The sequence below is a fragment of the Phodopus roborovskii genome, unplaced genomic scaffold (genome assembly GCF_943737965.1).
Source record: "Phodopus roborovskii unplaced genomic scaffold, PHOROB, whole genome shotgun sequence".
NCBI classification, from domain to species: Eukaryota; Metazoa; Chordata; class Mammalia; order Rodentia; family Cricetidae; genus Phodopus; species Phodopus roborovskii.
In genome coordinates this window covers 4,815,857-4,958,876 of record NW_026126546.1, presented here as the reverse complement: position 1 = coordinate 4,958,876, position 143,020 = coordinate 4,815,857, and the positions used below count along the sequence as shown (strand labels likewise).

The window sequence follows — 143,020 nt, the reverse complement described above, 5'->3', positions numbered from 1 at the left end:
GTTAGGGTGACATGAGTGAGCCCTTCCAGACATGGAATTGGCTGGATCATTATTTCTAGGCCTTGGCCTCCAGATCTGTGACAAGTGTCAGTTGCTCAAGCCACCGGGGGATGGTATTTCACATCAGCAGCCTGAGACAGTCACACCAGGGCTCTACACGCTTTCTGTGTCTCATCCCTCTACCTGTGAGAAGGTGTGATGAACCTGTGCCAATGAAAGTCCACGCCCTACTGAGTCAGGCAAAGATCTGGTTGACCCGTGGTGTCTCTGGAGTGCTCAGCCTAGCAGTGCTGAGAAAGAAAAGAATTCAGCTCCCAGCCCAAGTTCAAGGACCAGAGGTGCCCAGCTCCCCACACTGGGCCAGAACTGGGAATGGTGGAGAACGGCCTGGGCCTAGGCAAAGTCTGGCACTTCCCAACAGCTAGCAGGGCTCTCCAACAAAAATGTTGGAGAACTAGAAGAGTATTTTTTGGCTTCATCTGGAGAAAAGAAAACTGCAGAGTCAAACCTAATAAATGTTTAATTAAATGTCCACATAGGGTAGCACCATGTCAACATATTAAATCGCCCAATTAATTACGCCTAAAAAAAAAAAAAAATCTCATTACGGGTAAAAGATTTAAATTTTCTCACTTTGCAAGAATGTCTCTGTTAGTTTGTCACTCCTAAAAAAAAATCACAGCTATTGTAAATTAATGTAAGGGCAAAAATCACAGTATTTTGTTAAAGTCTTTTCAGAAATTTTGTAATGGAACAGCTATCCACAACGTGGAGTTATTGTCATTCTTTAAAGAGTTTGTTGTGAGGGTGGGGGGCTGGTAGTGCCCCCAAATGTATCCAAAGCTGGCACCAGCCAGCTTCCTGAGCATCTTGGCGCACATTGGTTGTCGCCTTTGCGCTCTGGTTAACTTCCCGTCCTGAAATATCCATGGCGTCAATAACTTGACTGAGACAGCAATACCAGGCTCCGTACCCTTTCTGGTGCAGTTTGTGCCTCATCCCTCTACCTATGAGAAAGTGTGCTGAAACTGTGCCAACAAGAGTCCTTGCTCTACCAAGTCAGGCAAAGATCTGGTTAAGATAGCTGTGAGGGTCCAAAGCTCAAAAGCCAGGGAGGGTAGGAAGTACAAGACTTAAGAGGGTACCAGCAACCGAAGAACCCTCAATCTTCAGTCCTTAACAACCAGTGTCTGTTCTGTCTGAGGGAGGCACTGTTGAATGGTTTTGTCATAAGGGCATCTTAGAATGTACCCATAGTCAACTTCAAGTTCTTCCATGGAGAGGATGCCTGTCCACAACACAGACCGAGCCTAGCTAGCAAAGCTTACTACAACACCTGGCAGTAGGACCGGAATAAGTGGCCTGTGCTTCCTAGTCTACCACCAGAAAAGCAGACTGGATCAAGCCCAGGGGACAATGAGGTCAATGAGAGGTTGTGAAAAGGAGATGGAGTTCACTGCTAGAATAAACTGCAAACTGTTACAGAGAGCTTGGTTCTAAGCAGAAGAATGTTTCAGACTAACAGTAAGGACTATAGTATAACAGTGGGCTAGGAGCATGGCTCTGTTGCCAGTATGTGTGACTAGTAGGCAAGAAGCCCTGGGATCCACACCCAGTTTACATAAGCTGGGCCTGGTATGGTGCTCACCTATAATCCCAGTTCTTGTGAGGTGGGAGCAGAAGGAATGAAGTTCAAAATCATCCCCGATACTGAGTTCAAGATCAGACTGTGCGGAAAAATACATCAACGAGGCTGCCTACTGATCCCCAGAGTGCTACAGGTCAGTGCCCAGGCTGGCTTTGTACCTCAGACACCACGGATCTATTCAAATCAACCTCCCCAAAGCAGTGGGTTTGAGACAGACACTGGGACATCACTATACTATATGCAGTGGTTCTCAACCTATGGCCTTGTCCCCTTGGGGATCAAAATCACAGGAGTTCTATACCAGGTATCCTGCAAATCAACTATTTGCATTAATGTTCAAGCAGCAGCAGAATTATAGTTACCAAGTTGCAACAAAAATAATTTTATGGTTGCAGGCTACCACAACACAAGGGATTGTATTAAAGGGTCACAGCATTAGGAAGGCTGGTCTTCCTAACTGGTCTAACAGAATCACCATCGTGGTAGTTTGAATGTGATTGGTACCCACCCTTCAAGATTCAGTTCATACTCACCTGTATTAAAGGGTCACAGCATTAGGAAGGCTGGTCTTCCTAACTGGTCTAACAGAATCACCATCGTGGTAGTTTGAATGTGATTGGTACCTACCCTTCAAGATTCAGTTCATACTCACCTGTATTAAAGGGTCACAGCATTAGGAAGGCTGGTCTTCCTAACTGGTCTAACAGAATCACCATCGTGGTAGTTTGAATGTGATTGGTACCTACCCTTCAAGATTCAGTTCATACTCACCTGTATTAAAGGGTCACAGCATTAGGAAGGCTGGTCTTCCTAACTGGTCTAACAGAATCACCATCGTGGTAGTTTGAATGTGATTGGTACCCACCCTTCAAGATTCAGTTCATACTCACCTGTCAGGAAGGCTTCATTTGTGCCCAGGGAAAGGGGGTTATGGCAAGTGTGCTCTCGCTACACTGTGTTCAGATCCACTTGCCGGACTCCATTGTCTTATCCTCAAGACGATAGACCAGTTTTGTAATAAAGAGCATGAAATACAGAATTCCCATATACCCTCCAGTCACCTGCACGCTCTCTATCACCAGTGCCCTTCACTGGTGTGGACCAATATGTCACTGCCACAGTTAATCTTAATTGTCAACTTGATGGGATTTAGAGCAACCATGGGAACAAAACGGTGTGTGTGTCTGGGAGGGGGTTTCTAGCTTGAGTTGAGATAGGAAGCCCCATCCTGAATGTGGGTGGTATCATTCCTGTGGGCTGGGATCCTGGTCTGAATTAAGAGAAAGCCAGATGAGCCCCAGTGTTCATGGCTCTTGGCTTCCTGACTGTGGTCACAACGACACCAGACTCCGCGTGTTCCAGCTGCCTATGACTTCCTCACCCACCATGATGAACTGTACCCTCAAACTGTAAAGCAAAAGTCAACTCTTCCTTCCTTGGTTGCTTTCCTCTGGGATTTTTTTTCACAGAAGTAACAAAACTTCTGCAGTTACTGTTAACTAACATCATAGTTCACTCTGTGGTGTGCGTTCTATGTATGTGACAAATGCCCAGCGTTACATAGGACACACAGTAGTTTCACTGCCCTGAACATCCTCCATGCTCTGCCTGCTCTCCCCTCTCATTCCCAAAGCCCTGCTCACCACTATCTCCTTAGTGTTCTCTTGTCCAGAATGTCATTGAAATTGTGCAAAATGCAGCCTTTTTTGGGTAAGTGGGTTCCCTTATCTTCGTATTCAAGTTTTTTTCCATGTCTCTTTATGCCTTCATAGCTCATTTTTTAAATTGCTGTATGACATTCCTCTAGTAAACAACCCATAGTTTGTTTACCTATTCACCTACTCAAAGACTTCTTGGTTACTTCTGTGTTTTGGCACCCTGTATAAAGTAACTGTAAACCGCTGAGTGCCAGTGTTTGTGTAGATTCGAACGTTCAACTCCTTTAGCAAATTCAGAGGATGCTTGCTGCTTTGTATGGGAAAAACATGGTGAGTTTTGTAAGAAGCTGCCATACGGTGATCCCAAGTGACATGCCACCACCGAGGAATGAGTTTCACTTACCAACTACATTTCCCGTTTGTCGTGTCCTGCTTAGTCTTTGTCAACTTGACACAAGTTGGAGACACTTGGGAAGAAGGGGCCTCAACCGAAAAACTGCCTCCCTGAGATTAGCCAGTGGGCAAGTTTGCAGAGGCAATTGTTTTGATTAATGATGCATGTGGGAAGGCCCAATTTACTCAGCGCAGTAGCATCCCTGGGCAGGTGCTCTCGGGTTGCATAAGAAAGCAGGTTATGAGGGACAAGCCAGTAAGCAGTGACCATCCATGGCCTCTGCTTCAGTTCCTGTCTCAAGATTCCTGCTTTGGTTTTCTGCCCTGACTTCCTTTGGTGATGGAGTTGTGACCTGAGAGTTATTAGCCAAAGTAAACCCTGTCCTCCCCAAATTGCTTTTGCTCATAATGTTTAATCACAGTGACAGAAGCCCCAAGTACAACAGCCATTAGCTGTTTCCATTCCTATCCATCTCAGATTATGAACAGAGAGCTATAGTTTTGTTCACCATTATATCTTTAATGGTTGGTCCCCTATAACATTTATTGGGAAAAGTATTCATTAATGTTACTAATTCATTCATCAATTTAAATAGTTCAGAACCACCTGCCCTAGGGACGGTGCTGCTCACAGTGATCCGGACCCTTTTACGTTAAGAAAGAAAAATCATCTGGGCATAGTAGTGTTTACACCTTTAATCCCAGCACTTGGGAGGCAGAGGTAGGCAGAGCTCTGTGAGTTTGAGGCCAACCTGATCTACAGAGTGAGTTTCAGGGCAGCCAGAGCTACGTAGTGAGACTCAGTCCTGAAACAAACAATCTCCAGAAAGAAGAAAGAAACAAAAGAAGGAAGGGAAGGAGGGAGGGAGGAAGGACGGGAGAAAGGAAGGAAGGAAGGGAGGAAGGAAGGAAGGAAGGAAGGAAGGAAGGAAGGAAGGAAGGAAGGAAGGAAGGAAGGAAAACAGAAAGAAGGCATGCTCCCTCCCCACACAGTCATGTTCACAGGTCAATCTGATCTAGACAGTTCCTATCCGACGACTCTAGGCTGTGTTAAGTTGACAGTTAAAACTAACCAGTGTACATGAGATTTGATCTTGGGCACTCTCCCATGGGGACAGAATCCGAATCCAGTGGAGATGCTGTCCTCATGAAAGCATTGGCATTTCCCTAAGAGAAAGTGTTGCTTAGTTCAGGCTACTAAAATGGTGGCCATGTAGGCATCCTGAGTGCACATCCTGGACAAGAGCCACTTCAGCTGACCTGCAGATCTCCAAAGAGACAGAAGCACTTATTTTTGTTCAGGGTTGTTGGTTATGAAGCAATTTCAGGGATTGCAAGTAGCACAGACTTCTGAAGAATGAAGAACAAAGGGAAATGTATCCACGTGGTCAGGAGAGACCAGTTTCGTACAGTGTAGAGGACTTGGATGACATTGACTAATAGTTATAACTGGCAGAAGGCCCTGGGTAATGGCTGCCAGTGGGAGTTAGATGGGCAGAAAGGTGATGGGCTGATCATTGTCATGTTTTGACCCTTTCCCTTTTCCTGGCAATGAGCTGTGACTTGTGTGACCCATGACTGTCCTGTTCCTATTTTCCTCGCTTCTTTGTAGTGGAGGACAACCGTGGGACTCCGTTCTGATGCTTGAGTTCTGAACAGAAACGTTCTCACAGATCACCAGGACAGCTTTCCTTTCCCAGTCTGTGACGTCAGAGGTTGCTTGAGAAGGGTTTCCCTGTTGTGTTAAACAAGGATGCAAGGGTTGGAGTTATGACAGCCCTCTTGCAACCGGAGGGAATGAACAGAAAGCATTTCAGCATTATTAGCCCTCACTTTCTTTGGGCTGCTGAACAAATGCCTGCAACTGCCCTGGATGCCCCCTCCTCTGTCTAAGCTACAGTCAGGAAGGCTCTGGATGGGTGCTGTGTTTCCTTAACGTATACAATAGCTAAATTTATGAATTTGTGCTAGAAGCCTGGAATTGACTTCAACATTTCATAGCTGCTATGGATTTAATTTCTCTAATGGTCCTATGAAAATGGTGTTCCAGCCACAGTGAGTGTTTTATCCCAGAGGCCAAATATCCAAAGGCTCCAGTAGTCCAACTCTACCCAACTCCTGGCATAGATCACAGAGCAGTCTCTGCCATCCAGCACCGTGTTCCACTGGGGAGACTGGGAAGAGACTTGAGCCAAGGTCCTTCCTTCGCTCCCAAGAATAAGAAAGGAAGTTGTGAGGTAGAAGTAATGGTTTAAGGGCCTAGGGCTTCATAAGCTCCCATGGCATTTTTGTGCTCAGTGCTAAGCAGAGGTCACGTGGAAGGAACAGAGGGTGTGTGAGGAGGCTCTGGGTATTTCCAGGTCCCAGAGTAAGCCAGCCTCCTTGCAGGCCTCCTTCAGCGCTAGCTGAATGAATCCATTCACAATAGGCCCCTATGTAAACTGAATAGTGCTGCCTGGCAATCACCAAGCAGTTTTAAGAGGCAAGCACCCTTGGGGCACTTTAGAAGAGGGTAAATACTCTCTATGACATATTTGTTTGCTTCAATTTTCTTTGTGGCGTCTAGGTAAAAAGTCCTCCAAAGAATAAGTTTTGCTTGGCAATATCGGGTAAATGCTACAAAATGAGTAAGCGTGTGCATGAAGAAGTGTTCAGTAACCGATTGGCAGGCTCCTCAAGATACAAACACTCATGCATAGCACAATCTCCCCTCAGTCTGCCTCCCTTTTCTTTTTCCTGTCTCTCTCTCTGCATCTCCGCCTCTGTCTCTCTCTTTCTCAGAGGGAAAATGAAGTGGCATGGGCTTCTTGAGCTGTGTAAGTGAGATGCGTAAGACCTGAGACGCTAACATGTAGATTAGTGTCATAATTACTCCAGCACAGTGCTGTAGCCGGTAGAATGGGGGAAATGCCTTAAGAAGCAGAGGTCTTAGCCAGGGTCCTCCCTTTCCCCCAACAACAAGGCAGAGAGCTGAGTGTCGGAATAATGACTCGAGGGCCTTGGGGTTTGAGGCCTACGAGGCAATTCTGAGCTGGTTAACCGTACAGGTTTTAGACTCTGAACATTGTTGAAAGCTGTCCCACATGTGAGAGACAGAGGAGAGAGAGAACATGCTTCCTCGAAGCGCATGTGAGACACCAGGGGTGGTGGCACATGCCTTTAATTCCTGGATTTGGAGGGCAGAGGCAGGTGATTCTGTGAGTTCGAGGCCAGCGTGGTTTACAGAATGAGTTCGAGGCCAGCCAGGGCTCCACAGAGAAGCCCTGTTTTGGGGAAGAAAAGAAAAAGCCTGTGCGAAAAGATGGGAGGAATATCTGTGGGTGTCAGCCCTGTGCCTCAGCAGTGGGCTTTGCTGCCAAAACCATCAACAGCCCCTCGAGCCGCATTATATGAACACAAGTCCCAGATCGAAGAGCCCACAGAGACAGGAATCAGACCACACTTGAAGCCTGGGCTCAGCTCTGGAGAGACAAGGGTCCTGTCTGACGGTTATCCCATTGTGACCCACTTGGGAAGGTACACTGTAGAAAACCGAGACAAGAGAAGAGGTTGCCTCCAAGGAACAGGGCCTCTGGAGGGGCCATGTCAGATTTGCTTGGGATTCTTGGTGTGGGGACCTGCTCACAGCTCTGTCAAGGTTTGCTGAGCCAACCCATGGGGGCAAAGCACGGTTTAAAGAGCTTTCCATGCAGGAGGGAGTCTCTGCTGGGTCTGCGGGCTCAAGCCTCTAACCCCACCACTTGGGAAGCTGAGGCATGTTTACCTTTTAATATTTTGTCCCTGACACACATTGGTTTGTAAGCGGGACCTGTCAATAAGCATTTGTTTGGTAGGTGGGTGGGTGGATGGGTGATGAGTGGGTGGGTGGGTGGGTGGATAGATGGATGGATGGATGGATGGATGGATAGATAGATAGATAGATAGACAGACAGACAGACAGATAGATAAGTGGGTGGGTGGATGGTAAATAGGTGAGTGGGTGGATGGACAGATGGGTAGATGGTGCTGTGCTCTTGAGGTTTTTTGTTTTGTTTTGTTTTGTTTTGAACTGTGTTTTATAGACTGGCACATATCTCATGGAATATTTTTTAGGTAGAGTTTGTGCATATTATTTCATTGGAAGGAAGCCAGACAGTCAGGGAGGTGGAGCCATGCTGGAGAAGTGAAAAGCACCCTGTGGGTTTTGCTAATGTCTGGGATACTGTGCCTGGAGCTAGAACATCAGGTCACATTTACTTCTTTCTGTAAACAGATTGTGGGTTGCATACAAAATGAACTCTCCAGACAAACACCAAAGCTTTTCTTTCTGTGTTGCTGCTTTCCATGCTTTAGTGGGGAGGGGCAATGAAATCCCATGAGCCTCTGTTCTGAGATTCTGGCCTTCATGTACTTTCTTTTATTCAGTTTGATCCCCACAGTTTAGACAAATTGCATAGTGTTCGCGTACTTGTATAAATGTTTTAGCAAAAGGCTTGTAAGTACAAGAAGGGGTTTTACTGATGCCAGACCCCCATTTTCTTCAAGCTCCTGCAGCCACAACAGTGCCTACACATATTAGGGGTTCAGAAACATCTTAGAATGAAGGAAATGTTTATTGTTTTGTCTTGATGACAGACATCATGTCATGAGCATGCTACTCACACTACTTGCCAATCCACCAACACTCCTGGCATCAAGCGGTGATTCTGGTCTTACAAAGAAACACAAAGAAAAGGCTAGTCAGCAGTGCCAACTGAGTGAACAGGGATTAAAAACCAGTGCCAGAAACATGCAGACATGGTGCTGCATAAATATCATCCCATCACTTGGGAGGTGGAGGCAGAGGGCTCAGACGTTCAAGGTAATTCTTCGCTACATAGGGAATTCAAGCCCAGTCTGGTATACACACGTCTCATCACACCCTAGGCACATCCGCCTCAACCCAACCCTCTCTTCTTCTGCTCACTCTTGCTTGCAGACCTCTGACAACCTGCTCCCACGGTCTCTAAGAAGAAGGAAAGAGCAAGCCACGGACAGATAGATGGCTGGTGGATGACAGGGTAGAAACAGGGTAGAGGATGATGTTCTTCGGAATCAGAAGGGATGGAGGGACCGGGATGGCTCATCCCTGCCCTCACCCACAACCTCAGCCGTCCTTTTCTGCTTGTCAGCACATCGTAAAAACTCAGATTGGCCCAAAGTTTTCCTCATCTGTCCTGCCCCAGCCAGGATGACAAGCGCCCTGAAGTCTTGAATTTGGAGCATATTCTGGGTTCCAGCCTATGCTCAGACCTCATTAATTCAGGAAGATGATACCCCAGGCAGACACCGGAAAGACACCGAGTGCCCAAAACCCCTTAATTGTGGGTTTCCCTCCAGTGTCTGCTCCCTTAATATGATTGGAAACTATTTTATGGAAATTCTGTTCCTTGAGGGGGATATTTCTAGAGCTGGGAGAAAACAGGTAGGTCAGATAGAGGGAAGCCAGCTACCTCCTGCTCAGGAGGCAGTCCTGGTGCCTGATGAGTATTTCTGTTCTGAACCAACTCTTAGGATATCCCAGGTTTGGATGTGAGCTCCCAGGGCCGTCCACAGATGCATAATGGCGAGGCAAAAATCTAGACACTGAGGGTAACCCTGGAGCGGGAAGTATACACCGGTCCTGGAGGTGTCTGGGCTGGCATAGGCAGTTAATAAGGACACAAGAGAGCGGCATGGAGACAAGGGGATGCTGACTGAGCAGCAAGCACAACCGGGCAAGCATCCCCACAGGAGGGTCTAGCCACACAGGAGTGTAGAGGAGGGATATCAGAGTCCCTGCAGCTCCTCCATGTCTCTCCCCGGGTGACTCACGGATGCTGTCCTCACTGTCTTCCCCAAGGTGCCTTTATGTCTTAGAGCTGACAATCTCCCATACCTATAAAACAGGAATGACAAGAACGCCTACATTATGGGCTCGGCAGTTTGCTTTCCATCAAATGCTGAAAACTGTGTTTGTAACCTGGTAAGGATTGCCTAAAGACTGGCTACCGCCCTCATTACCATCTTTCAGCCCATCTTGCTGTAGGGAAAAAATTTTGCACGGAGGCCCCACCCTCCACTCCCTGGAACCTACACCCCTTAAGTACAGGACAAACACTAGACAAACTGGGAGGAAGGGAGCTCAGTGTCACAGGCAGAAAGGATGGAAGGGCTGGTGGCTCTGGCTGGCTAGCGGGGCAGAGAAAAGTCCACTTACATCCTTCCAGAAGCCGCAGAAGCAGACAAACCCTAACACTAGGGAAGGTAGGACACCCCAGAGCTCCCGTGGGAGAGTAGACCAAGGAGAAGAGGTAAGCGTAAGGTCGGGGGAGTGGTGTTTGCAGGCTGAGGTTCCCGCTGGCTGCTGAGTGCAGGAGAAGGTGGGCTCTAAAGCCATGGCTAGCTCTAGCGGGCCTGGCTTGCCCCACACCTTTTGTTGAGTGAACCTGAAGAGAAGAAATAAATGCTCTCTCTTTTCCCTACCTGCTGTGTTAGAAAGCCATCATTTGGCAGTCCTTCTCTGGTAGGAACTACATTGCGTGTGTGTTTGTGTGCATGTGTGCATCCGGGTGGGGTGGGGGTGGGTGGAGGGGGTGGCTGGCACCTGGACTCATCTTGTGATCAGCAAGTTCCCGGTGCATCTCCAGGAAGCAGTTGGCATGGGAGAATTTTCTGATGACAGTTAGGTGCTTTATAAATGGAATAATAAATGAGGGCCTTGGCCAAAACAATAGGGACACATAAAGATTGCATATGCTACTAGCCAGGATATGAGCTCTTCCTTAAACACCTCCTTGAGTGAGAGCTGTTCATTTGTTTCAGTAGGAAATATTTTTTTCATTTAAATTAAGAACAATCTTATTTTACATACCAATCCCAATTCCCTTTCCTCCCGTCCTTCCGCTCCCCACATCATCTTCTCATTTCACCCCCATCCACTCCTTAGAGAGGATGAAGCCTTCCATGGAGGATCATCAAAGTCTGCCACATCATTTGGAGCAGGGCCGGGGCCATCCCCACCCCTGTTTCTGGACTGAGAGACTATCTCTCCATAAGGAATCATCTCCAAAAAGCCAGTTCATGCACTCGGGATAAGAACTGGTTCCATTGCCAGAGACCCTATGGACTTCCCAAGGCCCCCAGCTGACACCCACGTCAAGGGGCCTAGTTTCATCTTATGCATGTTCCCCAGTTGTCAGTCTGGAGTCCATGAGCTCCCACTAGCTCAGGTCAGCATGACCCCTTTGAGAGCTGTTCATTTTTAAACTGATTTTTCAATAGAAACACAACCCACCATGGGTTACTTGCTGGGTGGGTGGATAGAAAACTCTTCTCCAGGAAGCTCAAAGCCTCTGCAATTTGCCTGCCTTTTGGAAGAACAATTATGGAAATCAGTAGCTCACTTTAAAAGCCTTCTAAATGGATGGCTAGAAAGTTGCTTTCCTGGGAGGCCTTGGAGAAGACCAGTAGGTGATCAGGATCTGGTTGTTCACAACCTCTGCAGTCCTGCTGTGTTGGCCTGCCCCGAGCTTGCAAAGCAAAATGAAGCCGAGTAATAACCGAGACCTAAAAATATATCAACTAAATAAGTGTGTTGTGAGGAAATTCCAAGCTTTATTAAATGCACTTTTGGTGAAAGGGGCCCTACAGAGAATTTCTTAATAAATTTCAAAGAGAGATGTTGGTCACCGGAGGAGCCTACATAAGCAACCGTGGCATCTGTGGAATGTCAAGCTGCAGATGGCCTGAGGCAATGATCTGACTAGCACCACAGTCAGTCTTAGGGTGGATCAAGGTCTCTGACAATAGGGTTGTCTCAAACAGGCCCAAGCAGAAGGTTCCATGAGTGTCAAGGATGCCCAGCTTAGAAAGAGCCTGAGAGCAAAGCCATTCCAAGGGTCTCCAGACTGCAGCCAGAAGAGACACTGCCCTTATTTCAAACACCTTGGTAACTCATTCCAAAGCCCAACAACACCCACATTCAGGAAATTCTTCTTAATGTTTAGCCTAAATCCTTCATGCTTTGGTGTAAACTCATTACCTCTCATTGTGTTTAAAGCAGAAATGGAGAACAGCTGGTCTCTCCAACAGCTCAAACACTCGAGCTCTTTAATTTCATCCATCCCCCTAAATCTTCTGCTCTCCAGAACAACACTCCAAATCTGAGAACATTGTCCATGGCTTACCCAGACCACAGAGGCTGAGCATGTCCCAAGGGCTTCCTTTAACTCAAGACTTTGACCCAAGCAAGGTGCTGTGTGAATCTTCTGCCTTGAGTACCACCCATTGGTTGGGGCAGATGGAGGCCTAGAAGTAATATAAGCATCCTTCCTGTAGCTGCCCAGCATCACCCATCATCCTTTTTTGCTATGCAGGTGCTCAGTATCCTTTATTAGTAATTCTAGGGCAGACACTGTGTTGCACACTTTATATCCAGAGCACCTCATTTAGGCTGGGTTCAAGACAGGGTTCCTCTGTATATAACTGGCTATCCTGGAACTCACTCTGTAGACCAGACTGACCTCAAACTCAGAGACTCTTTCTTCCAAGTACAGGAATAAAAGTGTGTGCTGTGAGCCACCATGCCTGGTAGTTTTATCTTTTAATTCACAGGTAAAAGCAGGGCTTAGAGAGCTCAGGATTAACAAATGACCGAGATTTGAACCCAGGGTTGTCTGACACAGATAACTGTGATCCAGAGCTTCTACCCCCAATATCAGGCTAAGATCTGCTTCTTGCACTATCAAGTCTGGGATGCCCGAGACAGCCAGGAGACACAGGGTCCCTTTTCCATAGTTCTCTGTGGGAGTGACTTCTACGTTGTGGGTATCTGTTTCCAAATGTTTGTGTTCTTATAGGGTTAGAGGAGAGCTCAAGTGGCAGTCTTGCCTCCAACCTTGCTGTTCTTACCCCCTTATGCCAGAGTAGCTGGCTCTCAAGCTTCTAGGGACCCTCCTGTCTCCACTCCCATCTTGCTGTAGGAATACTTAGATTGCAGACCCTGATGCTCCCAGCTATAGTGAGATCTCCACCCCACCCCCACCTGTTGCACTGACCCCACCCATTGGGGCGTGGAGACAGGTTCGGGCATGACCTGTGGGGACTAGGTCTGGGGTCCAGGGTAGGATGATTGTGACTTTGTGGCCAGTCTGGACTACACCAAGAGACTGAGGGAGAAGGGAACACAGTAGGGAAAGGAGAGTGAGCTGCCCAAGACCACAGCTTCTTGTTCCCTGAGGACATTTGGGCAGAGAAGCGTGGAAGGAACTTTCTCCCCAGGGGCAGACAAACAGGGTCAAGAAGGGAGAAGGAGATGATCTGGGAACCTTGTTGGACTCCACAGGACTCTAGCCCATTTGGAAGACTCCCAGTTCTTTCCCCGCCCTTCCTGAAGGGGCTGTCTCCTTGCTGCAATCAAGCTGATGCTTACACCTTCACCCTGCTTGGGTCTCCTTTCTTTCCTGACAGTTAGTTCTTCCTCGTCTCACAGAATGACCTTGGAAACCTCCTAGCCTACTACCCAAAGTCCTGTGACAAGGCTGCATCTCAAAACAAACAAACAACAACAACAACAAAAAAAAACCAAACAGGAAACAACCAAGATGTTTAAAAAAAAATCCCCATCAGAACCTGTGTTAGAACTTAACCTCCACTGTGAGCTATTAAGGAATGGGAGCAGGCATGGTGTTCAGGAAGAGAGTGGGTCAGAGGGCCTCTGCTCTCACAAGGGGTTAATCCATTACAGGTTAATGAGTTTTAGTTGAAACCTTAGGTTAAATAAGGATCAGGATAAACAAATAGGCCGAATAGATGTTCACTCCTGCACAATCCAGAAAGAATTATGCACAATTATGCCATAAAGAATCCCAAGAGCTGTCTCTACTTTCTCCAAACCCCGCCCACTCAGAGAGTCTCCAAACAAAGAAAAGGCACCAAAAAGCCCAGTTTTGCATTCTTGGTGACTATGGCAACTTCCTTCCCTGTTGCCACAAGCTGACAAAGTTCCCAGCTAAAGCGTTCAGCCTTTGACCAAATTTAGGCACAAACCCAACTTGTGAAGGACATGTCAACACCCCTTGCCTACAACCAATAAAAAGTCTTTCTGCTTTAGTTTGAGGATATGGCTTCAGCCTCGATCTCTTGGACTGGAGAGCTCACTTGGGAGTTGCTTTGCTCAAACAAATTTGTAATACCTTTTCAGTTTGGCTTGATCTGGCTTACTGTGTCAGAAGAGAAACTCATTATGGAGGAAGGGGCAGAAAACTATTAATCTGTAGTGGGTGTGTTATAAGGCCAGAGGGGTTTTTCCTTGTACAAACTGCTCTCCCATCTGGCTGTACACTACCTTGGGATTCTGCAGAAACCCTAGCAAGAAGATTATCATCTGATGTGTCCCCTTGACCTTGGCCCTCTGAGCACCCAGAACTGTGAGGATTGTGATGATTAGTTTTAAATGTCAACTTGCTATAGCCTAGGATCTCCTGGGAAGAGAGCCTGAATGGAGACTGCCTAGGGCAGGTTGGCTATAGGCCTGCCCATGGAGATGATCACGATTGTTTTTGTTGAGGTACAAGCTCTCAGCCCATTGTAGGCTGCATCATTACGTAGGCTGGGCCTTGACCTGTGAAGAAATCTGAGTGAGAGCAGCAAGCAGGGGCATACAAGGGCATCCGTTCCTGTCTGCTCCTGGCTGAGATGTGGCATGAGCCACTGTCTGAGATCCTGCCTTGATTTCCCCTCAAGTATTGTAAGCCAAATAAACCCCTTCCTCCCCAGAATTGCTTTTTTGTCAGAATATTTCTTCATAACAACAAAAATGAAACTGAGGTAAGAATAAATCTTTATTCTTTATATTCTCTCAGATAGTCTATTGTAGCAACAGAAAGGGGCCCAAAAGATGCTCCATGATCTTTGTATGCATTTTCTGTTAGTTCTTGACTTGTTCCAACATAGGGACTTAAGTTTTGTTTCATACTTTCTACACCCAGTGCAGTGTCTTGTATTGAATAGATAATGGAACCATTTTGAATGTCCCAGTAACTGGACATAGGGATAGTTATGGGTTGCCCAGGGGTCACACACACACACACACATACACACACACACACACACACACACACACACACACACATACACACACACACACACACACACATACACACACACACACACACAGTATTTCAGTTTCCAAATTAAAAAGTTCTCAGAGATGCAAACGTGTCTCTCTGAGAAAGGCTTTGCTAGCCACCCCTACTTCCAGCACACAGCTGGTTCTGCAGCATTCAACAGTCAGACCACAAAGAATCCCACCAGCTTAACATGCGACCTTGGACAAGTCACTTGTGTTCGCCTCTAAAAGATGAAGGGTGTTGGTCTGGCTAATATTTGAGGCCTTTCCGGTCCTAGGTTTCCATAATTCTGTGGCTATCTATAGACTTATCTGAATAATCACAAAGACTACTTCATGCTAGAGAAACGCAATCATAATAAACTAAAGCAAAACCAAACGCCCTTCAGTACCCTGTTGTGAACTATAAAATGTCCCTAAAATCACATTTTCCCCTTGAAAACAGGATGTAGGAAAAATATTTTCCTATTAAATCCTTTTAAAGGGCAAGGGAACGCATTTATTCTGTGATTCGCGGTCCAACTCAATAAAAAAAACGAGAGGATCCGGTTGTCTTAATTACAGAAGACACTGTCAAATGGCAGAGGGTGGGAACTCGGGCTGGAGCCCACTGCCACACCAGCAGCAGTGCTCGTGTTTTCTGGGGAGACTCTTCAAGGGTGTCTTGAGAAGTTTATTCTGCTATTATGTCGGGGGAACCAGTAAATGCGTTTTTATGAGGTGATTTATGAAACCCCTGGGGTGGAGAAAGCAAGAGCTAGAAAGAGGTCACACCAACTTTCAAGCCTGTGGGGGCAAGGAGAGGGGGACTTGAGTTTCAAGGACTTGACTGCATTGTTGTTGGGAGTTATGTCCTCTGACAAGGAGCAAGCAAAGGAGAATTTGGACCTGAAGAGAGGGAGAAACGCCAGAACCTTCAGGAGAACGTCACCTTGTAGTCTAGAAATCTCAAAGTTTCGATATTAAGCCTTGGGAGGACAGAGGTACTTGTTTCCTCATTTTTATAGGAACTAGATCTTTATAGACATGGGGGATGGGAGGGGCAGATAGGCATGCTTTCAGATTGCATTATAAAGACGGTGTGCTGCACGCCGTACAGAGGAAACAGCACAGGCATGATTCGATGGCTCAGCGTGCACACACTTCCCGGGACAGTTTGTCCTGGGTTAACCCCCTCCCTCCCAGCCCAGATGCCCTTAGAGGGGCACAAGGCCAACAGCATCAGAGACCAACAGACTGAGCATTTCCAGCATTGCCTGAGCCCAGACACTCACTGAGGGCGAGGGGCAAGGGATGATAACAAGGCATGGACATCGAGAATGTCAGCATGGATGACCATCCCACAGAAGAAGGGTGGGCCGGAGTTCTAGGGAGACTGATGATGTTGTCCTTCCCCGATTCTCCCTAATGACCTTCTAATGGGTGACGAGAAGGGAAACGTGTTTTTTTTGTTTGTTTGTTTTTTGTTTTTGTTTTTTTTTTTTTAGGTTGGTAATCTGCCATGTGATCTGAATAAAGGACATTTCTGAAGATTTAGCTCCGTCTTTGCCCACTGACCTCTGTAATTGGCAGGCAGCAATGAGTTCTGGTGTTTCAGTAACGGGACAGAGAGTGGGCCCACGCATTCTCTTCAAGAAAGAAAAAAAAAAAGACAGATTTATGCTCACCCAGGAAGACACACATGGGTTCTATCAGCTAACAATCATCCCCCATTTCTGTTGCAGCAGAACAAGGGGACTTTCAAAGATGTTCTGGTCCCACTTTCCAACTATCTGGACTTGTGTGTTACATAACATTGAGGTTACAAATGGAATTAAGGCTGCTGGTCAATAAGTGTCTTGGTCAGCTTTCTGTTACTATAACAAACATCTGACCCAATCATCTTAGGCGGGGAAAGGGTTCATTTGGACTCACAGTTTTGGAGTCCTAGTCCACAATAAACTGGCTTGTTGTTTTGGGTGATTTGTGAAAACGTGTGTCACAGCGAAACTGCTCACCTCAACATAGAGCAAAGAGAGCAAGACAAAGAGACTGGAGTTCTTTTTTATAGACCTCCCATCAGAGCCCTTTTTATTACTTCCCAACTGTGTCAAACTGGAGACTAAGCTTTTACTTTGTGGGACTTTAGAAGAAGTCTGCAGAATACACTCTTCTCAAGGCCAAAGCAAGAAGTTCTGAGCTGCGTTGCTTAGAAGTGGTGATCCAAGCACATTCCCCAGATTTGAAAATGAGAACCCATGGGTGCTGACCCACAACCAGATGGCAACTTCTAGGAAGGGTGAAGAGTGTTTCGGGGTGGTCCTTGCTCAGAGAAGTCACAGTGGTAGGTAGTGTTCCTGCCTTTTCAAGGAGAGCTTGGGGAAACATCCGCCCAGTCAAACAGCTAGTGATTTAGTTGGGATTCGAACCCAAGTCATTCTGTCTCTGGTGCTTTGTGTCAGTTTCTCCTTCCAATAAGTCATCCTCTGGCAGCCGTTTCCTGGACTTCTAAGGTTGTTTCAATGCCCCGGCTCAAGGAGTTTAATAGGTAAAATCCTGTTGTCCAGAGAGAAGAAAAGCAAGCATGTGATCCTATGGCTGCTGGCCAGCCAAGCCTCAGTGTCTGGGGACCATGGCCTCAACAGAGGATGCTAGCTACAACCGTGTTTCCCTCGGGCTCCTCTGAAGCCTTCTGTCCACCAGAGCCCACACGTGCAGGCTGACAGTCCAAAGACAGTCTGACAAGAACCTGTGCTACACCCAGGCTCTTGATCATACTGAATTTGCCATCCCAGGGCCGTGTGGGTGGGTCTTGAGGTGGAGTTACAAAGAGCAAACGTGGTGGGATGTTCCCTGTGTACTGAATTCTGCCAGTCATACCTCAGGCAATCACCATAGGGATACTGACCTATTCTGAACATTATCTCAATAAGTCTGTTCAATTATTTTCACATAGGAAGACAAACAATGTGTGCGGAAGTGGACCCCATCAGACACTGGGTGCTCAGAAGCCCTCTGACACCAGGTAGTCACTCTCTTTCAAGTTGTGACTCTCAGTATTAACATTTATGGAGCCCAAGGACCAACAAGGACCAACCCTTGAGGGGCACAGAAAAAAAACTTGTGAGTTGCAACCCCCGAGGCCACTTCTGACACATAAACATCTTCCAGGCTAAATTCCAAGCAGTGCCAAGTTTTTTTGTTTTGTTTTGTTTTTTTTTTTTTTTGTGTGTGTGTGTGTGTGTGTGTGTGTGTGTGTGTGTGTGTTTGCGAGCGCGCATGTGCGCCACAACATCTTATCCTTGCTGGGCCTGCACTCCTGACAATTTATTTGTAGCAGGAGACAACAGAGATCCCCTGGGAGGGAAGGGAGTTTCCTAAGATCAATGCTGATAGTAAGAACACCATGCCAAGAACCAGTTAGTTGGATTGTGCCACTACACACATTGCTTGTCTTCCTACGTGAAAAATAATAGAGGACAGGCTTAGTTTCAGGATAAGTCAGTATCCCTATGGCGATTGCCTGAGGTATGACTGGCAGAATTCAGAACACAGGGAACACCCCACCACGTTTGTTTTTTGTAACTCTATCTCAAAACCCACCCACATGGCCCTGAGATGACAAATTGAGTATGTTCAAGAGCGTGGATGTAGCAAGATTTCTCATGGGACAATCTTTGGACCACCAGCTCACAAAAAAATGACCCACAGACTTATTATTAGTTATGAAAGCTCAGCCTTAGCATAGGCCTGTTCCTAACTAGTTCTATATCTATTAACCTATGTTATTTTTCGTGGCTGGGTTACCCTTACTTGCCCTGCTTCCTTTGTGTCCCGCTCTTGACTCGCCTTTCTTCTTCCCAGCATTCTCTCTCTGCCCAGAAGTCCCGCCTGTTATCTCTCATGTTTTGCTATTGGCTTTTCAGCTTTTTATTACACCAATCACTGCAATGCATCTTCACATCATACAAATATTCACAACGCCTGGAGCCTATTTTATCCCTGTGAGGAGACCCTTGCTGTAGAGTGTCTGCTTGATCAGTGCTACTGCTCCGGGACTGGCTTACCTCCAATTCTGGGGGAAGCTTGTCATTCACTGACCTCTGGAGTGGTTGTGAATGTGTGGAGAGCATCCTTTTTTCAAAGTAGAACATCTTTCCAGATTCACAAGCCCCACTTCAGACACTATAGGCTGCTATACAACTTGTAAACAAATCCTCTTACATTCCAGAAGTTTGTTAAAGGAAAACTGGCAGCATGAGCTGAGACACATGTTGTGAGCGATGCATGGGCCATGTGCTGTTGGTCACTGGATGCTCTATTCACTGCATATTCAATGAAAGGTATCCTTGTTGGCATCCCTTCTTACTAGATTAGGCTCACCCCCTTTCTAGTTTTCCTTTGAGGATAGATGGGGGTCCTGGTCAGCTGCAATTCTCTGAGAACAGAGGACTGTGTGTAGCTCAAAGAGGACACAAAGGCAGGTAGCTGTGGATTTAAAGTCAAGGAAGACACAGACTGAAGGCAGCTGGAGATGACTTGCCTGCAGGGAATGCCCTAACAGAGACAGAGGACCAAAAGAACCTCAAACTAAATGAGGCAGGCACAGAAGAGACAAGAAAATGAAGGCAGGGTGGAAGGAAAGGGAATTAAGACATGCATTTGTTTTCTGGGTGATTTAAAACAACAGACATTTATTTCCTCCAGTCCTGGAGGGAGATCAAAGTGTTTGCAGACCCACACATACTTCTGAGGCTCTCAAGGAAGAATGGTCCCTTGCTTCTTCCACTACTGGTGACTGTCAGCATTTCTAGGCATGGGGCTACATCTGTCTGTTATCTGCCTTTGTCTTCACATTCCTTTGTCAGCTTCTTGTATATAGACACTGTTACTGACTTGAGGCCCTGTGGTGTCATTCAGAATATTCTGCTCAAGACCTGTAACTGTAACCTAGCTATATTTACTGAGCTGTTTGCAAGTAAATTTTGGATTCTAATGGCCACTAGATATCCTGTTCACCAAATACAGGGTTCAAGAAAAACCTAGAAATGGACATAGTTCTTGAGCACCCATCATTTAATTCATTACAGGGTGGGAGAAATCCAAAGTAGAATGAAATAAGTCAGAAGGCCAGGACAAGTGGCCTTTTCTGTGGAATGCGTGGAGGGTTTTATGTACTCACCACCACTTAAGGCTGTACAGCCTGTTTGGAGTTCACTTGCATAGCATCTCCACTACAGCAGTCTCTGCTTTTGTAGATCCATACAGAGAACTTGGAGGCTCATCCCCACCTCTCTAACCACACCCAGCTGCACAGAGCCATATGGCATACACAAGGCACTACCCACATGCTAAAATATTTTATGGAGCTCAGTGTCCCTCCTACATAAAACCCCTTCCCACTTATCTACTTTCTAATTTCCTGGACCCCTCCAAGATCCTGGCTTTCTCTTCTTTCTCCTAATTTAACTCCTCCACTTTGTTATGCAAGGCAATTTAATTCTCTCTCCATTTACTCTGCCCCAGGCTTACCTTTGCATAGCCAAAGACTCATTAATGTCTCCATAAAACAAAGCACCATTTAAGCAAGATGCAAGGCAGAATCACTGGCACAGATTTTGTTCTCTCTCTCTCTCTCTCTCTCTCTCTCTCTCTCTCTCTCTCTCTCTCTCTCTGTCATGACTTCCTCCTCCTCAAGTTGTATGGACATTTTTTTTTTCCAGGACTGATGAAGTGAGTATACTTAAATAATCGTTTACTTCTTTTATGTTACCTGAATATTCCCTTGTCATATATTTCTTCTAAATGTGTCTTTAATACTATGGTTCTCAAACATTTGATCTCAGAAAATTTTTATAGTCCTACAAAATTATGCAGGGCCTTAAACAATTTTTGTTTACATCAATATTTATCTATTGATAGTAACTATATTAGAAATAAAACGGACAACTTAGAAATATGTATTCACCTAAAATAATCAGGGTACATCTATTACATATCAGCATAAACATATTCATAGAGGAAATAGTTTTCAACACAATAAAGGGCTTGGTAAGAAGAATTGGCACTTGCATTTTTTGCAATTCTCTTTTAAGTCTGGCTTAATAGAAGACAGCTGCTTTGCATTTAGCCTATTGTAAGATCAGTTTCTCTGGAAAACTCAACCATACAACTGATTAGAACATGCAAGTGCAAAGGCAAATACGATCCTAGGGTTAGTATGAGACTAGCTTTTCATCTTGCTGACTGTAAAAGCCCCGTTTTAAAACACATCATAGTTGTGCTTCCTTTCTAAGGAAAACAAGAAACAGAAAAGTCCATATTGAATTAAAACTGAACCATGGGGTCACACCCCTGGACAAGAAACTATTGGACTCCAGGCAACTATGACTGATGAGAGAGGGAGAGTTAGCCTATCCCAGGGATAGACCCACTAATTGGTACAATCAATACAAAGTGATTATCCAGGAAACCATAGACACACAAACAACAACAACAACAAAACAGACTCAGCAGGTTGGGCTTATGTATCCATGGATACTTATACATACATGTAACGATAATAATCCAGGAAGAAGAGGTTATCGATTTGAGAGTGAATAGGAGAATGAGGAAGGAGTTGGAGGGAGAGGACTTGAGGGGACTGGAAGGAGGAAAGGAAAGGTAGGAGGGAACATGGTATAATTGTATTTTAATTAAAAGTGTATAAAAATCAAAATGAACCATGGGTCAAGCTTTCAGAAAAATATTCCTGGCTGACTTTATTCAACTAAAGTGACTCTCTTCCTCCTTCCTCGTTATAAGGATTCAAGAGAGCACTTTTCAAAACTACATATTGAGGATGAACATAACTCAGGATCGGGGTCAGTCTGTTTCACTTTTGTCTGACTCTGATACATTCCTACAAGTGTTCCTCATCTCTGCTCTAAGGCACAGCAACGTCTAATGGCCACGAACTAAGAATCAAACAACGTGAAAACGTTTTATATGCGCCTTCTGTTTAATTCTCTGTGCACTCCAAGGAAAGCGCTAGTTCCTTTTTACCGAAGTGGCTAAAGATTGGAGAAGAAAGGCCTCTGGCCTCTAACTATTTCTTGTACACTTACCCTGCCCTAGCTCCCGCACCCAGAAGGTCAAAGGGGGAACCCTTCACACCAAAGGTCAAAGGTGGGACTCCTCGCACCTGTCAGCCAAACCGCCTGCCTTCTAAAGAATCGTAATGGAGCACTTTTTCTGTCTTCATGGTACTATCGTTCCTTGATCCCCAGTTCTAAAAGCACCGGGAAATTTCCGAGCGTTTGAGCTCGCCGGTTTGCGGGGAGGAGAAACTGTCGCGGAGCACTCGGAGCTGAGGCCGGAACCTTTCTCCACTCTCCGTGGTACTCGGGTGGAGAGCGGAACCTTTCTTCTCTGCTCACAGTTCCTGGGCGGAGGCGTGCGAAAACGGAACGTCCCTCAGCGACCGGGCTGTTGCCGGGGTCGCCTGCTGCTGACGTGTACCGACCGGCTTCTGGCCGCGGTGTGGGTCGCTATGGCGGTGGACATCACACTCCTCTTCCGGGCAAGCGTCAAGACGGTGAAGACTCGGAACAAGGCCCTGGGAGTGGCGGTGGGTGGCGGGGCCGATGGCAGCCGGGACGAGCTGTTCCGCCGAAGCCCTCGGCCCAAGGGAGACTTCTCCAGCCGGGCCCGGGAAGTGGTAAGCTGGTTGCTATGGAAACGCCGAGCGGGAGATGGGGGCGGATCCGCACCCGGGACCCTGGACCCCGAGTGAGGAGAGGGAATCTTTAGCCTCTCGCTGGCGAAGGGGCGGCGACAGGTTTGCTTTAAGGAAAGAGGGGCGCCATTCCGAGTCCTGTAGGAAGCAAGACCTAGAGCTGCTTGGTTATCCGTGTAGTCAGGAGGCTGCCGGCTAAGTTGAGGCAGTGAGTTCGCTGTCACTGTTGACTTGAGTGCCAGGGAAAAGTTCCCACAGTCCTTCGCTTCCTGTCGCAACCTCCACCACTCTACCTTTGCCCCTTTTATGTACATGTTTGCGCCTCCTCTTCCGCCTAGGGATTAACATCCACTCTCAGCTGAAACAGACGTTAAAAGACTCCATCGGCATGGGGCAGTGATGGCGCACGCCTTTAATCCCAGCCCTTGAGAGGCAGAGCCATGTGGATCTCTGTGAGTTCGAGGCCAGCCTGGTCTACGGAGTGAGTTCCAGGACAGCTGGGGCTACACAGAGACCCTGTCTCAGAAACAGACAAACGAACGAACAAAAGAACAGCGAAGTTCGTTGACGTCATCATATATGTCAGATGTCACATTTCCCATTATCCCCTGTGTCCCACTGAAGGGGGCATGTCTCAGGTGGAAGCGAGAGGAAGGAAAAATAAGGTGCCCTCACTCCTCTACCCTGAGTCTGGCTAAACTGTGATGGAGGTTGCTCTCAAACAGGGTGTGGACATCACAGTTTTGGTGTGTGAAGGCCCTTCCTGAGATTGGTGGTTTATTATTAACACTGCACAGATTTTCAGTACTCAGGAACAGGGGATTTGGGAACAGGAGAGTCAAGAAGCACAGTTCAGCCAGCAGCCCTGTGGGGAGAGAGTTCTGCTATCAGTTGGACCGCTCCCCAAGTGCTGAAAATGCGTTTTCAATTAAGAGCCTCAGGGATGACAGTTCTTCAAAGGCCAGGCAGTCTCGGGAGTAGAAAGACAGCAGCACTTCTGAGTTAAAGGGGAAGTGTCAGCAATGGCAAACCTATGCATGTATTCTCACCTGCTGCCTCTGACCACAGAAGCCAGCACGCATTTCCCAGTAGATCCTGTAGCTCAGAACCCCTCAGCGCTGTGTCCTAAGAGCCATTACCAACTGCTGGGTGTGATGTTAAGTTGAAATCTGCTTGATATCCTACCCAGCAGCTGCTTAAAAACTGATTGCATACCTAAACAGAACCTTGGACTTTTCAGAACAGACGTCTAAGGGGCCTGGAATTCATCTTGTTGAGACTGATCATCTTTATAGATGGGAAGACGACACTCATTCAAGTGCAATGACTGGCCCCAAGTCTTTGCAACTGAGGCAGGGTGCTAGAGCTGCGGGTGGAAGCCAACCCCGCTTTGCTAGTTTAGTGATTTTCTCCCTCTGGTTTTGTGTCTTAAAGATTTATTTTTATCTATGTGCATGTGTGACTGTGTGCCATGTATGTGGGTGCCCATGGGAGGCCAGAAGAGGACATCAGACCCCCTGGAGATAGTTACAGGAGGTTGTAAGCCAACTTACTTGGATACTGGGACCTAAACTTGGATTGTCTGCAAGAGCTGTAAGCATTCTTAATCACTCAGTCATCACTCCCCACCCCAGCTAATAATTTTAAACAAAATGTCAGAGATTTTTTTTTTTCTTATTGAGAGTTCGTAGTGCATGGGACTTAGAGCAGAAGAGCTTGGATTTGAATTTCTTCTGGCTGTGTGAGGTCGAGAAGTTACTTCACCTCAGTTACCTTTTTTTTCTTTTCTGTCTAAGAATTACAGCCACTTTAGAAGGTCACTTGACGGATGAAATGACATGGTGTACAAGTGCCTGTGAGAGTCTGAATTATTTGTTAACAAGTAATAGTAACTTATGAACCACCCAGTGCTGCAGGGATTCTTTTAGCCAATAGTCTTTGAGGTAACGGCTTCTTTGGGGCAGATACCACATGTGGACTACGAGAAAGCTCTTACTGTCCCTTGGGTGGTGGTCAGAAGGTGGATGGCAACATCCAAGGACAGAAGACCTTGGTGGCTCTCTGCCTTGCTTTGTCATTTGTGAGTGATTCCCAATAAATACCTGACTTCCCTTTATTCAGGCTTTCCTGGACTCTATTACAGTTGTCCATTACAACTGAGGACAGGATATGTGTGTTGGCTCACATAACTAATGTCTTGGTGTGTCTTTCTGTAGCTCCCATCCAAAAAACCCCGGGGATGGTTCTGTTCCTACTTGGACCCCAAAACCTTTATTGCGCTCCCAGGAATAAGGTTCTTTAGTTGGCTAAGCCACATGACCGTTCCAGTCTGTGGGCAGTAGGTGACTTGGATATTATGATTACAGCCCCACCAGAACCTTGGGAGGGTAGTGCTGTGTTCAGGAATGGAGACAAAGGGTAGTGGGCAAATACATCTGTAATGGTGCCCGACACACTTGACTTTACCCAGCACACTGTGTATCGCCCGTTACTTGTCTATTAGGACAGGTGCTTCCACCTTACCTGCTTGTTGTCTTGAATGACTCTGGGAATGGTTGGGCCTGGAGATACCTGTGGTGCAGCTCTTCTTCCTTGTTAACTTGGTAGAGGTTACAGAGACCAAGGGAGCCACCACACAGTACCCAGAGCCTGGTGAGCAGCCCCGAGGCATGTCCAGAGCAGCAGGAGCTCCTGAGTACCGCAGAATCAGAAGCCAGGAAAACGCAGTGTACACTAGGTCTGCCAGGAAGGAAGTCACTCTCAGGCCCAGTTACCACATTAGCAAGACTGAGAGCTTAGACTAGGTAATCATGGGAACTTCTGATAAATCACAGATGTTTTAATTCCAAGCAAGGTTATAGTGATTCTGAGTTGTTGAGAACCACCCGCCCCCAGATTCGGCAATCAATGAAGTTTTGCTTTTTTATTATGTCTTGATTTTTGTGAAAGTTGAATTCTGTTTGTTGGTTTATTGTTCATCTATCCATCATTAAGAATTCATTAGCTTCAGTTCTTGGCTGAAATCCAAAGTTCTTTTAAAAATATTTATTTTACAAAGTGTGTCTGTGTCTGTGTGTGTCTGTGTGTGTCTGTGTGTGTCTGTGTGTGTGTGTGTGAGTTCTATGGAGGCCAGAAGTGGGTGTCAGATCCTCAGGACTGGAATTACAGGTGGCTGTGAGCTGTCTTGTGTGAGTGCTGGGATCCAAACTCAGGTCCTACGAAAGAACAGTAAGTGTTATTAACAGACAAGCCATCTCTTAGTCCCCTAACGTTCTTAGAGTGTCCCCAAACCAGGTGACCTGGCCTCCTCATCTCTCTGCCCTCACTTCTCACATGTTCCCCATGCCTTCTTCTCCGGCTGCCATCCTGACACCCTCGCTGCCCTCTCATCAGGCACCTTCCTACGGCAGGGTCTGCGGCTGGTGTTCCCTTTACATGGAACACTACTCCCAGAACCCACATGAATTGATCTCTGTTAGCTTCAAATGGCTCAGCTGTTCCCTGAATGAGGCCTTCCTGGACCTTTTTGTATAAAGGGGCATCCTTTTTTTGTCTTGTGATATTTTGTTTTCATTGCTAACTGATTGTGTATAGTTTACTTAGTTTATCTACTTGACTATGGGCCCCCTAGAAAAGAAAACCTGTCTGCACTGAATCCACAGCTTCTAGAACAGTGCAGGAATATAGATTTGCAGTGCATATCTCTAGAATTTCTAAGTACTAATTGACTGTATCTTTTTGCTTTCACTTTTGGGGCTATCCAAGCATCCTTCTAGTTCTAAAAATGTGCAGTCCTAATAGGTCTCTTGACTATTTCAGATGTAGATTTATACTGAGCCCAGCATCTGTTCTAAATAGTAGCTTTAGTTTTATTAATGAGGTTCAGGCCTTCTCTTAAGGAGAAGCAGACACAGTGCAGTTTGGGGGTGACTGACAAGTGTAACTCTCCAGCATCAATTCCTTGGGTCCTCTTTGATTTCCCTCCGAGAGGCCCCAATATTAGAGCCTAGTAAGTGAGCTGGAACCACGTGGATTGTTATCTGGAGAGGCTGGAAATAGATTTTACCCAGAAATTGGCTGTAATCCTAGTTGAACAGGGATTTCAGTGAGGGAACACATTTCAGAAGCAGCATCTGGAAGCAGGTGCAAAGAGCCAGACCGAAGCAGAGGCAGGAGATGGGGCCAGACTCTGGGGGCAGATGGGAAAACTGTGCAGCTTATATGACACTTAGAAGCAGAGCAGGGGTGTGTTGAATCACACTGCTCTAAAAAATACCAGGCAGAAAACTTTTTTGCGAATGAAGTAAAACGTGTCTTTGAAGAAAGACAGGGGTGCGGGGTGCGGGAAAGAAACAGTTGTTAGCCAGCCTTCTGTTCTGCCTTCCCCTCTTTTCCTTCAGGACCCTCAGGAACCAACCAGAGGGTCTAGAAACCTATTAGCTGGCTTTTTAACTTCACAATGTTGGGTCTTTGTGGTTTATAACAACTGGTGTTTCCTGTGTGTAGAGCTCAGTGCCAGAGACTCTTATGGATGTCAGTTGTGAGCTTTTTCTGTGGATTGCCCTTCTGGATTTTGCCTAGGACTTAGGAGGACTATAGCTTTTGAAGTTTTGTTTTTCAGTAATTGGTTTATTCCATTACCTGATTGAATAGCTGATGTGTATCAGGCCTTGTATGGGCACAAAGAACTTTGAAAATACAGATAAAGGATGCCCAAGTCTCCTGGGGGAGAATTAATGGGAACCTCAAAGAGAAAGCAGTAATTTAATTGGGCCATCAGGGTTGAGAGCCATCACACCAAATTTAGAAAGGGATACCAGTATGCAGGGAAGTGTGTGAGCAGACACAATGAGGCTCATCAGGGCCAGCAGAGCAGAGACAAGGCAGGGATGAGAAGGGCTACTTTTGGGGGGAGACCTGAGTGATGGAGTGGGCCCCTAGACTGCGGTTATTCTGGATAGCATAGATGGAGGTGCAAACTTTGGTCTGCAGGCTAAATCCACGTGCTCTCTGTTAATGAAGTGATCATGTTAACTTCCATCAAATAGGCTTAGAATGCTACGTATTTGATACTTAAACATTTTCAGCATTTCTCAGAGTTGATTGATATTTTGATTTTGAAGTTGTAAATGTGGAAAATGCTGTTTCATATAAATGCATAGTACAAAAAAATGGCAGGAAAAAAGTATGCTTTGGGCAATTTCAGAAATTGTTGAAAATTATATGCTAACCTGAAGCCAGAATTCATGGAGTATTTTAAAATAGAAAATCAATTTGGTAATTCAAGCAGGATTTACAAAAAACAAACATTCTAACAAGATAAAATCCAAAGACATGCTATCTAATACTTCCATGCTTAACAGTGATGGTGTTAGAAGTCTTTGTTTTCTTTACTGAAACCATCATTCCAGGAGGAGAAAAACAAAGTACTTTGTTCTGTAAGATCACTGTGGGTTCTTAATGTAGTGTGATGTTTAAACCATGGCATTTCAGGCAGTGCTGGCTGGCATCACATGGTGTGACGGCAAGCACAGTGCTGTGTGTTTAGAACCAAGGCTGCAGTGACATCACACATTGTTATGGGGTGGGGGTGGGTGCTGCCAGAAACAATTCATTAGGTTTTTGAGTTGAGTTTTGGTCATTGTGCATCCAGAAACTGTTCGTTGTTGCAGAATTTTTTGTTTCTTCCATTTCCAGTTTGTTGATTATGAATTTGTTGTGGTTTGTGTTCGAGATGCTTCTCTCCTCCCACAGGCTCATGTCTATGAAAACTTGGTCTACAGTTGGTAGTACTATTTGGAGAGAATCTTTAGGCGATGAAGCTTAGTGGGAGGAAGTGGGTCACTGGAGGGCAGACTTGTGGGTTTATTCCTGTCCTGGCTCTGGCCTGAGCTTGCTGCTTCTTGACCTACTAAGATGTACACAGACAGCTTCATGCTCCTGCTGCCATGGGTAGGAGCTGGCCCTATCATCAAGCCTCCTCCACCATGATGGTCAGCATCCTCTCAAACTATGAGTTGAAGTATTTTTTTCTTCTCTAAATTGTTGTCATAGATTTTGTTCTCAGTGATAGAGAAATATGGGGTACTTACCTGTGTTTAGTGTGCTGTTGGCATATTTTGTAACTAATTAGTGAGAAGGAGGGAGGAAGGGAGAGAGGCAGGAAGGAAGGGAGGGAGGGATGGAGGGAGGGACGGGGGAGAACAATAGAGCACCTGAGCTTTCTGGGAGGAAAGTTAAACAATGCTAGTTTACCTAGCACTTCTTTGGATTTGAGAGAAAGTGCCAGTCACTCATGTCTATCTCCTTAATGCCACACAGGCGAGAGTAGATTGAAGAAATGCAGGGTCTTTGGGCTTAATTAAGACAGTAAGTGGTAGATGTCCCTGGTAGCAGTGCTTCTTGGTAAACCTGGATTGGTCTTTGCAGCTGGGACCCTCAGAGGGTCCTCTGTCTTTGCCATGCTTAGAGCGTGGAGCCTAATGAGTACTAGGTAGATAGTTAGTATATACATCCAGCCAACAGCACAGGCTAAGTCTTTTCTTACAATTCCATCACACCCTGAGTTAGTCTTATGGCCAGTTAGCCTTGCTGGGGGTTCAGCTAGGGACCAAGGCTTAACCCTATTTGTCTTACCATTTTGGTAGTCATGGTTGTCCCATGCCTCTATGGACAATGAGTTGATGATGCTCTTTAGCATGCCAAGAATAGTCGGGAATGGAGAGTACTCTCTTCTGTTTTTTGTTGTTTTTTGGTTTTTGGTTTTTTTTTGCTTGCAGATCACCAATAGTTCATCATGTTACCCATTAAAACAATCCCATTGTGACGATTTAGTAAAATTCTTCCTGTCTAGGACCTGGCCTCATCTTGGAGGATCAAGAAGAGATTTGTCTATACACTTGGTATAGAACCTTGTCTGTCAGGGCAGGTACCAGCCAGCTTTGCACCAGTTTATAAGTCCGAATACAGTTGGCCTTCCACTTCAAAGGGTTCTCCTATAAAAGCTATGCATTCATTCAGCTGAGGGTTGAAAATTTTAAAAACTGCTTGTGTGCTGAGCATGCACTCATATTTCTTGTCATTCTTCTCTAAGGAATCCAGTCTAACAACTATTTACCTAGCAGTCAGTTGTATGGTGTTATAAGCATTTAAAGTATGCAAGATGGCAAATACTGGGCCATTTATGGAAGGGACGCTTAACTTCTGTGGGTTTTGTATGCATAGGGTCCTGAAACCCATCCCTTGTATCTCTGAGAAGACGGCTGTGCCAGGTTGTTGATTTATTGCAAGCACTGTAACATACACTCAGGAAAGCCCACATTTTCAAAAACTATTCAGTTTTGAGCATCTTCTCTAGGCAGGAGCTCTGCTAATGTCTTTGTGTGGTTTATTTCATTCAGTATTTCACGTTTTAAGGGTTTGAACTATGATGCTGAATGTATAATGGTGATTATGTTGTGAATAATATGGTTTTAGAATTCATGTGAACTTGATGCTTGAGGTTTGTTATGTAAAAATACATATGGGCTCCCTCTGGTGGGTGAAAGATCAAGGAGGTCTATGGATGTCAGTCATTCCTAAAATATGAACTCCTTTTGACTAAAACGTATTAGCTTAATCGTAGTGGCTCACACCTTTAATCTCAGCCCTCAAAAGGCAGAGGCAGATGGATCTCTGAGGTCAAGGCCAGCCGGTCTATACAGTCAGTTCCAGGCCAGCCAAAGCTGCAAAGTGAAACCCTGCTCAAAAAGCCCCCAAGTAAGTAAGTAAGTAAGTAAGTAAGTAAATAAATAAATAAATAAATAAATAAATAAATAAATAATAAAATTATATTTTTGGTTGTGAGCCTAGCCTTTTAACGGCTGGGCCATCTCTCCAATTCATAATAAAATTATCTTAAAAAGAGGCTCTTTGTAACTAAAACCTGAGGAATGAGAGATGGACATGTTGGATGAACCCAGTAACTTTCACACAGAAAGTTTGCAGCAGAGTTGAAACGTTAAATGCAAGGAGCAATTTCCTTCCTCGTGGCTTTCAAGTTATCTAAGTCTGAAGATCCCAGTGTGTGCTACTTCCTACAAATTGTGGTCTAACATATACCTGTTTTTCAGGATGTTCTCATCCTGGGACTCAAGAGTCATGTTCACTGTCTGTTTTTTCTTCCTTTCATATGATGTTTCTACCTGTTTAGAATCAGTGATAAGGAAGCTACTAAAATGAAGCTCTGCCTTTCAGGGGCATCTGCAGCTCTTATTTCTGTAGTCCAAGTAGAAGAGACCAACTGGCAGTAGGGTATTGTGACTCATGAGAATTGAGAAAGGAATTAAAAGTGGGTATTTTGAGTTAGAAGTCCTTTAGGCTCTAGGCAGTAATTAGCTGTATGGCCCTGCAGACCCCTACTGTTTGTACCATTATTCCAAATGAGAGGTTGTGAGTAGATGGTCCTTGGGAGCCTTTGCAGTAGGATGGTCTCATGGTTTGTTCCGATTCTGCCCTGAAATTCCTAGGGTGTATTTTAACATTCTTCTTGATGACAATTGCTCATTGCCTTGAGACATTTTCCCTAAGTCCCTGTATGCTCAGACTTTTTTTTTTATCCAGATGAAACAATGTCTTTTTTCAAAGTTGGAATTTTGCATGTTTTTTTTAAATAATTGAGTTTAATAATGGTATGAACTCTTGAAGTGAGCTATTATTAGCATACATTTTGAAGTTGACTGTTTTAAAATCTGATCATAAAGGTAGTATATGCTCATTAAACAGAATAGAAAAAAGGATTAGCTGTTGTTAACAGTTTTGATATGTAACTTTCTTGACTCTTTTAATTAAATTAGTATAAAGTTCTCCTATAGTGACTTTATGCATCTCTTCTGTGCCCCTCCCCCATTTTTGTTTTGCCTTCTTTTCCCTGTATTTCATTATGTTGGCCAGCATTTTTCTGTGTTTGTATGTATTGCTGCATACCACTAATTTATTTTGCTGCATATCTATTAGAAATATGTCATAACTGATTTGCCTGACTATCTGTTGGAATATGGACACTGTTTTGTTGCCACTTGAAACAAATAGATTATTTTACCAAATTTGTTTCAGATTTATCCTAACTTCTTAAAAGACAACAACTAGAAATTTAGTTTGTTCTGTTTAAAATTTTTCTCACATAAGAAGTGTGTATATCCTAATATTGATAAGAAAATGACTACTGGGTCATTTGAGAGCATGAAGTTGCATGAGAACTTACTGTGAGTGCTGAGAGAATATGGAAAGTTGGGAACTAGTAGCTAGACACAGTCACTCCAGCCCGTATGTAACTCTAACTCTTGGGAGGCTGTGGCAGGAGGATTGTCACATTTGATGTGAGCTCTGGCTATTGGAGCCCTGAAGAGCAAGTGCAGTGGGTTGGGTGGCCGGCATAACAGTGGGTGCCGCAGTAACAGGGTGGGCTCTGGCTTTCCGCTTTCCGCTTTCCTAAGCCAGAGTGTGCTTGTAACCAGTGCTGTGACGTGAAGTGGGGGTGGGTGGGGTGAGGTTTGTGGCCTGATCGTGAAAACGCACAGACACTGGAGGTGAGGTGATCCTGAATCCTCTTTCTTTCTTTCTTTCTTTTTTTTTTTTTAGTTTAACTTTTATGTGTATTGGTTTAAAGGCATCAGATCCCCTGGAACCAGAGTTATAGACAGTTGTGAGATCCCATGTGGGTGCTAAGAATTGAACCCAGGTCCTCTGGAAGAGCAGCAAGTGCTCTTAACTGCTGAGCCATCTCTCCAGCCCCCGATCCTGAAACATTAATGGCCACTTAAAATGTAGCAGGAGCATTTAGGATCATAGCAAACAAAACAAAACAAAACAAAAAACCCTTTTAGTAATAACCTTGAAAAAAATGTAAATGACCCAATTGTGTATCGATGTAGACCTGAGTTTGTTGTAATGCACACTGTGAACTTGGGAGGGAAGAGCAAGTGTTGTAGAGGAAATAGGTAGTCTAAATTAACTTGTAAGTCTGATGCAGTTTCTTTCCATCAGAATGCTAACAGAACTTTTCTGAGACGAACATGAAAGTAGTTGCAAAATTCATCTAGAAAGACAGATGTGAGGACAGCTAATTGACTTTTGAATCAATAAGAAGGTATGTATTGTTGGAGTAGGAACGCTGGCCTTCTCAGGTACAAAGCATGCCAAAGCCTACCTCTAACACATGCATGTGATGTGACTTGTTCATAAGGCCTTTAAGCATGGGACTGTGTTTCAAAGCTATCCATGCTTTTAAGAAGACATGTAAAACATTCTCACACCTCTGTTTTAGTGTATGTACACTCTGAATGTCCTAGAGATTTAGTTTTGAAAGCAAAGTAGAAGAAAATGGGAAATGGATGCTGACTTACCTTGCTGCTAGAGGTGGAGGGGTCTTTTTGAGTCTTCAAGTTGGCGGCAGCCTTAATGATGTAATGATGCTGGTTCTGATGAGCATAGGGGGTTGTTAGGCAAACATGGCAAGCCAAAGAGTGTGTCAGGGCACAGGAAGAAGTCCTTCACTGTCGGGTTAGCCTTAAAGGTCAATGCCTGTGGTCCTCAGAGGTAAAACTAGGACAAAATCTCCATGCTCCAAGCATGGAGATAGCAATAGCTGGATTGCAACAAGGCCATTGCTACTTGAGTGATGGACTGTGTGCAACCTTGTTCCTGTTCCTGTCGTGCAGAACTCTGTTAATGAACACATGCTACTACTGTATGGGAAGCAGAGCAGAAGTGAAGTGCCTAGAAGACGAGGTTTTACTGCGGTAGGACTTGGGGGGAGAATTAAAAGCTTTTGATTAGAAAAATGTCACTGGTAAGCGGTATGCTATGCACACATGTATTAAGTATGCAGTGGAGGGGCCTCTCTTCAAGGGATGTGTGTGGTAAAGCCTTTTGTAAAGGGAGTAACTTTCCTGTACTAGAGTTTCAGTTCAGATTCTCTTAACCTGTCCAGGAGAATCACCCACAATGTTGCACTGACTTCTTAGCTTCCTGGCTGTCATTGTAAAAACAGCAAGTCTTAACAATAGCTGCTGTCACTGAGCACATACCCTTACCTGACCTTGTGTCACAACTGTCATTGATTGACCTGCAAGCCAAGGCCTATACCGTGAAGAAAATGAGGTTCAGAAGATGGAGCCACCTCCCTGGCCGATGTCCCTGGCACTGGAGATGTGAAGAGTGACGAGAGGTCACCTCATCCCTGGCTGGCCTGCCACAGCTGCAGGCGGGTGTACACTTGGTGCTGCTACGCTCTGTGGCATGGCATGAGCTCTGTGGGCCTCCGGGCTCTGCTCCTCATTGATGTACTGTCACATCTGATGATGTCACAGCATCATCTGTTGACCTTGGGAGCAATTTGACCTATGTATAAGTCACATAGATTTGGAAGTATTTGACTAGTTTGGGGGGGGCAGATAAAACTACTGCTGCTGAACCATGCTTTTGGGGGGGTCTCTAAACTCCCCCTTCCCTCTCCTTTTGTCTTCCTCACTGGCGCTCTCTCTCTCTCTCTCTCTCTCTCTCTCTCTCTCCCTCTCTTATGGTTATCTAGTGATAGATGTGTTTCTTATGTTGATGTTGATGTATGCTCTGGGGGAATAGGAAAAAATCAGTGTTAGTGAAATCCCCGGGAAAGAGGTAAACTCGGCTTATAAGCATAGACAAGAGAAAATATGATTCTGCTTTTCATGAAGCGTGCTGGATGCTGAGATGGTTTTTTAGAATTTCCTAGTGAAGCAAGGGACCTGTCATTTTACCATTGGGTATGTGTGTATGGGCGGGGGGGGGGGGGAAGTTGACTACCACTCAGGGCCTTGCTTGGGAGGCACTTGGCTGAGAACAGGTGGGACCAGAGATCCTCACTCCTGAAGGCTCAGTTTCCACACTGGCATTAGCATTGTTGGAGCTGGGTGAAATGCACACAAAGCTACTTGTGTGGTGTCTGGTACCCAGAAAATAGCAGCTACTTCAGTGTCCCCTTATGTGCATTAAGAGTAAGGAATCTGCTTAGGTTGTGTTCTGAGATAAGGTTAAGAAAACTATCAATTTCCTAGAATTTGGAAGGAGACATTTAACCATTGATTATGAAGCGTCTTGGATGGGCCACACGGTTTTGGCTCTGAGAACTAACGGAGAGAATAGATGAGTTCTCATGGACTTTGGTCTAACAAGAACTTATAGTAAACAAGTGTACACAGAGCGTCTGTGTCAGAAAGTCAAGGCTGTCTCAGGTGAAGAGGATTTGGGACAAGAGATTACTTCTGGGTGAAGTAAGCAGCTTTGGGGAAGAGGTGACTTGAATAGGTCTCTTAAAGACTCATACATTTTCCACATACGGGAATGAAGGGAAGAGAGACAGGCTGGGAATGATCACAAACTCCAAGGCGGATACTCAGGATGGCAGCTTGGACTGAGTAAAGTTTAGCTTACTCAGGAGGAGGATGAGTAGGCCAGGGACTTGCCATATAGCCCTTGGCCTTTGGGATACATTCTGCCTGGCCCTGCTACCTTTGTCCAGGATGCTGATATTAGTGGATGGCATGCCAGGATGCCCTTGCACCCTGACTTGTGGTGGGAGTCAGTGGGCAGAGGTGCCAGTGGGATATTGGCAGTTTGAATGAGAGGAGTTGGTTTGGTACCTGGGTTCTGGCTTTGCATCCTCGGCCCATGAGTCTATTAGGTGTCTGCTTAGCACCTAGAACCTTCCCTGTGCATGTCATACATCTTGTATACCAGGATGGATTTAGCCCGTAGGGTGATACCAGCCAGCCAGCCATGGCTCAGTGCTGCATGTAGTCCTACTCAAGGTGACCCTGGAAGACAATGACAAGGGGAAACCCTGTGACTAGCACTTTGAACAATTCATCTCCGCCTCGCTCTTTAAGGTAAGTTTTGTTTGATCTCTGTTTTTCCCTCTTCTTTTTTAGCTCAGCATTGCAGAAGAAAAGTCAGGTACTTTCAGCTTCAGCTTCAGCATTCTTTTTCTCAGTGATGTGGCAGTTCATACTTTTCTTCCAAATACAACCTGAAAGGGTAGAGGTGGTAAATGGCTCCATGGCGCACTGACTGTACATCTGAGCTGGAGTGGGATCTGTAAGCCATTATCAGACTCCAAATCAAGCTGCTGTGGCCTTCTCCAGTTTTTGTTTCAGTGAAAGTGTGTTTTCATTCTGTCAGTGGACAGTTCACACACCTACTATTCAAAGAGCGTTCACAGTGAATACTTGATGTGAAAGAGACTAGTTAAATACTTCAACTCCAAGGGATTCCATTAAAGTAATAAGGAAATTACATTTAATTTTCAATGGAAGAAAGATTTTTTTTTAATGCCATTGCCATTAAGCATTTATCATCTACACGCGAAGCTGGTTTTTGTGAGTGAATTCCTGAAGCACAGTTGGTCTTTATATGGGTAGAAAGGAAATATTCTTGCCGAATGCATAGTTTGATGTCACCTTAACAGTGGAGAAAAGTATACCTCTCCAAAGAACAGAATGTGATGGTTGATTGGAAACTTTTGGAGTTACAGCTTTTAGCTCTACCTACCGAATAAGAAAAAATATATAAATGAGTCCCCAGATGAAGGCGTGGTGGGTACTTCATAGACTTAATTGACTCCAGACACAGGCTGTGATTTGTAAGCAAGTAGTGACAAGAGGAAGTGAAATCAAAATTAAATTAAGGGTAGGAAGGGAAGAAAGATATGAAGAAGAGGTGGTGAATTTTCTAAAAACTTGTAAATATATGTCTGTGAGTAAGCAATTGCAAGACTGTAGCCATGCCTCAGTTATGTCAGAAGGTGAAATCTGGAAACATCTCGCTCCCCAAACAGTCCCCCTCTCTTGTTTAAGAATGTTTTCGATACCCATTGTTTGGTGCCATCTTGTGAGTTCAGGGTTTGCGTCCGGACCGTTTCACTGACAGCAGCGTAGCGTCATCTGCTGTGAGGCACAGGACAGGGTGTCCCGGAGTCTGACATTTTGGCATTGTTGTAGCGCATATAAATAAATTTCTAGGAAGCAGCTGTCCTCAGTGACCATCACATTTGTCAGTGTCTCACTTACTTCCCTCTTTCCTGGCCATCCTTGTTTGCTTAGTGACCTGGCCGCAGAGGACAGACAGGCCCTTTGTCCCACGTCCCTTACAGCACAGAGCGCATGGCTGGAAGTGAAAGATGTGAATTAGCCACAGTATTTTCTCTCTCTCGTGTCCATTTCATTGTGGCCATGTGGGTTCAGCCCTGCCCACCTGGAGCTTGGACCTGTGGAATAACATCAAGTCCTTCATCTCTCTGGGGTCTGGTCATTTTCATCCTCCCTCTGTATCTCCGTCCCTCCATCCCTCCACTTTCCCTTCCTTCCTTCCTTCCTTCCTTCCTTCCTTCCTTCCTTCCTTCCCATCTTCCTTCCTTCCCTTCTTCCTTCCTTCATTCCTTCTTTCCTTCCTTCCTTGCTTCCTTTTTTCCTTCCTCAAAACCCTCCAGTTTTGCCCATTTCCCACAGCTTTCACTTAGCTGGTATCTACAGGCTTCACAAAACCTGTGTCCTTCCAGGGTTGAGCTCCATGCTTCTCTGATGGTCCTACCAGCTTCAACCAAACAACCCTGTTCATAATCTCATCGGCCTTCTCACGACCTGCGTGGACACTCACTGTCCTCTACTTTCTCAAATGTGACTAATCCCTACACTGGTCTCCTGAGTTAGAACCTACTGCTGCCTGCTCTATTTATTAAGTGAAGAACTCTTTATGGTCTGTGACACTTTTTTTTTTGTTAATTACTGTTTTATGTTATTTATCGATCATACAAGACATAACTTCCCATGTGAAACTAGAAAATGCTATTGTATGAACCCTGCATCTTATTATTTACTTTGGGGCACAGCAGGTGGATGGGGAGAGGTTAGGACTCGATCTTCACATTTCTCTTCCCATTAAGAGGATGTAAACAGGGAATGGTCCTTATGTTCCCTTTACACAGAGTCTGGCCTATGGTAAGCTTTCCTTATGTGGTTCTGGAATGGACGACTAAAAGGTACTCCCCAGAGAGTTATTGTTTGAACCAACAGAGACAAGTTCCCCTCTTAGAGCCACACAAGCCGTTTTCCCTTCTTTGCCTTTCCGCCCTGAGCGGTTAGTTCTTCCTGCGGCTTGCCCCTGTCACCTGCCTTGGGGTCAGACTGAAATTGAAATCAGGTCCCCCCACCCCTGTCACTCTGGGAGACTGGAGAGCAGTGTAGTACTGTCCTCACTAGGAAGTGACTGCACAGCACACTGGCTCCAGCGGGGGCTTCTCAGAGGCCGCTCCTGCTCCTGCGTGGTGAGTTTCCTTCTCCCTCTAGTCTGCCTGTCAGCGCTGGCTCCTCTCTGTTGTCAGTTTTCTTTGTTTCTATACTTTTTCAGATCATGTGAGCTGCTTCTTCTCCCCCTCCTTCTTCTTAAGGTATGTTCTTTCTGTGTAGTCCTAGCAGCCCTGGAACTCACTGTGTAGACTAGGCTAGCCTCTAACTCACAGAGATCTGCCTGCATCTGCCTCCTGAGCGCTGTGCACCACCATCCCTGTCACCATAAGTCCTTGCTTTGTGGTAGCCAAACAAGAGCACTCTGTCTTTGTAGCACCTACACAGATGCCGGGACTCAGCTAGTTGAGTCACAGGAAATGGTCAGTGTGTGTGTGGACTTGTTAGCTCACAGCTGCTCAGCTGCAGGGCAGCACTGCTGAGCACTGGGGAGGAAGTGTCCAAGGGAAATGTGAGAACCCTTCAGAAGGAGCAGTGCATAATGGTGGCCTGAAAGAGCTGTGTTGCATTCAACATTCCCCCCTCACTCCATGTTAAATGTGTTATTAGTTCCCTCCATACCGAGAGTGCCTCTGAGAACCACATCATCCCTTCCTTCTGAGCACTTTGTGTTTGAGCGTCCACCGTACACCAGCAGACAGACATGAGTCAGATCATCTCCAATCTTAAGGGCCCTGAGTCTAATGAAGAGACAGGCAGGCACTAAGGTGCATAATGAAAGCCTGTTGTTGTTAAGTGCTGTCACCACAGTGGAAGATAGCAGAGCAGAACTGAAGTGCTCACACAGGAGAGCTGACTTTTTATCTTGACCTTAAAGGGTACAACAGGGTTCCCCCAACTGTGAAAGCCTTCTCTCGAAGGCTGCTGTGAAATACCAGGGGACACATTTGGTCACATCGAGTTAGAAAGCTCGTCTGCTGCCACTTGTGGGTCAGGATGGGATCAAGGATGATGACCTAGTCAGCTGTCACAATAACAGATCTAGGCAGACCCAGTAGAGGCTTAAATTAAATTCTTAATTGGAGGGACAGAAGACAGTCAAGGCTTGTTTGACAGGAAGTAAGCTCCGTTAGATCTAGGAGATGGCAATGTTAAAGATGCCTTTGAGGCTTGGTTGGAGTTAGAAGTGACTAAGTCTGTGATTGTATTTTGTGCTATCATCTGAGGTACATGCTAGCAATCTAGTGACACATTGATCAGGTAGCTGCAAAGACAGAGGTGTACGGCAAGTCTGGTTTCAATGCCAGGAACAAAGAGCCAGCTGACCTGAGTGTAGATGGAGACTGAGACTCTGAAGACTGGAGAAGAAAAGGCTCTCAGGTGAATCATAGGGAAAGGCATTTGAGAGGTCATCAGAGCACAGGAAACCCAAGGCCTCAGCTCTGGAGAAGGCAGGCATGTGGGGCCTTCCAGTTAACAGGTAGGTTAGCTCTTGATGAAGATGGTGTCACCAAGGATGGCTTATAGTCTACGGCTAATGGCAGAGACCCTCTGTTCCTGGAGGGTGATCCTTGGTAATAGGTGAAGAAAGTGGTTTTTAATTGAGGGGATTAAAATGAATAAAGGGCTTTGAAAGTGCTTAGCCTAGACAGTAGATATGGGCTGCTCTGCATATGTACATTCCTGTCTCTCTGCGCTGGCCCACCAATCTAAGTGTAGACATAGCTTATTGAACTTAAACACATTGTTTCTCTAAAAACTGGGGCTTCCTGTGCAACTATGCAAGTGCCTGACACCTTTAAGGCTTTCCAGGTCATTTATTGAGTTGTTTTTTTTTTTTTTTTTTTTTTTTTTTTTTTTTCCCTGTTGGTTATCAGTGTGACCTCCAACTTAGATGAGACATTCTTTTGTTTCTTCTACATTTTACATATTTTTTTATTGTTCCTAATGCATCATAGTGTACAGTTTCCTGTCTTCTTTCTTGCCTTTTTCCTTCCCTTCCTCCTTCCTTCTCTCCCTCCCTTTTCAATTTCGTTCCTCACAGTCTTTCCTAAAACTGGCATGCTCCGTTAGTTGCCCGCATTGGGCAGTTTGTTGTGTAGTACTTCCATCAGATGACTTTCTCCATCCATCTGCAGAAATTGGCAGTAGTTTTGAGTTTTCTCCATCAGGGTCTGGAATCTGAACTTGCTGTCTTTTCTTCCTCTTCCGTTTTCCCAAGTTGATGTCTTGAACCACTGACTGGATCTGTGTGCCCACAATAACATGAGCAGCATGAAGCTGGAAACTGATTTAAAGGGGAATATTGAACCAAGTCCATTAAGTTTTGATTTTTTTTTTGAGCCTAGATTAAAATAGATTGGTATTCAGAGTGTGAATATGTTGCTGAATCCCTAACACTCATTGAGCCTGGCATCGTGTGTGTTCATTTTTCAGTAACTGGGTGGGTCACTTTTTTATTTATTATGAACACAAACACTGATGCTAACAGCTGACATGTGAAAGGAAAGAAGGCGCTGGTGATGAAAACCATTTAATGATTAGTGAGGAAACAAATATTGTTTAATGAAAATAAAAACCATGTCGAAAGGGCCTAATGCTGACTTTTGGAAATATAAGCATGTTGCGGTCTTTTGTGTACCCTCTGTCCTGTACAGTAGATATTGTTTAAAATTGCTTGGGAACTGGAGCTTGCAATTGTGAGCCTGGAATGTCCTGCAGATAATTAAGTTGTGGTCAGGCTTTGGAAAAATAAAAAGTTCTCGAACTATGATTTTATAAACATGCTACAATAACATTTCTTTATATTTAACAGTTTCTTATAGAAAGTTGATACTCTCATGAGGCATTGATTAAAGGTAAAACATCAAGAAAGAAAAAATATTAAATTAAAACTTCACTTAGGATGTTGACAGTTGGCTTGTAATATTAAACAGATGTGTATGTTCCTGGGGATAGTCTTCCTTCTGAACTGAATTGCTAAGTTGTATTTTTTTTTAATGACAACTACAAATTTTTGATCAGTTAATAATTTTAAATACCCGTTCTACAATCTTTAGTATCTGGCTTCATCTGTAGTTTGAGCCTTCTCAATGATATAATGACTGGTGAGACCTTTGCTGCCTCTTCTAAAGCCTTTCATTTTCTCCACCCCCTCCCCAATCCCAAAGCTTAGCCCAGCTCTTCTGATTTCATGATGCATTCTTGGAGATTGATTCCTTGAAATAATTTTAGGATCACTGGGTGGAATTCTACCCTGGCAGATTTATGTCTGTAGTTTCCTCCCATGTAAGCTTTGCTTTGGCATTTGAGCACACAAGCTGACCTACATTGTGGTATTGTGTTTGTGTGGTCAATTGTAAAGGCTTCATAATATGTCTGTAGAGCCAGCCATGCAAATCAGCCCATACCCCACACTGTGGGGCCAGAGAAATGGCAGTGAGGGGACCTAGAGGAACCCTGGCCAGAAGTGAAAGAGACACAGTGAACTCTTTTGCTTAGGAGGGCAGTGGGCTTGGGTAGAGTAAGTGTGGGTTAGATGGGTGGGTGAGTTCTGTTCTATGGCATGAGGTGAAACATACTTTGTAACATCATAAAGGCCTCAGATCTTTTTGCATGATTAGATAAACTCTGCATTGTTGTGTTTAGGCTAATGCAAAGTTTAAATGTAGCATCTTAAGTTTTCTGAAAGGTGTCTTATTACACTGGACAGAGCTTTGGGGCCTTGGGTACACTTATTTATCTTGGAACCATATATTGTTTGCACAGGCTTCTTTGGGGAATCAGAGTTTTTTTTTTTGTTGTTGTTGTTGTTGTTTTCTCTGCAGATTGCATTTTGAAAGCTCTGATTTGGAGCCCTAAGTATATCAGAGACATTTTTTTAGTAAACACAGAGGCTTGCTAGGCTATCTACAAAAACAAAACAAAACACAGTATGTTTTATCATACAAAAGTGTATTTTGCTTCAAAAATAATCAATTTTCCCTATTGGCTTTCTTCTTCTGTGTGACTGTTTCTCTCTCTCTCTCTCTCTCTCTCTCTCTCTCTCTCTCTCTCTCTCTCTGTGTGTGTGTGTGTGTGTGTGTGTGTGGTGTGTATGGAGAATGGATTTTTGTGTGTGTTGTCTTCACAATTTAATTCAATCTGCCAGGTTCCCCTGGAAGTGAAAACATTGATTAACTGCACCCTTTTGGAAAGACTTGGAACTTTCAGCTATGTACAAAAAATAAATTTAGTATAATTTGTTGCTCTAGAAAGAGCCATACAGTTTTATCTTAAGACTCTGAAAGGTGATAAAATGTATCATTAAGGGGTTATATTTTTGGGTTTTTCCCCCTTAATCTTTATACTGTTTCATTCCAATTCTCTTCCAATGTCTTGCTATTAAGGACTAATGCAAATATTTTGGATACTTCTCTCTAACCAGAATTCGTAATTATTAACAGATTTAAGTAGAAAATTCTGTTTCACTTTGCCATTCTTACTGCATCATAAGATCACTCTGTAAATGATACTCATTTATAGATATTTTGGCTTGCTCACAGATCCTAATTTTAGTATTACGCTTGACTGAGCAACAAGCTGCTGTGGTCAGCTAAGGGAATTGTATTAGGCAGCCTCTATTTTCTTCTGTGTCTGTGTTGTTTGCAGTGTCTTCAACCCCTCAGAGAAAGCACAGCTTTAAGAATTGATTTTTCAGTTTTTAAATTTAATAATCCTAACACAGGGCAGAGAAAAGCAAGAAGTTTCTCAGAGTAGGTGATGGTCTTGCTTGTATTGTGAGACTCACACACCGCCATCTCTCAACCACCTACCTCGTTTGGGCCTTACTCTTCTCCACATAGCATCTGCATCTTCCTAGCCCCTTTTCAGATAGTGAAGTCAGTGTGTATCCTGGGGAAGGACAGAGACTTCCTTCCCCAGGATATGAGTGCTTGGGTCTCTTCACTGCTCAGTTAGAAATTGGGAAGTGGAAGGTACTTATTGGTCCCTAGTGGTCTGAAACGGCAACTGCATCTCTTGAAATTTTCATTAGAACCCTTGAGTTTGATTAGAAAGAAAGAAGTTAATAATTGTAGCTAGGTTATCTTATTTAAAATGCTCTTTGAGGCACAGCTGTGGTTACTTTTCCTGCCTGCTCTTAGGTGCAGTTTATTTGAAAGCTTGGCCACTAGACCACCACCTGTCCTTTACACGCTTAGGATTTGGAGGGGCAGTCTGAATAGTGTGTGCTAAGAAGGTTGAGGAGTTCTGGTGGAACTTGTCTTTGTCATCTTTTTGTCAGGTTTATCTTACTTAATTTTCATGAAAATGATGTGTTTGTTACTGTGGTCACACTGTGATTAAGCTTTGGCTGATGTAGGATATTTTATTGTCCCTGTCCTGGAAAATTATAGCATTTTTTATGAGAAGTGGTTTGTGGGTTCACACAGCCCACTCGGAGTGCCACTTACTATAATTCTCTTCTAAAAGAACCATAAAACAGCATGTAAATTGTTTAAAAAGGGAAAGGTCTTTTCTGAGAAAGACGAAACATCTCTCCGAGCTTCACGACTTAGCTCAGTTTATCTGGAGCAGGATAGTTAGAATGCATGCGTCCAAGGCCAGTGAGGCTGTGAGCTACAGCTGCTCAACCCTAAGCCAGTATTGATGTAATAATATAAAGATCTGCTTTCTGTGACTTTGGGTGAAGTTAAGGAAAAGGGAGAAGGAGGTGATGAAAAGGGAATTAAATTTTTTTTTTCTAAGTCCTCGACACTGACATAAGAAAGCTGTGTGCTCATAATCTGCATTAAGATATGACTTTAGGTAATCAGTCTTGTGAAGCATGTATTGAAATCCACATGTATGCTGACCTAAAGAAGCTCTCCCCGCTTGCAGTTTCTCCAGGCTAGTTGGCTTGCTTTGTTCGGTTTATGTGCAGCGCATGAAGAAAGCATAAAACGGCACAATCACAAGGCCAAAGTTCTGTCATGGTTTTGTACAAATGCCTTATTCTGATCCTATCTTGGTTTGAGCATGAGCCTTACAGAGAGCAAGGGCGGAAATTGGGAATGATTTTCTACAGCAGTTACATGCTACTCTGCTTATAGTCATTCAATACAGCTCGTTCTTACGCTGAGCAAATCGATATAAGAAAATCTCCATACATGTGAAGTGAGAAATCAGGGTAGTTGTTCATTTTCTGGGAAGAGATAACTTATGGTGGATTTAATTTGAAAGGACTTCCTGGGTTCTATGACTTACAGTAGGTTTAACTTTAGAGCCACTTCCTGGGTCCGTAAGATCGTTGTGCTTATAGTTGACTTCTTCTAGAGGCAGGAATGAGCCGTCGGTAGCAACAGAAACAGTTGCCTCTGTAAAATGTGCCTCAGTTCAAATCAGTCTTGTTAAAACACCCATTCTCTCTGTGTTCTAGAAACTGTCTGATTTTGTGGCAAGAAGAAGTGACTATTAATCACATTTGTGTGTCTTACCCGGAGTGTTTGGGAAATGTGAAATGTGGCTATGAGGTTTTTTTTTTTTTGTTTTGTTTTGTTTTGTTTTTCTGTTTTCTGCCTAAAAACTTATTATGTGCATGTGATTTCATAATGAATAGCAATGTAGGATTTATTCCATGACCATAAATTCCCTTTGCTCTAAAAACTGAACATACACAAAACCTAAAATGTAAGCCTTTTGAAACCATTCCTCATTCTGTACTTTCTGTTTTCACTTTTCTGGTCTTAGGGCATTTTTACTCAGTTAGTATGGCAACAGAAGTAAATTTGGGGAATAGAAAATGAAGTTATCATTGGAGTGGAGGATGAAAAAAATAAAAGATGCTTCTAGTGTCATGATATGGGTGGGAAAGCCATGAAGAACGCTCGGACTGGACCCCTAATCTCTAGCTGTTTTCCCCAGTGTTGTCTGACGGGCTTGGGGGCCCCTTGTCCAAGATGTTAGCCTGAGAAGCCTGTGTCTGTGTTTCAGCACACCAAGCAAAGGCAATGGCATTTCGGCCAGGGCTGGAAGAGCATGCACATTTCTACAGAGACCTGGAGCCTCTGCATTAGAGTGTGCTCTCTAGGGGTTTGTGCGGTACTGTGTGATGACTTCATGGTTGTCCCACGGGATAAAGAGCGCTGTGTTTGTGAGGGGAGGGGCTCTTTTAGACTGGGGAGTAGTTTTGCTTGTTTTGTTTTATTTAGCACAGACAAAATTCCTAGTCATTCCCAGTTCTAAAGAAACATACACAAGGGTTTGTTCAAGAATTTGCTTTGCTTTCGAAGTTGTCCGGCTGGAAGATGGACCACATCGATATTGATAACAACTTGTGTCCAGAAAAATGTTTGCTTTTTTTTTTCTTCACTTGAGTTGTTTAGGAAGTATTTTTAATAGACTTTTAGTGATGTCAACTCATTTATCAAATTGTAACATTTGTATGTGAAAATCTTCATCATAAGACAATTCCTGCCAGAAAAGAGTCACTGTCTTTGAATTTCCCCCCCAAAACTGCAACTTCAGAAAATATGTAAGAGATGTAGCAATTAACCTACATGCAGGTTTCTAATACTAGAAAATGGGCAGCTAGTTACATTCAAAGACAGGATCTGATGGGCCCAAATTGCTTAAAACAGCACAGTTACTGAAGATCTTCCCTAGGGAGCTTGAGAAACCATTTAACAGATGAAAGTACATTCTGAAAAGTCTGACCTTACAGGCAATCATAAAATGAATCAAAACAGTGCTTTTTTTCCCCCTGAAATGTACAGAGCCCATCTGTGTCTAATCCAGTAATTATAGACTGTGTTCAATTACCTTTTCAAACTTGGAGCAGACTGGAGACTAGGCAGTGAACAAACATAGGGTTTTGTCTAGACCTCAATTGACCACAGTCTAAAACGTGAATTTATATCTAATTTTATTTTTTGTTTGGTTTGATAGTTCTTAGAGGATTCATTTTTGCTACTTGGTGTTTCACCCTCTTGATCTCAGACACCGCCTTTTCTCCTCACAAAAGCTTTTGTATCGGCAGCGGCTGTGGCTTCAGCTGTAAGGAGGTTTAGTTTTGTGAGCGCTCACTGCCGCCTGCAAATCAATAATTCGTGCTAGAGAAAAGGCCTCATTGGGCTGGGGGAGGGGATTTTGCCAGTGAGTAGCATTTTTAAAAAATAACCCTTTAAATGTGTTGCTGCTGACTGTAACTCTTTGTTGTATGCCAAGGAAAAATAAGTTATTTTACCATTTAAAAAAAAAAAAAAAGACATGGAGATTGACAAAAGAAACCTGTCTTTCCCTCTTTTACCTGGTGGCACAGGTTTTCTGTACTTTTATGGCATTTGCTGGCTTTGTTATGAGATGCACTTCCAACCCTTACATTAATTAGTCAGTTTATGATACGATGATACATTTTGTCAGGAGCATTGGCAGTTCATGTGTTTTTGTTTGTTTGCTTTTGCTTTTGTTTAATTGCCAAACAAAGGATGAGATGACCACAACCTCGTGTGGGACAGCCTTTCCTTTGCTGGTTAGTACCACTTCTCATGCCAATAATGTTACAAACAAATGTTTTGGGGGAAGTGTCATCGCATACCAGTCAGGAATTTTTTCCAGAACTGTTGGGACCACATCTAGTATATTATTTTTAGATAACTGTGCTTCTTTAGAGCTTACTCTCATTTGGAAGGTTTAAGGACGACACCAGGGAGAGACTAATTATAATTGGTCGCTTAGATGTACTTTGTGGGAGTCACCTGAGAAAATGAAACCTGTAGCAGGTCCTGGGTGCCTTCTCCAGAGTAGGGTGAGCTGTATGCTTAGGACACGTGGCACTGCGCCTCTTCTGTCTTCTTCCTGGCCCCCATTCAGGGTCACTGTTGACACAATATTACTGGAGGCTTTCTTACGGGAACTGGAGAGACACCTTGGATCTTGTACCATCCATCCCTGTCTACTTAGAGAGAGGTTTTTGTGCCCGTCTGTTCACTGGTCCAGCTCCCTCCTCGTTTCTGCAGTCATTGCCTAATGTGAGAACTCCCTTGCTTGTGTGGGTTTCATATTAGCTGATTAACCCCACTCAGGCCCCACTCAAGTATAAGTGCCTTCAGATCAAGGCTGGGTGTGTGTGTGTTCTCCCATTGTAGCTCAGCTCCAACACAATGCCTGGCTTGTGGCAGGCACTCTGCTCTTGTTGACCGAGTAGAGACAAAATGGATCTTCCATTGAATTCTTAGTATTAAAAGGTCAAAGTGAAGCATCCTTAAAGTGAATAGAAATTATATTTGAAAGATACTTAAGTTCACACTTTCTCTGTAGCCCAAATCTCAAAGGCAGAGCTTTATTTCCCACTCTTAATGTTTAAATGATAGTGATAAAATGAGTTTTGTTTGTGGAGTCTCAGTTTCTTCTTGAAGCTTGCCTGCCTGTTGCCATGCTGCCTCGCTGACAGATTATGGCAGGTTTTACACAGCGGCTTGCCCCATCTGCAATGAGAAAACTGAGTAGCAGTTCTCTGGTTTGCTCATCTGCAAGTCTTCCTGATTCCAATGGAAACTTTACAGAGAGATAAATCACCTAATAGAATTGAGCACTTACTACTTGAAAGATGCTGCGGCATGTGTGATTGTCACAATGTGGAAGCCCTGACCTTTGTGATTTTGAAGTGTGAGATTGGTAGTGATGTCCCTCTGTGACAACGTCATGCCCGCTCCTTGCATATTTGCTATCCCCCACCTTGGCCCTCAGTGTCATGACTCTCCTACTCTCAGGTTGAAAGGGAAAGAAACCATGCTCATATTAAAGCAGGGATGGAGCATTAGTCTACACAGGCCACAGCCTCTGCAGACACATCACAGACCACTGCCTCTGCCCATTCTTTCCTGTTGGGTGTCAGTTTAATATATAGAATGATTTTTTTTGTTTGTTTGTTTGTCTTGTTTTTTAGATGAACTTTGGGGTTTCGAGACTTAACAGTGTGTCACATTTAGGGAATCCATTTAAGGACTGAAAATACTTTTTTTGTGATCTGTGTATTAGGGAGTGTGGCCCCTAAAACCAGCCCAGGGTCATAGTCTGACCCAAGACAGATGTGGAGGTTGGGAAGTGCGTCTGGATGTAACAGTAAGGATGAGGTCTTCAGCAGCTGGCTTCTTGTCTTTAAACATCCCTTTGTCTTTTGATTCTGACTCCCCCTGGCTAGAGGAAGGGGAGCTGTTTCTGGGAGACTCAGGCCTGCGTGGGGCAAAGCTGAGATTGGAGACCCAGATCACAGCGCAAGCTGTAGACTTCTCTAATCCACACAGAGCTTAGTTTCCAGGTTTGCTGGTAAGAGTTCCAGATCTCCTGCCTCTCATCCCCTCTTAGTCTATGAGAAGTCTTAAGATTTTTTTTTTTTAAACTTTGACTGCTTTTCTTAGCATTCTGAGTTGGATATATTCATATTTATTTGATATGTATATTATCTTTTATTCTTGAAACTAGTTGGAAAGTTTCAAGGCAAACATTTGGTTTTCTGTTAGCCCACAAATTGAGCCATGGTTGTTCAATGATGGCCTTGTGTTGACTAAGGCAGTATCACATTTTAAGTGTATTTTGTTAGGAGCCCACTGAGCACACCAAACGTCATGTCTGATTGTGGGCAATATTCACTTACAATAACACTAACTTCCATCTTCAGGTACCTAACATGTCATCCAGAAATATATAGAGTCTGAAAATGTTGCTGTAACATGCCCTGTTGGCCCCATATCCCAAAGTTAATGGTGGTTTTCCAGTGAACTCGAATGCACCTCGGAGGTTTCCACCTGCAAACCCCATCCTCGGGGTAGGGAACTGTTGGAGTACAGGCTGCTTGCTGAATGTGGTGTTTGTTTGTCAGCACTAAAGGATGTATGTGGTGGGCACTTGCTATCCCTTGCCACTGAAGGCACCGTCTTTCAACCACAGAGCCACTCTCCTTTTGGAAGCTCACTCTATCTCTGACCTTAATCAGGGACCTGCTGCTGATGCTGCTGTGTTCCCAAATGACTTTTGTGCCTATTGGGCCACAGACCAAGGGTAGGGACCAGACTTGAATCAGGTTGTTCAGAAGCCTTCTTAGGATTTTTTTTTTTTTTTTTTCCTAATTGGAATTAGGAAAGAGTCATTCTTTATGTGGAAGTCTGGATTTTAACTAAACACAGAGCTCAGGTGTTAGAGATAGACAGTTTCTCTGTGGCACTGCAGAGAGAGACTAAATTCAGAGGAAACACAGATTGGAAATCTGCAGTTCTAGAGGAGGTTTTGGTGTCTGGCTGAGTTGCTTTAGAGGCCTACCTGAATCAGCACCCTTTCTGTGGTTGGGTCATGCATGCCAGTGATGCTAAGTACTCTGCTGCCTCCCAGAGTATTTGCCAATGTTTGGTGATGTCTCTGCTTGCTTTAGGGGCTGATGCTGGCACCTTGAAGGTAGCAGTCAGGGATGCTGTTAAATATGTTGCAGTATGCAAGTTTCTCCCATAAACACAACCTCTTCTGACCCCAGGAAAATTAACACAGAACCCCAAATCTGAACAGATATTAAATTGATAAACCTGAATATTAACCCACCCTTTATATATAACCATAGCACAAAATAACATCTTTCCTCCTCTTTTCAGAAGCTAATTACAATTAATGTCTGTCTGTTCAAGGGAATTTAGCTAACCTAGGGATGTACATAAACTAGTAAGAGTTGTGTAGTGAGTGGTACATACTATCTAGTCCCATATTTCTTATCTTCTAGTATATTGCCAACCTTTATGAAGATAATGTCCATTGTACCCCTTTGAGAAGGTGGATTCCTATTCAGACTTGCAGGCTGTATTGGACACCTGGGCAATATCTATTCCATCATTACAGGGCTGGAAGTGACATCTGTTCATAACGTGTCAGTAATGTTGCTTCAGAATTCTGCCATGCACCCCAGGATTTCCTCTTGATTTCACCTGCCAGCTCACCTTCAGACAAGGAGTGGATTTCCCTGGTAGACTCAGTCAACTGAGAGCTTGTAAGTGACTGGAAGAATACTGGAGCATGAGCAAGGGGGCTTCCATCCCTCATTTAGATGAAAAGCTACCCCCAAATCACCTGCATTTTATACAAAAGCTTCAGAGTTCTTTTAGATTTCTTTTCTAACAGTTTTTATTTTTAAACCATGACCTGTGGTTATCTCTCTGTTTCTTCTACCTTCTGGAACTCCTTCATTACTCTGTGTAATCCAGACTGAAACTACCGAGGATTTTGTGAGAGTGTGTGAGAAGGCCTCTCCTCCTTGGCACCCAATTGACATTTAGTGCCTGTCATTTGTTGGAGCAATGAATAGTGATTTCCTCCAACTCTGTAGCTCTCGATATTGTCTCTAGTCCTGGAACACTCCAATTTGTAATTCCTGCTCAGACTCCTTTTATACTGTTCAGTTAGAGGCATCTGTAGCTATCTATATATCTGGATGACTGATTAAACAGTCCGTTTGCTGCCCGTCACATATACTGGGCCCATGTCTGTCTCAAGGAACATTTTCCTCTGTTTGAAGTACTTTGCCCAGGTGTCCACATAGAGATGTGCATGTGGCTGACTCTGAGCTCTGCATCAAACCTGCCCTCATTGCCAGCCTCTCAGAGACCCTCATGACCACTGTGTTTAAAATGTAACTCAGCTCCACCCTGCCTTGTGGGTGCTTCTCTCTACACCTATACCGATCTCAAGACTCATTCAGTTGCATAGTATGTAACCCTTTGAAATCATTCTACTTAGTCTGACTAAAGGAGTTACTCAAGGGTGAGCCTATGGAAATTTCCTTCCCGCCTTATCCAGCAGTCTCTCCTGTTATATGGAGCACTACAGTTATCTATCACCTGTGGAGGGCCAGGACTGCTTTTTGACAATATTTAATTGAGCTACCATAAATATTTGTGTGTAGATATTTGTGTCAGCATAAAGTTTTCATTTTTCTAGGGCTAATCCTTAGGAGTAGGATTGTCAGTTCATATGGTATTTGTTAACTTGCTAAGTAAGTGCCTATAAACAAATGTCTGTAGCAACATTATTTATGGTGATAAAATAGTGAAAATATCCAAGGTCCATTAGCATTGACTGCTCTGATTGAATTTTTGTTTTTAGACTATGATAAGGGGTTCTCAGTTTTTTTTCTCCCCCTTCCCTCCCTTATTGCTCTGGTTAAACCAGACTTAGAGTGTTTGTGAAGATAGATAGATAGATAGATAGATAGATAGATAGATAGATAGATAATCTAGCATTAGAAAGAAATCAAGAATAGATACTTGCTACAACCTGGCGGTATCTTGAAAACATGGTAAGTCCAAGATGCCAGTCACTAAGGACCACACATCTATATGGATGCAAATACGTATATGGATAAGAATGATGCTTGCACAATTTGTAAATATGGTAAAAGCATTAAAACATATATTTCTAAATGAGTAGGTCGTATGCTGTATATAATAAATGGCACTAAAGCTATTTGCTTAAATCTAACTTGCTTTCCAACATGACTGTGCTCTATTCTGTATTCCCACCAGCAATGTATTCAAATTAGGTTTGTTTCACATCTCATTGGTACTTGCTATTGTCAGTAATTTTTGCCTGCCCGCCTGCCCGCCCACCCGCCTGCCCGCCTGCCTGCCTGTCTCTATGAGCACGCCAGGCAGTACTGTCCTACCGTACCCCCCTTGGCTCTCTGTCAGCAGTCTGCTGGATGGATGGATAGTGCCATCTATGCTAATAGCACTTCCACAGTTGCAAGTGATGCCGACACCTTTCATGCACCTGTTCACCTTCGTGGTAAGCAGTCTGTTCCAGTTTCTTGCTCACTTTTAGATCATTTTGTTTTCCTTAGCTCGAATGAAATCCTTTATATATTCTGGATATAGATACCTTGTCATATATGGGATTTGAAGTACTTTCATAGTCTCAGAATGTATTCATCTCTGCTCTTAAAGACATTTGTTGATCACCTGCAGGGTTCATCTGTTGACTGAACACAAAGTTGGGTGCCTGGCACAAAACAGGGAGAAAATTCAGTGTTTAATGACTGAGTGACTGGATTCCTTCTTTTACCATGCAGTGAAAGACATTTCCCCCTCTGGCAGGCAGTATGTAAATGTAAACCCGATTAGGCCTTTTTCAGATTGCAGTATTTCTTGCCTCTTTCTGCCTCAGAGGGATTAGCAATCTCTGTGGAGATTACAGAGCTGGTGTGATGCAGGCTGACTTTTGGATGTGTCCTCTTCTGCCTCCTATTTTTCTACTCCCCATGTTGACCACGTTTCCCAACTGTCTTTGCTTAACTTCATGTTTTTATCAGGAATCACTTGCATGCATTTGTTGTGTGTCCTGAAAGTGCATGAAGAGGCAGCTTTGTTTCTTATCTCTAAAGCATCACATCAGTACTACAGACTCTGCTGTCTTCCCCAAACCAGGTTGGTGCCTCCGCTGTATGTTCTTGTACTATTCCTGGGTTTTTGCTTCAGAGGACTTCAGTTATTTATAAATATTTATTTAATGTTTTTTCTCTTTACCTCATTTTAAAGGCGTTGACTTTCAAATGCTTTTCTTCATGTATTTACCCCCAAAAGTTTGAAACAACTAGATAACCTCTGTCATTTGCTCAGTATACAATTTCCAGCATGCTGTAAAACTTAATATATTATACTTGCTCATCCCCTCTGGATATAGCCTGTGGCCTTTGGTACTGCACTTGGCCACCTCTGCTGCAAGCTAAGCTGGCTCTGACAGCCCTTTTTAGTTTGAGTGGCCACAGCCTTGCTTTTCCCTGATGAACTTCTGCTCCGGATCTCATTTGTATTTGTGCCTGACTTTGCAGTGGTCATCCTACGGGGGGTTCTATGCAAAAAGATGGGCATGTGAATGGAATTGAAAGTCTGGCTGGCCTTTGTTGGGTCAGTGTTGGGATCAAAACCAGGGCCCCACTCATGCTGGCAAACATTAGTCCCAGTGGTGACCAGCTGTCCTTCGGTGCTCTGTGCTGTTTCCTCTGTACTTATTATTGACACATGGGTCACAACAGACGGGCAGGTTTCACTGGAGGGGCCTCTCAGGGTCCTGGATCGACTCCCTTGGTCTTTGTAAGTGGCTGTGCACAAGCTGATGACAGCACTCTTTTCTGGAATGTCAGCATTTAGAACCACTGCCATTCTTAGCTTCCATGGCTTGTAGACAGGAAAAGAAGACAATGGGATTTCATGGAATTATGAACCCAAACTGTCATTAAAAAAAAATAATTTGTCAGATAACAACTCATAATTTCTATTCATTTTGTTGAATGGGGGGAAAAAATGGGAGTCTCTGAATTGTGCAGAGGTGAGGTTGGTCGGTCATGAGAGCCATTCCTTCCTCAGCTTTAACCTGCTGCTGCTGGGATGGAGTCCCTGTGATGGAAGAACTGGTTTGATCCAGGACAGTGTTGTCTGAGGCTGGTATGGTCTGCCTTTGTCTCCCAGCCAGTGCCCAGCCTGCAGGGAAGGGACCCAGTAGGGCAGTGTGGGGAAGAGGGTGGAGGGAAGGTGCCAGCCACTGTGTCAGGAACACCCAGCAGCCAGTGTCTCCCTCCCAGGGCTGCCCAGCTTCTGCTATGGGAACTGCAGCTGAAGGCCATGTCAGGCAAAGCTGAGCACAGTTTGTTTTGTTTTGCTTTGTTTTTATGCCCATTTCCACAACTCAGGGCATGTAGTGTAAGACCTCAGTTTAAAAAAAAAATAATAAAAATTAGTTGACACTGAATATAGGAAAAGCTTTCCATGTGTAATTGGATTTCAAAGTCATAAACCTTTTTGGTTTTCTTTGAAAAGATGTTAAAGAGAAAATATCTTTATTCCTCATAGTCTTTATGCTGTGAATTAATTTTCAAGAGCAAAAATACTCTTTAGAGCAGTGTTTATATTAACTCAGTAGCCTCTGGCCACCCTCTCTCTCTCTCTGTTCCCTACTTAACTTTGCTTCAGGTAGCTTTTATTGCTTTAAGTAACAGAATTCTTTTCGAATGCTCTGCCCAGACAACATTTAGGTATCTTTGATGCTTTTTTATGTTAATACCGTTTTCACACAATTAGCGAGTACTGTTGGCATTAATTTCTCACCTGCTTTTGAGGCATCTGGTAGATGCATGGTTTGGGGTGTTTCACATCATGGGGGCTCTCTGCGGGTGTAAGGTTAAGTTTGTGGTAGTATGGTAAGAAATCTGACTGCAGATGCCAGCTTCCCCTTCTGCAAACATGTGGACTCTGGTGCTGAGTAATGCCCTGGATGTCTCTGTTTTGCTGTAGAAAATCTAACACAGATTTTCGATGGCCTTTTAAAAAGCTACCCTTCTCCAGGAAACCTTATCTTTACTTTGGCATCTGGTTTTCTGTGAAGTCATAATTTTGGATCAGAATTTCCAGCTGTGGCATCTAGTTTTATGGAGCCTGGACTAAGAATTTAAAACTAGGCTATGTGTTTCAGTATGTAAAATGAATGTTATCTCTGTGTGAAACAGTGTGGTGGTTGTGTTTAAGGATTTTAGTTTGCAGGGTTATTTTCTGATCTGCTCTAAGAGAAGCAGGCTGTGCAGCAACAGACAGCTCAGAAGAATGGACTCAGTTTGCCCTTCTTTCATTGTCCCCTGGCATAAAGTGGTGTACGCAACTCCACAAGGACAAAAAAGCATAAGATGACAGATAGTTTCCTAGATGAGGAAACTGAGTTCCTAACTTTGTCCTGTGTGAGTGGTCATTGACTAGAAGTGAAGGAGACGGAGTTAATGCTGTTAGGGGGAATCACATGGCCTATTGTTGGACAAGGCAGTGGTCCTGTGCAGAGAGAGCCCCCACCCCACCCCCAGCTTCCATGGAGTGCGCTCAGAGGTTGGCAGTGCCTAGACTGGGAGGGCTGGGAGGCCAATGGGACAGGAGAACCTCTCAGGATTTAAAACTGTTTCATTCTCTGTTCTCTAAATCTGCCCTTCAATTTTTATCCTAATGAATTACAAAATCAGTGGTTTCGAATATAAGAATGCCTTGATGTAGCAAATTGGTGCTCGTTACAGCAGGATTTGTCTTACAGAGTTAGATACCTGGTTGTCTAGCAATGGAGATGTAGCTCCATCATGGTCCGTGTAACAGTGGGGTGTTATGTTGCTTTTACAAGTTTTAAGAAGTTTTTGGTGCTAAAGGAAATTAGTGAACTATATAATATGATTGTATACATGTAGAGATTGTAGATATACAAATAATAGTAGAGTGTGTATTTCAGAGTGCTGTCACTATGGGTTGATTTTACTTTCTAATTCAGCCTAGTTCATAAGCTGTCAACCATAAGCAGAAAATAAGGCCATAAAAATTTAATGCAACCAAGTAGACACATTTTTATACTCTAAAGTTATCAAGTCCCTTTCGAGTCTCACTGAAGATGGGCTTATCGATCTGGTGAACATGAAGATGGAGCTTGGCAGATCTCTCTTGCAGCTGCCCTGTCTCCACCCCATGCTGTGGACCACACTGATGGGAGATAACCCCCCTTTCAGACCAGGAGCAGTAAGGTGAGGCCCACAGAGAACTGTCTTAATCGGCAGTCATTTTATTTGACCGAAAGCAAAAGAGCACATAAATTCTAAAAGCTGTTCTCCGGCATCGCAAGAGCATCCCTTTATTATTCGAGTGTGCCTACTAGTTAGCTCCCTGACTGGAAAGTGACATTTTGCCATTTGTAATTCTTTGTCTGTTGACTGGAAATTTTCTTAAATCGACTTCCCAGAACTTTCTGTTATATGGGTGGCTTGACCCAGTTCCTCTTACCTGGTTCTGGTTTAATGATTAAGTTGAGTTAGCCATTAAGTAACAAATGGTTATGAAGAAGACGGTGACTACCTGGGAGTCTGAAAGCGTCCTTTTCATCAGGCCAGGCCGAGTGCTGTGTTTTCAGACTACAGCGCTGGCCAAGCAGCTGTGCAGAAGAAGCTGGTTTTCCAAAAGGTAAGCTTTCCCAGAGCACACTGCAGTTTCCTTCACTCTCAGAATTCTTTGGGGAAAAAAAAAATCTAAAAATATTTTTGAAGCCCCCAATTCCACTTTATAATTTGGAATCAATAACTTCTTGCTACTGTAATTTCATACGTTTTATATTACCCCCAGGAAAAAGCATTTACTTACTTCACATTTCTTATAGTGATTTTAGTTCGTCTCATTTTGCATTACAATTATGGCTTTCCATTCCACGAGGTATGGTTTAGAGTTGTGTTTCAGATTAGAAATGGCTCATGCATTAATGAAGCTACTGTTTTTAATTTGAGAGAAATGCTCTCTTAAGGAAAAGTTGTTAGGCCCCGGGATGCAATTTTAAAATGTTTGTCTTGTGATAGCTTCAAGTCATTATTCCCCCAAGGAAAAGTGGCACCTTTAGACTCTCGCTTGCCTGCTGGGCCAACTGTACATTGATTTCTGTGCAGTCGCCAAGGGGTCACGGAGCAGCAGGGACAGTGCTGTGTGGATGAACCTTCTATCCAAAGCCTTGCAATAAAGGTGATGCCTTCTTACTTGAAGGAAATCCCAAGTCGGCCCAGTGCAGAGTCTGCCTCTTTGCTCACTCCCTCCCTCTGCATCTGATAGAAAACGTAGGTGTTTCCTTAAAACTCAGCCTGTTCCTACTTGCCTAATTTTGGGGTCGTGAATGTATGCCCCTGTGGATATAAACTGGGTTTATGGTACTCGTTAAACATCATGACTTCCTGTATTCGCTGATAATTCTGTTCTGACAGTGAATTGTTGTTTTTTTATTTTTCGAGTTTTTTCCCCCCAACAAACAACTGTTTTCTACGGAAACCTTATGAAATCTGTGATTTTGAATTGGAACAATAGTGTAGGCAGTCCAAATTCGTGCACTTACTTTTTTTTTTAATCTACTTAATGAATATTCATGGAGTGTGGGCAGTCTTTACTGCCCACATTATTGAAGATACACTGGAGACATTAACATTATTGGTCTAGTGACACAGTACTGTTTTGCAATAAGTAAAGCATCTAATATTGAAAATGTGTTTCTTTTTGTTAGGAAGTTCATCCCATTAGGAGGAATAAAAAGCAATAACACTTTCAAATTTAGGAAAGACATGTAAAGTAATTTCAGAATTTCTCACTATAGTATGTACCAAGAATTCATCTTTCTAGAAAGAATTATTCTCTTTATTTATTCATTAGTATTTGTAAGATTCATCTGAACTTTTTTTTGGTACATGGGAAAGCACATTTGTGTGTAGTAATTAGTGACCTTCTCTTTGAGCTGGCAGCCTTCATATGTAAACATCTGTGAGTACATCTGTCTGGCCCAAAGCCTGTCCTCTCCTTATGTTTTTATACTAGGTGATAAAGATGATATTAGTAAGATAATAATAAATCAGACCTCATCCCAGGTTGAGACTTGATGCATCTCAAGATGAGAGAGGAGTGTTAGAGGACCACACTTGAGCTTGCAGCTTATATTTGGTACTGCATGGTAGGCAACACAGGCAGAATTGGCAAATGCTCTGCAGCCACAACAACTAGATTCAAATCCAGCTCTGGTACGTAGTTGTTGAGTGCATCAAACACAGCACTGAGCCTCCTGAGCCTTGTTTCACTGTGTGTGAAACAGAGATAATGAGTCTTCTCATTTGCAGTAGCAATATCTAAGGTCAGTAATCAGAAGCAAGGGCTGTATGAAACTACGTCCAGTGAGCAGTGTTCTGTGAGTGCAGGGGATATATTTGGTTTTAATTGCAGGATAGTAAAGCCATTGTTGTGCCTATCATTCCAGGGCCTGGTCAGTCAATGCCAATTAAGTTGAGTGGTTATTTTTTTCTCTTAGTCTTGCCCACCCCAGGCATGTTATAAATACATTTGCAACTGGAATATGTGCTCCCGTTGGTGAGTTTACAGTGTTCCTGGATTCAGCTTGAGCCCTGAGAAGGAAATCAGGGCCAGCTATATGGGCGGAGTGGGGGCACTCATTGTCTCTTCCTGCCTGGCTCTGAGCTGGGCATTGTTTCTCTAATGCCATTCTAGGGCCTCAGTTCTGAACCTTTGTCCTCAGAAGCTACTCTGGTTGAGATAGTGATTTTATGGAATTTGATTCTGTGACACACTGAAAGAAGCCTTGATCTTGTTCTGGGTGCACTGGGGTGTGTGTGTGTGTGTGTGTGTGTGTGTGTGTGTGTGTGTGTGTGTGTGTGTGTACTACTTAGTACAGGCTGCTTGGCAGTCGAAAGGGTTCTTCTGCCTTCTCAGTGGATGTGAAATCACTGCTTAATCCAGCCACTTGAGACATCTGTTCTTTTTTGCATCCTGAGTTCTTAAGGCTTGCAGCATTTTAGTCTCCTGAAGCAAAATATGACACTCCCAGCCTCTGGTACAGTGGTCTTTTAGCAAGGACAGAGTTAGGGAATAAAGTGTATCTTTCTACCCACAGGTAAGTAGAGCAGCCTCCTGGATCAGCTTGAGAAGGGTGTGCAGAAGCTGTTGTTTAAAAGTTGTTAGCACAAGTATCTAGGCCTCAGCAGTCCCTCCTTAACGGAAGGTCTGAACAAGCCCAATGGGGTGGAGGGAGTCAGGCATTGGACAGGAAGAGGACGGATAGATGAGACTGGAAAGACAAGCAGGCACATTCATAGAGATCTGAGCCCATGGCTGGCAAATGAGCAAGGAAGTGATGGACGGACTGTAGAACTGAGTGGCCAATTGGCTGAGGAAGTTTATTTAGTAGGAGTTAGTGATCAGCCATGAGGCCTGAGCAGGCAACAATAGCCTTACAGCCTAGACAGGGTGACACGGGGTGACACGGGGTGACACGGGAACTCCAGAGGCAAGGTTGCGTAGAGTGTGAGGCCGAGATGAGGAAGTGAGAGTCCCAGCAAGAGACAGGGATGAGGGACGAGGATGGAGGGTCCCAGCAGGAGGTCCAGATGAGTGCAGGAGAGCCCCCGCAGCTCTGGGTAAGAACTGACTGTATGTGCACCTTCCCTCTCCTGCCTCACTCATTACCTTGTTCTGTTTGAGAAGTCAGAGCTTTGTCCCTTTAACTCTTAGTGCATTCCAGTTTCAGTGGAAGATAATAAATTGTTTGTTCTGTCTTTCTGTTAGGGGGATCTTGATTTTGCAATTATATATAGCAAAGAATTTTACAGGAAGTTTCCTTGCTTAAGGAATGTGATGTAGCTGGGCACACCCCTTTAATCCCAGCCCTTGGGAGGTAGAGGCAGGCAGATCTCTGTGAGTTTTAGACCAGCCTGGTCTACAGAGCGAGTGCTAGGACAGGTTCCAGAGCTATACAGACACACCCTGTCTCGAACCCCTCTAAAAAGAATGACTGAGATGTAGCCACAGGAGCCTTGTTCTGTGCTGCGTAATTGTCAGCCGTTCTTGTTCACTTTCTGAGCATGTCACATGCACAGCTCTTCTAGAGCAGACCCCCACTGGAGAGGGGGCAGACCCCCACTGGAGAGGGGGCAGACCCCCACTGGAGAGGGGGCAGACCCCCACTGGAGATGGGGCAGACCCCCACTGGAGAGGGGGCAGACTCCCACTGGAGATGGGGCAGAGCCCCACTGGAGAGGGAGCAGAGCCCCACTGGAGAGGGGGCGGACCCCCGCTGGAGAGGGGGCGGACCCCCGCTGGAGAGGGGGCGGAGCCCCGCTGGAGAGGGGGCGGACCCCCACTGGAGAGGGGGCAGACCCCCACTGGAGATGGAGCAGAGCCCCACTGGAGAGGGGGCAGACCCCCACTGGAGAGGGGGCAGACCCCCACTGGAGATGGCAGACCCCCACTGGAGAGGGGGCAGACCCCCACTGGAGAGGGGGCAGACCCCCACTGGAGAGGGGGCAGACCCCCACTGGAGAGGGGGCAGAGCCCCGCTGGAGATGGCAGACCCCCGCTGGAGAGGGGGCAGAGCCCCGCTGGAGAGGGGGCAGACCCCCACTGGAGATGGAGCAGAGCCCCGCTGGAGAGGGGGCGGACCCTCACTGGAGATGGAGCAGAGCCCCACTGGAGAGGGGGCAGACCCCCACTGGAGAGGGGGCAGACCCCCACTGGAGATGGCAGACCCCCGCTGGAGAGGGGGCGGAGCCCCGCTGGAGAGGGGGCGGAGCCCCGCTGGAGAGGGGGCGGAGCCCCGCTGGAGAGGGGGCGGACCCCCGCTGGAGAGGGGGCGGAGCCCCGCTGGAGAGGGGGCGGAGCCCCGCTGGAGAGGGGGCACCGCAGTGCTCTGCCGTCCACTCTGAATTCTCATGTGCACTCTTCACTTCCACTTTTTTGTTCGGGTCATGGGACTCTTAGAGAGAAAATAATATCTTTGCATCATTTTTGTGTGACCTTCCCAAATCGTACGATACTTAGTATGTGTAGGTATGTGTAGTATGTACTTTTCGAGTCCCTTTGCTTCTCACCCTCCATGACATACATGCTGTTGTTGCCCCCTTCTACAAATGAGGAAACTGAGGCAAAAGTAGGCTAAGTATTTGGGAATGGCTGTGTACTTCGTGACTGTCAGCACCATCTTGGATGCAGAGTCTGGCCCTAGAATTCCTCCTCAGCCTGGCTCTTAAGCCACCTGTGATTCTCAGCTCTGGTGATGCTGTCACTCAGGAGCTTATAGACATGGCCTTGTGGACACCAGCCATCTTCCTTTTCCTGCTTCAAGGTCAACGGCCACTGCCTCCTTATTTTCCAGTCTACTGGTATGGCTCCTTCCTCTGATCTTATGGCACATGTGAGGATGGCTCCTAAAGGCCTTTTGCAGCTAAGGACTACTGCTTATCCAGCCTGATGGCTTTAGCCCTGTAGGATAGGTACTATGGACACAGGAATTTGCCTTCTACCTGCATATCCCAGCCCAGGGCCTGCAGCGTTTCCACCCAGCATGGTGTATGCTTGTTGACATCTCTGAAGGATCCATGTGTTGTTAGTTTGCATTTTGGAGCTCCCAGAGGCCTGGAAGTAGTATGGATGAGTAATCAGACGGGTCCCGATTTGAATATGATTGTTAGTCTCTCTGAGCCAGTTTCCTTACCTGCGAATGGTGTTCAAATCTAGGCATCAATGAAAAGTGAAGGAGATATGGATGTCTGGAGTGTGCTCTGTGGTGGACAGCAGAAGGGCTGGGTCCTTCGCCTTTAAACAGGCATAGTACTTGTAACACAGGCTATGAAGAGCCTGAGTATGCTGTAATCTTCAGTCAGATGCAAAAGCCTCGGGCTGTTTGGAGACATTAGGGATCTAGAAGTGTAATCCCTGTTCATGAACAAGGATTTAAGCTCAGCAGTGATGTGACTAAGGGTCCTGTAAAGTATCCATTCTGTACCATGTGCAAATAGGCAGGTAAGTACTTCCTTACCCCGGTGCAGTAGCACCAGCCTGTAGTCCCAGCACTTGAGGCTGAGGCAAGATACCTGTTTCAAAAAACAAAAGCAAGCAAACAGCATCCTTATTCCTTCACTGATGTCTGGTTTCCACTCCTAGCCCATGTGTACTTAGTCACGGAGGACATATGCTGCATTGTGTGAACCTCTGAAGAACCTGCCCTGAGCCAAGGACATGGTTTTATTGTTTTGTAACAGTGCCCACTGTATGATAGGGGCTTAGGAGAGGCCTGGGGGGAAGCATCCTTCCTACCTTACTGTCTGCATGAGAGGAAGAAGTAGAAATGCCCAAGGCACCAGAGGGTAAAAGCCAAGGAAACCCTCCTATTCCTGTTTCCTGTGGAAATGAGGGTCTTGGCTCTTCGCTGCCTCCCTGCCTGTGAGGGTTAGGACCGGACAAGTTGAGCTGTGACAGCCCTGCGGCCACAATGCTGGCACTGGGCTGTTCTGAACTTATATTGGGAAACTATAATGTACATTATGCTTGAAGATGATTTCTGGATAGTTATAAATGCTTTTTATTGACACTTTATTATAGATTTTTACATTACTTGTAGCTATTCCAACTTGAATGGAAAGTGAAATTTCACTGGCATGTGTGAGCATTGCTTATTCGGAGAGTAACTGCTATGGAAGGCTCCGCCTGCAGTGCAGACAGGAGGAAGCAGCCTTTCAGCAAACCTCACTGCTGTCTCCCTGCCCCCAGTTAGAAAGATGGTTCCTCTTTTTACCACCACAGTGCTTTAGCGGTACAGAGCTGAACAGATGTGGTGGTGGCCGAACCCCCCGGGGACAGTCTGTTTTTGCCAATTAAAACGCCTCAGCATATTCTGCCTCTTGTTATATAGACCAAGTCATTATAGACACGTAGTACAGTTTTCTTAAACATTTGTGAAAGCCTCCCTTTCAGGGTGGGGAGTGGAGTGGGAAGCAAATGCCTGCTTTTCCCGCAGTGGGGCTGCTTACAATCTGATGAGAGCTGAGCTCCCTTAGCAGTGCAAAGACGTAAGCCAAGAAGCATCTTTCTGGCCTCTCACAGTTTTGATGATTGAAAAACTCAAGGGTTTGTAGCCTGTCAGTTCTGGTGTTCACACTCTACTGTGTGACCACTTCACAGATATTTAATGTCTACTTTATGGCATGATCAGCAGTATCTTTGTTTCCAAATGGCAAGTTTAAAAGTAATAATGAGAATCAGAATGTGGCTGACTTTGACTTTTAAAATTATGCATTTTACAGAGAAAAACTTGAAACTCCAAAATTTAAATCTCATAAAAGCTAATCAGATTTGGTAGTGTACATGCTCCCTCCGCATCTGAATTCCATAAGCACTGGGAGCGCTAACATTGCCTGAGGAGTCTGTTCCCACCCTCAAGCACACATTCCTTCGCCCACTCGGGAAGAGACGCCCAGAAGAGCCTCTAGACAGCCCAGCCACCCCCTGGCTTCCCAGTCGATAACCAGCTTGTCGTATTCCGGGGACCAGAGCCCTCAGTGTGTGTCATTGTCCTGTGTGTGAAATAGACATGGCATCAGCACCAGAGTGAAAGCTCACTGGTGACACATGGACGGGTCTTGTGTCCCGAGAGACCGGGTGACTGTCCCCCACGCTGTTGTTGCTGAGTTACAGTGGCATTGCTTTCTTTACTCTTTGTTTTTCTGCTCAGCCTTACTCTCAAGTACTTTCTGAGTCTTCCGTGTTTCACTTTCTCTTCTGTAGCCATGGTCCCTGTCCTTGTTCCGGGGCAGAGCCTTCCAACACTGTTTGACTCATGGTGTGCACAAGTTCAAGAGTTAATGAAATGTGTTTGATTAATTTATTACAGAGCGCTGCCTCAAGTTAAAACAGTTTTGCTCTGTGGAAAATTCTTTCTGTTCAAAAGAAGGTCCTTATTTCTAAGAGCAGAGCTCTGATTTTAATTAAATAAAGGGCATTTTATGCAATTTTTTCCCTAAAAGCTTAAGACTAATTTCTATGGTTACTAAGGATATAAATCTCTAGATTGCTTTAAAACAAAGATTTGTGTTCAGGAGAGAGTTGACAGCCCCCTTTAAGAGAAGCTATTACTTAATTTTACTTTCCTAAGTTTAAACACATAAAAATATTTGTAATGATACCCCAAAGGCATCATAAAAATGTAAAATAATTGTACTCTAAAATATCTAAAATTACAGGAAATAGACCTCATTTTTAAAAATGAACTAGGATTCATGGCTAGGGAGCTAGGGTGTGACACGCTTCAAAACCAGAGTCTCTTGTTAGAAGGCTTTTTATGACTAAAGAAGTCTTTTGTTAATTGTACAGACTTTAAAATATGTCCATCAGTTAGGACATAATTCTTTTTTAGTCTCATTACCTTTAATTCGTTCTACAGTGTGGATGCCTTCAACCCTTGCAAGAGAAGTCATCTGTATGTAGAATTAGATGGGAGTCCTGGGTTTGAGTCTGTGACTCCGCATTAGACCGTTGTATTGTTCACAAAGAACGGCCTGTTCTTAAGGGGCACAAGCACCTCTGGTGCATTACTCTCCCAAGGTGTCCTTCCTCTTGCAGTACATATGGGGTTAATAAGTTGTTCCAGGTTAAAGATGTATCATATTTTAATAAGGACAGTATAAAATGTTAGATAGGAAACCTGCAAAAAAATATTTTCCACTTGTTAATAAATAAAGCTAATCCCTACCTTCCTTCCCATGTGATAGTATGGTTTTTTCTTTTGCTGTTTTTGTTTATCAAAATGTTAGCTGGGCCATATATAATAAAACATTACCATTTCATTAAGAAAGCAAGATACAGTATTCATGCTGAAGACTGGATGTTCTGTGCAAGATGCCCCTGAGCTAGGAATGCTTTGCATTAGCTCCCATTTATGTTTTGACAGCAAAATGGGGGAAAGAAACTCCTTACCCCCTCCTCCTTTTTGAGACAAGAAAATGCAGTTAAACATAGGTATTGAAAGTGCTGCGAGCTGCGTATTCGAACAGACGTAAACAGCGATTGTTGCAAATGCACACGGATCAGTTTGCTTTTATCTCTCAAGCAAAGCATTTCCCATAGTTTTTTTGTGGGTTTTTATTTAAGTTGGGAAAACTTTGGGAGTTTGTGTGAAAGTATAAATAAATGTAGGGAAGTCATGATTAGAGTTTGATAGTAAACACTCAGCAGCAAATTGGGAAAGTCTATTAAAGTCAGATGTAGCTTTTAATAATGTTTGCTCAAAAACTTACTCTCAAGAAGAAAGAAACAGTGACTTATGCGGGGTTGGAACAAAGGCTTGGCCGTGATTCAGAGTAAAAGCTGAATGCGAAGTTTGTACATAAGCTTTCGGGTGTTTTAAAAAGCTTTATGATTGTCCCAGGCATCTTCACAGTGCCCTTTCCTAATTTTAATATGCACAGGAGTCACGTGTGTGCCCACATGTGTGTGTTCCAGTTTAAAAGCAAAGTAGTTTCCAATAAAATTTAACATTTTTTTTTCTCAAAATAAACCTATGTGGATAGTCTCAATTCTGTAATGGGGGGGGGGAGAGTAAATTTGTTTAGTTATTGAAATGTGCTGCAATATAGGATATATATATATATATAGATAAAAATAGAATTTAAAACTTTGAGTTTGTTTCAAATCCCAAATTACTTGTGAGCCTGACCTAGTAGCCAGTCAGTGCTTCTGTCCCTTGCTTGTGCTCGCGGGCTAGGAAAGCTGCTTCATTTTCCCTGGGGTAATTCCAAAGACTCGACACTGGGCTTGCCAGTTTTTGCACAGAGGTTGAAATAGCAATCAGGCTAACATCTGATGAGGGGCTGGGGGGGGGGGTCTTAGAAATCATTTGAATCTCTTTTCTCTGAAACAGGAAACAGGACTACAGGCTCGTGTGTGTGTGTGTGTGTGTGTGTGTGTGTGTGTGTGTGTGTGTGTGTGTGTGCGCGCACGCACGCTTTTTGTTGGGGGTACTTGGTGGTGCACTTTGACAAGTTTTATAGCTAACAAATTGAGACATGATTTTAAAGCAAAATTCTTTGTTATGATGGTAATAGAAATGCTTATATTTGTGTTTTTTAAAGCACCTTAGTCATCTGAAAAATTGCTCAAGAAAGTAAGTATAAACTTGTACTTACTCAGTTTACTGTGAAAGCTTTCAAACATGAGTTTTAAGTATAAAATTTAAGTAGAGACTTTAAAATATTTCTTGTCCCAGTAAAATAATTCTTGAAAGTGTGGAATTTGAGCATTCCAAGAATGCTGTTTTAGGAACCAAGTATTTCATCCTATTTAAGCATTTAAGTAAGTTCATTTTTATCAGGAAGTCCTCATTTTGCAAAGTTCAGCTGTTGTCAGTTTGCTGTAGTTACTTTTTCCATCTTCACTTTTTCAAAGCAAATGTATTGAGCCTTTTGTAACTTATCCCTTGAAAGAGGACTTTCTGCAGTATGAGAGAGGGAGGCCACAATGAGGGAAAGGAATCTATAGTTTTTTGAGGACAGAGAATGATTAGGCAAGGCCCTGGATTTTCTTGGAATGCCGGCGCTGTTGGCAGAGGCCAGCATACTCAGCATTTTATTCCCATTCACTGAGTGAATGGGGACTGTGGAGGCCAGGCTGTGGATCTTGTTACCAAACCCTTTCTTCAGAGCTGCCCACTAGAAGGAGTGCCTGTTCATTCCTTTGCTTGCACTTTGCTAAAGAAGATGTAGGCTAGTGCAGAGCAGTCCTTCCGTTATCAGAGCGGTGTTTTCTGCTGAGTGTGAGTGATTGGCATCTATCAGGCAGCAGAGACAGTGCGTGTCTGTCCTCGCTCTGTGCTGCTCACGGTTGCTTTTGCTGGTCCCTTGCTGATGTGAAGCAGAAACTGAACAAGGTAACAGTTTTGATGGCGAGATTAGAGGTAGCCAGGCAGACTGTCTCCTGGCTTTTAGAGACCCTCATAAGCTCAAGCCGCCCCCTCCCCTTGTTTAGATATTATTTGCTCTTTTGAGTTTCGGATTACAGGAGCAATTGATCTGCATGACCTATCTTGAGAACTTTAACTTTGCAGTGGAAACTTAAACCAAATGTGTATCCTCAAGAGACAAATCATCTTAGGACCAGGCTGCTGTCACTTTGATGTACTGTGCTGCTCTCTGGGGACCCTTGTGGTAGAGAGCACCACCTAGTGGATAAGACTTATAGTTGCTACTGTGGGTGGAGGACTAGAGAATTGGTCTAATGCTTGTTCTTGGCTCACAAAGAAATGAATTTTTATGTTGTTCCTAGCATGTAAATTTAACTGTGCCCAGGATTCTAAGAGAATGAGATAGAGAGCGTTTGAGTCTTCACACACAGTTCCTTTCCTACTGTTGTACTGCTGTGGTTCCTCTGTGCGCGCGCACGTGCGTGTGCATGTGCGTGTGCCTGTGCGTGTGCGTGTGTGTGTGTGTGTGTGTGTGTGTGTGTGTGTGTAGAGTAGTGTTCAGTTTAGTCTTCAGGGACTTCGTGGACTGGATAGACTCATTCTGTTGCTACAGATTCCATTCTGCCCTGAGGATGAGTATGAACTGTAGATTGCAAGTTGGCTCCAAAGTTGTGTGCCGCTGGTGCATGTTAATATGTTTACAGTAACCATGAAAAAGCTATATTTTAAAAACCCTTTTGTACATTGTAACTGCCAATTTTTAGGCATAGCTGCTCCTTAGTGATTTTTTTAAAATGACAAGTTCTGTATAAAGTATTTGTTGAATGATTGTAGATATTTGTTGAGCTGGGACCTATGCTGGGTCTTTGCAATCGAAGGTGAACAAGATGTGATTCTTCTAAGCTTCGTAATTATTCACAACAGAAGGGAGTGGACATCTTGGGGTGTGGGATGTGTTGAATATCGTTGTGTTTGTCTGCTAAGTATGCTCTACTATGGGTGGAAAAAACCATTAGCAACTGCTTTTGAAGGAACTGATAAGTGAAATTAATGGATGGTTTTTGTGAACTTGGTACAGGGGCATTAGTAGAAGGAGGCCTGACAGCTTCTCTTTGCCTTGTCTTTGGCCTCAAGTTTATCCCAGGGAGTGCAAGTTTGGAGGTACATAAAAAAGAATTCAAAACAGCAAGAAACTCATTCTGGACTGGATTCTTGAGTTTGGATCCTGGCCTTCCATTCATTAGCTGTGTGATCTTGACAGGTTTCATCATTTGCTCTGAGGAATAAATTTGATAATCAGTACAGGAGTCTAAGCTAATGCCTGGTGCACAGTGAACATTGCATATTTATCACAGCTTATGGAAAAAAACAAAGCAAAACAAAGCACCCTTTGGAGCTTCTCTTCCATTCTTCCCTCTCCCCCAGTTGTGAGGCAGATGTGTGGATAGCTGTCTGAGCGGTCTTCTCCCACCCCTACCCTCCCACTAATCTCCTTATCACAACTGGTTAGTGTTACCTCCAGCCAAGCTCACCAGTCATCCAGGGCCAGTGATCATCTCAAGTGCCAAGCGTTCTGTGTGCAGGGTGCTTACACTGTGTGTGTGTGTGTGTGTGTGTGTGTGTGTGTGTGTATTAGCAGAGTTCCTTGACCTGAGTCCTGTAAGCAAAGAGTCTCTACAACTCAAAATGGTAGTAGAGAGGTTTGTGTCCAAGGAGTATGTGTTATTTCTTAGGTCAGAGTCATCTCAGGCATCTATGTCATAAAAAAAGACTAGGAACTGTGTATTAGATATTTGTAACTCTTTTTTGTAAGGCCAATAAAGAAATTAAAGTAGAATCCCTTCTGGAAAACGAAACCCAAATTCCTTTGTGCTTCGGTTGCCTTTTAAAGTACAAGAACAATTTATGCACAGGGTTGAGATTTTGGTTTACGTAGTTTTCCTGCCACCCTTCCTTCACAGCCGTGGATGTTAAGAGTAAAGACAGGTAGAGTGCAGGCGGTGGTGTAGACTCTCTCTAGGGGCAGCTCACTGAGGTCGTGGGCCAGCTCCATTTGTCTCTTCTCCCTGAAAGCCCTGAAACTCCTTGCTGTGTGATCTCTGTTGCAAGTTCACCAGGAACATGTAGAATCTTCCCAAATTTGTACCTTTTACAAACTGTCAGGGTGATTCTCCTCATGGTCCACTTTCCCTGCGTCTTCCTGAGAAATATTTTAAATTTCTGAAGCCTAGACCTTGGGAGTTCTGTTGTTGAGTTTAAGGAGTAGGTTAGACAGATACCGAGAATATTGCTGGTGTGTGCAGCCTCGGAGTCATGCTCTAGTGGGAGCAGGCTGGAGAGGGCACTGCCCACCTTTGGTCACAGTGGCTTTTGTACAGTCAGACAGCCACATAACTCTGGAACTCCCCAGCTGGAAGAACCTTGCAGATCTTCCAGTCTAATCTTTGCAGCATGCAGTTGAGGGGTTTTGGCACAACAGTGACCCTGAGGTCAGAACTGGTTCAGTCACTGCACCTGGAGGTGCTGTCCTGCTCTCCACCTATACCCTGACCATCCATCACAGTTTCTGCTGTCAAGGGAGCAGGGCAGATAAAGGCTGTGCATGGAGGTGAGTGTGAGCACGGAGCCCAGGGGAAGTGTGTGGTGAGTCAAGAGGGGGCGATGCTGGGAAAAGACAGGCAGTGGGAGCAGAGGGAAGCTTCTGAGAGGAATGCAGGCACAGGCAGGACAGGCTGGCTGGTGGATATATCCCACAGGAACTTGGCTGGCAGAAGCCTGTTTTCTACTTGGTGTGGGGGCCTTGGACAAGAGGCCATGGGTCTGGGGAGTCCTTATCACTCCCATGGGTTTGCTTTCCAAGGGCCTTGTCCAGGGAGAGTACCTCACCTCACCACCTGCAACTCTAGCATGGAGTGTGTGCAGCTGCCGTGTTCCTGATTCCCAAGGCCACCAGCCATGTCCTCAGATCCATACCTGAAGAGACCTCAGTGAGTGTCTTTAGTTAGAGACTCGAGCTGCTCTGAAGTTCACGTCACTGCAGCTGTGCTCTGGGCCCCTTGCATCTGTTCAGTGGACGTTGGGAGGCCACTGTTGTCACTGCACTCCTGCACTTGGCCCAGCAGACTGACCAAACCAAACTGGAGTCATTCGTGCTAATGCTGCTGAACCAAACCAAAGTTTTAATGAAGATGAGTGTTTGTTTCTTTGGATGTAGGAGATCCTAGTTTATCGAGTTAGAGTGATGAAGGTGACTCCAGAAGCAGTGCCAAGAGGCTCAGGGCTGATGGATCCCCATAGTTAGTCTCAGTCTCCTGTAGCTGCCCTACAAAAGGCCAGTGTCCTGCTAAAGGAGAGTAGAGGCCAGCTCCTCATGAATGGCAGGCCAAGCCAAAGTGATCTGGTGTGTGTGTGTGTGTGTGATATTTTTGACAGTCACCTTCTCTTTACCCCAATCCTGGGGACTGAACTCAACCTTGCCCTTGCTAGGCAGGTGGAGCTCTACACTGAGCTAAGCCTCCTCTGCCTTAGTCTCTGGAGTACCAAGATCACAGTTGTGTGCTGCCTGGCTGAGCTCCCAGGTTATTTGTTGATTTTTAAAATTAAAATATTACTTCTTTTTAATTATAGTTGTTTTCAATGGTAAAATGATCAGAATTACAAGTGACAAGAGCCCAGGAAAAGCATGAACAAATGAAGACATAATTTACCAGCAGCACTCTTAGGGAAGCCATGTTAGCTGATGTAAAACCAACATGACTCCATGACTCAACAAGGGTGGGCATCAGTAAGAATAGTTAGTCCACACATGGGAGGCAGTGTCTCCTGCCAACACAAGGCTTCCAGTCTATTCTGGGTGTCACAGTGATTCATGAGGCCCATGACCTGATATATTTAAGGTAATAAATGTATCCAGAAACCACAGATGTAATTTCAGGTAAAGAAATGTTTAGCTTAGAGAAAGGGGAGCCTCCATGTGTAGGGAATGCAATACCTGAAGGTTTTTTCCAGCCCTGAGCATTGAGAGAGGGACCACATGCATGCTAGGCAAACGTCTGTGCTGAGCTATGCTCCTAGCTCATTGAACTTGGTTCAGGTGAAAAATAACTTTTTATTGTTTGAAGTGGAATGACTTCCCAAGAGGCAGTGGGCTCCCCATATGCTGTCCTTCTAGGCCTGAGAGTCCAGGTAGGGGGACATCAGTCACTTCTTTATGCTCTAGTACTATGCAGTTTCTACTAAGCAAATAGAAAGGTCCAATAAAGTAGCAGTGCCCGATCTCTGGGGGACAGGGAATACACTAACCATCACCATAGAGATGCAGGGTGGAGTGCTGGTGGTGAAAGGTGTCTATTCAGTTAGCAAAGGAAAAAGCCAGGCCCTGAAGGAGTTGGAAGAAAGGGTAATGTATGGCGCTTGCCTGTTCTTCCGGTCCAGAGCTCAGGCTTGCTGTAAGGCAGGTGCTGCTTCCGGTTGGTGTGGTTGCTGCTTCTGGTTGGTATGGTTACTGCTTCCGGTTGGTGTGGTTGCTGCTGTGGGGCTGCTCAACCTCTGCAGTACAGCAGTGAGTTTTGCATGGGCACAAAGATTGCATGTAGCGTTTTTGTTTCCTGAGGGGTGCTTTTTGTTTGGGGGAATAGGAGCTTACTCTCTGGTTAAGGTTGTTAAGTTAGCTGCTAGTACCCTGAGCTCTAGGTCACTGTGCCCATCCCATATTGTTACTCAGCTTTGTTCACTATCCAGCCAGCCCTCCTCTCTGCTATTCAAGACTCTGGGAAGTTAGAATGTAAGGGTGAGACTAGAAAAGGTGGTTTCTGGTACCCATGGTTCCTGTCTGTCTCTTAGAAGATGCACTGAATTCTGGGAGTTGCTGTACAGTTAGAGTGCATTGGCCCTTAGAGTCAGAGTTTGCAGACTGACAGCATCTGATATACTTGTGAACCTTGCATACAACTGATGGGAATCATACGCCATCAGCTGGCCAGGGGAAGGCCTTGTGCAGACACAGAGGGACAAGAACTACAACCCCACAAGTGCAGCCCGATGGGCCCAGCAGCTTTGGGTAGCTGGTGATGGGAAAGATGAGGGCATGAGAAGGAGCCTGCCAAGGGATGGGCACTACGGTGTAGGAAAGGAGTTAGCAGTGGGGCCAGCTCCCATAGCAGATACTTAGCAGGTGAGTGGGCAGAACTCAACAGGTATGTTGTATTTATGAGCAAGAATGAGGTGTTTCTAACTTGGGAATTGAGATAGTGGGAGAGGATATCAAATCTTTAGGATGGTGGGGACAACTGGTAGTGAGCCATGAGCCAGGGTAGATGAGTTGTCCTCATGTTTCCTTTGATGTACCAGTGGAGAGTCCAGAAGACAACTGGAGCTCAGAGGAGGGTGCACCTGGGTGCATGTTTTATGGACCCAAGAATAAAGCTGTGATTGCAATGAGTATACCCAAAATGTAAAGGACCCCGCCAAGGGCTGAACTTAAGGAGATTCTAACAGCTCGGTGCAGGCAGAGAGCAGCCAGCCTTCAGGAGTAGCTAGCCATGCTGTAGAACACAGAGGACTGGACTTCAGGACTTCAGGGCTGTGAGGACTGGAAGGGAGCTCCCCAGAGGGCAGTGGTTCTCAACCTTCCTAATGCTACCTGCAACCCTGTAATACAGGTAGGTCCTCATGCTGGGGTGACCCCCTCCCCATAAAAGTATTTTCACTGCTAGTTCCTAACTGCAATTTTGCTATTAAGAATTAAAATGTAAATATCTGTGCTTTCTGAAGGTCTTAGGCGACCTCTATGAAAGAGTTGTTCAACCCTAGAGGGGTAGAGAGCTGCTGCTCTGGGGATTGCCACCCTTCTAGAGACTGCCTGCAGTGAGTGCCATCATTCTGTAGTGGGGGGCATGAAGGGAGGGGGCCTGAGACCACAGTGCTTGCTTACTTAACAGTCACTGGAAGAAAGAACCTTTCATAGACATATCCTAATGAGCACGCTGTCTGAGCACAGTGGACAAGCAGGGTTGAGCCAGGCTCTCTGTCGGTGACTTGTCTAGAGATGGACATCTCCCAAGGTGACTTCAGCAGGGTCCATGCACTCCAGAGGCAGGTTAGCTCTGTGCTTCAGTTCAGACTTTTAGTAATTCGTGGTGAAATTCCTTTTTCAGTTTAGCCTGAAGGGATTTTGAATTTAGGAGGCCCTAGCTTAAACTCGGAGCCAATCCTTATGCAAGATTCCTCTCACTCACCAGTAGCTGGCAAGCTGTCATGCCACAGCACTAGCTCTTCTGGCTGTGCTTCATACTGACACAACAAGCTGTGTCCACAGAGTGAATGAGAAATAAATAAATAATGGTTTTGTTAAGGGACTTTTTACAATATGCCAGAGGGACCTATTGGAGTCTCTTTAATCTTGAACAATGCTTGCTTCTTTCAGAGGCAAATTATGCAAATCGGTACTTAGTGTTCTGAAATCCATCAAGTCTTTGTTGGTAGGGTTGTGAGTGCCAACAGAACAGAGCTCCTATGATCCTGGGCTGGGGAGGGAGCTATAAGTCAGGCCTCTGCTGTGATCAGCAAAAGACCCTTGCCCATTGCTTTGAACTGCATGCGTGTGTGTGTGTGTGTGTGTGTGTGTGTGTGTGTGTGTGTGTGTGTGAATAGCGATAGCACAGCTCTTCTAAGGAATCCTACCGTGTTTTCAGTGTGTTTGTTTTAGCTTATCTTGCTTTGAGAAACTTACAGAGCACCCAGGAAGTAGCCAATAGCCAAGCTGTTTTTTATGTGACACATGTAAACAAAGCTGGGCCTGCCTCCACGATGGCAGATGGCAGCCATGTTCCCCTCAGCTCCTTTTGTGTCCATAAGGCCCACTGCCTTATTGTAAAAACTTCCAGACTCATCCAGAGCATGTGTGTAGGTGTAAAAATGTCCTTCCTATTTCAGTGTGTGCAGGACAGTTCATTTGAAGGAATCCTTTGATTCCAAACTGAAGGAAAGAGCCAGAAGAGTTGACAAGCCTTTGGGGGAAAATGGTGGTGCTTTTGAGTAAATGACCCCTGATAGTGCTGTTTTAAGGCTAGTGCTGCCACCTAATGGACAGGGAAGATTGTGCAGCTGACTCACTGAGTTAAGAGGGTTCATATTTGCTATACTGAACTATTTTTGTTTTTCCTCTCAGAATTCAACAGAAATGTGATAAAATATTCTTAAAAGCTTCTCCCAAATCATATTTTGATCAAACTCTATGAGAAATAATTTCAGAGGACATGTGAGTATATTTTTTGAGAGACCGCAAATACTGAGAAAAGAGACGAGTCGGTGTGAAGTGGAAGCATCTCAGATTGTCTGGCAAGAATCTGAGTACCCAGGGACTGAGGATGGTCCATGATTAAGCAGTGAGGCGCTGTGGGAGCAGCGAGGTGACTACTGTTTATGTGACGTGTGGTTCATGCTCCAAGCCATTGAATGAACAGGGAAAGCTTGCTTTACTAACTGTACAGATTTGTCTTTTTTATTCATGCTCACCCTAGAGTATGGAATTTTTATGATTAAACTGCTAAAAGTGTAAAAAGAAAAGAAAAGAAATTGGTGTAAAGAACTAAATTGATGGGCTGGGAGTGGTGGCCACTCCTGTAATCCTAGCATTTGGGAGGCGAAGACAGACAGATTCCTGAGAGTGAGGTGTCCTCAGTTCCAGGCCAGCCAGAGGCATGGTACTGTTTATTCAAAAACAGAGCTCTCTTTTCAGAGGGGATGAAAGATTCAGATCACCCCAAATCCCATGTTCTAACAAAGAAGCAGTTTCATGAAGTTTTTATAATAAGGGAACAAGAAGTTATAAAGCAAGACATTTACACGCATTAGTGGAAACATTAGAAAGGTGGGTTACGGCTAAGTGGAGAAATCACAGGTATAGGCTGGACATTCACTCTTAGCCCTTTGATTGGTGGAAGCTGTGCATATGTTCCAAAGGCTTCCCATTTGTGAGTCATAGGATGTTAGGCCTGACACAGAGGTGAGCTACAAGAAATAGATATTTAGAGGGTGCTGGACTTGCAACATTCCAACTTTTGCATATTACCGAAGTTGCAGTCAGCTTTGCTGATAGCTTCTTTCCAGGAATTCTTACCCACAGTAGAACCCTTTCTCAAAAGTTGGGGGAAAAAGGAAGGAAGAAGGAAAAGAAAGGAAGGAAGGAAGGAAGGAAGGAAGGAAGGAAGGAAGGAAGGAAGGAAGGAAGGAAGGAAGGAAAAGAAACTACTTTGGACTAGCAATAGACATGGAAGCATTTCAAAACAAGATGTAGCATAATTATGTTTGCCCCAAGGGCCCTTAACCTGGCCTGGAAATAGCAGAAGACACTGTTGGAAGCTGGCCCCTGAGGAGAGCCTTATAACCAGGAACAAATCAGTGTTGTGGATGAGGTGCCTCCCTGAAACAGGTTGGTTATCGCCACAGCTCCTGATTGCCCACTAGGGCTTGGGTAAAATCCAACTCTAAACACACCACAGGAAGCTTCCTCCCAGCCGACTAGCTCTCGTAGTAGTGAGGTGCTTCCATACCGTGAACTACAGTAATGAGCAACATGGCAAGAACTGACCACCAGTGCAGGGGTGGCACAGATGTTATGGGGAAGGGTTAAACAGCTGCATTTAAAAAAACAATAGTTAATGCCAGTACTGTAATTTTGGCCCAGAACCTAGGGTTGGTGAGAGCAGAGGCCCCGGTACTTTATTCTCCTAAATGTACATAGACTCAAACTGACTTCTCAGTTCACATCTCTCTACCCATAGTTTGGCCCAGCTCTCAGATCTCATCAGAGAAGTTTCTTGTACAGTTGCTGGTGGACAGTGTAGAACCCCACAACTAGTCAAGCGGTCAAGGACAGGGGGAGCCCTCCCCGCTGCTTACCCTGCTTTCCTCTGTGCTCCATCTCCCCACTCCACACAGTCCTTGCCCGCAGCTTCTCCTCTGTGTGGGCGTGGATCAACTCCAGTACAAGTGTGAACTGTTTGAGGGAGCTTGATGATCGATGACTAAGACAAATGGCCACCATCATCCTGCAAGTCTTTCTGAGCAAGTCTTTCTGACCATCCTGTTCCCTGTAGACCTTCCTCCTAATGCCCCGATGGCCTTACCAGTTCTAAGCTTCCTGGGTTGTAAAACACGGAACAACAGCTGATTTCAAACACTTGGGTCTGTGAAGGCACTTTTCTGTTGCAAGTCTGTCTATATACAAACGCTTAAAGTTAAGATTTTGACTTTAAAAATATTTTTAGGTAAGATGACTCATCCCAGCTCTTGCTGCCCAAGTCTGATAACCTGAATTTGATCTCCAGAACCCATGTAAAAATGGAGGACTTCTGACACAACAAAGTTGTCTTCTGACATCCACACATACGTGCAAATAATAGTAATAACATTTAAAAATTTAAAAACAAAGTTTATTTAGATCAACAAATGCAAGCATTCCCACATGAAACCCAGCTGATTTGTGTTAAAGAAAACTCAAGTACAGCCTTTGAGTCGGACTTTTGGTCTCTTTTAGTTCTTTTGCTCACTGGCCTTGTGACCTTGTGTGGGGCCTGTTCCCATATTTCTGATTGGAGCAGTGGAGGATATCCAAATCATCCAAATGCCATGGAGGGTGCAAATCATAGTGTATTTACAGCTGTCAAGTAGTGTGCCGTGCCAAGCACAGAGGTGGCTGGTCATCTATGGGTTGTGATGACTATGTATTGTGTGGAGAATTGTACACGTTCAAAGGGAACCACCAGCTCACATGGTCTGTGCCCTTCTTGTCCTTGTGACTCAGCTGCTAGAGAAGTAAGGCCCGGTACTTCCGCAGAATTCAACCCTGTGTCTCTAAGCCAGAGGCATCTCTCCCTGATTCAGTCTTCTCCCAGCTAGAATGGGCACATGATAGCATTCCTGCCTTCTGGAAGGTCTGCCACAGGACAAGTTAGTGCATGCAGAGCTTTGAGATGCTATTTGCCCTGAAGGGGGCTCTGAGTAAGGCTTTATTGGTGGTGGTTTTAAATGTGCTCTTAGTGCATTAACTTGAACATTGCAAATACTTAGAATCAGCAGCTAGAGACTGTTGGGGCATGGTTGTTGTTCTAAGTATCACTTACCAGTCATTTTTAATAGGAAATCTCTCACCATCAAATGACTAGAACTAAGGAAGTGCTGAATGGAAGTCTTAGAATAAGGTGGAAGGGTGGTTGAAGGAGACACCTGATGTCAACCCCTGGCTTCTACGTGGCATATACACGTGCCTGCACACACAGAGAAACCTTAACGTTTTCTTGTTGCCTTTCATGCCTGGCATTCAAATATTTTATATAGTATGCTAATGCTGAGTTGTAATACCATTTTAAATGAATTCTTTGATGAGTTCATGCCTGTGTACAATCTATTTTGATCAGCTTCCCCTATACTCACAGACACTATTACCTACCTCCCCCCACTCAGTTAATCTCTTCTTTTCATAACTCACTAAGTCTGGTGCGGTCCTCATGTGCAGGAGTATAGGGTTGTCCACTGGAGCTTGGGCTTCCAACAGGCGGCTTCCCTGAAGACAATCTGCTCTCCCAGCAGCCTTAGGGGAGGGGCTACTGATGTTTAGTAACCTTTTAACTTAGCAAGAATTACATTTAGTCCTGAGAGAGCTTCACTTAGCAAGAATTACATGTAGTCCTGAGAGAGCTTCACTTAACAAGAATTACATGTAGTCCTGAGAGAGCTTCACTCCTTATTTGTTTGTTTTTGGAGACAGGGTCTCTTTGTGTAGCCCTCACTATCCTAGAACTCATGGATGCTTCCCAAGAGCTAGGATTAAAGGTGTGTGCCACCACAGCCTGGCTGCTTCACTCCACTTTAGTGAACTCACTGGATGGAAATTTGCTGTGGTGGAGCAGGTGAAGGTGGGGTCATGTTTGTTAAACTTCTAACTGAAACCTCTTGTCATTGTCTTCTTGTAAAGCAGAGGCCCTTGCTCCTGCTCTCATCTACAGTGCCATCACTCCCTTGCAGATGCCTGTGACCTGGATCTCTTTTTAGCTTATGCGACTTTCTATGTTAATCTTCCTGGTTCCTTATCAGAGCTGTTTTGGAGATGAAGCTTTAAGTAGATATGTCTGTTTCTCAACTCATAGCAGATTGCTACACATCCCAGCTTAAAGCAACAGGTAGACAATCTTATGGTTCCGTAGCTTGCATGCCCTAGCCCCGGCTGTCCACCATGTATAGATAAGTATGTTGTGCAGACCTTCTAGGGAAAAATCCATTCATTATGCCTCACCCCACCTCTTTGGCTCTTCTGCCTCCTTCATTGTGTCAGAACCTTCGTGATGACACTGGGCCACTTATCCAGAGTGAGGCTTTGATTTGACGGTCAACGGTCTACTCGCAGGTGACAAACAGGGTTAGGCATCTTTCCAGAGTAGAGTAGAAGGGCCGTCCTGGGGTTGTCTGGGAAAGTACTTTGCTTCCTGCAGTTGGTAGAGCTATTTTGAGATTATTTAGTACCTCCTGTTCATTTAATATTCGGTGGGAGTTTTGAGAGACTGGTGCTGTTTTCACCAAAACAAAACAAAAAAACCTGTAGCCAGAAAGTTTCGGGAAAGACAGAATCTTCACTATTACTCTCTGAGAGTTTCCATTCTGCCCAAGGAAAGTCAGGCCATGGCCCCAGCATGGGCATGGTGTTGTCAGGAGGGAGCAGGCACTGTCACAGGTACACACGCAGCCCTTTGAGAGGGAACATTGTTGAACAAGGAAGAGCAGGGTGTACGTAGCACAGTTGGGTGAAGATCGGGTCCTGTGCATGTACAGATGGTGGGAAGCCCTGGGCTCCAAGCCTGCAGTCTGAACTAGACTAGACCAAGACCTTGCAGCTATTTATGTAGTGGAGAACTTGAACTGCCGGATTTGGAATTCTGGTTCCACTCTTGAGACACATGTTGGTGCCCACCCCTCCAAGCCAAGCTGCATCCTTTAGCTAAGTGTTTTAAAGCTAGAACAATACAAAAACTCTACCATCTACCTCCCTTCCTTTTCATAGTCTGCATGGCCTATCAAGTGTTTATGACTCCTGGTAAGTAGGCAGGGCTTGACACAGAAGAATTGCTTTATCAGATCTATCTTGTCATGTGAGAGACTATGCTTGTACAGTTTATAATTTTTCCCCACTGGACTTAGCAGTGAGATTTTATGATGCAGCTTGGATAAGAAGTCGGAAAAACACGAGGAAGGCATCTGTGGTAACTAGGAACCATGCCCAGTGTGGACTCAGACCTGAGCTTGAACCTGAGTTCTGTATGCTGAGTGTGGGACCTGAGACATGTTCTCTGCAAGGTTCATATTCGTAATTGAACGTGGGAACGGTGCTAGTCAGTGAACGCAGCAGGGCCCTTGCAAAGAGGAAAGAGACTATATTTGAAAGTGGGAGTTCCTGCCGGTGTTGCATAGCCTTGGTCCATGTTTATTAAACACGTGGACATTCTAATCATACTTGTGGTTTTTCTCTTGCCTTTTAAGTCTCCTAGAGCAACCTTTCTGAACTGCACTTTTACTACTAGTCAGGGCCCTGTGGGAAGCTGGACTAGCCAACGCCACACATCTCCAGACAGGCCTGGTGTGTTGTCTCGTGTGAGAGTGCTGGCTGTCTTCAGTGCCTCCTGTGCATAGACTTGTGAGGAACACTGTGCAGGCCTCCTGGGAGACTGGCGATTAATCTGAAAAGTGGAGCCTGTATATAAAGGCTGTATCAGCACAAACAGCAAGCCACATGGGAGGTGTGCAGAGGTCCTTTTAAATGCACAGCCAATGAAAATTATCCTGCATTGGTCTTAACAGAAAACCTTATGATGCCGTGGAAGTTCAGCAGATCTGTCAGCAGGAGCACAAAGGCAAGAGTGGAGGGAGGCGAGATGAGCAGCAGTCACAGGCCACTGAGCTAGTCATTCTCTTCTCAGAACACTCGTCCCCAAAGACTGTGACCTGACTTTGGATTACTAACTCCCCACTGGCACACAGGTGCTCTAGAGCAGCGTTGCTTTAGTTTCCAGTACTGGGGATAGAACCAGGCCCTGGAGGATCCCAGATAAGGGCTCCTGTGCCTAGGCTACACCAGCAGCTCCAGAATAGGGGTTATTACACGCGAAGCCAGCCATATCAAAGGAAGAATTTCACAAGCTCTTGCTCCTTGCTCGTCTGTGGGAGCACCCACAAAAAGGGTGAGGACCCTTGTAAGTTTAAATCATTGTCCAAATCATCTCTAACTGTGCTGCTCCCAGAAGACCTGTTTATATACCTGCAGCTTCAGCCTCAGGATCCATCCCCTACAGCACCTGAGAGAAGAAACGATTGTCTGTGGATATAGAAATAATACACTAAAAAACAAACAAACAAACAAACAAAAGAAAAGAATTGCCCCTTATTGAGCTCATGAGGTGCACTGTCTGGTATATTCTGTACTTTCCTTTGGCATTACCTGTGCCTAAAATCATAGGTCCTTATGGTTAGAGGAAGAAGCAGCCATTTGTAAGAGACCAAGGCCCATGACAGCTAACATGGTTGAGTTAGTGTGGTAGTGACTGTGAGATCCTAAAACCAAAGTTGTGAGTCGGGTATTGTGTCTCATGCCTGCCATCCCACTACTCTGAGTATGGGGGGCAGGAGGATCACAAGTTCAAGGCCACCCTGAGCTATAATAACTGGACCTTGTTTTAGCACAACCCTCCTCCCAGCAAAATTTTTGAAAGTTTCTGAGTTCTCAGTTGGAGTCTCTGAGGCTGTGCTCTACTGTGTGGCAAAGTGTGCTCACTCCGTGTACACCTGTCCTTATACAATGTTGCCATCTTTCCTGTTGCAGATTTCTCACATTGGGAAGCTGAGAGATTTTCTCCTGGAGCACAGGAAGGAGTATATTAATGCTTACAGGTAAGTGGGTTCTTGTTTCCATGGCTTGGCTGGCTGCATTCCTTTCTGTTGGACATTCCGCTTTTTTTTTTCCCCCTCCCTTTTTACTAACTCGCACTTGTAGTGGGGAAGTTCAGTGTCCTGTTTGCTTTCTACTACAGTGATAATACCATGACCAAAAGTAACCTGGGAAGCAAAGGGTTTACTTCACCTTATACTTCCATATGAAGGTCTGTGCTTGAGGGGGCTCAGGCCAGGACCTTAGCTAAGCAGGAGGCAGGAGGCAGGAACTGAAGCACCGGCTTCGGAAGAACACAACTTACTTCCCATGGCTTGTTCATCCTACTTTCTTATACACCCTGGACCACCTGCCTGGGCTGACACCACATCAATCATCAATGAAGGAAATGTCCTACATCTTTGCCTACAGAAAGTCTGATGGAGGCATCTTCTCAATTACATTCCCTCTTCCCAGATGACCCCAGTGTTGATAAACACTGCCCAGCCCTTCAGCTAGGCTATAGGGGAATGAATATCTCTGCAGAGTGAGCAGAACCACCATGGCGGGTTTGTGCCAGGTCACATGTCAGCACCAGACTCTTCTGGTCTGTGCATTTCTCTGTCTGTACCATTTTCTACTAGAGGATGACACTCGCTGTCACTAGTTTGTAAATTTTGTTGTCAGAGGCCTTATCAATTTCTCATTCATAATTCTTTAATGTTTCAGCTATTTGTTGCACCCACTCAGTATTTGTCAAATAAAACATGAATGATCCACTCATATCCCTGAGGCCCATGACTAGCCACTGGTTCTTGCCCACAGGTATTTTGGCAACATCTTAAGAGGTTTTGCCATAACAGGAGAGGAGTGCTGTTGGCAAGGGCATGCCAAGCATCCTGCAGCGCACAGCACCACCTTCCACAGCCACGGGGCAGCTGGCATTGACCCTGAAGGGCCTTCCCCTGCCTGACCTGCTCACTCTCTACACATATATGGATCTGTGAACACCTGCCCAGGGCCTTCTGCAATTGTAGAGGCTTTGAGAACATCAGGGAGTGAGGTAGAAAACTGTCTCTCCTTTTTGCAGCCTGCATGCTAGAGGGTTGGCAAAGAATTTATGGTAACAGTAAAGACAGGATGGAGTGCTGGGGTGGTAGCGCTGGGAATGTTTGCAGTTTTTATGTAGTATGGTCAGGCCGGGCTCCTTAAGGCCTGCATAGAGAGTAGACTCCTCTCTGAAGCTTGACCTCTCTGGCAGGATTGAGTCCTTCCTGCCTTGCCTCTCTCTTCCTCCTTTCCATTCCCTGCAGAGGTGAAAGGGCCACTTGTGCCCTGTTCTCCCAGCCCCAGCGCTCCTGAAATCCAGCTACATACAAGGCCCCATTGGTTTTGAAGATTTGGCTCTCCTCTTCACTCAGCTCGCCTCCTCCCTAAGCCACACTGTTTCATTTCACTGCCAGACAGCCAGGTCTACCAACTTTCTGAAAGAGGGTTAGCTCCGCAGATTTTGTGGGCCACTCATGCTTTCTGTCACATGTACTGTTTGTTTATTACCTTTGAAAAACAAAAACCAAAAAAACATGCTCAACTGCCAGATTGCACAGAACCAGACCTGAGGGCTAGATTACACTCCCACTACCCTCAGCATTTGCTGTGCTAGAACCCTGTGCTGTCCTCTCTCTCCCAGGGTTATTTTCTGACTTGCTCATCATCAAATCCAGCGGTTTCTCTCAAACTGTGTGTAAATGGAGTCACACAGTGCAACCCACGTTCCTACCTTCTAGGAATAAACAGAAAACCTGTTTATTCTCATAGTTTTGTATTTTATATTACATTGAGCTGAATTATCATAATTTTGGTTATCCATCTGCATAAGAAAGAGGTGTTTCCAGTTCTGTGCTACCGTTAAGTGGAGGAGCTGCTGTGACTGAGCACCCTCTGAAGTCTTTGTGGACATTAATGTTTGTAAATAGCTAGAAAAGAGATTGCTAGGTCGGTCATCTGGTGGGTATATGTTTAGCCTTAAAACAAACTCCCAAGCCAGGGCCCAGTGGTGCAGTGGATAGTGCTTCTGATTGTGGACTAGAACCTTTTGCAAAGTGATTTCACACAATCTACAACAGAGGAGAGTTGGCAGTGCCCCATATACAAACCAATGTGTGGTGTGGGCAGGCTTTCATTATTGTCATTATAAGTAGTGTGAGAAAGCATCTCATCGTGCTTTAAATTAGCTCCTAAGATGGCTTATGCCCTTGGCTTCATTAAAGTGTGGTTGTCCCTGGGTGTACATGGGACATTAGATCCTGCCTCATAGAGATTCAATACCCTCACAGAAAGGCGTAATGTATGCTTGCGTGTGCTTACTGGAATCTCCTATGGATGACTGATGGTGTCCAGCACAGACCGGGTCAGTGGTCTTGAAATACCTTCTGCTGTAGCATAAAAAACAGAGAAGAGCCCATGTATTCTCAGTGTAGATGCAGTCATCTTACTCTGAATTTCTAGAACAGTATGGAATCTGCCCATAAGAATGCACTGCAAATGCAGAGGACCAATTGTATTTTCAACTCCTGTGCCTATTCTAGTTTTTTTTTTTTTTTTCCTTATCCTTAACTTCCACCATAGAACTTTGGGTTTTTTGTTTTGTTTTGCTTTGCTTTTGGTTTTTTGTTTTGGTTTGGTTTTTGTTGTCGTTGGCTCTTTTATCTTATTTGTCTCCACTTTGCATTTGAAATGTACCATAATTATTGTGTTAGTCAGATTTTCGTTCCTGTGACAAATACCTAAGAGAGAACTTAAACATAGAGATGGCTTATGTTGTTCCCTGATTCCAGGTTTCAGTTCATGGTCAGTTTGCTTTATTGCTGTGGCAGTATTGCTTTATTACTGACAAGGCAGAAAGTCATGACAGAGAGTTTGGCAGGATGAAGTTGCTCACATCTCAGCCGCCAAGAACTGAGAGAAATGGGTCCCCCCCCCCTTCAAAGACATATCTACTGATACGCTTCCTTCAGACAGCAGCAGCTCCTTGATGCTGTTTGTGGACTGACAATTCAATCATGATTCAGTACTTACCAGCTGGGGACCAGACCTCCAACACAGGCCTTTTGAGGACCATTTTATAGTCAGATCTTTGTAGAATATTCCTTTATACCGTGTGAAGATGTGTCACTGTGATTGGCCAATAGCTATGCTGGACTTCTGGGAACAGAGAGGTTTCAGGGAAAAAGAAAGATGGAGTTGTCAGCTGGTTGCAGAGGAAGCAGGATCTGCAGGAGGAGAGGTAAAAGCCACAAGCCACATGGCAGCACACAGATGACTAGAACTTGGCTAATTTAAGTTATAAGAGCCAGTTAGAAACAAGCCTAAGCTAAGGCCAAGCTTTCATAATTAATAAGTCTCCATGTCATTATTTGGAAATTGGCAGTACAGAGAAAGACTTGCTACATCAGATGGCAGTTCTCTGCCCCCTCATACACGAAAGTGTCATTTGCCCATCTGTGAGGTGCATTCCTGAGTACTAATGCATATTTTGTCTCATTTAGTCCTTGAATTCCCTCTGTTCATCTGTACTGACTGCCTCCCACTTGACAGACATTTTACTCTTTGTCACACAAGCAGGTAGCACTGTAAGCAGGACGGGCATCACAAAAAAAAAAAAAAAAAAAAAAAAAAAAAAACAGAGCTCAGGGGCTTGGAAGACCTTGGCCTTGCCAGAAAACATGTCTTTGAAGAAGTGACACTTGAGCTGAGGTCTGTAGGAAGAGGAGTTAGCCAAATGACACAAAGGAGGGAAAGAATCTGTGTGTCAAGTGAATATCCCTGCCGGCACCTGGGCATAGTGCCTGGCCTGTTGTGAAGCCTGTGGCTGTGCTGAGAGACTGCTGACTCAGCAGCAGAAGGGGCGCTGCGTTAGCTGAGAGCCAAAAAAGCATTTGACCAGAACATCCAGAATGGTTTCTGGCCTTGATTCTAGTTGTCAGCACACAGGAGCACTGGGGTGCTGGTCCTGCCCTGGCTGCAGTTGGATTCATTGTGGAACTCACTAAGCCATCAGAATCGCCCATGAAGAATTTGCCACAGGAGTGACAACTCCGCAAGCCTCCTCCTCAGACTCCAGCTATAGGAAACAAGTGTCTGCACCTCAGGCACTCCACTTAAAAAAAAAAAAGTCTGTGCCAAATGGAAATAGTTTATACACATTCCTCAACAGAGAAACTCATACCCCAGATGAATATAAGCAGTCCCCAAACTTAACACACAATTTTATGCTTTTAAACATATTTCATTCTATTGTCCCAAAATACCCTGAGATGTTAGCCTGCTGCTGTCTTAAGTCCTCTGTTAGCTGACTGGTGAACACTAGATGGCAGTGTAAATTTTATTTCTGAAGGTGTGTCCATGTACCAGGTACTAATTCAGTAGGTTGCTAACTAGAAACTGCAATGATTTGAGGAAATGCAAATGTTTGGAGCCTAGCAATTTCCAGCTCCTTCCCTTGTCTCTAACTACTCAGGCTGCAGGTGCAATTTTATAGACCTTTCTTAGAAGTCTTTTGCCTTCCCAGTGGCATTCACACAGGCATGCTATTCCTGTAGCCTTCCGGGCTTGCTAGACATGTGTGGAGCTCTGTGATAGCATTGCCAACTGACCTGACTGGACCCTGAGTCATCTAGGAGATAAGCCTCTGAGTGCCTGCCGGGAATTATGTGGGTCAGGTTAACTGAGTGGGAAGGTGAACCTTAGCTGTAGGCAGAACCCTTCCCTGGGGTGGTTGTGAACTGTTTGAAGTAGAGCGAGTCGAGCACCAGCTTTGATTGCTCTCTGCTTCCTGGTTGTGGATGCAGTGTGACCATCTGGTCCAAGCTGCCTCTCATGCCTTCCACAATGGACCATACCTTGAACAGTGGACTGAAATAAAGCCTTTCTCTCGTAAGTTGCTTTTGTCACAGCTAAACGAAAAGAAACTAAGAAGGATCCACCCCATTAAGGGGCACAGTACAAGAAGAATGAGGATGCTTTATATGCCCAGACTAAGCCAATTTTCCACAAAAGCCAAAACTACAAAGAACGTGTGAGGAGGCTTGAGAGTGTTGAATGTAACTGCAAACACAAGAAAATTCTGGCTGTTAAGAGATGTAAGATTTTTCATGAGGAAAAGAAAAAGAAGAGAAAGGGTCAAGAGGTCCAGTCCCAGTTACTTTTGTAACAAAGACAATACAATTCTGGGGATTCATCCACATCAAAAGTTAAAGGCCCCTTATTAACACTCCTATTGCCTTAGAAAAGCAACTGGCCAGGTAGATGATGAGGGTTAGAGAAGGCTAACGCTCAGGCCACCCCTAGCACTGTAAGAGTCACTGAAAACTACCTAATCTCCAAACTGCAGTGTCTTGTTCCAGGCTAGGTTCAGCCCACTGCCAGTTTCTATACAGGCTGCTAGCTAGGTCAGTTTCATGTGTGTAAATGGTTGGGGGTGAGATAAAGGAAGATAACTTTTTGTCACATTTGAAATGATGTGAAATCCCAGTTTCAGTGCTGTTGGGAGAATGGTGCCGTTGTAGGATCTGAAGATGAGTGTGATGGAAGGAGGGACAGAGCAAGTTCCCAGGGTCCCCAGACTGCACAGCTGACTGGCATCCCACTTCAGCCCACGGCAGCCCCAAGCCTGTCTCTTCCCAGCCACCATGGTAGATAATTCTGTGGCTGATGACCACACCCCTTGGGACTGGGACTTCAGCATAAGCAAGCACATCCTTAACCCCTTTGAGTACCACTGTGTCCCTGAGGCCTCTTCATTAACCAGCCCAGCATTTTGTAGATATTTAGTCTTCTCTGCTAGCCCTTACACTATAGTTCCAGGCTACCCTGGTCTTCTGCCTTTGAAAGAACATGGGCTTTGGGACCAGACAGCCTTCTGCCCAGTTTGGCTGGGTATCAGTCAGTGTGTACAATTCACATCACTCCTCTGTGCTTTTTTTCTTTCTGATGCAATGTGAACCATGGTCTCATGAGGATTAAATGAGGAATAAATGTGAATTCCTGGCACACCAGAGTCCCTTGGTGAGTGACGATTGAGTTAACTGATGACCCGTGATGCCCTGACCATCAGATGGGGGTAAGCTAGGCTAACAAGCAGAGCTTAAAGTTGTAGGTGAGTTTGTGATATTCTGGGCCTAGGCTAGACTCAGGTTAGTGCTGCTGAGCAGTCCTAGTCCTGGCTCCCAGCTTGCAGGGCCCGCTGCCTTTGCTAGGAGAGACTGGAATAGAGGGAACCTCTGCTCTCTGTGGGATGAGGGTGAGATGGGGGTGGGGTAGGGCTAGGTGCATGCCCAGTTCCTTTGGCCAGGGTCCCCATCAGGGAAATTCCTGCTCCTCTGTTGGGAGACTGAAGAGGGAGAAGAAGCCTGGGTTCACTCTGGGGAGTCTAATGCACACTGAAGTTCCCGGACAAGGGACTGGTGTCCCCACACTGTGCTATCCCTGAAGATGGGGACAAGCCTCCCTCGTCCACTCCTGCCAAGTTCTCTTTCCCTACGGTTGAGGAGTGTTGCCAGCCTTTCAGCTTTACAGTCCCCTCCCAGTGCAATGTGCTGGCCTTGGCCTGCTCCTAGGAACATTTTATAAGCAGTGTAATCACAGAATTGAAAGAGCATGGGTAGAAATATTGCCTTCAGACCATGAGGCTTTGTTAGTTTGACATAATTAGGAAGCTATAATTTTTTCCAGAATGTAGAGCTCAGACTTTATTGACCCATTTAATTTTTTTAATAATGACATTTTACTAGAGCAGAACAGCATGCAGCCTAGGCAGCCTCTGGCTGGATCTTAGAATGACCTTAATTAAAATTATTTCTCCACTCTGTACCTTTTCCATGATACCCTGGCAACAAAACAATGCCATTTGGGAAAACAACTTTGTTGGTTTCTGTTGTTGCTACTAAAAGAGTAACCGCACCATCAGTTTCCAATATCCAAGGTCAAGCAGGTTCGTGTAATGTATCTGAGGATGCCCCTCCTCTTAGAGTAATCAGTATTCTTAGATTAGCCTTTAGACCTTCACTCTCACTGAGCTGGGCTCCATTATCTGGGAATGTGGAGTCAGAGGATATTAGTCCAGTGCTGTTTAGGTCCACCCCAGTGGCAAGTTGCGTATTCTGCCAGAAGCCAGCGCCTTTCTGACTTGGAGCCTGTGACCCCTTTAACCTCATTGCTCCCAGAAGAACCACTCCGACTACAAAGTAGGGAGAAGTAACTGGAAGTAAGGAGTTGCTTATTTGGATACCTGAGAAAGAACATTCCACAAGGAGTACCAGGGCTTTTAAGGTCCATGTGCAACACGCATGGAAGTTAGAGGAGCAGAAAGCCAGTGAGCCTGAGCCAAGGGCTGGGGTGGGTGAGATAAGCCAAGAGAGGTCCTCAAGAATGGGCTTGTCTCTCTTAACAGCCTTTGCTGTTAGGAGCTCTGGAAAGCCTGTGCATAGGGCTTGGCAGGATCCAAACCTGTCAAAGCATCCGTGTGGCTGCTGTGGAGAAGGCAAGGAGGGCTGGGCAGAAGCAGCAGACCCTGGAGGCAGCTTCAGTTGCAGACTGGATGGAAGATGTTGCTGGGTGGATCCTGGGGAATTTTCTGAAGGTAGAGCCAACAGGATATGTAGATAGATGTATGCTGTGTGTCTTGTGCTCTTAGAACACAGCAGAGGAGAGAGCCCTCTTGTAAGTGTTCGGGCTCCCCACTGTAAAGCCCCAAGTTTGGCCTAACGCGTTTGGCTCAGTACCAAAAGCTCCTCCTCTCCAGACTGGGCCTTCTGTCCTGGGTGTGATGTGTGTTTGTGTTCACAGACCTGCATCTAGGCTTTTCCTTTGCCTCCATGCCCAAGCAGTTCTTGTTGCCTGTCAGCGTCTCTCGGGTCTATCACCTGCACACCCCCATAGACTCTGTCTGCACTTAACCTTTCTGATTCTCTGGGACAATGGCAGTGGTTCCTCAACTGTCTGCATCACCTGAGGTCAGAATTCTTCTTCAGTCTTGAGACGGTCTGCTATGGAGAAACCGTGTGCAAATGACTGTTTATAACCCTGCTGATGAAGACAGCACTGAGGGTGGAGGGTGGAGTGTCTGTGTATGGGTTTTAAGTAAATGCTTACTGTAGCACTGTCTTATGAGGAATGGTGCCGCCATGTGCCAGACGCATCAGTGTGGAGACACACTGAGTGCATGCCATGTGCCGCCCCTCTCTGGAACACAGCACCAGCCTTCTGCTCCCTTCCCATTTCACTCACACATGCCTAGGTGTGAAGTAGATAGTATATGTTCATTCAAACCATCACTCACAGGGTGGGGAACCATATCTGGTCCTTGTCTCCATCCTCTGTCAGGGCATGCCTTCTACTCCACCTGCTCTGCCAAGCACCCCATCCCACATGAGGTGACCATGCCCCACTTTGAGCTCTGCTGCCCACTTCCATCCACATCAGCACCAGTCAGTGCAGTTCCTGCACTCTCTCTTTTCATGTTGACCACTCCTGCAGGTTGATGACCACACCCCTGGGGACTGGGACTTCAGCATTAGCAAGCACATCCTTAACCCCTTTGAGTACCACTGTGTCCCTGAGGCCTCTTTATTCTTAACCAGAAATGAGCCTCACTCAGTTTTGAACCCCAGCTTAGTATTTACCCTAAGAGGGCTCAGGACATACACAAAGGAATGAATACTTGTGGAATTTAATAAGAAGTCAGATACACACAAAGCACCGAGGACTAACCTAGTATGTGCTTGCTGGTATTAGTCGGGCACTCTGTGCTGCATAATTTTACCAGGGAGGCAGACACAAGGCAGACAGTCCTTGCTTCCACATAGCTTTGGAGGAGAAAAACAGATTCCTTGGCATTCCTGAGAACAAGAAATGCAATGGACAAGCACAAAACAGGGTCAGAAAGAGATACAGCACAGCAGAGGTGACGGTCAGATGGTCCCAGCTCTGTCCTAAAGTAGAGTAGTAGAGGGCAGCTTTGGAGTGGAGACTCAGTAATCTCTTGACAGGCAGAGCATGACAGAGTAATGTTGGGTGAGTTCCGAGAGAGGCCAATGTTTCTGGAGTGAGGTAGGTGATGGGACAGCCCAGTGATGAGAGTGGAAACCTGTAACCTGGGTCACGGGTGAAATATGATGTCCTCATGGCTAGATGGGACAGGTGAGTGAAATGGGGTGGTTTGAGTATCTTTGTGACATACATGCCCTTTCAGCTTGTAGCATTGTGAATCTGAACTTCAGTTTTCTCGTCCACAGTTTTGAAATAGGCTAAGGAGTATCCCTGTTACTGTGCTGCCGCACTCATCCAGCTCTTGGGAAGGTGAGCCAGGTGCTCTGTGCTGCTCAGAGCTTGTCACTGAAAGTAGAGGCCCTCATCAGCCCCGTCACTTCAGGACGGTTTAACTTGACAGCAGGGGAGATGAAATGTATTTCTAGAGGCTTTTTATTGTGACTTTGAAAACTGCTTTCTAGAATCAAGAAACAACAGCTTTCTCATATGTTTCAAGCACCCCGGATCATGACCCTGCAACATGCATGGTCAGTGCTTGGACTCGACTGGCATTGTTGGGTTATGCAGTGCTCAGTCGGAGCCTCTGTTCCTAGCAAATCTGTGTGTGTAAGAGTGGCCTGCGTCTGTGGAAGCTGTTCAGAATCTGCACCACATGGGCTCTGCTGTTGGTCTGGCCAGACCCCTCCAATTCCCCGCTTTGGAGTCACTTGGCCAGAGGACCCTTTCCTCCTGACACTCTACCTGGACTCATTATGTTCTCACTGATGCCCCCCTCACATTTTCTTCTCTTTTAGCCATACCATGTGTGAATATGGGAGAATGACGGACGCCGAGCGAGACCAGATAGACCAGGATGCTCAAATATTCATGAGGACCTGTTCAGAGGCAATTCAGCAACTCAGAACAGAAGGTGAAGTGCTCTGAAAGATGCCAACAGATCCCATGAATGTGCCAACCAGCTAAACTACTCACAGCCACTTAGGATCCCCTCTTACTTTCTGGATGGCATTTAGGACTTAAAACTCGAAAATTCTTCCTTCCTGGTCAGTCTTCTAAGCTAAGCTGTTCAAAATCCTGAAAAGAAGGTCGCTCAAGTTAAATAAATGGCAGGCAGGAATGGAAAGGATCTCTCTAAATATAATCTGTAACCTACCAAAAGGCCAAGGTCAGAGGGAACAGATTGTATGTGTGCAAGCGTTTGCATATTTGTGGAGACATGCTTGTGTGACTATGTTCTGAGTGGCAGGACAGATGGCGTGCACGTGGTTAAGGATGGAACAGTAGTCTCTAAGATCTAGTTGTCCTATTAAAGTCAACCCCCATATAAGACTTCACAGTCGAGAAGAAGCTCTGCAGCCATGACTTAAAAGCAGTGCACCCCAGCTCTGCTATACGCTAGGCCTGTGGTCTTGGACAAGTCATTTCATCTCCCTAGGCTCAGCCTCTTCACTGAAACAGTGCAGACAGTGATGGGGTATATCACTTAAATTCTTAAAGCATGCCTGGCACTAGGGGCCTAGTATTATCTCCCCTCTTCTGGGTTTCATTCCTGAAGAGGAGCTAGGCTTCCTAGCCACGTGTCTTCCTTGATTTTTAAGCACATATATTAATACTACAGAGGTCAAAATTGCCAGGTACTCTTGGGCTCGCGGCTGACTTCTCGTAGAGCAGCTTCTGAGAGAACACTGATCAGCCACTGGGAGTGTCTGATGAAAACTTACCAGAAAAATATGCATCACACAAAATTATGTATGCAGCATTGCAGAGTACCCAAACCAGCATGAGTCCCATGTTACATAGCCCTCTAGTAAAAACATAACCCATGCCCCATACTCTTAAGTGCATAGACATTTGTGACCGTAGGTTACCTCTTGTCTCTGAACCTCAGTTGGCTCATTTGAGGTATTTCTGTGAAGTCCTAGCATCATCCCTGCACACTAGGCACCCTGCCTTTCCACCAGTAGCAGAGTCATACCATAGGAACTGGCATAGGCTTCCCTGTGGTGAGCTCTCACCCATTGGCTCATCAGTGTAAAAGGTTGTTGGACCCTGATATCAACCCACACACCTATGAACACCTAATTTTTGACAAAGAAGCTGAAAATATAAAATGAAAAAAAGAAAACATATTTGACAAATAGCGCTGGTATAACTGTCAACATCTAAAAGAATGCAGATAGATCCATATCTATCTCCATGCACAAAACTCAAGTCCAAATGTATCAAAGACATCAATATAAATCCATGCACACTGAACCTTATAGAAGAGAAAGTGGGAAATAAATTTGAATGTATGGACCAGCACAGACACTGAAAGCAACAATTAATAAATGGGACCTCCTGAAACTGAGAAGATTCTGTAAAGCAAAGAACACAGTCAACAAGACAAAGCAGCTCCCTACAGAATGGGAAAAGGTCTGACAGAGGGCTGATCTACAAAGAACTCAAGAAACTAGAAATGAGACTACCAAATAATCCAGTTTTAAAAAATGGGATACAAATCTAAGCAGAGAATTCTCAACAGAATAGTCTCAAATGTCCAAAAGACACTTAAGGAAATGCTCAACATCATTAGTCATCAGGGAAATTAAAATCAAAACCACTCTGAGATTCCATCTTACACCGATCAGAATGGCTAAAAAAACAAACAAACAAAAAAACCTATGACAGCTTATGCTGGAGAGGATGTAGAGAAAGGGGAACACTCCTCCATTGCTGTTAGGAATACAAACTTGTACAGCCACTGTGGAAATCAGTATGGCGATTTCTCAGAAAATTAAGGACCAACCTACCTCAAGACCCTGCAGTACCACTGTTGGGCATATACCCAAAGGAGGCGCATTCATGCCACAGGACATTTGTTCAACTCTGTTCATAGCAGCATTATTTGTAATGGTCAGATCTTGGAAACAACCTAGATACCCCTCAACCAAAGAATGGATAAAGAAAATGTGGTATATGTACACAATGCGGTAGTACATCAGTAAGAAACATCAGTATTGCATCAGTAAGAAACAATGACATACTAAAATTTGCAGGCAAATGGGCAGAACTAGAAAAAACATCCTGAGTAAAGTAACACAAAACCAGAAAGACAAATATAGCATGTACTCACTCATAAGTTGATACCAGACATAAAGCAAAAGATACCCAGCCTACAATCTACAACCCCACAGAAGCTTGAACCCTCTTCCAGAAACAGATAGAAGCAGAGGCAGCAATCCACAACTGACCAATGGGGCAAGTTCCTAGAGTACAGTTGAAGTGAGGGGACAGAGATGATATGAACAAAGTAGTCAAGACCCACAGAATCAGCTGACCCGAGCTAGTGAGAGATCGCTGACTCGGGTCTGGCAAATGGGGAACCTGCACAAGCCCAAACTAGACTCCCTTAATATAGGTGACAATGGTGTGACTGGGAGAATACATGAGGCCACCGACAGTGGGTCTAAGACCTAACACTAATGCACAGACTGACTTAGTGCACCCCATTCTATAGGGAGAGATACCTTGCCCAGCCTAGCACAGGGCTGTGGGGCTGGAGAGGTGCCTTGGTCCTGCTTCAATGAGATAAGATGATAGGATAGACTAAGACTTCCTAGGGGAGGCCTTACCCTCTTCCAAGGAGCAGATGGGAGGAATGGGGGGGGGGGGGTAGGGAAAGTGGGAAGAGAGGAGGGAGGGGGAACTAGGTCTGCAATGCTAGAAAATAGAGAGAAGGTTGTTTGAGAGCAGGATAGTATGGATAGTGGCACTCAGTCACCGTAAGCTAAAGCAGCGCAGGCAGAAGGTGTCTGTGGTCCAGCACATATGATTTAAGCATGTCACTTGAAGGTGAGCTTGAGCACTGGATGCTGTTAATACAGCCAGGTCAGCATTCCGGAAGGAGCTGGATCAACTCAGCTCCCTCAGTGCTGTAATAAGCTATAAATTATTTGACTGCAGTTTCTATGGGTTTAATCTCTCACCTGGTGAACCCTAATAAATCTTACTCTTAAAAATGTAGTCTTGCTTGACACAAGGCTGGTTTATAGCTGTGCTTTTGAACATGCTTTCAATGAAGAGCTTTGAGGAAGCTGACTGTTCTGTGGGGTCCTTGAGCACAGACCTGAGTGTTGTCCTTTTCTCTTACAGCCCACAAGGAGATACATTCCCAGCAAGTGAAGGAACACAGGACCGCAGTTTTGGATTTCGTTGAAGATTACTTAAAAAGTATATCATTTTCTTCTAAAGGTCAAATGTGGTATTTCATAAGAGATGCAATTTAGAATAGAGCTGAAGACCATAGTGTCTCATTAGTGTTAATGATACCTTTGCCTGAGAAGCCATTTTAAATGCTCTCTGTTCTGGTATTTTCTGCTTCAACAGGAGTGTGTAAGCTTTACTCTGAACAAAGAGCCATCCGAGTTAAGCGTGTGGTGGATAAGAAGAGACTGTGAGTATTTCCACCTTTCCTCTTCCTTCCTCAGTTAAAACAGGAGCAACAGGAATGGCAGCCTGAGCTCCTCACGCCCTGACTCTGTGGGCCTCTGTGCATGAAATCATCACCAAATGCTGTCATAGCCACTGAGGACATACTGTGTACCAGGTGTGCTGGTCACTCTGTTAGCCACAGGAGCCCTTGAGGCATTTCCTGATAACACTGTGGTTCAGCAAGTTTTAAACTCACGAGACCCCCACATTCTCCTGGCAGCTGAACTGGTAGTGAGCACTTACCTAATTCTATTTTTTTGTTGGGAGTAGTAGGGAGACAATCTGGCTATGTAGTTCATGCTGGCTTCAAAGTCATTATGCACTCCAAACTGGCCTTGAACCTGTATTTTTTCTGCTTCAGCATTCTGCATATGTATGTGCCACCCACCCAGCATTTCACCCCATTTCTTAATAACCCTGAGGTGGGACACTTGGAGCTATTGACCTTGGTCTTTGTCCCCATCCCCTATACTCCTTCTCTGAAAGTTTTTCTGAAAAGGGGTTTCCATGGTGACGGATGCTCCCCTATGTCGCTGACAATGTGACATAATATATTGAAGATGCCACGTGCACTGAACTCCCACCCTCACTCTAACACCCTTTTGGGCATGGTGGCTGCAGTTTGTCCGGGGAGGACCCAGAAGAGCAGGTCCAACCCTGGTGTAAGTTTAGCTATCAGTATGGTAAGGAGAGCAGTCACTGCTCTCATAGCCCCCAGAGGAGAGGCAGCTGTGTCTGCTGTGCTGTTACATGTAGAGACAAGAAGAGGCCTCAGCACACACAGCTTCAGCCTTGCTTCTAAGCAGAAGTCTCCACTGATGTCAGTCAAATGGGAATTGTATGGAGTCAGTCAGTCACCTGCCGAATAGCTGTTCTCAGCAATTACCCTGATGAACAGAAGACCTTGGAGACCTTGGAATAACTGTAACTCTTCACAGTGTGGCCTAGACCTCTCCTCTTAGACTTGAATTTCTCAGGCAGGCCTTAAGCTCTGATCATACTGCCTCATCCTCCTAGATGGTGGGATTGTGGAAATGCAGGCCTGGGTTACCACCCTGACTTCTTTCTAGTCTTTCTTCATCTTTATACACAAGACATCTGCTTAAAACATTCATATAATTTCATACATAATCTTATGCCTGCCTCCCTTATGCACAGGCATCACAAAGGCCAAACATGGCAAATTCAAGGCTATAGTGACTGTATTACAGCTTTTGTTTCTAAATCAACCCCCAGTGGCATCTGCTCCGCCAGCCCATGTGTGACTCTGTTCTAAAGGAGCTTTGTTCTTTATGAATTCTCCATCCATAGAACCTTTCACACAGCCTGTGCTGTTCATCTGGTGGACAAAAATCCATACTCCTCCTTCCAGCCCAACTCAAACACCGCCACCTGCCCTGTGAAGTGTTCCAGCTGCTGCCAGCAGTGCTGCATCAGCTGCTGCCAGCAGTGCTGCATCAGCTGCTGCCAGCAGTGCTGCATCTCCCTTCCTAGTAGGTTCCTCGTGTGTTGTTCATGGCCAGGTGCAGCACACGCACTCATGCAGTCACCATTGACTTGTGTCTCCTCACACACCTCAGCCTATCACACAATGCCTGTCCTTTGGGGAGGCCAGTGGGTGGTGTGCACAATTGTTCTATCTACTGTTCCGTTTGGGTTGCTGATGGCTGTAGTTAAGACATTTTGATGAGTCTAACTGCTCATGTTCTGTGACATTGTTGCCACTATCTCCTCTATCTGTGAAGGAAAACATACTTGCTAAAGTACAGCTTGCTCACTGTCATTGCTCACTGTAATGTCTTAAAAGTGTGGATAGTATTACGTGGTCGCTTTTGTTCTTGTAGAGGATGTCACATCCGTCTACCATACTAAAGAGCTCTTACTTCAAACTGCTGAAAATATTTTTGCTCATTAAGCCAGAAGTATTCCCAGCTGACTGCTCTGCACTCTCCTACAATGACTATGCTGTCTGTAAATGATGGTGTGTTATTAAAAGTACCTGTTTTCTGAGCTGACAGTGGTGGTACCTACTGCATGTTGTCTCAAGCCAGAGAGGGATAACTACCCTGGGCACCCCACCTCTCTGCTCTTTTTCCTAGAAGTTTGGAAGTAGGGACCATTGTTTTCTGACTCTCTGATCAGTGCATTGATCAAAGCCTGCTATACAGTAGATGCTCAGCCATTGATTCCTGACTGAAGGAGACTTCAAATAGGACATGGCTGCTTACTCTTGCTCTTAGAGTTACAGAGTGAAAGCCTACAAACTAGAAATATGTGGGCCAATATTGGATGAAGTATTGGCACAAGTGGCCCTATCATACATCCCCAGAGGATATGAAATCCACCACTTATCCTCTTGGTCTCCTTAAATCTCTAGTATATTGGGGTGATTGAAGCTGAAATGGCCATCACACATCCTGGACTAATCAGAAACATGCTGTCTCCAGAAAAACAGTTTGTATGTTATTCACCTTTTTTTCCTTCGCAGTCAGTAAGAGGCTTTAGGTAGCCCTCTTAGAATCAAGACTAGCCTGAAACGTGTCTGCTAGTGTAGAGGTGCCTTCCATACTGTGCAGTGAGTGTTGGCTTTTGTTTGTTTTCCTGTTGACTTGGCTCTGAGATTTACATGGTTCGGGCCATTATCTGAACCCTTCACTTTTCTGGGGCAGAGTTCTTATGAGTGGAAACCTGTGGGGGGGACATTCTGTGTCTGAGGGAGATCTGACAAGAATGAAAACTGATGGCTAAAGATTATAGCTTCCTCAAATTCTTAGCAGGCTACAAAACCAGGTCAGAAGGCATCATTCCACAGAAGCTGCAGAGCTCATCAGTGTATCTTGAAGCTGTGTTATTAGCATATCCCCCACCACAGATCCTGAAGATAAACGACTTTCTGAAGGTATTCAGAAATCTTGGTGGTCCAAGTAAAGCTTACTCTGACAATGGAGTCTATTGTTGGACTGGAGAAACACTATGTCCAGAGATCTGTTTGCATGGGCTCTGTTTCATGAAGACACCTTCCTAAAGGGAGCATCAAACCCTTCTTCTGCCCAGGTCAACACACACCAAAAACCACTGCTGTGATCCGCAGCCACAACCCCCTTACATTCTCTGTTATGTGTTCCCTGCTATCAGTACAAAGAAGGAAGTTCATGCTGCTTTTCTTGTTCTTTAGAGAAGATACCAATTCTTGTGTGACACATAGCATCATGTACTGAACTTGTACTTAAAGAGTCTATTTATTATTCAGCCCTTTCTCCTCAGCAGGACCATTAGCTTGCTGCAGCCCCTGACTTAGGATCCTGCACATGGCGAGAGCTCAGTAGATGCTGCCAGTGTTTGGCATGGCCATAGTGATGGAGATGGAGAGGAGAAGAGGCAGAGATGCCATGTGATAGGAGGGCCACAGTGATGACTCTCCCTCATTTACTGTCTATGATGGGGCTTTGTTTACCTAGAAAAGGAGTAGCAGACTGGCCTGTGGACTTTGGCCTGTTTTTGTATGGCTTTCCAGTTAAGCATGGTTTATTGTATTTTAAAAGATCTGTAAACCAAGAAAGAAGAATGTGAGTTAGAGCTTGAAATTTTCACCATCTGGTCTTTTACTGTGTTGATCCTGGCATAGAACAACACCCCTGGTTGTGAAGGGCCACATCTTTGTAGTCTTAGCAGTCTGCCAGGGACTGCTAAGATATGTTAGTCTCCTGTGCATGACAGGGTCACAGCTATGCCTTGGGTGGCCTGCCACAGAGGTCTGATGACAGCATCTGCTCTATACCATGTTCAGTGAGACAAAGGCACTGTCAGGGTGCTGTGCGTTCTTGCCCCTCATCTTGTACTTAACTCATGGCAGATCAGTGACAAGCAGTATGGAGTCTGGTACTAGTCTGTGCACCACACTTTGAGGAGCACTTACCTTAAAACAACTTCCCTAGGAAGTGGTAGATGCCCAGTATATATATACCTGTCAGGTGGGTGCCTGCCTGATGGAGGAAGTGGCTTAGGTAGAGTGAGTTGACTCCCACTGTCCCTGTGACTCAGAGGCTTCTGTAACTCAATGCCACTGTGGAGTAGGCACTGTGATGTCATGCTCCAATCTCTGCCCTCTGTGTTGGGGCATAACAGACAGAGCAGTCCTTCTGGATTGATAGTGGCTTTTCCCTGTGTTTGCAAAGTGTGCTTTCATTCTCTTCCCTTTTTCCTTCAAAACCAAGACCTGTCTCTTTTTCTCTTCTTGTTCCTTTACAATCTCAAATACAATTCCAAGGCCTCTCAAAGTCAGGGACCTGGGAACAGATGTGGGGACTTGTGTTGATCCCTGCTAGACAGTGCCCGGCCTTCAGTTTGAGAAGTACACTGAAGTAAATTAGGCATAAACTGATCTTTCTGGTGACTTTTTTAAAAATTGCTCTCCTCCCCCCTCCCCCCATGCCTTTATCTGGCTAATTTGTAATTTCCCTGAGGATTTCAGTAGACATTCTGTATATAATTAGAATCTGTTTTTATCACCTTAAAAAGTGTTCATCTTTGTCTCTGTCTGCTTCTCTGCAGCCCTTTCTTTACTTTACATTGAAAACGGGCACTGCCACACTCCAGACATGAGGGTGATGGGCATTAAATGAAATGTTCAGTCAAGAGGCAGTGCAGCCCATGCCCTCCTGAGCCAACAGTCCTGAAACCAGGAGATGGGGAGGGGTAAAGGTGAGTGTCTGCTGGTGAGGAGGCCTGCTGCCCAGGGTAGGGTGTCAGGGAGGGCAGGTGGTCAGAGAGGCAACGAGAGGCATGCACAGATGGGTGTGTCCTCTCCAGGAGGGGAAGTGTAGAGGTGGAGCTGAGGGTGTTGGCTCACACAGGTGATCCAACAGCTGATAGAGAAGGTAGAGCAAGCCAGTTTTGTCACCGTGTAAAAAAACTGAAAAGGTCAGGATGCTTGCTTAGACTTTGTGGTATGGGTTAGAATGAAAGATATAAGTGTTCCATAGCTCAGTCTCGAAGTCAGTGTTGTATGACCATAAATAATGTATGTTTTCTAGATATGCATACTGGGAAGACCTGTGAGCAGTGATACCACAGTAGCATCACACACACTCACACACACACACACACACACACACACACACACACACACACACGTGTCTTGGTTTCTAAGTACCACCATTTCCGGGTTCAAGGGATTGGGCTTCCTAGAGAAATGGCTTATTCTCCCTAGGCTGGATTTAGGAAACATGGAGGGATTACAGGATGATAGAATGTGTCTGAAAGTCACAGCAACTAGCCTGAGGAGTTTCTTTTGGCCACATTTAAGATGCCCCAAGTTAAAACTAAAAGGAGAGCAAGTAGATTGTAGCCCAGTGAGAAAGAGAGGGCATCAGGAGTCCATCTGGACAGGAGTAAATTCATAAGCAAAGTTTGAAAGAGTAATGGGGGATGTTCTTCTGTATATGTTTCTCTTATCAGTTGATGAATAAAACACTGATTGATCAATAGAGACAGGAAGATAGGTGGGACTAGGAGACAAGGAAAATGCTAGGGAGAGAAGAGAAAGACCATGAAGAGACACCATGTAGAGACTGGGAAGATAGGACGTGCCAGGTGTTCTCTGGTAAGATACGGCCATGTAGAAATGCATAGATTAGTAGTTATGGAATAATAATTAAGAGAGAGATAGCCAGTAAGAAACCCTAGCCATTGGCCAACAGTTTTATAATTAATATAGCATCCATGTGTTTATTTGGAGCTGAAGCAGCTGTGAGACCAGGAAGGACAAAAACTTTCGTCTTCAAAAGAGTTGTAATGTCAAGTGTTTCCCCTTCTTCTTATTGACAAAGAGGAAGAAAACCCTTACAACAGGGAGCTGTTCAGCCACCATGTCACACACAGGCTGGCGGATGCCCCAGAATAGCAGCAGTGCTTCTGTGATTTCTGCCAATGCATCACCAGGCTGCAGCCACCAAGCTCCAGGCTTAAGTTCAGAGGCATGGTTGGAGTGACTGGCGGGGTTAGGGTGTCAGGCACACGGAACTCAAGGAGAGTCTAAAGGAAACAGTCCAAACAGATTAAAGAAAGCATTAGCGGGTAACAAGATGCAGGATTCTTACCTGGACCCTTTGGCTGTGTAGGATATTGTTGGTCAAAATGGAATATTCCAAGGAAGTGATGGGAATAAGAGATGACTGTGCCTTTTCTGATTGTGGTGGTTACATCAGAGCTTTCTGTCTTTAGGGAATATGTTAGACATTCAAAGGTAAGGGCAATGGGCTGGACCTTACTCACTGAGGGAATCTTCATACTTCAAACTTCTCTCTGTGTAGTTGATATACATTAAAGTTTGAAACACAGAATACCAGCTTACATTTGTCAGACCACCTAGACTAAAAATGACAATGAGGAATGGGTGTGGGACAGCCGGAACCTCTCACGTGGTGAGAGAGTGGTTATGCATTAGAAATGGCCAGCTATGATGATCATGTGAAGGTAAATGACCAGCTTCTGGTCCCCTATGCCTGGAATGTCCTATCTGTCCTTGTGTCTGGCAAAGTCATACTCTCTGTTGGGATTTTGAGTGATTCCCACCCTGTGAAGTTCCCAGCATTCCCCATTCATAAGTTCTCGAAAGAACTCGTACAGCATTGGCATTTCATACAACTGGTAACGGATGCTGTTGTTTAGTCTTTGCAACAGAACTTGTGTGGTCGGTTTGATCAGATGGCTGTTCGGGGCCAGGTTGCTTGCTATCACAAAAGCAAAGGAAAGAAAAGAAAGCCAGAATGAGCCCTGGGTTCGGGGTTGGGGTGAAAACTAGTGGAAGTAGCTTTGTAAATAAGGAAACAGGTGGGAGCCGAGTACTAGGTACTTAACTCCTAGGTGATCTCATTTCATCTTTAAAATACCTTGGGTAGAGGCAGGGTTTCCCCCATTTTGTAGATGTTGAGAATCAAAGCATAATCCACAATCACACATAGTAAGTAAGGGGCAGTCTAGAATCAAATCCATTGTTGAATATATCTCATTCCTGAGTGCCTCTTTCATGGAAGTTGCTCAGCTCATGACCTTAGGACCCAGACTTATAAACTTGGATTTGTGGTATTGTGTGGTGAACTGCCACCTCAGGTGGTCCATGGAGTCAGGAACCTAAAGGAAGGTTCTGCAGGATCCCACACCAGGCTGATTATCAGGATACTTCACACTTATCCCTTCTGTAGCCCAGCCGAGAGATGAGCAGCTTTGGAGCGCAGTTGGCATCTATGCAGTGTGCCCTTCTCTGCATTTTTATGCTATTCTGGACTGCAGAGTTCCTCTCGGACTCCATTGGTTTGAATCTGAAACATTCCCTGCAGGCTCATGTGTTTGAACTTAGTACCCAGCTAGTGACCCTGTTTTGGGAGGCTGTGGAACCTTTGGGAGATGAGGTCTAGCCTCGGCTCCCAGCAGTCTTTTTGCTCATGGTAGCCACAGTGGTGTAGTCCACAGCCTCACCACGTCCCCACTGCCACAGCCTTGAGCTGCCTGTACTACCAGGCTCCCTACCGTGATCGGCTGTATCCGCTGAACCCTGGGCCAGAGTCGGTCCTTCCCACAGGTGCTTCTGTGAGGATTCTGTCTCCTCAAGGAGAAAAGCATCAAGGACAGTTGGGTGCACTGTCTCAGGACCTCTTCTGTGAGACCATGCTCGTCACTCATGTAACGCTGCTGGGGGACAGATGACCTGCCACTTTGGTCATGTACTGTTGACTCTGTTACTTAAGCATCTCAGGAGAACCATTGACCACTGAGGACACTCTGGTAGCCCCATTTTATAGACGAGAAATCAGATCAAGAAATGTCACAATACTTGTCATTTACTAACCAGAAGAAAATATTGAAAATTCTCATTGATAAATTCTCATTGATGGATATCTTTTTTTAGGCTAGTTTGAAAATTGTCTAATGTGTCAAGATACTCAATTACTAAATTCCAACACTAATTTGACCCGAAGAGCCCTGGTTGTTTCTAAAAGGTTTGAGTTTGTTTTTGCAGTACTGGGATCAAGTCCAGGGCCTTAGGCATGCTCGGTGAGTACTGTGGCCCAGCCCTCTTCTTAACACATTTTAAAAAGATTAACCATGCCGCAGGGTTTGTGATTTGCTCTCCGTTGCTGAGTAGTATCACCCTGTGCAAGCACACACCATTGCCTTATCCACTCTTGTGTTGGTTGGCATGGGGTTGTTTCCATGCTTTTCCTATATGAGTGAGTCTGCTGTGACTGCTTGCCAGTTTGTTTCATGTGGACATACCTTTCCCTTTCTCTTTGGTAAATGCCTCAAAGGGGGTTTGCTCTGTTACCGTGGAGACATTCTTAAATTTAATAAGAAACTGTTCCAGGTTTTTCCATGGTGGTAACAGTGTTTTACACACCATCTAGCTGTGTGAGGCTCTGATTTGTCCTCATTCTCCCAAAGATATAGTGTAGATCAAAAGTATTTTAACTCTTACCCTGTGCCGGTGTGCAGGATCATCTCACTGTGGCTTGGGTTTGTGCTAATCAGCTATTCATGTATGTTTATAGATGATTTCTGTATTTCCTCCAGAATATCTATTCAGGTCTTTCACATACTTTGTTATTGAATCATTTGCCTTTTGTTAATTTTTGTAGGAGTTCCTTCTGTGTCCTGACATAAGCCTTTTGTGAGGTCTCTGCTGTGGACAGTTGTCCATAGTCAGGATCTGAATGCCATTAATGATCATCTATTTTATACAAATACCCAGTCATGAGCTGGGAACCTGAGGTCTTGTCTCAGCCTAGCTACTATGTTACTTCAGTTTCCTTCTTAATAATAATAATAATAATAATAATAATAATAATAATGGTCATTTAATACTAGTAACTTCTTAGATGTTCCAGAGTTGGGTAAATTTGTCTACATTTATCCTCATAAGGTGCTTACAGAAGTACTTGGTACATCATAGGTTCTTGGCAAATACTAAGTGGCATGTGTAAACCAGATTCAGCCAGCACAAGTTGACTTTATTCTTTTACTCACAGTCTGGCTGGCTAACAGCTGGGACTGTATCATGGATCATTTTAGCATCCTGCCTGTAATTTTCATATAGGTTTTGGTAAAACTGTGATGATGTCTATTGTTTTATTTTGGTGATTGATTGATTCTTTTCTTTGCACATTGTAACCTAGGATGTCATAAAACTTGTGGCAGCAATCATTCTGCCTGTTTCCTGGGTGCTGGGATTACAGTCTTGCATGCAGCCAAGTCTGCTTGGCTCTAAAGCACATTATTTTAAGACAGGTTTTTCTCCTTGGTTAGCCATTTGCTTGTGTTTGTAAAACATTCATTCATTCAACAAGGTTTTATTGAACACTGTGTTAGTTAGATACCCATCACTCTGACAAAACATCTGTGACAGTCACCTTAAAAAGAGGTCAGTCGTGGTGACACACACCTTTAATCTGAACACTCAGGTGACAGAAGCAGGCAGGTCCCATAGCAAGTTCCAGGCCAGCCAGGACTACATAGTAAAACTGTGACTCCAAAAATGAAAATAAAGCGAGGAGTCAGAAGAAGACAGTCTGCTGAGGTCACAGTTTTAGAGGTCTTGGCTCACGATTACTTGACCCTGGTGGCACATACGTGACAGGAGCACATGAAAAATGAAACCTGTTTGCCTCATGGCAACACAGTTGGAGAACAAAGAAAAAGAAAGATCCAGGGTCCCAGTGGCATCTTCAAGGGCATATCCCCAGTGACCCGTCTTACATTAGCCCTGCATCCTAAAGCTTCACTCAGTAAAGCTGACCACTGGACCTCAGCCTTTGCAGGTCGCAGCAGGCACTACGTGCAGGTAGAGTACTCAGATGCAGCTAAGCAGCACTCATGGCTCACAGAAGCACAGACCCACTCAAAGGAGGGTCAGGTGCCTGCAGAGAAATAGGAGAGCACTTGCTATGTAAGCCAGGGCCTGGACAGATGGCTTTGGGTGAAGTGCTTGTGCAAGTGTAAGGAGCTGAGTTCAGGTCCCCAGCACTCATGTGCAATCTAGGCATGGCAGTGCTCACCTGGAACCTCAGCACCTGAAGTGGAGACTGGTAGTTCCTGGGGTTCACTGGCCAGCAAGTCTGGCTGAAACAGTGAGAGACCCTTCTCAAATAATTAGTAGGAGCCAGGTGTGGTGGCGCACACCTTTAACCCCAGCACTCAGGAAGCAGAGGCGGGCAGATCTCTTATGATATTAAGGCCTACATAGCGAGTTCCAGGCTAGCCAGAGCTACAAAATGAGAACAAAATTAAAAATAATAAAAATAAGGTAGAAAGTTTTAGAGAAAAACTCCCAACATTGACCTCTGACCTCTAAACATGCACATATGGGTGGATGCACTTGCGTGCAACACACACACACACACACAGTTCAACAAGATGGTTTAGCAGGTAAAAGCATTTCTGTACAAGCCTAATTAATAGCCTCAGTTTGATCCTAAGAACCCATGGTTAAAACCAAAGCAAACATCCAGACAAACACCAGAAGCCCTGCACACTTCGGTAGTCTCAGTACGCCTGCAGTGAGATGGGAGGCGGAGTCACCTGGGGCTCCCAGAGAAGGAAGAGGGGGCCGGCCTCAACAAAGGGGAGAGAGAAGATTTACTTACTGAAGCTGTCTTCTGACCTCCAAGTGTGTACTATGTGCCTGCAGATACTCGTGTGTGCACATAATGAATAATAAATACCATTTACAAAGAAAGCCTGCGGAGCTCTCTAGGTAGCAGAGGTAAATATGCACCCTATGGGTAGAAAAGGAGACCACATCATGGGCAGAGAAGTATGTGAACGGGTGGGAAGAAAACCAAGTGTGAGACTTCTGGCTCAACTACTTCGAGAAAGCGCGCATATGGCTTCGTGTGTGTGTGTGTGTGTGTGTGTGTGTGTGGCAATACTTTGGCACTAGTGTAAAATTACTGGATATGTTCACTTCCTGATGTGGTGTCACCGGATGCTAGGCCCACTGCTCTGGCTGAAATGCAGAAGGCAGTGCACCATTCACATGGTGTCTTGCAGTAAGGTATGGTGTGTCCGTGTGACTCTTGGGCCCCAGTAGAGAGACCAGAGCAAAAATGCACAAGTCCCACATGACCCTTTCTGTTGTCAGAAAAGAATCCTGTTGTGAAGGCAAAATAAATAACTGCTGGGTATTTGTATTTAGATCTAAGCTGGAACCCGAGCCAAACACAAAGAGGAAAGAACCGCCATCTGAGAAAGCCTCACAGACTGCTTCCCAGGACGCTGAAGAAAAGCCTGCTGCCGAGGGGTTGCCAGGTATGAGTCGGTATAAAGGGTTTGCTTTGCACTTCTTCCTCCCGACATATTGGCAGGGATACAAAGCGGGGGAAGGCAGCAGTTCCTGAGCCCTGCTGTGAGCATAGCTGCCCCAAGCAAAAGAAACTCGGAGTGGCAGTGCTCTGTCTGAGGGGTCACGTGTTCACTTGGACCTGAGGAAGGGCTGCTTTCCTGTGCAGCGGCTGGAGACTGAGTGGGCGCTATCCCCGCTGTCTGCTAAAGCCAGGTGTATGGAACCCTCCACAGGGAAGTCTGCACTGGCAGCAGACAGCCCCACTGGCCCAGGGTGGAGCGTGCTTTCTCAGGGGCCTCCACAGCCAGGAAGCCCTTGGGACAAGGTGCGAGTATGGGTTTGTGTTTCTTGTCATCACAGATACAGTAATGTCCCTGACAGTGCATGCCAAAGAAATGCGGTATCCTTCGAGCTGAATGTCACAGACCGCTTCATGATTGGTGCAGTCCACGTGCCCCCGCTCAGAGCACTGCATCCCTGAGTACAGTTAGTGAGCTCACCGAAGCCGTGGGGCCTGTGGCTCTGCAATGCTGTGCCTCACTGTAACAACTGCAGTGTCATGAGTCTCTTTTATTGAGGAGACTGAAACGCTCAGAGCCTGCACTCCTTGTCTGAGGTGAAAGCTCATGAATGGTGGGCCCAGAATTCACTGGTATGGTGGTTGGGCTCTCAAGCTCGCCTCCACCTCATGATTCCTTGCATTTCCTAAGTGTTTCCATTGCACCATGGTTCACCAGCCTGGAGGAGTCCAGAGGTCCTGTGTGCAAGGAGAACAGCACTTTTGGAGCTCTTCACTGTGCCACACATACTGACTGGGTCACAGGCCAGGCAGACTGTTGGATCTTTGGAGGTGTGCACTGTTGTGTTTTGTAGGTGAGGAAGCGAAGCAGGATTCAGAGAGGTTATATAAGAAAGGAAGCCCAGCAGCACAGCCTCAGCCTGTTCCTACCTGGTAGCTGCCGTGGTCCAGCAGGCAGGGGTTCTGCATGTCCCTGCGCCTGCCCTGGGCTTCCCCACAGTCCCATGGGCATAGCTTCCTACATGACATGACAGGGGCATCATAACTAAGTTTACTAAAGCTGGACACAGCGTCCACATTCAGTCATTCACTCACTCAATAAATCTGGTGAGAGCAAAGAAAGCCAGTGCCAGCTGAGGACCTAGAGAAAGTCTCATCAGAAGATGCTGACCTCAAGTCTACATTGCATGTTGTGCCAGGCCCTGGGCTGGGTGTTAGGGACGTCATAGTGAGTGGAAATGACTCTTTTTTGGGCTCATAGGGAAACAAGCAAGGTCTGTGTGCCAACACCCTCCCACTGTGGTCTGTGAGCGTGGAGGGCAGTGTTGCTCCAGGGCTCCACCTCAGCCCGCATGACCAGGCTGTCTTCTGACTGGTCGAGCTGTGAGTAGTCTGAGCAGCATGTAGGTGACAAGGGACATGTGATGTGGAAGCACCTGGGCCCCAGCACTCACAGCCATGCTAGCATTGCGCTGCTGCTTAAACATGGCAGCAAGGGAGCAGCGCCAGTCACTGAAGCTTACTTCTCAAAGGACACCACCAGGAAATTCAAAGGCAGCCCACAGAATGGAAACCCATTTACATCGTACCACACATGTGATGAGGGGCTTCCATCCACCTGCTGGACACAGATAGACCTCTCAATGGAAAGTTGAAAAGTGGGCAAAGGATCTGAATGGCGGTTTCTTCTTTCTTAATTGAAAAAGAAAGAACTGCTCATGCAATGTACTCGAGCATGGTTCCCCTTCTCCCAACTCCTCCTCCCAGCTTCTGCTCACCCACCCAGCACCACACCCTTTCTCTCTGTGTCTTTAGAAAACAAACAAGCAAGCAAACAAACAAAGAAGTAGATTTTAAAAGCACACACGGTAATCCCAGTCTAATCTGCTAAACAAGTTCCAGAACAGTCAGAGCTTTTGCACAAAGAAACCCGTCTCGGAAAGCAAAAAACAAAAAACACAAAACATACACAAGACACACACACACACACACACACACACACACACACAAATGCAAAGCCCATAAAAAGCAGTCTCTTAAAGGAACATCTGTCTGCCCATCACAGATAAGCACTGTGAGAGGACGAAGCATCACCAGTGACCAGGGAGCACATGATACCTCCAGAGAGGGCAGCGTGGAACAGGCAACCTGGTTTGCCAGGGTGGGCTGGGGGTTGTGATACCCATACAGCCCACATACTGAGGTAGAGTTTGAACCTCAGCACGGTAGGAGTACACTGGGCAGTCCAGAGCTGGAGTGTGCCATTGTATATGACTTATATCTGAAAAGCCTGGGAACGGCTGAGAGGTGCTGTGGAAGCTGGTAGGCTGGGCAGGAATCTCTTGAAGCAACCAAGACACAAGACATCTGCCACCAGGGACCACCCCTTACACAGAGCGGAGCGAGGAGTGCTCAGGTCACAGTTTAGAGTCACAGGTCACCTATTAGGTAGTGAGTGACTGTGAGTGTGTGGGGCGGGAGCAGTTGGTAATGTACAGCCTTGAGAGTGAAGAGCAGATGGGAAGGGCATTGCTGCCTGAGATGAGTCCAGCTCTGTGCAGCCTGGCAGCACGGTGGGGGGGGGGGGGGACTTCACATGCTGGTGCGCTTGCATGGGCCTGGGGTGCCTGCTGGGTGTGCAGGTGGGAACGGTGTTGGTGCTGGAGTGAGCAGAGAGTGCTTAGGAGCAGGAGCTTGGGGGACCCATGGCCTGGGTGTGCCTCTGAAGAGACAGTAGGGAGGGGAGAAGCCGGCTAGGCTGCTCAGGGAGAGGCCTGCTGTCTGTCTGCCTGGCTAGGCCCTTCTCTCCACCCCAGCCTAGTTGTTGATGGGGAGAATCTCCCCCTACGGCCAGCCACTGTCCTTCCAAGCCATGCTGTGTGTCTGCCCTTTCCTCCGTGGCAATAGAGACGGTTTCTTCCTATGTGTGGGTATCTGCTAGGTTTTCTGTGGGTAACACTTGAGCCTGGCCCGTGTGGATGTATCCTTTGCTAACTTTGTCTGTCAGTAGTTACTGAGATGCCACTTAGACAAGCATGGTCTGGCACAGAAAAGGTGGAACAGTTCTAGGGAAGAGCTGTCCTCCTGTCTGCCATATCCCTCTGCCGTTTGGCACTTGCTGATTTAGTCGGCAGGTTGGCACCTCTGTGCCTGCTTAGCTTGCCACCCCCGGCATTAAGTCCTTTTCTTTAAACATTCTGCCTGGCAAGGCAGCATTATTCATTTCTCTGTGGTAAGTCGTTTGCCCATCTTGGTTTTGGGGTGTTCAGATAGATTTCTGAAGTGAGTCATTGTTCCTGCCCCTGTGCAGCTCACTGTTGCCAGGGAGGATAGGATTCCAGCTCCTAGGAGGGAGGAAGTAGTGTCCTAGGAAAAACAGAAGTGGGGACAAACAGGGGGTCCTGTGGACCTCAGGGAGAGGTAACCCTGAGTAAGTGAGTCAGCACCCCTTCCCAAAAATAAAGCTTAGAAACTTCTAGATGATAGGAACAGAGCAAGAAAACACTCAAGAGGCCAGACGTCATGGCAGCTTATGTGGAATGTAGTCACTAAAGAAAACCCTCATGGTTAGTGAGGAATTTGTAGGAAATATGGTTGCAGAGGCTGGCTGGGGCCAGACCACAGAATGTCTGGGATGCAAGAGGGCATCTGGATCTGACTGCTTGGCACAGTATGCTGTGAGTACTGCGCTTGAGGCTGACCCTGAGGCCCAGGTCAGGAGGGCTTCAGGTAACATACAGTTGAACACCTGTAGAGTACAGAACCTCTCCAGCCTGATGCAGCTGATTCATACCTGGATCCATTATGATGGAGCTTATCTTTCTGATTCTTTTTTGTATTCAAAGGAAGAGGGAAGAAAAATCTGAAATAGGTACCATTCTGAAGCCAGGTAGGAGATGGAACAAGTAGGAGACAGAAGTCGCAGGGACATGAGTGATGGGTGAAGGCACGTGGGCTCACCCCAGTGTGTCACCTCGGAACAGTGCCACTCTGCCTGAGGACACTTTGTGTTTTCCCTTGTCTGTTGCTGTCTCACCTGCACTGAGAGGGTGTAGGTGACTGTCTGGGAAGATGCTTTTCTAATGTAGCTGTGTCTCTCACACAGGGCGGCCCTATCTGCCTTCTCTCTACTGCTGTTGTGGTGTGCTTTTCCCAACAAAACACCCTGGACTCACCACCCCACAGGCTCAACAGAAATTCTCCTGGCTGGGGCTGAGGAGAAAGATGCCTTTGAGACCCTGGAAAAACAGTGATGGAGCCCAGGGACACTGAGACACACAGAACTAGATTCACCTTTGGGGATCAGATTCATCCCAGTCTCCACTGAGCGATCCTTACCTCCCATCAGCCACCATACTACAATGTGCAGGCTCTACCCATTGCACTGGGCAACAGTTCTTTCCAGGCTCCTGTGCTAGTGAGGGGCCATTGTGTGCTTGTCTCATCATGAACAAAAGGCATCTAGATTAAAATGTTCATGTTCTAGGATTTGTGGCTGTCCTAGAGAAAGACTCCATATTGTGTGGGCTGGGACATGGAGCCCCTGCTGCACGTTAGCTAATGTTCAATATGGACCATGCTACAGAACCCCACTCTGCCTGGTGTCTTCATATGCCCGTTCTTCAGCTGCCAATTCTGAAGGAATAGCTGGCCTCCTGTCTTTGTCCACCTTGCTGTTTTGTTTCTTAACAGAAAAGCCTTTGACCGAAGCACAGCCTGAACTGGGAACCTGGGGCGATGGCAGTGTTGACGACGAGCTGTCTCCAGAAGAGATACAGATGGTAATGCTAACTGCTTCCTTTCTGCTGCCTGCCCTCTGTCCGTCAGTGAGTGTGAGGCTGCGCAAAGGCCCTTGCCCTAAGTTGATACTGGCTTTAAAAATATAAACACATTTTATATACACTTACCCACTTAATGTTTTACTCCCTGTTAGGGTTTTCATGATTTCAGTATACAGTAGCATAGTAAAAACAGAAGTTAGCTTGGATGGCCTTGCTAAGTATCTTCACCAGCAATATAGTAGGCATCGAGATTAAACGAAATCCTTCTTCTGTATTTGCCAAAATGATGTTGTACTCAATAATTGAGTCATTGGGCGACATGGAAATGACAGAAAAGCATAGTGATGACTGAAGGATGGCGGAAACAACCATCAGAACAGTGACCACCCCCTGCTGATGACCTGTCCCCTGTGTTAAGTGTTGTTGTTTGTCATCTCAATGGTTTCAAGGCACAAAGTATTGGTGAGGACTTCCCAAATGGCAGTGTCCTAGCTGGGCAGCCATTGACAGTGAGCATTTTAGGATTCATCTGCCTGGATCTTCTTCAGGCCTGCAGTATTCACCACCTTCTGCCTTTGGCAAAGAGCAAGAAAGGCCTTACCAGCAAGCCTTTAAGAGCTGGGTTCCCAGCCTCTGGAGACATAGGAGCAGTGGTGAACAGAAGCCCTTTTGTCTAGTAAGGATGGGCTCTGGCCTTGGCTTAGCCCTCAGCCTTTCAGGAAGCCGTTTGTGGTTGTGGCTATTGCCCCCAAAGGGCCTTTCCTCGCCACTCCTTCCTGACTCCTATCATGTCTCCAGTGTAGCCTCCTGGAGTCCTCTCTGACCCGCCAGCCACCCCAGTGTCCTGCCTCCTGTACCTTCTCTACTGTGCTAGCACCGTGTGAGAAGGATCCTGGCTTGACTGTCACTGCCTTAGTCCCAGGCCAGTGATAAGGAGTGCTTCTTACTCTTCAGATTCCCTGCTTCTCCTTGCCTGAATCAAAGGCTGAAACAGAAAGTTTTCCTTCCAGAAAGTAGCATAAACAGGTGAAAACCAACATGCCAGAAGCCCAAGGAGCCACTGCAGAAGAAAGGACTGTGTAGACACGGCTGACTACAGCCCACTCCTGCCTTCTGGAACCTCTCTCAGGAGCAATAATGGCTACTTCCAGGAGACTTGAGCACTCAGGAGAGGGACAAGCATGGAGTTGGACATTGGGGAGTAGGGAGCAGGGAGCAAGAGGGGATGAGTTCCATGTCAGACAGCTTGGAAATGCTGTGGACATGGCAGGTAGGGGCTGTCATAGGGTCCTAGAGGCATCTTAGGGCTGGAGTATCAAGGACTTAGAGGAGGTCCTAGAGAAACCCTGTGTATAGGGGCAGGGGACAGGGCCATGAGTGTTCCCTGGGAATGCTGCATTAGAAGTAGACTGCAATGTAGAAACCAACAAATGAGTTTCAACACAGTTGGATTGCATTCCTTCTGACAACTGATAATGACAGGAGTGTCTTAAGATCATGTCATTTATCTTCGGTTTATATAAAATAATTTTGCTCGTGGAAATGATGAGTTATATTGATGCAAATGTTGCAAATTTGGTAGACATAGTAATGTATACTTCTCAGTCTCTTCATTGAGAAAGGACACTTTTGTCAAGTGTAAACAGGATGTAAATTTGTGTTGGACCTCACTCTTTGATGTCCCATCATTCTTCATAAAGGAGATAGCCAGAATGCACACAGGGGTTTGCCAGAGGATGTTGCCTTCCTCCTGGAGCAGTGATGAGCCCCAAAGGTCTGTTAACCTTTGCAGGCACATGACTTAGAAGCCACAGACATGGGCTGGAGAGATGGCTCAGAGGTTAAAAGCACTGGCTGCTCTTCCAGAGGTCCTGAGTTCAATTCCCAGCAACCACATGGTAGCTCACACCCATCAATAAAGGAATCTGGTGCCCTCTTCTGGCATGCAGGCATACCTGGAGGCAGAATGTTGTATACATAATAAAAATTTAAAAATCTACAAAAGAAAAGAAAAGAAAGAAGCCACTGGTAGGTAGTGTGGAAGGTAGGCCTGAGGGAGCCGACAACGGGGTGTCTGCCATCCACAGCATGGCCCTTCTGAGATGATGAGGAGCCAGGGCTCTAGGACCAGGCAGTTAGCTGTGAATCCTCCTGTCACTAATTTTCTAAGGAAGCAAGTGAGCCTCAGTGGACCTCGTGCTGGTTAGAATGGATGCCCTGAAGAACTGCAGGAAGCCACAGTTGAGAGCCCCTCAGCACAGCCAGGGAGGCCCTGTGCACAGTTCACATGCCACACAGCTGAAGATGATGTGAGGGTGTGAGGCTCTCTCGAAAGACAGTTGGTGTCAGATTTCATGTCCTCTGCCCCACCCAGACCATTCCCAAAAAGGCTGGCATTTCGGCCATGGTGCTGGTGACATATAATCAATCTGCAGTACTTCCTAGTTTGTGTTGTGTTGGTGCAGATGGGTGGGACAGAAGGTGTCATGAACTTTTGTTAACAGGCTACTTAGTGTTCACTTAATGATGTTCTTATTTGGGAGTAAAAAAAAAAAAATCCTGGAAACAATGGGAAAGAATACTATATTGTTGGTTTTACATTGCAAAGTACTTTAGCAAATTGTGGTCATAGTTCATAATCAGTTTTGGAACTTTCCCTCAGGGGAAATAATGAGTGAAGCACTATAAGGGCAATTTAATTCATTCTTTGAGCCAAAGAAATGGTTGCTAGGCATTGCAGAATGGCTTCGGGATGTTACTTGATATGCACAGTCACTCCCCAGGTGTAAGTCATGGTACAGGTGGATGGGGCCTTGAGTTAGCAGAGGTTTTATGGCCAAGAGAAACTTAGTTGTTTTCTAATGTCGACCATCAAGAAAATTGTTCCTTTTAGAGCCCACTTTACTTTTATGTGCCTCATTCAGTTTACTCAAGTAAAGTCACCTTTATTCATTGATGTGTTGTTCATTAAGGTAACTTTGAAAGTGCTCTCTTTCTTAACCCTCTATGAAACGTGTCTGTAGCAGGTGTCCCCTGAGACAGCTCATGGAGCCAGGCAGCCAGCTGGCACAGCTTTCACACTGTGGCCCAGCATAGTTTATGCATCAAGAACCTAGGTGTTGTTGAGAGAGTCTTGAGTCCCGAGTCCTCCCTTATCTTCTCTGGGTGACTTGAAATGGGAGTACTCCATCCTGCCTTCTTTTCTACTCAGGGGCCTAGGAAGTAGTGACTTTCTTTGTAACACTTAGCAAAGAGGGTTAGGTTAAAGGCAGGATTTCTACAGTAAGCTATTACAAATGGACTTGGGTCCTTTAAACCAGATTAGAAGCCCTTTCACAAAGCCCAGCTGGGAAGTCTAGCTGCCCAGTAGCAGAGTAAGACAGCCAAGGGAGCTATTGCTTATCACACTGCGCTGTCACCTGTCACCGTGGCTGCCCTGGGCACTTCCACCTGTGTTGTTACTTAAACTCATCCGGAAGGGAGTATTTATTCAGGCCCCACTGTGTGGGTTGTCCCCTGGTTCTCAAGCCTTAGACCCTTAGGGTGATGCTGATAAACCAGGGGTGGCAGGGCACACCCGTAATCTCAGCACTTGTGAAGGGAAAGCAGGAAGGCGCTCAAATACGTAGAGTTGTAAGCCAGCATGGAATACATATGAGCCTAAGAAAAGGGAAGCAGCCATCCTTCACTGTGACAAATACCAGAGACAAGCTGTTCAAGGTAGGAAAGATCACCCGACGACTGTGTGGTTTCAGAGGGTGTAGGCTGTAGCCAGTGGCTCCATTTGCTCTGGGCCTATGATAAGACAGCAAGCATCATGGCAGAAGGGCGTGGTGGGAAAGAGCTGATCCTCTTATAGCTGCCCCAAGGACATGCACCTGGATGCCAGCTGGACCCATCCTCAGCTACATCCTTCATCATTCTGAATCAGTCACTGAATAATTCAGTGACTGCACCAAAGCCTTAATGATCCAATAACCTCTCGATGGCTGGATGTGCCAGCTGGAAACCAACTCTCCATTCAACCATGAGCCTTTTCAGGAGAGAAGCCATATCCAAACATAGCACATTAAGTGATAAGCATCTCCTAGACTGTGGTCACATTGCATCTCTGAACATATATGCATCCTGCTGTAGTGTTGACCACAGAGACCAGGACTTTGGTTCAGCCCTGGGCCTGGCCTACTTATGTGAGGAAGCAGCATGGCTGCACAATTAGACTGACCCTAGGATGGACTGTCTGAATTTTCCAGAGCCTGACAGAGTGAAATAGTCAAGGGCCACAGCTGCCTCATTGAATCTGAGGTCAGACAGGAGAAAGGGATCTTCAGACATCTCACCACTCACGTTACCTTTCTGGAATCTGTCTCCCACAGACTATTCATGTAGACAGTGTACATGTTTTCATGGTTTCACTGTCTAAGTCCTTTTGTCCCCATTTGGTGACAAAAGTCAAGGGACAGTGATTGAATTACTCACCTGCCCAAAAACATACAGTTTCAAAGGAAAGGGCTGGGATCCCAGCTGTGACTGTACACCTCAGGGTCAGGGAAGGATAAGGCTCCCAGCTGTCCACATAGAAACTAATGGCCATTGAGAAGCCGTTGACCTCCTAGGGCCACCCAGCCATTTTCATGAGGCCTCCCACCTTGTTTCCATACCTATGGGGTATATGACCAACTGCCCCTGCCACCCAACCTTTGGGGCAGGCTTGCCTTTCAGAGCACTGCCTTGAACCCAGTGCCAATGAACACTCTAGACCCCATAAGACTTCAGTAAATGGTGGCCTTGCTGCTTAAGGCAGTGGTCCTCAACCTGAGGGCTACAACCCTTTGGGGTTGGATAACTCTTTCACAGGGTCACCTAAGACCACAGGAAAACACAGGCATTACAGTATGATTCATAACAGTAGTCAAATCGCAGTTATGAAGGAGCAATGATTAATTTTATGGTTGGGGGTCACCACAACATGAGGAACTGTATCAGAGGGTCACAGCATTAGGGAGGTTGAGAACAACTGGCTTAGGGGAAGAGTTTGTTTTTATTAACTCCATTTCATTTTGCCCTGCCCTGTAGTGGTGGTGCTCTCCATGGAAGCTCCCGTCAGTACGCTCTTCACCCCTTACCACATGGGATGGCCTAAGGCATCTGTTTCTCTTTTCCTTGGGAGGCTGGCTATTTCTGAGATGGCATACAGGACCCTTGGGCTCAGGGAAACCAGAAGCAGAAGCTGTGCCTTTGCCTGGCCCCTGGAGCCCGTGTTAGGATTTCTTTAGTAACAGCTGCTAAGGCTGAACTGGAGGAAACCAGAAACAAACCCAGGCAACATTCCAGTAATAAGTCACCTAGACTCACAGTTAATTGTATTTAGGAACAGTTTCAAAGCAACTAAGGACAAGATTTAAAAGGGCAGGACCATATTTTATCATTGGGGGGGGGGGAAGAAAATGCCTCCCTGGAAAACAAGCCTGCACATACCTGAGGAGATTAATGCAGGTAAATTAGCACCTACAACTGAAGTAATTACACCTTCTCAGGGAAGTCTGGCCTCCTAAGTCACTGCTGAGCAACAGCTGGCACTTTCTGACTCAAAAGTGAAGGTTTTATTCTCTTACGTGGTCCCTTTGATACCTACTGAAAAGAGCCATTAGCAATGCTGTATCCAGCCTGCTGTAGCCCAAGTCCTGCTGGGAACTGCCCACTCGTCTGCCCTCCTGAAGCATTGCCATCTCCTCCATTCCCATTTCCTGGTCTGATGGGTGAAGCCAGCCCCTTTGTGTTGTGATGAGCAGCAGGGCTTGTGCGGGGCTCAGGGACTAAGGAAAGGTGGTTCTATCCCTTGACAGAAGCTGGTCCCTGATGGCTCTAACCCTTGACAGAGCTGGTCCCCGAACAAGTTAAGAAATGTCACAGTGAAGCTGCATGCAGGGGGGCTCCAGAGAAAGTGCCCCCATCTGCTCTGTGGCCAGGCCTTAACATAGTGCCTGTGCTGTTGTCCCCAGCCGGCCTGAAGAGGTGTGGCATGCACCTGTGCCCTGTAGAAATGGCAGAGGCTGTCATCACAGAGCTGGGCAGTGACTGGATCACAGACAACATGTACCTTAGGCTCTTAGGTCTCTTCTGCCAGGCCAGGCAAGGCCAACGGAGAAACAGTCCACTGGTGTCCTAGGCAGAGGAGCATCTCAACAGGCAGCCATGTAGCCTTACCGATTCTTTTCGGAGCCTTCTGCTCAGGTGCATCCAGGGTCTAGACTCAACACCACAGAAAACATTTTAGGACGGGTCAGTGGAGTAGACCTGGGGCTTATTCTGAAAAGACAGCAGTGCATACCTCTAATCCTAGTGCTATCACACAGGGCTCTCAAGATTCACAGGACCGTCCCTGTCACAGGCCAGGTAGCCTGCCAGCCTCTGCTGCCCAGCTCAGTCTTCCCCACACCAAGTCCTGTCTAAAAATGTTGGTGCTAGAGATGGGTGGCGGCAGTGAGCCCCGTGCTGGCCAATGGGACTGGGCAGTGATCCTTAGAAGGTGGGAGGTCAAAGGTTCCTCTAGCCCCTTTCTTGAGCTCCGTTTGCCATCACTCTGAGTGTGTGTGTTTCTTTGCAGTTTGAACAAGAAAATCAGCGGCTCATTGGTGAAATGAACAGCTTATTTGATGAAGTGAGGTGTGTATATAGCTAATGGCTTGATGACAGCTTTTCTAGACACTGGGAGCTTTTTCCATTTGCTTTGGCACCCAAGCACCCACATGTAACCAGGCAGGGCTGCCTGGGCCTGTGGGAGGAGACTGGCTGCTACAGTAAGCTTATGGGTGCTGCAGCTGTAGAAAGAGCATTGCTAAGGATAGGCCACCCCAAAGGTAGGGCCACAGCCACCAGCACAGGGCTGCCTGGGTGGAGTGGCTGTAAGATGAAGTCAGGGACCTTGTGATGGTGCTTGCTCTAGTAGTGTCTGCTGCCAGGTGACGAGGCTCACACTCATGTGGCTGGAGCTGACAGTGGACTCACTCAAGGGCCTTTGTGCCACAGGAGTATCACAGTGCTCTGACAGCAACAGCTGGGTCTGTGCACAGCTCTGTTCCATTCAGGGTACAGCCCCTCCCAGCCTGGGGACTTATTCAGGGCAGGGCTGCTCCCCCTGGACAGTCCCAGGGGTTTGTCCCAAAGATGGTTCTCCCCTTCTGACCTCCCTCTTCTCAGCCTAGCTCTCCCTGTCGCCAGCCACCTTGCTGTTCCTTCCCCAAGACCTGATACTGTTCCTTCTGTGTCTCCTGCCTGCCTTTCCCATTCCTGTCACCTTCCTCCTCCTGCCTCTGACTTGTCACCAGCAGTGATGGAGCAGTTAATTTCAGCCTCAACCAGACCCGCGCAGCCCCAGCCTGCCCCAAGGTGTCCCCAGCTGCAAGAAGCAGGAAAAGGCTCACCCCTCATTTCAAAGTTGGGCAGGCACTTAGTTGTTAAACCAGATGGGGTCATCACACGCTGACCCAAGGAGCTGGCTTGAGAGGGAAGTGTACTTTTTAAAGATGCGCTTTCCAAGGGACCATGCCTTTTGATTCTCCAGCAGGCATCATGCTGTTGTAACTAGGCTATGCTGAGGACTCACGGTGCCTGCCCCGCCCCGCCCCGCCCCGCCCATCTCCTTTTGCTCTCACCTTGATGCTTCCTTCCTTCAGGGATGTGGACCATCCCTCTTAGATTACCCAGAGCCAATAACTAACATGTTACCTATTGATTCCTTTTTAAAGGCAAATCGAAGGGAGAGTCGTTGAAATTTCCAGACTCCAAGAGATATTCACTGAAAAAGTTTTACAACAGGTAAAAAAGAACCAAAGGCCCGGCAGTTTTGAGTTTTGCCTTAGAGCTGACTTAGAGCTCCGAACCCTCTTCCAGAGGATCTGAGTGGTGCAGACCAGGCAGCACCATGTTTTGGTAGCCCGTCACACCACTCCAAGGTCCCAGGTAAGAGGGCTCTATGTGGAGACCCAGCTTAGAGTAGAGTAGTCCCTGAGAGCTAGAGTGTCTGGTGGAGGTAGGAGGATGCAGTCCAGGGCTGGGAGACAAGTAGCTCTCCACACCATCACTCCCTGAATGTAGGAAGGGGTGAGACACGGGACTGCTATTATGTTCACAGATAACCACAGACGAGCCCTGCACAGTGCATAATGGAGGCTGCTTTTAGTCCACAGTGCTCCAGAAATTAGATAGTCTCTCAGCCAGTCCATGCTGCCTCGGGAACACAGTCTGACGGGGTAGGACTGCTCCAGGTGACCTTAGGACTTTAGCACCCATGAACTGTAGAAGACTCTGGGAAAAACACCTCTCTCTGTCTCTGGGCTGTCGGCTCTCACGAAACAAGTCCTGAACCTCACAACAGAGTTAAGTCAACATGCACGAGGCAGAAGCTAATAACAGGAGTTCAAGGTCATTAACAGTAAGGTATTCTTCACAGACTTCATGAAGCCCGGAGGCGGGCTTTGTGCAGATACCTCAGCTTGGTGGTCATATCAGTTGCATGACACAGGAAGCCATCCAAGCAAGCTCCTCCTGGCCTAGCAGCTTGCTTTGAGGAGAGCTCTCCTTGTCTGAAACACTTGAAGGGAGATCAGTCTGGATGCTCCACCCTGCATGCTGTGGCCAGGACATCTCCTAAGCCCCATTCCTGTCAGAAGTGGAGCTGGTGAGCCCTGCCTCACTCTCAGAACCAACAAGGACCACTGACATACCTGGCCCATGGCAGGCCTTTAAGTGGGACTCTGACCAAGCCAGGTAGTGCCCTGCTGTAGTAACAGCACACATGCCACTGGAATGTGTCCTGTGCTCCGGTGACATGCCCTGACTAGCCGCATGTAGGAAAGTGTCACAGCCTCTTAGGCTCCAGTAATCAGCCTTCTACCAAGGGAGACCAACTGCCAGCAGCGACTGCCCCAAAGCCCGGGGAAAGCAGTCCCACTGAGAGGGGAGTGCTGCCCCAGGGGAGGAGGTGTGCCTTAGGGGGTCGGTGTCCCTCTAGAGTCCAGCCAAGGGCCTCTTGGACTGCTGAGGCCTCAAGAACCAAGCTTTTATCAGTGTTGGGGCTGTTTATGGCAAACCCCTCAGCTCCTGATCTGATATCCTCCACCGGGGTCACTGCTAGGGACTGGGTAGTTGAATCCTGCTTCCCATTCTACAGCAGTCTATCAGGCAGGGTTCCTAAAAGGCCGCATTAGGGCACACCTTCCTGCCCCTCCGCAGGGAGATCAAAGGCAGTAAGTACCATGTGGCTGGCATGGTGGGGTCTCATATAGCATGGTCTCATGAGTCGTGACCAGCAACCCCACTTCCGGGCTCTCTCAGCGTCTGCACGTTTTAACTCTTACCTTTTGCAATGCGTTAAAATATGCTGGTGGGGTAGCTAGTATGTTTCAAAGCCTATAACATTTTGAAGCTGGCCTCTAGACCTTATAAAGAATTAATGGAATGCTGGGAGAGAGCCCTTAGTGGAATGGCCGGTCCAGAATCATCAGGTCATATTTGTCCTTGTCACTTGACAAGTGACACAGGAGAGGTGATAGGTAGCAGTCAGTGTAGATTCTACTGCCCAACAAGAGCCTTATTCTAGTCCTGCCACTCAGATACTGTGTGGCCTCCTATAAGCTAGTAAACATCCCTGAGCCACCTCTCAGATGAGGATGCCCAGGCTGTGTAGGTACAGCCTTGAAACACGGCAACAACTACTTGCAGAAGAACATCTTCTTGGTGGAGGAGGGAGTGGCTGGGTTTATCTGACACTCTTTCTACAGGAAACCGAGATCGACAGCATCCACCAGTTAGTCGTGGGGGCAACTGAAAACATCAAGGAAGGCAACGAAGACATACGAGAGGTGGGTGTCTGGGGCTCTTGGGTTTGATTTGGCCCAGCACTGCGTCCCAGCAGCCTGAGTCTTACTGGTAAGGCTGTCCAGGAGCACTGTGTATCACTCCGGACCTGTCCTGCAGCTGTAGTCATGGGTTTCCCGTCAGGGCCAGCCTAAGAGCATGTGTCCACAAGACCGACCAGCTCATTTGCAGCTCATTCTCAAGAGGAAATAGTTCCTGGCCCTGCAAGAACAGTGTGGGTGGGAGGGCATCCAGGTAGGGCCAGGACCATATGAAGCCAAGGGTAAACCACTGAGAGTGAGGGCCCAGAAACTTCTAGGGCACTTGGCCCTGAGAGCAGACTGTCTCTACAGCCCAGACCTCCAGGCTGGCCCACTGTCAGCACAGACAAGAGCATCCCTGGGCAACCTGGGCCCTGGGCCAGACCTGAGTAGTTCCTGGGCAGTTGAATCCTAGGAGGTTAGGACAGAAGAGGATGGAAGGCAAAGGCTCAGTGGGCAAAGGTGCTTGCTACCATCCAGGACAAGCTGATTTTGATCCCTGAAATCCACATGATGCCAGCAGAGAGTTGACTGTGGCCCTACACCCTGGCATGCCCTCCAACCCACCCACCCACACAGGGAGATAGTGTAATTTTAAAACTGGAATGCAAGGCATTTGTTCTCTGTCCGGTCTCCAAGCATGGAGTCACCTATCTAAGGGGAGCTTGGGAGGTGTGCGTGGGAGATTGGGGTGCCTAGGTCTTCTGAACCCAGTCAAGAGGGGTGCTGACCCCAGTGCCCCTCCCGCCAGGCCATCAAGAACAATGCGGGCTTCCGGGTGTGGATCCTCTTCTTCCTCGTGATGTGTTCCTTCTCCTTGCTCTTCCTTGACTGGTACGACAGCTAGCCCTGCAGGGCTGCGCCCGTGCCCACGCTGCTGCCTCAGACATGCCACGCACCAGCATGCATCGCGTCTGCCGCGTAGCTGTGTAAGGTCCAAGGACTGGGGAGTCGTGCCCCCCCCCCCCCGAGCCAACATTTGGAACCTGTCAGGACCCGGAAATGCATGGGTTCAAAGTGTCCTGGGCCGTCTTCAGAGGGTGGGGGAGGGGCTGTCATGTGCTGCGCCTCCACGAGAGGCCACAACCATGGTGGGGTTGAGCCTGGCAGGGATATGGCACACCTGCTGTCCCCATTACAATGCTTGGGGCCTCGTCTCCTGCCTTCACACACCAGTAGCTTCAGGGGAGAACACATCTAATGTTTCTAAAGCCATTGGTTCTTATGCCTTGTGGCATCTAATGTGTGCTGATATGTGGCCATTTTGTCATAGAAAATTGTTCACATCTGCCTTGTCAAGCTAATAAATGCAATTACAGCCACTTATTGCAGCCAGTGCGTCGCCACGGAGCAGCTGTGGGTGGCTGCCACCTGACTGGACAGGCACACTGATGCCCTCCACTAGGCCCCTCTCCTGCCCTGGCTTCCAGCATGTGAAGAGCAGAGCCAGAGCCTAGGGCATGTAAAGCCTAGTTTCCTGTCCCAAGAAGGGTGTGGACTGAAGGCCGGGCCTCCTCCTGCCCTGCTCCTGCATACCTGCCCCTCTACAAGAGGCCACAGAGTTGCCTGTTAAGAACTGTAAGTGTGCAGCACCAGCCTACATCTTCCCAGATGTACCCTGGTGTCTCACAATCCCTGCTGAAGCGCATGAGTACAGACAGTCCAGCGTGCAGCTCAGGTACCCACAAGCTTTTTATTTGCAGGGTGAGCGTGAGAAGTTACACTGGGAGGGTTCACAGTGGGTAAAGTGCCACCACTAGAAAACACCATGGGGCTTGTCTCCTGCACTCACATAGTCCGCGAGTCAGACCCCAGCAGGGCAAGCTTTGGCACATGTTTATTGCTCTTTATGCATTTCTCACAGCTTTCCAACGCCCTCCAAACACATGACAACCCCCCCTCCTGTGCTGAACTCATGGTCCTTGTTTCAAAACACCCCAACAATAAACTGTTTTGTCTCAGTAGCACACCTCAGGAAACACAGCGTCGCCGACCGTGGTCCCCTTCCCTGCTGACAGAGGGTCTCCCACTACTTGCCGCTTATTTCTGACCTACTAAGGGACACTGGGACTTCTGACATGCCCCCTAGAAACAACACATTCTGAGAACATGGAAGAAAACAACCATGAATACCTTTTTCTATTTAATTGTCTTACACATGTAGTTTACCTACTGGTGATTCTGTAAACATATACTTTAATGTCAAGATTCAGATTGAAACAAACAAACTTTTCTTACAAAGATTGTAGACTCAGATATTGTCTTTGCAAGGTGCCACATCAGCTCCCCCTCCCCCAGCAGCCGTCCTGCACCCTTCTCAGAGCACACGAGTCACATCTGTTCACAGAGTAAAAGCTAAAGTAGCCCTGGCTTACCCAAAATTACATTTTCACTTTGCCCACGCCATTAATAAAACGAAAAGCCAAAACACACCTGCATACAGGGCTGTACGTGCAAACATATTCGTAACAGGGAAGGAAAGGGCCGGTGGGCTTTCTTCCTATCTAGCACATCACCAGCAGACAGCCCCCCCACACAAGAAAACAGGCTCTGCACCCCCTGGCCCAGCGCCAGCTCCTCCCCGCCCCACCCCTGAACTCTGCTCAGTGCACACACCAAAGAGGACCTCCCAGAATTGCCCAGGCAGGGGCTAGCAGGGCTGTGTCGAGGCGCGCACTTGCCCTTCTCTGTGCCACTTAACAGGGCATCTTAGCAGTTAGCACTGCTGCCGGCAAAGCATGGCGGTCGCTCTAGATATGGCTATGGAGTAAGGTCTGCAGACAGCAAGGGGGCATAAAAGAAAAAAGGAAACCGCCAATTGCACTGCTCTGGTGGCCAGACCCATGGCATATCCATCCAGTGTACATTATCTTTTGACAGCATCCAGTGAACCCCAGTGAAGGAGCTAAATGGAGACTCCTCAGCATGGGCTGTGGTGTCAAGCTCTCTAAGCAATGCTGAGATGCGCTTGTTTTTATGCCTGTGGGTGGTCCGCAGCAAGTTTTATTTGCAAAGCAGCATTAGCAAACAGAAGCAATTGCACCGTAAATGAGTAACCTCTAAATTATCAGTAATTATATTTAATGAAATGTCCCTCAAAGTCCCTTTGTTGCCTTCAAGTGACACATTGTAAGGAACCCGCCCAGCTGGCTAAGCTGACTTCTCCGCAGCTTCAGTCTCCTGTTCGGACAGCTTCTCTTCTGACAGAACTGACATCCACGGTGACACGGAGCGCGTGATGCTCTGCTTGGCCAGGTTGTAGTGGTTTATGACAGTGTAAAATTTCTCCCGGGCACTGGAGTCTTGCTCCGTGTAGTAGCTCTCCAAGCCTTCTGGAATACACTGGGTGTTCTGTAAGACAGGAGGCCATGGAGATGGTGGTAGATACAGTGGGTACCATCATGTGTCTGCAGTGAATATCCCCCTCCCCCAAATTGCTCTTAAGCACCTTCCCTGAGCTTGTAGACGTGGGCACTAAGTAAACCCTGACAATGGACAGATGAATGGGTCTGCCCTCTGCGGGCATAGCTAGCTACAAGATTGGCTGTGCTGCAGTGGGCACTAGGGCTCCCGGGATAGGTGTAAGAGGCAGCAGGCCTCCCTTCATCAAGCTTCTTAATTGGCTGATTGTCCTTGGCTGTTCATCTATTAGAAGAAAGGACACTTTTGACATGTCTACACACAGTCCACCTGAAATAAGAGGAAGAACACTGCGGAAGGCTCGGGAGAGGGGCCAGTGAATTGGCTCAGCAGGTAACTATGCTTGAAGTCAGCCTGACAACACTAGTTCAATCCCCAGGACCTGCATGGTAGGAGACGGGAACCAGCCCCTGCGAGTTATCCTCTGAGCTGAGCTATGCACTTGGTCAATGATTGCATTTCTAACCTGCTCTATAGGGCTATGTGGCTAGCCTCAAGCCAAGAGACTCTGAATGGCTGTAACAAGCAGCGTTGGGGCTGGCTCCCAAAGAGCAGCTGTATTCCCACTAGTGTCCACATATCCTCTTCCCAACCAGCTCTGACTACCCAGAGGACAAACCCTCAAGAGCCACAGAGCAGGGAAAGATGGGACCAGAGCTCGAGATGAGTCCCTGCACTGCCTTCCAGTTTGGACTTCTGAGACCAGCAGTGAACTTCCCACCCTGTTGAAGCCACGGTTACTTGTGTCTAGCTCCCCAAAGCATGGTGTCACCAAGCCTGCTCAGATAGGACTGTGAGACCCCACAGTTGAGTCAGAGGTGGTGGGAGTTTTTAGACCCATATACTCATTCCCAGAATGGCTTGGAGCTGTACTGAGATCATCTCTATTTCAGGTGTCTCCCTGAGGAGTGAGTTCAGCATCAGCCCAGGCCACAGCCCAGGACCCACTCCTATTACATGACACACAATGCCGAGTTGTTCTCTTGGATGACCTAGCGTCTCCATCCCTAACCGCAGAGTAGGCCTCCAGTAGAGTGGGTAGGCCGCCTAAGGTATCAGAGAGTGGTTCCTAGGAACTTCCTCTTGCCTAAGTGTGAAAGCCAAGGGCAGGTCCATAGGACAACCCAATTGGGTGCATGCCCTCGAGAATATCCGGTGACTCTCAGGCCTTCTGTCCCTCCTCTTGCAGCGACAGAAGGGGACTGCAGTGCACCTGTCTGCAGGCTTCCCTCGTGCCCTCTTGCAGAGAGGCAGTTCTCTCTCTCTGCAAGGTTCATGCCACTCAGTCCATTTTATAGGTGGAAAAGTGGAGCCTGGAGAGGTGAAGAGGCTCGCTGACGCAGATGAGAACCACACAAGCAAACGTGAGAGCACGGCTCCAGCTGGGACCTCCGCCACTGTTGTCCGCCACCACACAGGGCCACCCTTCCAAGGTGCCAGCCCTTTCCATCGCCTCCACCCCGAGAACAATGGGTTCACCCTGTTCTTTTTCAGTTTCTGCCACAGGCATCTTCGGTCCAGCTAGCAATTCTTGGCACACATGGCCTCGGGAGTAGAGACCAGCTCGGCTCACCCGCCCACACTTTCTGGTTTTGCAGCTACTATACAGTCACCCCTACATGACACTTAGCACTCAGGGCCTGCACAGAGAGGAGAGCACACCTGTAATCCCGGGCTGCCAGGCTCAGTGGGAGACCCTTTCCCGAAAGAGAGGTCATTGAGGAAGACACTGACCTGGCCTCCTGGTGTGTGGTCCTTCCTTACTCAGCCAAAGGCCACTGCAGCTGGAGTGTAGTGTCTCCCTCTGAACCCTGACCCACTTGGCACACTGCTCTGCTGCTGCTTGGTGTAACAGGGCAGAGCATGAAGGATGTTGACGGAGAAAGGAGGCTGCGATCATGGAGAGCAGCCATCTGGGCAGATCTGGAAACTAATTGGGGGGATTCCTTCTCTTTCAGAGTGAGCCCTCCCTGCTAAGGACCCCTCCGGCACAGAGCCTGCTGTGGGTGTGGGGCCTGGACTGTGGGGAGTGGTCAGCAGGTGGCTAAGAACATGGCACAGCCTATGCCACGGAGTCCTGCTGGTCACTCAGCGAGGTCAACTGGCCTCTCCAGGAGGGGCAGAGGGTGAGTTATAAAGAGCCCTGGTAGAGCTGCCAGCATGCGGGATCGTCACCACGGGGCCTAGGAAGGTGATGATCGGAAAGATGATAACGGCAACAGTGCAGGACCCAGTGGGCACTCGGGACCCATATACACGGGGGGGGGGGGGGGGGGGGGGGCTCCAGCCTTGACAACACCCTTTCTGGGATGGCATCCCTCGTGCCTCTCCTCAGAAGCGCCTTCACCACCCGTAAGGTAGATAACGATGGAAAGGATCAGCCCTTGCCTGAGGATACTGGGGTCTCCATAGCAGCTGAAGTATAACGCTTAGACATCCCTAAGCGTTGAGAGCGAGTTCAGAAAAGGCCACAAAGCTGTAGAGGGGGCTTGCTGCTGATCCTGCCCTTGGGGCAGCACCTCTGGGGGTAGCACTGGCTGAAGCTGAGTGCTACAGGCAAGGCCAAGCCTTAGGGCCAGGGCACAGCTCCAGCCGAGATCCCAAGTGCTCTTTTCGGCGCCCCGGTCGCCTCATCTTTAAAATGGGCTAATTTGCCACACATCCTGGCTGCTTTTGTTGTAAGGATGAGAGTCAGTGCCGGGCAGCTCAGAAAGAAGCCAGGGTATGGCCAAAGATGATAAACAGAAAAGATGAGACGTTCCAAGAACCCTCCAGAGTACAGCCTACCGTGTCCTGACCCCACCCCACCCCCGGCTTGGAACCCCTCCCCTGCAGAAGAAAATATCTGCACAGGCCCGCTGGGACTCTACAGCTGACCAAGCTCCTCCAGCCTGCACTGACGCCCTCACTGTGCCCTTGACACATATCCCTCTCCAGTCCTTGGGGAAGTGTGGAGAGGGCTGTAGTTACCATCTTTACTCCTGTCCAGTCTGGCACACAGTGCAGGACCCTGCTGGAGCTGTGCATGAAACCAAGACCTGAGGAGCCATGGGACAGGGATGGGCATCCAAGGGCAGCTGGGAAATGCCCCTGCCTGATGCCAGGCTGGAAGAAGACAGCAGGTGGTGTCTGACACCTCCTGCATAGCACAGCAGGGCTACTAAAAGATGCGATGCGCAGAGGCCCTCGGAGGGGCTGATGGTGTCAAGATCCGCAGAAGGAGCTGGGGGGCTCAGGTGTTCAGTCTATACCCATGTGGAGAAAGGCTGTCACACTCCCTTTCTGGTAAAGGAAGTAAAATACAAAGCCTCAGTCACCCACAGGGGTGTTTTGGAAAGTGTGTGGCTGTCATATGGCATGGATCGAAGGCACACATCACTACCCTGCCTCTGTCTGCCTTTTCCTGCCTCTACACATTCCTCAGCTTAGGCCATTTGGCTGTGGCAAGAGGGCTTCTTGGTAGAACACGGACTTATGGGACTCCCCTCCCCCTAGGCATCCTGTCCAGCCAGATCCCCAGGGCTCAGCTGGTACACTTAAAGATGCCCTAGAAATTATGTGCTGAGGAGTTGAAGGAACTGAAGGGCATGACCTGGGACATGAGCAAGAGCATCTGAACCCAATTTCCCATTGGTAAAAGGTAGGAGGGACACCCCGCCCCCTGAGGCTCTGCGCGTACACTTCAGGGTGAGCGTGGCTCACAGCCCTCACGACCAACCCTCCACACATGGATGGAGGAAAGGCCCCCTCACCCACCCAGAAAGTCACCTTATACCTCCTGGCTGTATCATCCAGATCACCACCATTAAGACTGGTGGAAAATGTACAAGCCCACAGTAGTGCATTTCCAGAACTACCTATGGGGTTCTGAATTCCCAAGGGGCTGAGGACCACACGCCCTGTAGGGCCTTTTATCCATGCAGATCCTGAGTCCCCTCCACACTGCCAGGAATCTGATCTGAAGTCAGGCTCGATCCCGCCTTCATCTTCTTCTCATCATTACCATCATCATCATCCTTCTGCATCAGCTTCTCCCACAGCACTTGGGCTTGCCAAATAGAGCCAGAAGTTTTAGCCTCTTGCTGTTCCTGGGAGGGACCTGCCCCAGACTGGAGACAAGGGACCGGACAGGAAACTCAGGATGCCTAGGTCTGTGGTTGGTAGGGAGCTCCCCCTCATCTGTGAGCAATGGCTGCAGGATGGAGCTGTCCCCTGCCTGTCCCCAATGATAGCAGCCTTTCAGTCAGTCACTCAGCTTTGGGCCAGGCTCTCCACTTCTGTCCCTCCTTGGCCTCCTTAATTCAGCCTTCCCGTCCACGTACTGCCAAGCTCGTCTGCCTCGCACCTTGTGTCTGCCATCCAGGCCCTCCCTGCCCTGCCTCACTCTAGCAGCTCCCTCCATCAGCTCCTGCCGGCCTCTCCCAACGTCCGGGTGACCCAAGGGACCATCCTCCTCGCCACACTCCTTTCCTAGGGCCTTGGCTTAGGCATTGAGGGTGCTTAGCAGTGTATAGTCTGGCCATACCCTGGCCCCTCTCCCACCCAGCACACCCCTACTGTCACCACCCACCACCCCATCTCCTACTCTGCCCCATGCTCCACGGGCGGCCCCAGTAAGGGCCACCTTCTAGAAAGGGCAGGCCCCCCATACTCCTCCATGCCAAGTCCTCCTCAGTCAGTATACGCATGCCTGCCCACCTCATGTTTCTTGAACCAGAAGGGCTTCAGGAAAGCTGTCTTTGCATCAGTGGCTCCTGGCTGCAGCCTAACACCCTGAGCAGCCAGACTTGTCAGAAGCCCTGAAGGACCTCGAGGTGTAAGAGGAGGAGGAGGCCCTGCCTGGGGTATGTGAACACTCAGCTCTTCTAACTTGCTCTGCCAGGGAACGGCAGTTGCGCCTCAGCAAAACCCAGAGCCGCCATCCATCCAGCAAAGACCCATGAGCCATTCGGCACAGGCGCACTCAGTGCCTGCTCTGCCTACCCTTCAGGAGCTCCGAGTCCTGCCCAGGACCGTTTTCTATCAGCTGGGAAGTTCAAACCAGACAGGAGTGAGTGGCACATGCAAGCCTACACCTCTCTGCTCTTCTCCGTCCCCTCCCTCCACCCCATCTCCCCTCCCTCCACCCCATCATCTCCCCTCCCTCAGTTTTGCTTCCTTGGTCCTCTGTCCTGTGTAAATGCATCTGTGCCAACAGCAGGCTCGTGGGAAGGAGGCACGGAACCAGAGAGAACATTTCCATGTGTGCATAAAGTCCAGATGCCAACACGGCTCCTGCAATGGAGCCTGCAGGAGAGCCCCTCTGTGTGGCTTGGGGCAGGGTTTTTCTTTTGGTCCCAGCCCCCAAACCCCACCAGGTACTAGAGGGAGTGACAGCTGGCACTTTCTGCCCCAGGGATAAGCCAGGGGGTTCCTGCACAGTGAGCCCTCTGGTGTCGTCAGCCTCCTTGTCTGGCTGCCCCGGCAGGGCCTTCGGAGGACCCTCCCACTATAGGTGCACAGCCAAGGCTCCTGCTACAGGGCCCTAGGGTTGGGGAGGGAAGAGGGGCAGAGACACCTCCAGGGGGCTAAGTCCTTACCTTCAACACAAACCCATCCGGGCAGGAGCGGTCATACTTGTACACTTTGTAGACAACCAGGAAGACGACACAAGTGAGGAAGGCCAGGGCAAAGAGAACCAGCACAGAAACCTGTGGGAAGAGGCAGAGAAGGCCGTGGGTAAACAGCCGACCGACAAGCAGAAGCAGTCATACACACAAGGTGTGTGCGCCTGCGCAGACCGGGGGAAATCGCCTCTTCTTGGCTATTTTGTATGGCTTTTAACTTTTCAAATCATCCACGTGTCACCTTCATGGGTTTGTGGTATTCCAAGGCTACAAGCTCTGTGCACAGACACAAGACGTAGCGGCCGCATGGCTCCCCAGCAGCTCGGACCCTTGACAGAGAAGTGGAGCTGGGCTGTACTCAGGGCCCCCCACATACAGAGCTGAGCACCTGTCACCAAGGAAACAGCTGCTCACAGATATCTCTGGGCACTGGTCTCTGTGTGAGGACACTGTCCCTCAGACCCCAGGCTACCCCATGCTGGAACCGCATAGGCAAAATCTCTGCCCTCAGCCCTGCACTCTGCGGTGGTCGGTCCGAGGACAGAGATTATGTTTGGGTTTCCTTGGGGCCATAAGCCACACACTTGAATGCCCAGCCCTGGGTAGGTACAAAGCCACAGCAGTGGCTGTGGTGAGACACGGCTCACAGATGCGCAAGCAACAGTGGTCAGGCACCACAAGATGCTGCTGTATTTAGACCTTAAGATGCCTACTTGGCTGCTGAGGAACGTGGTGGTGGCAAACGCATGTTATGAGGTGAGAGAGGAGTGAGATGGAGAAGCATGGGGGAGAGTTCAGGATCCCTGGGCAGACCCTAGGAGCCAGCATGTGGCCCACGGACACCAGTCTGTACAAACAGACGCAGCTGGCTTCCTACCTCCCCGCCCGCCTCGTTCCGGACACCAGCTGTACAGGCAGACATCAAATAACCAAACACGAGCTCCTCCTGACCCCAGTTTGGAGACCTTCATGACCCCCCTCCCCAACATATACATAAACAAGGCAGTTAGTAGTATTCTAGAACACAGAACTAAATTACTGAGTCAGACACCTGCAACCCCTCCAGGTTTGGAGAGCCTCCCTGAGGCTTTCTCTACAAGGACGAGCAGGAGAATTACACCACCCACCACCATTCATCCTTCAGTCAACTTCAGGACAGACGAACCTGCAGACTCAGGTGAGCTAGCCCTTTGCAGCAGGTGCCGGGCGCAAGGCAGCCTGAAAAGGACACCCCTTGTACTCCTTAGCCCCTCATCTGTGAAAAGGGGTTCCAGCTCCACGCCGACGCTCATGGTACTATCTGCAAGAGATCCCAGGCAGGAACACAGTGGACACACCAAGCTAGTGTTGCGGCCTCCATGCAGAAGCTGGAAAACCATGATGTCGCACTTGGCTCTTGACAGAGGCCCAAATGTCAAAGAGGGAGTACCTTCGTTTGGGCCATCGGGACACTAGGGGAGCCAGGAACCAGCAAGGGAAATGAAAGCCTCTCATGATGGCTCACTGTTATCACCACAGGAGCCCCACCCAGAGTCATGACAGCGAGTATCAGGGGTGGAAGCCGGACATCAGAACTGCTGACTGCTGCCCAGGTATCCCCTGTCGTTGGCCCGACTGGAGTCATGGGCACAAACACAGGATCCCATGTATAGACAGAATCCCTGTAACCGGAGGCTACTTTGAATATCAGTGTTCTCCTAAATGGCTCATTGCTGAACTTCGTCACCTCAGAGCTACTGAGGTGAATGGGGGGCGCCAACTTCACCCGTGAGTTACTCCATGGACAAGTTCATAGTTGACGGGCTACTAGGAGGTGGGCCTGGGGAGGACTGGGGGGGGGGTGCCTTTGAAGGGGCATCTGTTCCTGCCCCTCCCCCTCCCCACTCCTCGCTTCTCGACTCCCCGCCCCACCCTTACTCAAAACTTCCTAGCTGCCGTGAGCGAGCGGCTAGGCCTCACTAGACCCTCTCTCCATTACGGTGTTCTGCCTCGCCACAGCAACGAAGGGGCTCCACAATAAAAGTAAATTAAAAAAATTAAAAAAAAAAAAACTACATGATGGCACGCGCTTGGAATTCCAGCACTGTGGAGACAGAGTGTATGGCCACCCGGCATAGTATAGCCAGTGATTTCAAGTCAGAAAGAAACCTGGTCTCAAGAATAAGGTGGATGTGGCCGGAGGAAGGGCGCTCAAGATTGCCCTCTTGCCCCCACACACACATGAAGAAACAGCAGCCAGACCTCCAGTGTTGTTCCCATAGCACAAGCTGGACTGCGAACCCTGGAGCGCACCAAGGCTCTTGGGGTACGGAGCAACCTGGGTTACCCAGGTGAGCCTTCCTCCCCTCCTGGGTGTCCTGAGAGAGTCAGGGTGACTGGGGAGAGGCCAGTGAGCCTGCCTCCAAATGAGCCCTTACTAAGCAGGCTCCTGCACCTAGAGAGAACCCAGGAACTGGCCTCTCGGCTGGCAGGGGTCTGGGCATTTGGGTTTTATTAAATAAATATTCTCACACAGGATGGAGTTGTACCAGTGTAGTCTTCTCCCTTCATGACCTGGGGAGGCCTACAGGGCCACTGGCTTCCTTCCAGACAGGGCTGACTCCTACCCCTCTTTGGAACGAGGGACAAAAGCAAGAGAGTCCTTTGAGGAGAAATGAGTTGACCAGCGAAGAGCAGCCCTCTGGGCCTTTTCTCTCTCAGGCACAGGGGACATGGTGCCTGGGTCCATTTTTTATTGAGACAAGGCCTCATTAAGTTGTCTAGGCTGGCCATGAAATGGCAATCCTCCTGCCTCAGCCTCACCATTGACTAGATAGAATTGCAGGCCTTGCCATGATGCTCACCTATTGATATAGTTTTCAAATGAGACAAATGTATGTGAAATCAGAGGGGGAAAAATATAACAAAGAGTAAATAACAGACTGACCGGGCTTGCCTTTAGACCAAGCCTGTCACCAATTTCTTTTCTGTTTCCTTCATGAAGGGGGCAAAGTCCCTCAAACTCAGAAGGTCCTACCTTCTCCCATTTTGGGAATCCCAAGTTATGAGGGAACCTTCTCAGGGATCTGACATTAGCCACCCAAAGTATGCATCTCGAGAGATGGCTGAGCAGCTGGGCCGTTCCTCCGAAATCACCCTGGTGTCGATTTAAAACCGGCAAATAAGTGCCACAAGAGAGGCCGCTCTGACTACGCTGGGGACCTCCTGGAGGAGCATGGCTCTCACGGGATAAAGAGTTCATTGGGAGGTGAGAAAGGGGAAGTGAAGACCAGAGGGGACCGTAGGATGGAAAGCATGGTGAGGGCAGCATCGCGACCCGGCAGAAGTGGGGACATGAGCCGGCTGACTGAGCTGCCCACTGACACACCAAGGAGCTGGAGTCAAAAAGCCTTTGGTGTGGCAAGATCCCAGGAAGCAGGTCAGCGTTGCTAAGCATCAGGGAAATGCAAATCATACCACAAGGAGGTGCCATGTCACACCCACTGTAATGGCTGTACCAAATTCTGGTGATGCACAGAGGCAACACCGGAACTCTGGTGGCCCTGGTACAGGAAACAGTGGCAGTTCCAGAACACATACAATATAAAAAATTATCCTGGCAACTAGCAATCCTCTTCTTGGGTATTTGCCTACAAGAAAGAGAAACAGGTCTTTCAAGAAACACTGCACAAAGATGGCTGAGCGGATAAAGAAAATGTGGTATGTCCATACAACAGAATATTACTCGGCCTTCAAAAAGAATGAAGTGCTGATACATGTTCATCTGATGATGAACCTTGACAGTGGCTTGCTGAGCAAGTCAGACACGAAAGGTTGCACAGGGTATCTGCTCTGCGATGTGTCTAGAAGATGACATCTACCGGGACAGAAAACAGATCCGAGGCTGCTGGGGCTATGGCGGAGTGGGGCTTGCTCCATGTGACTGGGCCAGCTCCTGAGATAATAAAATGCTCCAGACTGCATGACTGTTAAATGTCACTAGACTGTACTTTGAGATGGTGAGTTGTGTATATGTATTTTATCACTGTTTTTAATGGGCCGGAGGAGGAAGGCAGGAGTCTGAGCTTGGTCTAAGTACCAAGGATGCCCCATTTCCTGCTTCAGTGGGGTCACCCTGAGCCCCCTCCTCCTCAATCTCACCCAGGGACACAGTCTATTCGTCCCTGCCCAGGGCTGCTCTGGCTTCCACAGACTCACAGGGTATGACCCATAGAGGAGAGGGGGCTTGGGGTTTGACCCCCAGTGAGCGGAGGGGGCTCAGGGTATGACCCCAGTGGGGGGGGCTCAGGGTGTGACCCCAGTGGGGGGGCTCAGGGTGTGACCCCAGTGGGGGGGCTCAGGGTGTGACCCCAGTGAGCGGAGGGGGCTCAGGGTGTGACCCCTGTGAGCTGAGGATGAGGGGGGCTCAGGGTGACCCCAATGAAGCAGGAAAGGGGGCATCCTTCATGCTCCAACTGAGCTGGCTGCTCAGCATCACTGCCCACTTAGCCTTTCACCAGTGTCACAGTTCATGCCTGGGTTATGGTGACCTGGTCGACTACTGACCCGTTCTCACGGCCCTCCCCACTAGGCAGGAAGCAGCAGAATCACCGCCAAGTACACCAGGGGACTCACTCTAACCTAGGTCAGTGTCTTAGGACGTGGGTCTGAGCCCTGCCTTCCCCGTTACACACTGAGAGTGAATGGTCTGATGCTGCCACGGAGGGCGAGAAAAGCAAGGCTCAGGAAGGGCCCAGGCTGAGCAGGTCCATGGCGCTAGGTCACTTACTGTCTCTGTCCTCCATCCCTCAGGGGGAGGGGCAAGGAAAGGAAAGCAGCCTTTCGCTGACTAATGCAGTACAGGGAAAGGAAAAAAAAAAATCTCCGAGAATGAATCCTGAAACCTCCAAGTGTTTGCACAGCTAAATATTTTAGGTACTACACAGAAGAGAACACAGACACATACCCCACAGTGATTCAACCTATGTCTTACCTGAGCCGGGATGAAGCCCTTGCCCATAGCTGGACCCAGAATCTGCATGTTCTGCAGATGCAGATGTGGGTGGCCCCGGGTGCAGGTCATCAGGGTCTTTAAACAAGGTTCTAAGGTCTCTGTTGCCACCATGAACGAAGACCCTACCCCCACATTCTCTCTCTATATTGGATATAGGGAAATTGCATCGCCATTTGTAAACGGTTAGTAAGTGTGACTTGGAACCTGCCGTGGGGATTATTAGAGAGTGTGGGAAGCAGGCACACAGGAAGCTCAAGGTCATTAAGGATGCAAGAGAAAGAAACAAACCACCCACAGCATCATTTGCAACAGCGTGCCAAGGGACACCTCCACTGCAGCACTGACTGCCAGCTCTGAGGACCATCCTTAAGTGGCCTCTCCTACGACCTCCTCCCAGCTCTTCACTGACCTTGAAAGGTTGGCCATGTGCACGGCTGACCTTAGAACTTCTCAAGGCTAGAGCAGGGTGGTGGTACCAGAGAGGGGTGTGGCTCCATCACAAAACCCTTGACTGGAGCATATGTGTGACCTCCATCAGCCCTCTTCACCCTGAAGCCACAAAGCATGAGGGCAGAGGAGAAAGCTGGCAGAGCCTTCCCTGAGCCTGCCTCACTGTGGAGCATCGGTCTTCCAGGACATTAAGAAGCAAATCCAGCAGCCCATTACACGCTGCCTGCACAAGTGGGAAATCACAGGGTTGGTTTTGTTGTTTGTTTGTTTTCTTTCTTTCTTTCTTTAATGTTAAGGTTTAGTTCATTTGAGCAACATCTTAGCCTGCTTTTACTCTCAGTGTAAAAACACCTCTGATTAATTAAATGGCTGCTCTTCCCGTTGACTCAAGCCTCATTGGAAGCCTAGGCTTTTGGCTGCCTCAGGGTGATTCATCCTGCTATCCCTGTGTAGCGATCTTACAAAGCCTCCCCCCACCAGCAGCTGTTACCTAGCAACCAACCTAGCAACCTTGCAGCCCAGAGATGAATCCTTCAGTGATAACCGCGATGTAATATCCAAAACGACACTTGGTTTCAAGGGTGCCCTCCAAAGTTAAGAGAGATGGGCACACCGTAACAATGCAAACAAAGGACAGAGGCTCACAGGTACACACAACTTATCTGTTGCTTCAAGGTCTAAAAGGCAGGATCTCCTTCCCAGGATTTACACACATGCAGAGGAAAAGAACCAAACTATGACCATCAGAATGGTGTGCTGTCCCTGCCACCACCGTGACTAATCCCTGCTGGGAGGGTCATAGGCTGGGTCCTTGATTCCAGATATCCTGTTCTTCCCCCCCAAACCTCCATGTTCAGAAAAGACTCAGAATCTTTAACCAGCCACATGGCCTATTGTATGTGTGCAATTAGGGACACGGAAAATATCATGAAGTCTTAAAGGCCAAGAGGACTTTCCAGAAGGGTGGACATTTCCAAATGGATCCATCCCTCCGAATGTCTCTGCTGCTGAGCCAGGCTGTGCACCATCAAGACATTAATCCAGCTGCAGAGCTGGCTAAAATGCAGGTCACCTGGGTGGAACCTTATGGAACTCACAGATACATGTAAGGAAGTAACATTTTCTGGTTTCGAAGCATTTGGAGCTGACGAAAGGAACACCCTTAGGACTTGGGTCATCTGTCTGAGTCAGCCGTCAGTGGCCCAGGAGGTTGCTCCCCTCAGCCTGCTCAGAGAGCTCCTACCCTGCGCATCTGCCATTTCCTGACTCAGGTCTGTAGCTAGACATCTGCTGACCCTGTGACAGCTGTCAGGTGAGCACACACCTATTCCTGACAGTAAGAAGGCTAGATCAGAAGAGCTGCCCGCTGTTAAGGAACCCACAGGGACACCCTGGAAATCGTGCCAAGCCCCCTCCATGGGAGTCCACCAGAATGATGGATGAGTCATTCATTTACTTAGCCAGTTCTTACTGAGAGCGCCGGAGAGATGGTATCGAGGACTCCGGCAGTGCAGACACGGGCTGCCCGTAAGTGCTGTCTGCACACAGGTCCTACACATTCATTTTTTTTTTTTTTCATGTCTCAGGGGTTCCTATGGCCTGGTTTCCTTTTCAAAGTCATGAGATCACTCTTCAGTACCTGCTTGGGGTATCAGATCACAGGGCCCATGCCCCAGAGAGAGGTGCAGGCTAGCCCACCTTCCTAAAAGAGGACAGTGAGGGGGTAGGGCTGGCAGGACACAGAAGCAAGGCGTAAGAGGAAAAAGGGCACTGTCAGAGGCATTATCTGGCTCAGCTCCTGGAGCAAGAGGGGGACCTGGGTTCTGTGGGATGCAAGGCAGCAGCCATAGCTCCGGGACAGGGTTTGAGTCAACGGAGGAAAGGGGTGTGGAGAGATACCCTTTGTCAAACTATGGTCTCGAACACCAACCAAGAGCAGGCTTCCTGAACTCAAGCTCTGTCCCAGTCTCCCCAGCTAACACAGAGAGGACTGCGGCATCCTGCTTCCTGAAGCATTTGTGGACTCAGCAAGATAAAAAGTTTGCTTCTCCAAGTACCACCCTCCTGGCAGAGGGCAGCGGGAACTTCAGGGTTAGCTCATCTCTGGAGCCTCGGCGGGCGGGGAAGGAGAGAGAGGGACAGATTCCTGTCTGGGTCACGGGCACTGATAATGGAGGTACTGGTTTTAGAACCAGAGATGAGGGGAGTCCTGGCCGTTCTGGGGGTGAGTCATAAAGGAGGCACACAAGCTAGGCTTAGGAAAACACTGACAGCCGTGTGTGAGACTGGGAAATACAGTGTAGCGCAACCCGCTAGTGGGTCCCACTATCCAATATCTTCCCAGACACCCAGAGACAGCAAGAGAAGCGAGGCAAGTCTCCCGACAGCAGCAGCCCGCCCACTGGGATGGCAGAGATCCACTGAGGTCTTCTGGGCAACAGAAACCAAGTAACCACACAGAGGCCCAGCCATGGCTGCCTAGGGCCCTAGGGCCAAATGTACGTCACCTGTGCCTTAGGCAAGGGACCTAGGGACCTGCCTCAAGTAAGCATGTGAGAAAAACACAAACCAATAACACCAGAAGGGACAGAGCCTGGCACACAGAGACATTCAACAGATGGAGAAGATATTTGGGTAGCACACTACTCACTGACCTAAATTGGTGATGGGGACAAAAGTCCAATCAGACATGAGAAACCAGGACATGCTTAGGCAAGATGACATTCCAACAGTGTCACTTTGACATTCATGTCTGATCCTGCACCTGATCTCAAGTGCCCATGATGTTGATGGGCAAAAACTGGCAAGCAGAGGACAACCGTGCTGATCCGGAAGTGGAACACTGATGCTGGCCTCAAGTTAATCCTTTTTAATACTGGTCATGAACCCCAAACACGTTAACAGCCAACCCCTGAGTCAGGAAGAACAGCTCAGCATACCTGACAGGCTTCTATACCACAGAGATGCAGACATAGACCTCTGTTCCTTTTCATCTTGGACTCCCCACCCCCAATCTGGAAAGCAGTACCTGTTACTAGCAAGCAGGAGGAAGGAGGCTGGGATGGTCAGATGAGCTACCAGAAGTAAGTGCCAGGGACACAGAGGATAACGACACTCATGGAACCCACTGCACCAGGCAGACCAGACAGCAACAGGAAGCAGAAGGGATTTGTACTCAATACCCCATGAAGACACTCTGCTCTTCTGGATTCCCTTGCAGCTATGAACTGGTGTTGGTCCCCAAGCCCAGCTTCCATAGTTCCCATGGTCACCCAAGAAAGAGGAGATAATAAAGATGCTCTGGGATGTGCAGTGGATGGTATGTGCCTCCACACCCATGACCAGGTTGCTCATACAACCCAGTGGGGATCCATCCAGAACCACTATTCAAGGTCTAAGGATGTCTGGGCCGTGGCCACCATTTCACTTTCTCCTCCACATCTCCCAAAGAGTGGAGTTTCCAGAATACCAGCATACCACTTTAGAAGACGCGGACCCTTGCTGTGAGGAAGGCTCCTCCCACCAGGGCTCACTGGAACTTTACCACTTTCAGCAGCCATCAGCACAGGTAGCAGAAGTAAAGGATTGGAGGTTGAACACACAGGCTTTGCAGCCAGGCAGACTCTGGTCCCAGCTCCGCCAAGAGAGCCGGGACCAATGAGCCTGCGGTCCCCTCCCTACCCTCATGAGGTAGGATGCAGGAGAAGAGTGCCCTGCTCATGTGGCAGCCCTCAGAGGAGATTGCATAAGCACTGGGGGTCAAGGGTCATGGCTCAGAGCCCTGCCTGGATGGATGTAAGTGCCTCAGGCTGTGTGCTTCCTTCCTGAAACCATTAGGCAAATATTTTGATGTCTGGCAAATGTTTGTTCATATTCATTGCTTTTGCCTAAAGGGAAGTCCGTGGATTGGGTTTTCCCTGTTATAAAAATAAGCGATATGTGATTATTTTGGAGGTCGAAGCAAAGAAAAATAGAAAACATTTTTAAAAGGGGGGAAAACCCCTCCAGGTTGGGAATTAGAACCTGTTGGGCTTGCAGAGCCTGGATAAGGGAATCACATCATATTTTTGTCCTGCTAGAGCTCTCTGCAGCCGGGCAGTCACCTCCTGACCTAAAGATGGCGGCTCAGCCTGCAACCACTCACCTTAAACCTCTCGGTGACACCCTCGGTGATGCTGACAGTGAACTCAGCTATCTTGGGAGCACGTGCTTTGCCTTTCTTGCGATCTGGTTCATATTCAGTCTTGGTTTTCACGACCACCTTAGCCAGGAAACAGAGAGGCACAAGGTCAGGGATAAACTGAGCATGCTCAGTCACATCTGCCCCCGAGCAGGTAAGCCTGGGGCTGTCGAGTTCAAAGATACCCACCAACTCCTCCAGGCAGTGAGAGCAGCTTCCTGAGAGCTCTCCATGCAGGCACTTTCAGATACAGTGCCTATTCATGGTCCTATAGCAGTCCCGGGAAAAATGCAGAACCAGGGAACAGAGAAGCGATGCTCACCGGCCAAGGCCACGGGACTAATGGCTGCCAGATCAAGTACCCACTACAGCAGAGTCCTGGTCTAGGACTTTCCTACTGACTTTTTTGTGCTGCCACCAGAGAAGATCTGAACACAATTGTCTAGCACCCAAGAACTAGGGCCTGGGAATAAACTGCTCTGGGGAGCCTCTTGGACTACACAGCACTGAATAGTCTCTCTCCCTTCCTTCCTTCCTTCCCTCCCTCCTTCCCTTCCTTCCTTCCTCCCTTCCTTCCTTGCCCCTCCACTCTCTCCTGTGAACATGGAAACCCATGCATCTGCCCTGTACAAACTTCCCTGAAGCCTTGCCAACTTCACACCAACCTGAGAACCCAAGCTGCATCCCATAGGGACATTGCTTTCTTGGCCTCGGCAGCTCTGCCTGCCAGGAATCCATTGCCTCTCTGTTTCCCTTGGATAGGGAGAGTGGGATCAATGAGTTACTCACCTCTAACCCCCAAACTTACTCCCCAGAGCAGGCGTCCGGGACAGGAGAGAACCAACCCCCTACACTTCTCCTGGAGGAAAGTGTCCTTTATTGATCCCATGGTTTGGGAGACACCCGCTGCCCTGACAGTGGTACAAAGGGAACTGAGTGACTCAGGACAGGCCCCAGGCATGTGACTGAGGACTCTCCATTCCAGCCATGACCTGTGGAGCCAGCCTCAAGAGTGGTCACAGGGGACAAAGTGGCCTGTGCCTGGCATTAAGCCAGGGAGCCCTGCATTTCCATGCATACTGTCAAGCCACACTCCCAGCATGCAGAAGACAGGGGTGTCCACACCTTGAAGGCATCATCTCAAGGCAGCACTGAGCACTGCCCTGCCATCCTCACATCCCAAGAAACCTTGTGACCTTGGGCACATGTTTGGAGCCATTTCACCTGAATACAGAAGGCTTCTTCGTGTCCTGTCCATAACCTGGAGGGCATAGGCCCGTATCCTCCAGAACTGTGAGGGTGAGGACATCTAGGCCACCTGAATTCAATCTCCATCTACCACTAATTGACAGGTGACCTTGGATAGGTCCTTTCAAACTCCCCAGGCCTTCATTGCTATGTCTGTCAAACAAGGGCAATGGTGGCGGCTGCCTTGCAGCCACGTGGGCACGTTGGAGTTCAGCCTAGGAAGTGCACAGAACAGTGCCTGGTGCGGCAAGTGTCCCTAACAAATGTCAGGCATGGCTTCTCCTGATGTGACTGGCAGCTCTCCACACTGGGAAGTCACATCCCCAACCTCCCTGACTCTTGTCAAGCGTGAGACGTGTCCAACTCTCAGCAGGCTAGAGACCTCCATACCCTGGAGGCCAGTGACCTTCAGCATGATGACCTTGGGTGCATTCGGTGAACTCTGAGACTCTGTCTCCTCCTCTGTGACTTTGGAAGCCTGTTCCCACAGGAATACTCTTTTCTGGAGCATCCCCATCAGTGACCCCAAAAGAGAAGACTCAGTACCTACACAGCCAGGTAGCCTAATCCCAAGCAACAGGACTGGCTGGCAGAATGTGGGACCTGCCTGAAGCCCTCCACCTTGTGGCCGACCATGCAGTTCTGGAATGGAACACACTGAGAGCAACAGAGGCAGCTTGGGCCAGTTACAGGGAATCACCTGATAGGGGTGCCTCTTCGGGACACAGGGTCCCTGGCACAGGCCTCTGGTGCTCCTCGGCTGGGTGTATCAAGGCAGGAGGAGTAGGGTTACTGGAACCAAGCCCTGATACCCCACCATACTGTGGAGGCCAAAGACTCAACAGCTCCACTCCTACTCTGAAGGCTAGCCTGGGCCAACAGCAGGGGTGTGGGGTACACAGCTATGACCAGCTGATCTTGACTTCTCAAATGAAAACACCTGCAGCCAGTCCCTTCCCTGCTCCCACGCCCCCCCCAAAAAAACCCAGACAATAGAATTAAGGAGACAAAACCACTTTGGGAAGCTAAGTTAGGGAATGGAAGAAGACCCTACTACAGCTCCCTCCTACACCCCATTCTAACTGCCCAGTGGATGCAGTGCCCAGATTCGGAGCCTCTTACTGGAGAATGAACTGAGACAATAAACGTTAAAGCGTTTGGGAATACTGAGCAAGCTCCTTTGTGTTTACCGACTGTAGATGCAGGGTGTGTGGTTTTACATTCGAGTATTGCAACGCTGTCTTCTACTTTAAGGGTAGAATTTGCTTTTAAATGTTATAAAATACCCTAATGGAGCAATGACACCCCACTGGATGTAGTACTCAAGAGGGGAGTCTTTAATTCAGGGGAAAAAAAATGCATCACGGTAAGGATTGGTCCTGCTTACACTAGCATTGGTGAGCTCAGATCTCCGGATTTCACAAAAGGAACAAAGAGGAAAAAGGCTCTAATTCTGAGCACACACCCAGTAAGGCAAGTGGAGCTGAAACCACACCACCCGAAGCACCCCTGACCCCCAGACTCCTGTACCAAAAGCATCGCTCCTCATAAGACTTCCCCAAAGTCAAGAGGGGCCTTCCACTAAGGAATATTGCCAAGAAGAAAGGTGCCATCTAAGGCAGGGGGTCTACAATCTCACCAAACCCAGAATCATGAGGGTACATTGTGCTCACCCTGCCTTCTACCTCTCGGCTGAGCCCGCCCCCACCTCTCATCCCCAAAGCGCACAAGGCGTTTCTTTTGTCTCGGTTGCAGCTGAAGATTTAAGGGTGCACACCCAGCAGCGCGGGAATGTCGGGGTCTCATACCTTATCCGGGGGTGGGAACTGCAGCTGGTTGACATCGAGGGGCGTCATCAGGGGAATGGTGTCGAAGCCATCCTCCAGCAGTGGCTGTTTGGTGCCCTTCTCTGCGAAATTGTTCCCCAACTTCACCATGGTTGCGAAAGACTCGAGGCTGCGGCCTGCGGAGGGAGGGCCGGGTGGGGGTCAGGGCGAGCGGTCGCCGGGGCGGGGCGGGGCACAGCCGGGAGGACTCTGCACACCCACCCGCTGTCCCCGCGTCCGTCCGCTGTCCCCGCCTGGTCTCCCGAGATAGGTGACAGGGACGAGGCGATCGCAGCCAGACCAGGTTCTTCAGGCTGTGTATTGATGAGCATTTCTAAACTCCCATCCCGCAGAGGGCAGGGCTCATCACGGCCGGGCTAGGGGACGCCACCCATGCCCAGCCTTTCCGGACGCGTCCCCAGTCCCGCGGCGCTGGCCTCCTGCGCGGCTCCCGCGGCCTTCAGCGTGAGAGATGCTCGCCCGCCCACCCCGCTCCCCACCCGCACTCACCCCACGCCCGGCTCCGGCAAGTCTGGGCTCCAAGCGCGCTCCGAGGCTCCGCGTCGCCCGCTCCCGCGTGCAGCAATGGCGGAGGCGGCGCCGCGGCCGGGGGACCAGCGATTGGGTTCTGCGCCTCCCGCCTCCGCGCGCCGCCTCCTTCCTGCCGCTCCCGGGGGCCGCGCGCGGGAGTGCGCGTGGGGCCGCGCCGATGCGCCTCCGCCTTGACGCAGCGCCGCCCGCGCGCGGATCGGCCGCACAAAGGAGCACGCGGCTGCAGTGGTGGAGGGGGGGTTCCCCGGGGGATCCCGCGCGCGACTAGACCCGGGGAAGGAGAACCTGAGGCTCCCGATGCCGAGCTGGGGGATACCCCGGCGGGATGCGCGACCCTGGGGCGGTGGCCGAGCGCAGCGCGGTCGGGAGGGAGGGAGGGAGGAAAGAGGGAGATGCAGAGAAACCAGCAAGCCCCAAAGAGAAGGAGAGAGGGTTCTGGCCCACGGCCGAGCAGATTTGAGGATCCTGAAGGATGACGAAGGTTTTCGGAGGACAATGTGGATGACAGACCTGAGTGGTCCTTAGTGTGAGGCTGGGTGGGAGGGGGATGAAAAATGAGGGCGTGTCTCTATCAAAAGAGGGAGGTTTAATGCTTAGGTTAAGAGCTTAGGTGCCCCCAGGAGAGGCAAGCTAATCAAAGCTGTCTGCGGGCTAGGGGTCAAGGCGTAAGGGAAGGCAAGGATCTCCCCACAGCAGCCTCAGCTCGCCTGCATAGTACGGATACCCAGAAGGGAAAACGGACTTCTAGCCTGAGTAGCGCCCCAGGCAGTTGTCACAGCTACCCGGATGAAGGCCCCTGCACTTTACAGACCTCTAGCCAGACATGCTTGCAGGACAAAGGGAAAGAGAGAAGCTACAAACGGAGTAAGGCTGAGGGTGCAGGAGGGGCAGCACCCTGAGAATTTGCATGTCCCCACAGTTATTACCTGGGCTCTAAACATCCCCGGGGGACCCTGAGGAATAATAGAAATCTGACCCTTCAGAAATAGCCTGTGGGTCCAGATTCCAAACTCTCCAGGATGGCCCCTTCTTTAAGGGGGTGGGGGTGGGGTCTGCTGCCAGGGCTTCTCTGCCCAGGCGTCTGGTAAGTTCAAGGCTTCCTTTGAGTCAAGCCAGATCAGCCTGGCCAGGGCCCAGCGTTCCCTGTAGAGTACCTTTCCAGGAGGTAGAGTGATGGGCCTTCAAGGTACCTGTGTGACATCATCTTGCCCTCT

The 143,020-nt window shown here is 47.0% G+C and overlaps 2 protein-coding genes across 3 annotated transcripts; one reads left to right on the top strand and one right to left on the bottom strand.

Annotated features, from left to right (window-relative positions):
* The first annotated feature begins 22,200 nt into the window (after positions 1–22,200).
* On the top strand, positions 22,201–121,510 carry Stx18 (syntaxin 18). The gene is made up of 11 exons (XM_051200281.1): positions 22,201–22,505; positions 79,932–79,999; positions 89,819–89,934; positions 93,159–93,236; positions 93,393–93,459; positions 104,686–104,798; positions 109,544–109,632; positions 116,240–116,298; positions 117,381–117,450; positions 119,415–119,495; positions 120,283–121,510. Exons 1-11 carry the CDS (start codon positions 22,338–22,340, stop codon positions 120,376–120,378), a joined length of 1,005 nt encoding a protein of 334 aa, XP_051056238.1. The 5' UTR covers positions 22,201–22,337; the 3' UTR covers positions 120,379–121,510.
* A 989-nt stretch (positions 121,511–122,499) lies between these two features.
* Nsg1 (neuronal vesicle trafficking associated 1) lies at positions 122,500–141,944 on the bottom strand. Of its 2 annotated transcripts, none has more exons than XM_051200283.1 (5): positions 141,765–141,944; positions 141,237–141,391; positions 138,145–138,261; positions 128,531–128,641; positions 122,500–122,882 (listed from the first exon to the last, which is right to left on the bottom strand). In XM_051200283.1, exons 2-5 carry the CDS (start codon positions 141,363–141,365, stop codon positions 122,682–122,684), a joined length of 558 nt encoding a protein of 185 aa, XP_051056240.1. In that variant the 5' UTR covers positions 141,366–141,391; positions 141,765–141,944; the 3' UTR covers positions 122,500–122,681. The 2 variants fall into 2 exon arrangements, with proteins under 2 accessions (XP_051056240.1, XP_051056241.1); XM_051200284.1 differs by lacking the exon at positions 141,765–141,944 and adding an exon at positions 141,477–141,736.
* Positions 141,945–143,020: the final 1,076 nt, after the last annotated feature.

Excerpts from the sequence above, each read along its gene's own strand:
- Stx18 (XM_051200281.1), top strand. The coding sequence starts at position 22,338 with ATGGCGGTGGACATCACACTCCTCTTCCGGGCAAGCGTCAAGACGGTG. Across the intron at positions 116,299-117,380 it reads AGCTTATTTGATGAAGTGAG|GCAAATCGAAGGGAGAGTCG; the intron begins GTGTGTATATAG and ends TCCTTTTTAAAG. Across the intron at positions 119,496-120,282 it reads GCAACGAAGACATACGAGAG|GCCATCAAGAACAATGCGGG; the intron begins GTGGGTGTCTGG and ends CCCTCCCGCCAG.
- Nsg1 (XM_051200283.1), bottom strand. The coding sequence starts at position 141,365 with ATGGTGAAGTTGGGGAACAATTTCGCAGAGAAGGGCACCAAACAGCCA. Across the intron at positions 138,262-141,236 it reads AGTTCCCACCCCCGGATAAG|GTGGTCGTGAAAACCAAGAC; the intron begins GTATGAGACCCC and ends TTCCTGGCTAAG. Across the intron at positions 122,883-128,530 it reads CGGATGGGTTTGTGTTGAAG|AACACCCAGTGTATTCCAGA; the intron begins GTAAGGACTTAG and ends CCTGTCTTACAG.